Genomic DNA, 121,896 nt, shown 5'->3' with positions numbered 1-121,896 from the left:
ACGGTATAAAGCCTATGAATCATTGCACAATTTGCTTGTTGACACGACAGCGTGGTATACTTTCTATCATCCAATCAAAAAAGCCCTGGCCCATGGACATAGACAGGTACATGCTTTTTCAGACACCTGGCAAGACCCTAGGTGTTCATAACACTGACATCTCTCCTCTCAGGTCCCAATACCCTCCGGTGAGAAATGGCAGGGAAGCAGACTCCAGGTCCCAAGCCTGCTACTGGTAGGAAATAACAACCAGACCGTCCCAAGAGGCCTCATTTTGGAGAACTGGTACCTTCAGAGCTTACTCTTGCCCATGCTGGCACGGAGCATGAGTACGCCCTCTACCGGAGTCCCAGGATTGTCCGTCATCTTCTGCCAGAGGCGTTGCTCTTCCCCCTGAGAGTCCATCCAACCCACGGTCTGCCCATGGCTCACACCTAAAGAAGGGAAAGGGGAGCATTACACTTTACAAATGGAATGTTTTGATCTTCTGGAAGACACCGATCAACCTCTGAGGGGGACCTGCTGACCAGAGAGCCCTTCAGTGGCTTGTTCTCACCGTATCTAGTGAGTGGGGTTAGCATGGACTTCATCCTTTGTAGCCTGCATTCCTCTCCTCTGCCTAGATGATGGGGAACAAATCAGGATGGCCCTAGGGGCTCATTTCTTCCTCACTTTGGTAGTTTAAGTAGAAAGCTGGCTCATCTAGACTGAGTTAACTCAACAGAAGAACAGGCTGAACTGGGAGTTTTTGTTTTACTGGCAGAGATAGTCTTGGCTCTCCCTAATCTATACACGTGCTCTGCTGCTGTAATTCCCCCCACCCCCCAATTCGCCCTGTTACAGTTGTGTCTTGTGGAATCAGTGGTGTGTTTCCATGACCTGTTTGAACAACATGAGACATTATTTTTTTAGGGAAAAAATGGATTTCCTTTCGATTCAAGCAGTGTAATGGCTGCAAGCATGGACAGAACTGAGAAGAGGCTGAAGTCAAGTTGGTCTTGGAAGTCCTTCTCTCCCCGGTCAGAAGCATGTGCTGTCTTGGTGATCCTCTCCCGAGCAAATCCTGAAGTAAGGCCCAAGAAAGTTCCCAGACTAGTTGAAATCCACTTAGACTAAAGTGTAAATGGTATTTTATGAAAGGACTGAATATAAGCATTATATACCCCAAACTTCTAGCTGAAGGATACAAAGTTACATAGTAGTAATTTTAACAATGAACCAATCCTTGGCTAAAGTAATGGAGCATCTGTGGAAATTTCGAGAGTCAGCTAAGAGGAAACTACATATACACTTAGGACACATCAGACCTGCAGGAACCACTCCCCTGCCCCACGCCAAGTCACAGACTATCTCAGGGTTACCAAGTCCCTCACCGCTTCCAGAATTCAAACGAACTCCTCCCAGAAAGATGTTGCTGGAAAAGGCCTCCTTGTCCCAGACGGTAAGTTCTAGGCAAACATTCTTTAAATCTTGGGGATGCAGGCCAGTGAACATGAAGGTATGATTCCACTGAGGGTTAACACTCTTTTTTATTACCAGAGTTTTGTGCTTGGTGGCTTTGCTATCATCAGGGAGCAGGTAGCTGCAGGAGAAAACACAATCAAGCCATCAGTGAGACAGTAAAGCAGAAAAAGGCACCCTTGCGTAGTCATGTCAATTTCCCATAATTCCTCGTGTGTGTGTGTGTGTGTGTGTGTGTGTGTGTGTGTGTGTGTTTATCTGTGTGTGTCTATTTGATTTTCTTTCCCAGCATCATATATGCTTAAATCTGGGTTTATTTAGTGGAATAGTTTATTATTTCTTTTAAGTGGGGCAATAGTAAAATGCCCACACTCTCCTTTCTTTTTTTAAAAATATTTATTTATTTATTTATTTGGTTGCACTGGGTCTTAGTTGTGGCACGTGGGCTCCTTAGTTGCGGCAGGCGGGCTCCTTAGTTGCGGCATGCATGTGGGATCTAGTTCCCTGACCAGGGATGGAACCCGGGACCCCTGCATTGGGAGCACAGTCTTATCCACTGTGCCACCAGGCACAAGTCCCCCGTCCTCTCCTTTCTAATCCTGTATTGGTCCTTCCCTCCTCCTGAAATGAAAATACCTCCTGTGGGAGACACTATGTAATAATGTTCTGCCTCCTATCACCTTTGGCCCACCTCTGAGGTGACATGAAGCCACGATGAGCACTTCCTGGCATGTGGACAGCTTCCTACTTCAAGCGTCTGTGTCTCTTTGCTTCTCCAATTAAGGACTTTGGTGCTCTGTGAGCTGATTCAGCTTCTGTGCAGGAAACCCTGGGATTACTGGGAATTTAATGTCCCCAGGAGCAACCCTCAACCAATGAGTTTTAGAAGTTGGTGGCTGAGTCTCCCAGCTTCCCTGTCCCTTGAAGGGACGATCCTAAGGTACATTCCACAGACTTCCTTGATGCTTCCTTAGTGGAACTGAGCCCAGTTGCTCACAGTGGTAACCTGCCTAGTAACATATTTTTATCAACTTCCCTCCCTTCCCTGTCTCACTTTCTCTACTTTGTTTTTGATCATAGTACCTGATGAGTCAGGGAGCAGACTTTAGGGAAGGAGACTTATGGGTATGAAATTAGTACATCAAACATGAAAAATACCACAAATGACCTTACAATAAAGAAGATATATTATGACACTTGAGATTTCATATCATGTACCAAACAGAGACTGTTTACCTCCCAGTATTCATTCTCTCGCTATTTTTCTCAAAAAAACCCCCCAAAATCCTCATTTTTTTAAAGTTAGGCACAAGATTGTCCAGAATAAAGACTACATTCCCCAGCCTCCCTTGTAACTCATATAGCCATGTGACTAAGTTCTGGCCAATGGGATACCTTACCTTTAGTCTTTGTTTATATACAAGAGAAAAAACTTTTGTCTTGTTTAAGCCACTGTTATGTTGGCTCACGGACAGACCTAATACTTACTGATATATTTTATAATATTAAATTTTACACAAAGGTCTATTCTTGCTCTCTCATGCTCTTTTTCAAAAAATCTGAGGTCCCTTGAAAATCAGCTCAATGTTTAAGTGTAACCAGGGAGAGAATTTACTAGAAAGTTACTGGCCTTTAAAAAGGAAAAAAAAAAAAAAAAAAAAAAAAAATATATATATATATATATATATATATATATATATATATATAAAACAAAGATACTGTCCTTTATTATCTCTGCTTCATAAATGTTCAACATGATAAAGTAAAAACTATTCCAGAAGATGTTAAGTCATCCGTGCAAGGCCACAATGAGTTCATGGGTGAGAAGCCATACCCTTATCCCACCAGTGAGCAGGAAGAGGCCAGAACTAGATGGTAGGGCTGGGGAGGCAAATTTCAACGGCAGGATCCACAGAGAGCATTTCTTCTGTGCTTAAACCTCCTGGGAGAAAGAGTCACGGACAGATGGACCAGGATTCAGGCACACACACTCACCAGTGGGGAAGCCCCAGACATCTGCTTCTCCTTATTATCGCCCTTACCAAAGTTAGACTGTGTGAGCATAAAGGTTTGACTCATTTCCTTGTAGGGAAAATTACACTTTTCCAAGAAGGATTGAGGAGAGGAATGATACTGTCATCTGACTCAAAGAATTAACCTCACGGCTGGCATCACGGGACTTTGTTTTACCTTATGCATTTTGTGGTGCTCTGTGAGACCAGGGACCATGTCTTATTTTTGGAACTGCAGGACTTAGTGCTTGGAACGTGTGCATGTACGTGTTTGTTGCAATGAATGAAAAATATCCCGCTGGTTCTAGTTCTTCTAATTATAGGAGAAAAAAATCTCAAATAGAAATCAGGAGGGATTTGTTGTTTGGGTTGCCTTGAATGGGTAAGAATGTCCATTAAAAGGGCTGCATTCCCTCAAGAAACTCCCCCGGGCTCCACGAAGTGGGCACAAATGCCCAAGAGGCAGTCTTGGAGTTTCCCCAAGGCACTCTCCAGTGGGTATCTCTAGGGACGATGCTCTGACATCTCCACTTTTTACAAGTTCCCCCAAGAGAGCAAAATACCAAGGATCCAATATTTTTGTTGACGTTGCATATAGTCAGTACCAAATGATAACAAAGCACAAGTATATTACATGTAGAAAATCATACTTTCTCCTGCTGTGAGAAATGAATCTCACAGGAAAATTTGCCAGTCTTGAGGGCGAGAGTCACGGGACATCCTGAAATATGCTAGAAGCAGGCTGAGAGCTAGAATAAGCAGATCTCTCTTGCATTGTTTTCAATGTAAGCGCCAGCATTGAAGGGGAGTTCTTCCCTAGCACACATTTAGAATAACAACAACACAGAAGCCTCACAGCCACCACTGTCTCATGGATCACAGACCTTTTCATCTCCCATTAAGTATCATCGAAAATGAGCTCAAACAAAATTACCCCTTCACAAAGCTATCAGAAGTGCCTCCTGATTTCACCGCTGTCAAATTCTTTGCCTCTTTGATGAACACTTCTAGGATTCCTCCAGAGATGACAGGAGAATCCTTCTTCTTTCCTCGTTTAAAGGTCTTCTTTCCTGCATCAGCCATCAGAGAAAAAGAGAGAGAGAGAGCCAGAGAGACAGCCAGAGAGAGAGAGAATGAGGGAAGGAGGGAGGAAGAGAGAGAATGAAAGAGAAAGAGAGAATGAGAATGGGGGGGAGGGGAAGAGAAAGAGAAAAGAAGGGAAGGGAAGAGAGATAGATCATGGGTTCCATTTCAAAATTTACAAATAAAATCCACAAAGATTTATTTCATTTGCAGAGTGAATGAGATCTTTACATTATTGTATACTTTTCCATGTAATCACTTAAATGTTTTTTACCCCACTGCATTCCTTCTGGATATATCTTTCATTTTCGTTGAAAAAAATGAGCAAATAAATTTTAAAAAATTAAATACTCCCCTATAACATATAAAGGGATAAAATAGAAAAGACCCTGAGAGCTGCCTGGGTCACATCCCTGCTCTCTGTGAGGAACAGCTACAATGAAAGCCACACACATGTGCCAAGACCCCCAAAGAGAAAATTCCTAACTCCCGTCTTGGATATTTTAGTCTCGTACATTGTCAACTCCATGCTGGGCCAGCTCTAAAGGCTATAGCTCAGACACAATTACATTTGGGGGTGAGAGGAAACTCTTCCCACATCACATTTTTATTCTGATGACATACGCTCAACATGAGTAACGACCGCCTCCACCACCACCTTTATTTAACACTGTTCTAAGTGCTTTGTATGAATGAACCTATTTAATTCTTGCAATATCCCTAAGAAGTGAGGCAACTGAGGCTGAGAGATAGTCATTTAGTTGCACAGGGTCACAACGACAAGGGTGATAGGAAAAGAAAGATAAAGGAAGCTGCCTGTAGGAGTTGAAGAAAGAAGAAGGGCAAAAGGGATTTAAAAGTTGACTCCATCTGGATTTTTCCTTTGTATTCTGTGTTCCAGGTTAATTTCTTTCTCAAGATGCCCTGAGCAGCTGTGAATGTCATAAATCCAGACAGCAGCTTTCTACACTTCCCCTCTCAGCAGGCCATCCCCCATCTCCCCCTACCCCCCACTCTACCCGGCAGAGGGGGAAGATTCTATATGTCCTGGACCTCCAGGAAACAAATCTCAACATTAAGGTTGGTCTCTAAGTATGAACTCTGTCCTTTCCTTGTAAGAATCTGACATCCTTCCCCATACACAGTATATACTTTTCGACTCTCCTTAAACGACAGTGACACCTAACCCTTTCCATTTCATCTGTGTAATGTAAAAGTAACAGAGCCCACCAACCCCTGATCCCTATTTCCACACTTCTAGAAATGGAATGTCCCCGATCAAAGTCATTGATTTGTTTTCTCTACCTTGAAGCTGTCCTAGTGGAAGTGTCAGGTTCTCCTCCGGGGGTATGTAACGTAAAATGACTGTCAGCTCTCCTTTGTACTGAAGGCCAATATCAGCAGCAAATTCCACCTGGCCAAGAGGAGACAGGTGAAAAGAAAAAGTGAGAATGCTTGGTTTGTAATTTTGTAGCCCATATTTGAATGTACAATATTTACTTGGTAACGTAAATGTGACAATTTATTCCCATTCAACTATGTTGGCACTTATTGGTTCAAGAGATGCCTCAGGCATGAGAAAAGAGAGGCTGGAAAACTCTATGAAGGTATTTGAGTATAACATCTAACGCTAAAGTAAAAGGAATTTGAGAGGAGACATATAACACACATTTGGTAAATCAATGGACACTGAGTGCCTGTGATGCATTGAGAACTGGACCCATCATTGAACATACCCAAATAATTTGGGGTATGAGGCAGGAATAAAGATGTCACTGAACACAGCCCCAGAAGATACTTCTCTCTGTCTGTCCTTGATGTCTCAAGGCCTTCCTAAGTATCCAAGAAGGGGCAAGTAGGCAGTAATGTCTGATTCATATTGGGCTGCCAGCCACCAACTATGAAAAGCTATACTGGTAATTCACATCATTAAAACTCAATGCAGAAAAACTGGTTCACCCCAACATTGCTGGTGGGACTGTAAAATGGTTCAGCCACTCTGGAAATCAGTTTGGCATTTTCTTAAAAGACTAAACATACAACTACCATACACCCTAGCAATTTGCACTCTTGGGCATTTATCCCAGAGAAGTAAAAGACTGTGCACACTGAAAAAAATCTGTACATACGTATTTCTATCATCTTTATTTGTAACAGTACAAAACTGGAAACAACCTAGATGTCCTTCAATAGATAACTGGTTAAATAAACTGTGGTACAGCCATACCACGGAGTACTACTCAGCAAGAAAAAGGAATGGCTATTGATACACACAACAACTTGGGTGAATCTCTAGAGAATCATGCTGAGTGAAAAAAAGTCAGCTTAATAGGATACATACTATACGATTCCATTTACATGACATTCTTGAAATGACAAAATAATAGATATGGAGAACAGAGTCATGGTTGTTAGGGGTTAGGAATGGGGGTGGCAGGGGGGAGGTGGGTGTGGTTATAAAAGAGCAGGAAGGATCCTTGTGGGGATGGACCTATTCTGTATCTTGGCTGTAGTGGTGAATATACAAAGCTACACATGTGACAAAACTGCACAGAAATAAATACACAAACACACAAACGAAAACTCAGGAAATCTGTATAAATGAGTGGATTGTATCAATGTCACCACCTTGGTTGTGGCATTGCACTATAGCTTTGTAAGATGTGACCATTGGGGGAAACTGGGTAAAGGGTATATAGGATCTCTCTGTATTATTTCTTACGATAGCATGGGGATCTACAGTCTTCTCAAAATCAAATTTAAAATTTAAAAATGCAGTGTGAGCACATACCCACAGCCTCTGTTCTATAGGTCTCCTGTTTGCCATTGAGTCAACGGAACTTTGATTTTTCATAAATAGGGTAAGAAAAGTAGTGTACTTTCCTCAGACTTTTCCTGCAGGAACTTGACTGCTGAGCAATGAGTCAAGGGCTGAGAACTGCTCTCTTCTGAGAGAGGGCAGACTGAAAGAATTCAGAAACCCCAAAACCCACAAGAAAGCCCAAGGCTGTTCAAGCCTCAGTGAAAAAGACTGATACCATTACAAAAGGAATCCTTGCTTTACTTTCTTTCCTCTTGGTGGTGGTAAAACTTATTAGTAAAGGTGGGGAAGTCATTTGAAGTATTTTATTCAGCTATCTTGCCAGGGGCACAAATGAGATTAGATGGTTAAAGAGACTATCCATCTAATATTTAATTATTTTAAATTGAGTGCCTTGTAAGAGGACTTTTCTAATTGTTTTGATGGTTTCAGTAAATTTTAGTTTATGTGAAAGTCACAGATGGAAAATTATAATGGATATTATGACAGATAAAAGAGATCAACTGCTTTTTTGGTACTATGGCTAATGAGAGGTGAGGTATTTTTCCTCTCTGGATCTGAGTGGGCTCTGTGATTGCTCTGACTAGTAGAATGTGGCAGAAGTGATCATGTGCCAGTTTCTGGGCCCTGGCCTTAAAAGGAACAGCTTCTACTTCTTCTCTTGGAATGAATATTCTTGGGATTCTCCCTCTGGGAACCCATGACGTGAGGTCCAAGCCACATGGAGAAGCCACACATCGGTGCTCTAGTTGGCAGGCCTAGCTGAGTTCCTACCTAGCTGGCAGCCAACATCAAGTATGAGACAGCCAACTGGAACAACCAGCCCAGTCAAGCCCTCAGATGACTTCAGCCTTAGTCTACCATCTGGCCTCAACCGTATGAGAGACCTTAAATAAGAACCACCTAGCTGAGCCCAGTCACCCCACGGAATCAAGAACAATAATAATAAATTGTTGTTTTAAGCCACTAAGATTTAAGGTAGTTTTCTATACAACAACAGTTAACCAGTGCAAGCTCTGTTTGCTTTCAGCTGAGATCTTTGGGTAGGAAAATATATTGGCAGGAAAAATTATATGTGCAGGTGTCACATACTAATGTGCAGTATATTTGTAGAGATCAAAACATGCATTATTGGGATTTATTAATGTTGCATTACTTTCTAGCTGAAATTCAAATATACCGGTGACTTGGTATAAACACAGTCCTTAAATCTTGTGGGAGTGGAAAATAATAAAGGTCAAGTCTTATAGCATTATAATCACACACAACAGAAATCCAAAGGAGGGAGTCATCTTACAGTCTGCACATAGCTAATATCTTGGGGGTATTTTTGGTACACTTGCAAGGAAATTCCAAGGCAACATCCTGTCCTGGCATTCTACCATTTTACATTATTCAACCAACTCCTACTCAGAAAAAGGTTGCAGAATTCAACTCAATTCAATTTATTCAATTCTACCAACACATATGGAATGGCTTCTTGTAGTAATGATTTTAAGGCATTTTGCTAAGGGCTACGGGGACACGGAGAGAGACCCGGCTTTCAATGAATTTTCATTCTATCCAGGAGATATATATATTCAATAGAAGCTCTATTCATCTGCCCAAATGCTCTCCATTCCCGGTGAAGAACAGGATCCTCTACAAAGACCGTGCGTGCCTGCTCCCATCAGCTGAAGTTCATGCTCATCAAGTCAGCTGCATTAGTCCCCAAAGCTCTTTATGCCAGGCATATTTGTGGCTGTAATTATATAACTGAATGTCACAAATTGAAGAGTCCGAAAAGACAGCTGCTACTAGAAAAATTAGGTTGACCGACTTATCAGAACTAAAGATTTGAAAATAAATTTGCTATTGGATTATATTTGGGCTCCAAGCTGTAAAAGATTAGGAAAAAGATGATGAATATTTAGAAACATTTTGCACTTGGTTGACTTTTGAAAGTACTCTTAAGTTTTTGTTTCCACTTTAGAGAAACTCAAACTAGAAACTGTTGATTAGGATACGTTAGGGTCAGAATTTATGCCAGGAGGATATGACAAAATTTCAATCACTGAAACCATACTCAAACAAAACAAAGTGCCCCTATATTAGAAGACCTGAAAATGAATGCACATGTATTTGTTTTAAGTTAAAATACATGATTAACAAATGCACTGGGGGACTGGGTACGTGTTTGACTTCTGTGACTTAGTCCATGAACTGACCTACTATTATTGGTCCTGGTTGCTGGGAGAAGAGGGCTTCTACCACACAGCAAGCTCAATGGCAGACAAATGATGACAGTTGCTCCCAATACAAGTACAAAGAAACTACTGCGGGAAGAGAGTAATCCAGAATGGGGTGAAGAGGGGGCCCGTGTCTGGTCCTTAAAGGATGGGAGAGATGACGACATATGAAGGGGGGTGGGGGGAGATGATTAGCCTGGCTTAAGAAAGCAGGATGAGCAGAATACAGTGGGGTTTGTGTAGAATGTGTTCTAAGGACGGGTAGGGAGTCAGGTGTGATCAGAGGTGTGTGTGCGGAGAAGCAGCAGCTAGGAAGACGCAAACAAGCCGTCTACTCTGGGGTCCTGAGGAGATCTGAAGACACGAATTCCTGTTATCGTGTTTTATGAGGGTGGGTAGTAGGGTAGTGGGACCACGAAGTGAAGAGAGGTTTCCCAAGGTTGTGATATCAGGCAAAGTTTCATGGAGAGGAACTTTTGCTCAGTCCCACAGGGGAGCTCTGAGGATAAGACAGGTCACACCTCAGAGCTGGCCTCAGAGGCAAGGGAGTGAGAGAGTTTACACTCCTTCACCCCTCAGTTATTGATCCAGGGCTCTGCCCTCAAGCCCCAGAGGCCTTAAATACCTAGGCTATTCTGGCTTTCCATGCCCACATTCCAAGCCCACTCCAGCAGCCTGAGGGCGCCTCTCCTACAAAGATTGGTAGGTGTTGGCTGGCAGGAGGGACAGCCATGGGGAACCACGAATGCATGAAAATGGGGATACAGGTAAACCACTGACACCCCCCTCTGCTCCAGAAGGCTTTTTGAAGAGAGAGAGGTCCACTTTCCACCAGAGTAGGAAGCAGAGTTTCCACTCAGACACTTACAGGTCTAAGGTGGGGTCATATATCATGGACACAAGTCTGCCCAAACTGCCACATAAAGAGAGAGCCCTTTAGCCAGGCAATCATTTCACGGGACCTTATATTACATTGACTCTGCCTGAAGGTGGGATGGCGAAGATTTCCTTGGAAAACCACTTAGGCTTGCTGTTGACTTTCAAAGGTCCTTTTTATAATCGCACCTTCTGGGAACACATGAAAGGCAATTTATACTGACAAACTCTTCTTATCTAACTACCTAACGTGCCTTCCGGTAAGAAAACGAGTTATAGCTAATAAACAGTCCCATGTCATGCAGTAAAATGGGAGTTATACTGTGAAACTACTTTATAGTAAGTACATCTGGCACCTTGAATTCTTTCTCCATCTGCATCGGCCTCCATATGGGTTGTAAGACCTAGCAAAAACAAAGGAAGGTGTCCAGGGACTTTTCACCAACACAGAGTCGATAAGCAATAAGGCACTGTGTCTTTCCAGTCTTCCCACTGCCAAAGGATGTCAGTATTTCTGAATGTTTAAGGACTATTAATTCCGATCCTCTATTGTTAAGGAAATTGGTCCCTGTAGCTCACACTTCAGCTCCTCAGCTGGATAATCTATAAGAAGCATCAAGTCTCCAAGGCTGCTCATGCTATAGCTGCAGCTGATGAAGTGACTACTGCATTGAAATGACTGAGAGGCAGACGGAGAACGAAATGACACTTCTCAGAGTCGGCTGGTAATCAACCACAGGGAGCCCAGCTCAGCCCAAGGATGAGCCACTCACGAAGCAGGAAGCAGGAGGCGGTGTACAGAGCATTTTTTGGTATCCTGCCTCCCTGGTTTTGGAAGGAGCAAGTCTGAATAATCTGCAGCCTTTCCTCTGTATGTGTCAGAGGGAGCTTGGTGGAAAAAGATGACATGGATTAGAGGCACCAATTTAAGTTGCGTTCCCCAGAAGCCGACCCTGAGGTGAGGATTCTTATGCAAGTGACTTATTAAGAAAGTGCTCCCAGGACAGGCCAGTGAAGGGGTTGGGGAAATAGGTTGGGGAAGAGGAGGAAGCCAGGCAAAGGCACAGCCAGATCCAGCAGGAGAGCTCTGGAGTATAAGTAACGCCTCCGAGCTTTTCCCACTCTCAGTAATGGAACTGAGCTTTCAAACTCCCCCATCTATCAGTTATTGGCTAAGGGTTGCCTTGTGGCAGGCGGTACATAAGCTCCCAGGAATTTCTGGCTCTCTGCCTACGTGGGAAAAATTTACAATAGCCTGAGGACAGACTTCTAAAGAGAGCCTCTGGCAGAGGACCAAAGGAGTTCCACTGACATTAAACACCATCAGGATGTTTCCACCTTGAGCAGCCTCAGAGAGATGCTTCTCCCTTATGAGAGAAAGTCAAACCACTCAGTGTCAACGTGAAGGTGATTACCATGGAAAGTTGTTGACCCCTAAGCACAGAGGATGCTTGGGAGAGGCCTGGGAGAGCTCTGATGTCATCTCAGTGCAAATTCTCCAACCATTTCCAAGAAACTGACTGGAAGCCCTCCAAGCTGGTTTCCAAAGAGCCCAGCTCTTTGGAAAGAGCCCAGCCCCCATATAACATGTGCTTTCATGTTATATTTCTGACAGACAAATTAACTTCATGGACTAAGATGCATGTTACTTGTCCTTCATCAGTGTCACGCATCATATGATATGTTGGACATTTTCTATGATTCTTTGATACCCATTACACAAAAGGAAGCACGTGATAGGAGACTGTTAAGTCAGATTAATTGTTACCCTTTATGTTGAGGCTTTTCATTCAATTCCAAGAAACTTAGTACTGTAACGACCAAATATTTCTCATATTTAATGTCTGAGCAACGTTATGCTATCATGGACTTGTTAACACTGTACTTCCTATCTCTACCACATTTATGTTAGTCATGGGAATGAGGTTATTTTCTGTTTGAGGATTTCTATTTCATTGTCCATTTTACCCATAGCCCAATTAAACCTCCTAAAGATTTTCCACGAGTTATTTACACCAAGTTTGAGGTCAACACTTATAAAATCCACTAGAATATTGTATTTAACTTCTGAGTCTCAGTCTCCTTATATAAAATGGGGATAACGACGCTAACCCGACACTGATGGTTGTAACCATGAGATGTGAACGATGCTGTTACTGATGATGGTCAACGTTTGTTTTTTGCTGTCTAGCATCCACTCACCATTTTTTTTTTTTTTTTAGTACTACTGTACCAGGATTTCTTTTGGGGCAATACCACCTTCAAGACCAGAGTTATGTTCTGATTGTCTTAAGCCACTCAATGTATCTCACCTCCCTAGCCAGAATGATTGGCTCAGGATGGGCAAATAATGTAATGAGGATTAGGAACCAGGGCCAGGGCATTGGTTGGGCTATTGGAGGAGGAGGAACTCTCTCCTCTCCTGGACAGTGTGAGGCAAGGATGAGAGGTTTGCAGCTCTTGTGGTGTCCAAGAGAAGGAGACCTGGAGCTAGTGAGGGAGGCCCACACTGCATGAAGTCTGCAAGTGAAGCCAACACAGAGAAGAGAGACCAAGAGACGCCAGGGCCTTGCTAAGATCTGAGTATCTGGATCAAGCCATGCTTGCTAATCACTGGCCCATAATTTCCTTTTATTTTTTTGAGTAGTATGAGCTGGGGTTTCTGTTCATTGCAATATAAGGACTCCAATGTAACATAAATACTACCTAGCATTTAGTGAGACGTTTACAGCGTGCCTGACACAATACTGCAAGCATCACGTAGCAGGCTTCTTCAAGCCTCACTGCATCCCTAAAACTGATGTCCAATTCTTTTATCACCAGTGAGAATACCAAGGCCTGGGAAGTTAAGTAACTTGCCCAAGGTCACACAGAGACGTGAAGCCAGGAATGAACCCAGGAGGTCTGATCTGCATCCACTATCTTTACCATCATGTTCTTTTTGCCCTTCTCTCTATAAAGAACAATCTTTGGTTACGTAAATGTGACCTTTTTTCCACCTCACTTTTGACTTCAAAAATTACTGTAAACGTAGAGATACCAATTGCATAGAGTGAATCTCAGGTACTGTTGGTTTAGTTTAGAACATACTATAGTAGCATTTAATTTCTAGAACCAGCTTTGAGATTTCTTTTTCTGACTATAACTCAAGACCTGGGTTCTGAATCTCAAAAGTAGGAATGTAGGAAACCAGATACTTTAGCTACTGGTCACTTCCTCATGTGAGCTAAGGCCAGAGCACTCCTGCGCATGTCTGAATTGTGGAGAATGAAGAAGAGAGAGAATGTTCTGAGACTGATCGTGCGCTATGGAGCTGTTTTCGTCTATGTGAAAATGAACGCTTTCTCTTTCTAATAGGATCATATAATGTATTCTTTTGTTTATCCATGGCAACCTTCGAATGATGACTACATTCTTAGTAGGTCAAATTAATAAGATATATGATTATGTGGCTTGCATTTTACAGTCTGTATCGAAGAAGAAGGATTTCCAAAAGAATGGATTTACATTTATTATATCATTCCAAAATGAGCTGCACTAACCTTTTCAGATTATCACTTGATAACTGGAAGTCTTCAGATTCTTCAGGCCTGTGACGGCAATTTTGCTCATTACTTGTATAACTGTTTGACTCACATCTGGAAGCATTTCCTACCTTGGGCTGAAGCACAAACCACTCATCACTTGGATTTTCAAAGTTCCATGAGTCAAAAGGAATCTCCACCTCCCCAAGGAAGCTGTTCTGTCCAAATCGATCGTAATGCCAGACTGAGAGCTGCAGAGTTCTCGTTTCCAGCTGGCTGTGGCTGATGGTATACTGCAAGATCAGATTTACAACATCACACTTCATAAGGAGGGCTCTGCCCACTTCTAGGACAGGTTGAAATTTACTACCATCAGCTTTCAGATCAAATACATTAGTAATATGAACAAAACAAACCCAAGAGAAAAAAATCTTCATTTTTCTTCGTTTCTGCTACAACTGAGGTTCTATCCCATAAAGTCATTTTGTGTGAGACTTAGCACTGAACCATATATCAACAGACTATTTGGGGGGGAGGGAGTCGATAAACTTCAGATATTGCGTAAAAAGTGTCAGGTGATGAAGCTTGTCCCCTTTTCAGTTTTACCTGCTTTTCATTTGCCTAATTATTTTGTCAACAACTACTTTGTAAGCACAATGTTTAATATATCAATTCTCTAATTTCTCTGTCTTATTTTATTTATAACAAGAAGCCCCAAATCCAGGATAGTACTGACAGTGAGAAACTTGCAAATGCCAAACTTCATAAAGTTCAGCCTAAGTGCAGAGGTGAATCGATATATACGTAGGTTGAGCAGAAAGGAAATAGTGCTGGCATGGTTTTGCCTTTTCCAGCAGAACATTATCCAGGGCCACAAGCCCATACACCCTCAAAACCTCCTGATTATCTTAAGCAAATGACCACCTGGGACACGCTTCAGACTGACTGACTCCTGATCTTGGATTTGCGTCTACACCCATCCTTGCTGTTCCTGGCATGATTAACCTTGGCTCCCTGCTTCCTGGATCTGCCATGTCACTCTGTTTCTCTCTTCTGCTTGGGCTCATCTTTGCTATCTTGTCACGGCTGCTGGATTCACCCTCTGCCTATATTCATTCATTTTCACTTTGATCTGTTTTGATATTGGTTGCTGCTTTCACATATGACCCCGCTGACACATGCCCCCAACTCACCAACTTCCTCCTATGGTGGATTCTGACTCCATCATTCTGGGCACAAGATCCATAAATTACTCTGCAACTGGCAATAACGTCTACATCCCCATCTCCCTGGATCTTTCTTACCAGGCTAGATTGGTCCAGGGCGAGAGAAGAGGTTACATGGAAGCCTATAGGGAAAAGTAATTTCTCTAGAATTGGGGTCTGGGTTATATCTTATCTAGGCCACTGTCTCTGAGAGTTCTGGAATCCAGCCCTGCATCTCCACTGTTCATTAACCACATGCTTAAATTTAGCCAAATTCCAAAACCCTTACAAGAAACAGCACATCTTCACGCTGTGTTAGCAGAACAATGAGTGGGTACAGACTTGCTAAGTTACTGTCAAAACTGTGACAAACTTCTTTTAGGGGAAACTAGAAAAAACACAGTTTTCCCAAGAGTGAAACATACTTTTTGACAAGATGTATCAGGTCAGATGTAATTTTCCTGGATCGTCTCTACTTAAGGTGCAATTTCAGGACCAACAGAGAAAAACACAGAGTTAAGAGTGGTTTACATTTTTTCTTTTCCAGAAACAGAAAGCCAAGGGTATCACACTAATTGATTCAAATTCTACTTTTCTAAAATACATATAAGCCTTGACATGCAAATCCTCTGTAGTTTCAATGAGGTTGTAAACTGTATCACTAAAGTTACCATGAGAGAATATTTATTTACCTTTAGTGTTTCATTGAATTCTGGATTGGTGCCTGTTCTGATTTTGGTCTTGCGCTTATTATTTCTAGACTTGTCAGGAAGAAGGTATGACTTGACATAACTGTAGATGGTAAAAAAAAAAAAAAAAAAAAAGGAAAATAATTCTTGGGAAACATCTACTTTGCAAGAAATGCTCGGGGACATCAGTGAATAAAAGAGGCAAAGGGAATAGGCTAGTGAGTATAAGAGACAGAACCAAAGGGAATGTTGTCTACATAACAGGGCACCTTGAAATATAACTCTGGACCTTCAATAAGAGAGAAGCAGTCAAGTCTAGTGGTAAAGGGTGTGGGCTCTGGAGTCAAGCCAGCTGAGTTTGAATCACTCCAGGCCTCACTGGTTTTGGTGAACTCAAGAGCTTACTTATGGCATTGTGAAGATAAAATTAGCTGAGACATACAAGAAGCTGACATATTATACTACTCAATAAATGTAATCTATTATTATGATCAATGGTCTCACAAAATATGGGGTTATTTTCCTCTCCACTCAGATGTCAGGACTTCTGATGAGCGGAGTCAATGGCCATGGATGGATGAAGAAAAATGGTGAAAAGAGGAAATGAAAAATAACAACCTGAAATCACAATAGCAATTCTACCCAATACTTTGCCTTGAGCTGTCCCAGGAGCCTCTTGGAGCGAAGCATCATGGCAGACTCAGAAATGTACAAGATTGAAACGTAAAAGATGCTACCAGAGTCCTGAAGCACATCTTTCAGGATGGGCTTTAGATGATCCCTTTCCATGCTAGTCTAAATGATGATATTGGTCCTGAAGCTCTCTGATATTTAGCTGAGGAGGTAAGTGGACCAATCTGTACTCAGAATCCATCTGTTTGTCTAATTTGGAAACAGCTTTGCTGAGTTGTTTACTGAACCTAGGTCATCTTTTAGGTAGAAAAAAGGTAAACAGCAGGTCTGAGACTGCTCTCCTTAGAAATGCCTGCTTATAAGTTCGGCTCTTGGCTGGCATGTGGGAACCTGGATTTCAGGAGGATTCTCATCATTCCCAGAACAGATATAAGTGGCTCACTGTGACTAAATATTTGTGGAAATAATATGGCTTCTGCTGAACCCCTGCTTTCCTTCTGGGAGACTGGGAATTTGTTATACACCCAGTTGAGTCTCTCAATGAGCTGCCCTGGTAGACAGCACTTCACATATGTTGTCACAATTCATTGCTGGAGGACTTAAGCACCTTAAGCGCATCCCATGTGACTCCACTGGGAAAGGATACTTGGAAGCTTAAGCCTGGATTCTTTAGAACTTTGCCACATATGCCTTTTCCCTTTGCTGATTATGACTACGTGTGGAGACCTGTGAGTCCTCCTAGTGAATCATCAAACCTGGCAGTGGTCCTGAGAAGGCATGACATATCTTTGTATCTAACTTCTTTCCAATGTGCTATCGTCACCCCTGCCCTCCCGGGCTCATCCCTGAAATCCTGAGAGCTGCATAATTGCCCTCTCAAGTTGTTCAATGGGGTGAACAGCTTGGTAATTTTCTCTGGAGGGTTTCCCAGAACAAAAATTAACAGGATGCTCTTATACATTCTGGGGTGTGCCAATGTGTTAGCCTTCTATCTCAAAGAGCTGCCTCTGTGTGAACTACAAATCTGTCAGTCCTGAATCACGTTGAGTAATAGCTTTTTAAAAATCTGGGCGTTCCCTGGTAGTCTAGTGGTTAGGACTTGGTGCTTTCACTGCCGTGGCCCGGGTTCAATCCCAGGTCGGGGAACTGAGATCCCACAAGCCGTGCAGTGCAGCCATAAAACAGAATAGAATAGAATAGAATAAAATAAAATAAAATAGAATAAAATAGAACAGAATAGAATAAAATAGAATAGAATAAAATAGAATAGAATAAAATAAAATAAAATAAAATAGAATAGAAATAAAATTAAATTAAATTTTAAAAAGTAAAAATCAGGTAACCACAAACACAACCATTATACATGCACATCAAAGAATATTTAGAAGTTTGGCACAGGAAGAAAGTGACGATCAACCTTCTGAATCTAGAGGAATGCGAAGACGCTTCCGAAAAAGAAACACACATGCTGACAAACACACATACTCACATATGCAGTGACCGAAATAGTCTAAGGAATACGGTATATGCTTACGCATCTGTCCTCTGTTTCTTTTCATCTCCTATGGCCAGATTTCTGCAATTCTTGACAAAAATGTAGAGCCCGCCAGTTTTGTAGCAGTAGCTGATGTGGAGAAGGATTTCCCCACTGACCTTCACGTTGCCATAGTCTCCTGTTTCACTGTAAACACTCAGCATGCTGTTCAGGCTGGTCTGGAATGAACAAGATGAAAAGAGGCATCTAGTGTTATGCTAGTGATCTCTTCACAGAAGTTACCTCCCTTCATTCAATTACAATTCCCATTGTCTATAACGAGCAGGGAAGTTTAGGGTGAAAGGAAGAAAGCAAAAATCGCTTGTTTTTCTGGTATTGTATACAATCAAAGCCTGAGAAAGGACAAGAACTAGGACCATTAGTAAGGAAGTCAGGAAACCTGCTGGCAGGAGAAGCATTGTCTTTTTGGGTTAGTGAATACCCTGTGTTTATTCACTGCTTCTAATGAATACAGGGTCATTGAGGCATTTCCCATCATATCTCTTTTCCTCATCCCTGTAGCATTCTCCTTTTTCACTGGTAGACTCAAGGTCAATCTACTTCAAGGTCTAGAATGCATTGATCAGGACAAAGAAAAACTCATTTCATATTTCTGTGCTAGCATAAGCCACAAGCTCCTCTCTCTGACATCTACCTAGAGTATCCCATCAGTCTCTGGGAAGCCGGAACTCTAACCAAGCAGGACCCTATGGGGCCTTCCCAGGACAGACCCGCCCCCATATCCTCTGCTATAGCTCCCCTCTGAAGCACCCAGATAATAGTATCAGATGCACACTTCCTGAGTTGTTTTACAGATGCTAAAACTCCCACCAAATTGGAAGAAATTAACTACTTGATGACCATGAACACGTAGCCCCCAGACCTTCTGGAGCCTAAAGACTGAACACCATCAACCAGTCAGAAAACTGTGCACAAGCTGATCACATACCCTGCAACCCCCGTCCCTCACCTGGCCTTTAAAAATGCTTTGCTGAAACCCCTTGGGGAGTTCGGGGGTTTATAGAGCACCAACCACCTGTCCCCTCCTTCTATTGGTGCTTTTACAATCTACACTGTACTTTCCTTCACCACAATCTGGTGTCAGTAGATTGCCTTTACTGTGCCCAGGCGAGCAGACCCAAGTTTGGTTCAGTAACAAAACTACATCTTTAACAAGGGCATGCCAGGAGAACGTCATATGCCCATAGCTGTCGGGCTCCCCCTGAGCAGCTGTACAGCCACATGGGTTGTAATAAGACCATGGCTCTGTACACATCTATAAAATAGCAACCCACAAAACAGAACACTAAAGAAGAAAATAACACACCAACCAATAAATAAAATTAAACTGTAAAAAGAAACTCTATCCAAATGTACCAGAATGAATGAAGTTTCTGATGACACACTAATAACAAGAGACATATTTTAAATTAAATGTAACAAAATTATCCTGTAGTACCAGCAGCACAAACTCTGTGTCTTAGCAACACGACTGTCACAAAAGGCCACCTCGAAGGCTTTCAGGAGTGACCCAGGAGTGTCAAAAGCCTGTCTGTGAACCACTGGGAAGGACTATAGTGAGTGCAAAGAGAGGTTAGACTTCCTACTTTTTATACTTTTTTGTTTATACAGAAAACAAAAGTCATTACCTTCCTCCAACTGCTCAGAGTAGAGACTGCTCAAAAAACAGGAAGTGGGTGATGTGGCTAGTATCTATTCCAAGCTTAAGTCAAGGGCAAGAGCAAACCAAGGGTTCCATAATTATGTGGAAATTAAAACTTAAAGAAAGCCAGTGAGTGACCTAATTCATCTTTTTTATTCATAAAACAAAACATCAAAATTTTCATGACAGCAAGTGTCTTTGAGCAGTGCTTTGCAAACTTCAATTGCATATAGGTTGGGACTTCCTTGGTGGTCCAGTGGGTAAGACTCCACGCTCCCAATGCAGGGGGCCCGGGTTCGATCCCTTGTCGGGGAACTAGATCCCGCATGCATGCCGCAACTAAGAGTCCGCATCCTGCAGCTAAAGATCCCACTTGCCGCAACTAAGACCTGGTGCAGCCAAAATGAATAAATATATATATTTTTAATTGCATATAGGTCACCTGGGGATCTCATTAAAATGACGATTCTGATCTATTCAGTCCCAGGGGGGTCTGAGATTCTGCTTTTCTAACATACTCCTAGGTCCACAGTTCCCAAACTGTGTGTCTCGGCATCCCAAAGCGGCAGAGCCAACTCACAGGGGCAAAGCAGGATATTTTAAAATTTCAAGGGAAACACAGCGACAACTACCAGACACCAGGCAAACTACGAACAGTGGTTCACAGTATTAACATTAAATTCCACCTTATTCTTTTCAATGAAGTCCTATCTACGTGAAGCTGAGTTTTGGGCAGTTGCTATGACAAAAAGCAAGTATTGCACAAAAATCAACGGGGAACAGGAAATGAAAATGATGTTGCCCGATCAGATTCCAAGATCTGACAAGTCATGTAGTGCCCATCAGGCACGCACATCCCATCAGGGGCTATTTAAGACTGGAATAAAAATATTATTTTTCTTTCAAGTTACGTATATTATTTTTTCAAATGGCTACTAAGTTGTTAGGATCCCAGTGCTTATTAAATTTGTTTTTCAAGCTAACTACGTAATAAATGGGCTAGTCAGGTATTACTTTTGGCCTAGGAGTGCTATGAAATTATCACTGAGACACTAGGGGCTCTGTGAGCTGACAGCGTTTTCCAGTCTCTCCCAGGTGATGCAACACTGCTGGTCCATGGACCATGCATTGAGTTTCAAGGGCTTCAAGAATAAGCCTCAACCCCCTCATGTTACATATGAGTAAAGTCTGGCTCACAGAAATTGTTGGCAGTGGCCAAGACACTGTGACATAAAATTCATATTTTATGGCAAGACAAGAAAAATTTAAACATAAAAAATCTTCTCTACCCTTTGGCCTCCTCTCTCCCCACACTGTGCATTGTGTATCTGTATCATGCATCGACCAGACCTCCCCCATTGGCAGAAATAACTGCTCAACCATAGAAAGCAACATTCTCCTAGCATCAATAAGAAACTCAGTAAAAGATAACATTCCTTCTTGCTCTTGTAAGGAGACATGATGACACTGAGATCTGAATTGTATAAACTGTCAGTAATACATCATTTAATGTACAGCCCTCTGTCTCAAAAAACTTATATAACTGTGCCTTGAGTTCTAATGGGCGGAACAGTTCTTGGAGCTTCTGGAGATGCTGTTTCTGGGTTATAATCCCCAATTTGGCTCCAGTAAAATTTCCCATTTCTTTCTTAGACCGACTGATTAATTTTTTTGTTGACAACATCAAGCCAAGATTTCCAGATTTTTGGTCTGAGGACCTCCCCACCATACCTCACTGCCTCCTTGTATCACTGACTTGTATCTACACCACATTCCCCTGTAGCCACTTCTTCAAAGAGGGTCTTCTGTAAGCATGAGACCCATATATAGAAAAGACAGTTTAAGAACCCACAAGTGCTGAAGCTTGGGAGAAACTGAAGAAGTTATAGAAATTTTACTACTAACCAAACTTTACGCTCTTAACCAAGCCAATGCTGTGAGTTAAACAGAGATGTTTATTCTAAAGGTGCCTTGTTTGTGGTAAATCATTTTAGACCATGTATCTTTTCACTGCTCCTCAGATTCTAATGTTTATCAAATGTTCTTTCTTTGGAATACCTGGATTCTGATCATGTTATTTGCCTTTTAAAAGAGAACCTCTGGTTAACTGTATACAAGTCAGAAAGAGATAAATGCTGGAAAAATTGCCTACCTAATTAGATTCCCTGTACCATGAATTTTGTGAAGTATGGCTGGAAAAAAGGAAAAGCTTGAACACTCACAGTGTCTGAGTCAGCATCAGGCACACTTAGGTAGGTCCACTTCCTGTCAGAGCCTGCTTGAGAATTCTTTAAGGAAGTCGCCCAAAGGTCAAAAGAAAAAAGGGTATTAGAGCAACAGACAGAAATCAGAGAAGCAAAGACAAGACTTGTAGGCATACAGATGGGTATAAGGACACGGGGGCTCCTAAAGCCCTCTCAAAGAAGGGTTCAAACACCAAAGTAAGAAGGGATTTTATTCCGTAGGCAGTGGGAAGGTATGGACTTGATGTGGGAGTAGGAGAGAAACCTACTTGGGTACATGTTTTAGGAAAGTGACTGGCGGTAGAGTGGAGGATGGCTGGGCACTTGAGAGAATGGTGGCAGGGAAATTTAACAGCTGAGAACTGAGATAATTCATAGGCTTCCGTTGATGAGAGCCTGAACTAGGGAGTGATGAGATTTTAAAACCTGGGTGAGGAGAGGTTTTTAAAGTAGGAGAGGGAAGGAATCAGGAGCCTTAGGAAAAGTCACCACAAAATCCGAGTGAAAACTACTCTGCGGACAAAGGGCAAGCAGGAGACTAAAATGACTTCTAAATCACTATCACGCGCTTCTGAAGAACATTATTCTCTCCTTTGGAAATGCACAGAAAATCAACGGAGGAAAAATCTTCCGGTGCATGCTAGAGAATTGCTTACGGTTGACAGGCCGCTTGCTAGACTGTGGGTGTTGGCAGAAAACCGAGAGGACGCTAAGTCATCAATGCCTTCTTCCGTCTCTTCCAAGTAGTCCTAAGGAAGGATGGGAAAAAAAAAAATCAGTGGTTTGGTTTATTTCTTTCCTAGCAAGTCTTCTCACTTAAAAAACCACTTTCTTAAATACTTGAAAAATCAGATACAAATATCTAGAAATCACCCCATTCCTAGGTTTTTCTCTTTTGCCTTCCATTCTGATGGTACCTGAATTGTACCATCAGAGGATTGGGGTCTCCGTCCTAGTGATGCTTGCTTTATGGAAAGAATACAAAATTTGGAATCACACAGATCTGGGCGTTCAATTGCTACCTCCCTGCTCACTAAAGTGATTCACTTTGAGCAATGTACTTAAAGTTATTTTTTAATTTAAAAAATTGGGGCGCATTTGTGTGTGTGTATATGCTCACACACACCTGTGTGTGTATATATACCGTCAAAATGGGGAAATGTATCTTGAAAATCTCTCCAACAGAATAAACTATTTTAGATGCTAGATTCTTGTCCAAAATCCCAGATTCTACTTTTCTTCCCCCACTGTTTTTTTCCTGGTTATTTAAGTAATACATTTTTATAGAAAAAGTTTAAGCAATGTAGATAAATTTCAAGTACTATAAAAAACTCATATCTCCACTAACATATTAATGATCAAACTTCAAAAATTTTTGATGGTATGAATAGGATACACACACACACACACACACACACACATACACACAAATGGATTGTATCATGCATACTCTTTTTTTTTTTTATCATGGACACCTTTCTTTTTTGCTTCTCCTCTCTTCCCTGGCACTCCTCTCACCCTCACATGTGAAACTAATATTTTGCATCCTGTTGGAATTACATTCTCTTTTTTAAAATAGTTTTCAGTATCTATTGACATAGTTTTTAATTTTCTCCTTCAATATACTGAAATATTAATTATGTAATAGATATTCTTATATATGTTACTTCTTCCATTCATACCTAGAATAAAACTTACTTATCCTTACTGCAATATTTTTGATTCACTGCTAGGTTTTACTTAATATTATATATATATATTCATAAATTATTGTAGTTTTCATTGTTTTAACTATTTTTAAAATCAAGTTTGAGTATTAAGGTTATATATCAATACAATGGCTTCATAATATGAATTTGAAGATTTTCAGAGTTTTCTAAGATCAGTAATAGTTTAATAACATTGGAATTAGCTGTTCCTTAAAAGCTAAATACCAAGTAAGCTTTGAAACCATTTGATCTCATTGCCCACCCCCAACCCTGCCCTTTTGTGGTAGATTTTAAAATACTTTGCAGTTTTTTAATACTATAGTAAATAACACTGAGTTTTAGAACTAAGTTTCCTGGTTTGTGTTGGAAAAATTATATTAATGTCATTTAACATTTGTGTTCTCTCTTTCTTCCAAGGAGTTCAAATTGGATTATAGCTATTATAGAAATTGGAATATCAGAACATTAGAACCTTAACAATAATTTAATTCAACCTTCTCATTTTATAAATGAGTTCACCTTAAACATTAATTTTCACATAAGTTGGTCTCAATGGAGAAGGGGTATGGGGGTAACTGGAGATGTAGAAATGTTCATATAAAATATATAGTCAGATAAGTCTAGTAATATTTGATTTAGGAAATGTTGTGGTTCCTTATTTCTCAGGGTTTAGATTTAGTGATGTGCTTTTAACCAGGAATTGAAATCTCCAACAGGTGTTTTCTTAGAGATAATCTTCACTCATTAACCTGATCACCTGTTACCATTTTTCTTTTCAATGTATTTGAACTAAAAACAAAAAACAAAAACAGGTCACCCCTTTCTCCCGCCCCCCTCCCCCCGCCTCTAGCAATCACCAGTATATTCTCTGTATCTAAGAGCTTGCTTCTTATTTATTTATTTATTTGATGCTCCATATAAGTGAGGTCACATGGTATTCGTCTTTCTGACTTATTTCACTTAGCATAAAGCCCTAGAGGTTCATCCATGTTGTTGCGAATGGCAGGATTTTATTATTTTTTGTGGCTGAATAGTATTCCACTGTATACGTATACCACAACTTCTTTACTCATTCATCTATTTATTGATGGACACTTAGGTTGTTTCCATGTTTTGGCTATCGTAAATAATACTGCAATGAACATGGGGGTGCAGATATCTTTACAAGTTAGTGTTTTCATTTTCTTCAGATAAATATTCAGAGGTAGAATTTCTGGAGCATATGGTAGTTCAAAATTTTTTAAATTTTTTGAGGAACCTCCATACTGATTTCCATAGTGGCTGCACCAATTTACATTCCCATCAACAGTGCACAAGGGTTCCCTTTTCTCCATATCCACACTAACACTTGTTATCGCCAATCTTTTTTTTTTAATTTAATTTTATTTATTTTTTTATACAGCAGGTTAAGAGTTATCTATTTTATACATATTAGTGTATATATGTCAATCCCAATCTCCCAATTCATCCCACCACCACCACCACCACCACCCCCGTTACCTTTTCTAAATCATTCTTTGGTTGTTTTTATGTTAGTTGTGAAGACTAATAGGAAGAAATTATTGTATATCCTCACTTCACTCTCAACTCATCCTCACCTCAAAGTGGACAGGTTTGGAACAAGATTGTGCCCTTTCTTCATGATCATTAGACCCTCTTCCACATCCAACTTACCAAGTCTTTGTCTAAAGCCCCAGGGACAGACTTGCTTCTTATGCTTACAGTATCCTCTAAGTCTTCTGTAAATGACCCACTCAAATCTAACTCAGATCGACTCCGGTCTGGAGGAAGGAAAAGGAAAGATGTGAATCATCTTGTTTTGTTAGAAGGGTTCACTTTTCATCGCAAATGTTTCATCGTTATTCCAATTCTTTCTCGGCATAGGGCATAGATAGTGTCATGAAAGCAACAGCGTCAGTAACTTCATGCTGTTTATGCTAACATACTTCCATTTTTTAACAGTATTTTGAAATTTCCTTGGACTGACTTACCAACACTGATGTGTTCATTTCTCCTTTGAGCATAGGAGGGCAAATGCTCTACTATAAAATACTAACGTTTTAAGCTGTTTAAGGCTTCTGCTTTGCTCAAACACTTTGGAAAACTCTCACAGAATGGGCCCTTAAGCTTAGAAAAAAAATAAAACATTAACCATTCTTTATTTAAATATTTAGAGAATCTACTGTGTTTTCATATTTGACATAAAATGCAATGAAATGATACAGCAAGTTCCTTTCACACAAAAAGGGAGTGGCTGTAGGGAAATTGAGAGGAAGTTCTATTTCTTTAGGCACCAGAACATTCTTTCATGAGCAGAATTTCTTGCTTTTAAAAATATAAAGAACAATGCAAAAGTCAGTAATGCCGTGGATAGCTTACCGAGACACAGTTTATTTCCATAAAACAGTTCTATGTCAAAGCCCTGCTGAGATAGAATAGTGGCTTATAAACGAGAAAGACTGAAGAGAGCAAGAGAGCAATTAAGTTTGAAATGATAAATGACACAGAACTGCTTAGCATAGCACCTGACACAGAGTATGTACTCAAAACACAGGAGCTATTGAGTAGAAGTAGTAGAAATGCACTCTATGAGGTCGGCTTCTAGGCTAGTTTAGAATTTTTCATTTAACGGGTGAACCGATTTTCTAGTCCTGAACAAAATGCAACAATAAACATGCTCATTTAGACAACCCTTCAGAGCTACCTAGCTGGGAGAGGCTCTCCAACTCAGCACAGAGAATCCAGCCTTAGGCTTTAGGCAAATATCATCAAGTAAGTGGCAATTTCTTCCTGTTGAGGATTTTGTCATGATTTCAAATCTACACGAGGGACAGAAACTTCCTAATTATGACATGTTTCTCTAAAGAGTTTCCTTATTCATAGGTAATAAAATCGCAACATAAATAATCTCTGCTTCACAGGGTTGTTGTGATACTGAAGTGAAATGATACTTTTGAAGGTATCATACAAATGAAAAGGGTTATTAATAATCCCTTAACGTTGCTTGCAAAGAACTCTCTATTTAAACCATGGAATAATGATTAATCTGTCAAGATACAGGGCACTTCTGACCACCATATCAATGGAACTACCATTTTCTTGAACTCTGGGCATGTGTCTTTATCTTTTGTATCAAATGAGCCAATTGTATTTCCTGCACTCCTCTACTGACATTTGGTACAGCTCGGAGACTTGGCAGTGATGACTGTATACTGTATACTCTTGCCAAATCCAAGATTCATGGATTTTGCATGGAATGCAAGAGGCTCGAGGCATCACCTGGGTCCACTTTTCAGCAGTTCTTATGGAGTGGGCCTCCCTCCATGGGTCAAAGAATGGATGATTATTTTCTAAGGCATGAAACATCCATTTAATGCCACACAACGGAGTCAGCTCCACCCGATTTAGTCATGTTTACAACAGAGTAGTCATGTGGCAAATACCCACCTGAGGAGAGGGAGGCCCTGGACACTGCTATGGAAGGTGTGCCGGAAGTTCTTCGGTGATGACTCTTTGTGAGACCCTCAGAGGTGCTTTCAATGGCAGCCAAATCCATGGAATTTTCGAAACCGTGTTCCTTCTCACAAAGTAGAAATGAAAAAAAAAAAACCCGTTATATTGACTGTAATTGACTTCCAAATCCTTCCATATAAATATATGCCAGTATAACCACATTTATGTCTATTACTCTTTAGAAGCAGCCAGATGATATCTGGAGTCCATATAACTCTAAAACTTACTATCAATAATTACTCTCTAAAATACATACTAAGAGCTTTGCTAACTAGCACAAAAGGTGTTTGAAATAATTATTCATTCACAAAATTAGTGAGTGGTCTAACATATGGTTAGCAGGAAAGATGGTATTAACACAAGTACCTCCAAACTTAAATGAACTATGTGTAAGAATCTGTCAAGCTTCATACCCTCAGAGTAGTGCTCAGGGTTAGAACTCTGTTTGGTCCCACATTTTCCTCACTGTCAACACGCTCTCTCCTCAACCACCCCTTACTTCCAGCACCCCTCACTTAACAGAAGACCATGCCACCTTTCCCATCTAGTAGGCTGGATGAGCAGAACATGGTTGCTTACGTCATTATTGGAATGAAATTTCATGCAAGGTACTTATTAAAATTCATAAAGGGATAAAGAATGGGGACTTCCCCAGCTTACAGGAATAGGTGATTTATTTATTTTTTTTGGAACCTGCTTGCTAATACACGCTTGCACATGTGACAGAATTCAGACACTTACTTTCATTATAAAGGAAAATTCTGTCACAACTTTGCCTGTACCCATAGGGGCTTGACAACTGCATCATTCCAAATTTGCTTGAGTTTTGAAAAACTAAATTTGGGCTTCTGAGAACTGGGCTGAGGTTAAGTTTCCATGCAAATGACACCACGGTGTGATAATGATCGAACCTAAAAGAGACTCTTTCTTTCCCCCTTCCATAAACAATCAAAAAGTGCCTTCAAAAGTCCTACAGAAAGGCATTCCTTTCTTGTTGCCCTATCTTTACCCCATACCTTAGACACTGAGGAGATGTTAATGAACTCATTCGAGAAAGATGGAACTCTCACTTGCTTAGCATGCAAATCAATGCAGCTTCAATACAGACTGGTTTTGATCTTTGAGTATTCTCCAACACATACTACCTGTAGCAGGAGGAATCTGGCTCCTAACTTTTCTAATTGCTATAGACCACTAAGGTTTATCAAAAGACTGTGATGGAGGTCAAAAGGATAGGTCCGTTTTCAACACCTCTTCAAAAAGTTGGTCACACATGGATTCTTCCAATGAAGCGAGACCAACTTGCAATTACGTTGACATTAAATTTTCAAACTGGCATCCTGGAGTATCATTAATATTGAGCACTAATGGGCCAATTAATATTGTATAGTCATGAACATGTAACACATACCCTGAAGATTCAGGATGTGAAGCCTAAAATTAATAAGTTACATCACAGCAGAGGACAGGTTAGAGACTTTCATGTTCTAAGAGTTTTCCATTTTAAAAACGTACTTCTCACACGCTAAGGCAGACAAGAACACTGAAACAAAGAGATGCTGAGAAATGGGAGAAATTGAGAAGCTGTGACCTTGATCGTCATCTAATTCTGCATAGGTCTTCCCTTCATCATGAAAGAGCAAACCTGTTTCATAAAGTACTGTGCTGTATTAAGTTTATTCAACAGAAAATATTTCTCTTTGTGTCTCTTTTTCTCTTAGAAAAGACTACCTAGATCAGCTAGAATGCAAGAGTGAGATCAATATAGACACTGCCTATATATATGTATGTATACACAGTTGTAGGGAATTTCTGTTAGGGAAATCTAGGTGTTGTTTAATAAAGTATTCATGTATTTGCAGCAACATGGATGCAACTAGAGATTATCATACTAAGTAAAGTAAGTCAGAAAGATAAATACCATATGATATCACTTATATACGGAATCTAAAATATGACACAAATGAACCTACCTATGAAACAGAAACAGACTCACAGACATAGAGAACAGACTTGTAGTTGCCAAGGGGGAGAGGGTTGGGGGAGGGATGGACTAGGAGTTTGGGGTTAGCAGATGTAAGCTCTTACACAGAGAATGGATAAACAACAAGGTCCTACTGTACAGCACAGAGAACTATAGTCAGTATCCTACAACAAAGCATAATGGCTATTCGGGGTCTTTTGTGCTTCCATACAAATTGTGAATTTTTTTGTTCTAGTTCTGTGAAAAATGCCATTGGTAGTTTGATGGGGATTGCACTGAATCTGTAGATTGCTTTGGGTAGTATAGTCATTTTCACAATGTTGAATCTTCCAATCCAAGAACATGGTATATCCGGTTTTCTTTCTCAAGACAGCCAAAGCAACCTTGAGAAAGAAAAACGGAGCTGGAGGAATCAGGCTCCCAGACTTCAGATTATACTACAAAGCTACAGTAATCAAGACAGTATGGTACTGGCACAAAAAGAGAAATATAGATCAATGGAACAGGATAGAAAGCCCAGAGATAAACCCACACACATATGGTCACCTTATTTTTGATAAAGGAGGCAAGAATATACAATGGAGAAAAGACAGCCTCTTCAATAAGTGGTGCTGGGAAAACTGGACAGCTACATGTAAAAGAATGAAATTAGAACACTCCCTAACACCATACACAAAAATAAACTCAAAATGGATTAAAGACCTAAATGTAAGGCCAGACACTCTAAAACTCTTAGAGGAAAACATAGGCAGAACACTCTATGACATACATCACAGCAAGATCCTTTAAGACCCACCTCCTAGAGAAATAGAAATAAAAACAATAATAAACAAATGGGACCTAATGAAACTTCAAAGCTTTTGCACAGCAAAGGAAACCATAAACAAGACCAAAAGACAACCCTCAGAATGGGAGAAAATATTTGCAAACAAAGCAACTGACAAAGGATTAATCCCCAAAATTTACAAGCAGCTCATGCAGCTCAATATCAAAAAAACAAACAACCCAATCCAAAAATGGGCAGAAGACCTAAATAGACATTTCTCCAAAGAAGATATACAGATTGCCAACAAACACATGAAAGGATGCTCAACATCACTAATCATTAGAGAAATGCAAATCAAAACTACAATGAGGTATCACCTCACACCAGTCAGAATGGCCATCATCAAAAAATCTAGAAACAATAAATGCTGGAGAGGGTGTGGAGCAAAGGGAACAGTCTTGCACTGTTGGTGGGAATGTAAATTGATGCAGCCACTATGGAGAACAGTATGGAGGTTCCTTAAAAAACTAAAAATAGAACTACCATATGACCCAGCAATCCCACTACTGGGCATATACCCTGAGAAAACCATAATTCAAAAAGAGTCATGTACCACAATGTTCATTGCAGCTCTATTTACAATAGCCAGGACATGGAAGCAACCTAAGTGTCCATCGACAGATGAATGGGCAAAGAAGATGTGGCACATATATACAATGGAAGATTACTCAGCCATAAAAAGAAACGAAACTGAGTTATTTGTAGTGAGGTGGATGGACCTAGAGTCTGTCATACAGAGTGAAGTAAGTCAGAAAGAGAAAAACAAATATCATATGCTAACACATGTATATGGAATCTAAAAAAAAAATGGTTCTGAAGAACCTAGGGGCAGGACAGGAATAAAGATGCAAGTGTAGAGAATGGACTTGAGGACATGGGGAGGGGGAAGGGTAAGCTGGGATGAAGTGAGAGAGTGGCATGGACATATATACACTACCAAATGTAAAATAGATAGGTAGTGGGAAGCAGCCGCATGGCACAGGGAGATCAGCTCGGTGGTTTGTGACCACCTAGAGGGGTGGGATAGGGAGGATGGGAGGGAGACGCAAGAGGGAGAAGATATGGGGATATATGTATATGTATAGCTGATTCACTTTGTTATACAGCAGAAACTAACACACCATTGTAAAGCAATTATACTCCAATAAAGATGTGGGGAAAAAAACCCTATAATGGGAAAGAATAAAAAAAAAAGAATATATATATATATATATGTGTGTGTGTGTGTGTATGTGTGTGTGTGTGTGTGTATAAATAAATCACTTTGCTGTCCAACAGAAATTAACAGAACATCGTAAGTCAACTATACTTAAATAAAATAAAAAAATAAAGAAATATTCATGTAAAGGCTGTTAGTTTTGAGGCTACTAGCACAGGACAAGGGTGATTCCCTCCCACCCCCACCCCGCCAATGATGGTACTTAGGAAGGTAAGCCTTGTTTTGAGAACAGAGTTGACTAACTTACTAGTTACTGGACTGATAGTCTGCTGCTACCCATTGGTACAGCTGTACCAGCTGTTCAAATTTTTTAAATACTTCTGTATCAGCTACTCCCAGTCCATCTCCCCTTCCCTGTGCTCCCCTCCTCCACAACCCTAGTTCTCCCCACAATCCAGGTTACTGTATGGCATGGATGGGCCCCCAGGATGCTGCCCAACCTTGTGCCAGGGTCTGTTGTGATGGCTCAGTGCCCATGCCATACCAGTTGCTAAATATTTTGAATACCATTCCTTGTTAGGTTGCCAAAGCAGTGAGTGCAATCGTCAACTATGCACTCACTTTTCTGGCTATTGAACAGTACTGCTTGCTGCGCTTAGTATAAATATTGATAAAATTTTAAATATGCCTTTTATCAGCAAATTTAATTTAGACTACAAGTATTTAAATACACTTATTAATTATTATTCAATCTGTCTGAATGCCTTTTGGCTCTTCCTTAAAAATATCTATAGAATCTGGATGCTCACAACCTCCACGTCTATCTCTCTGTTCCAAAGCTCAGTTTCTTGCCTGCAGTAATGCGATGGCCTCCTTCTTAACTGGCCTTCTGGCTTCCACTCTTATTCCCCTACAGCTGCTTCTCAGAAAAGCCCCCAGTTCCTGTATAAACAGAAGCCAGATGATCTCACTAGTCTGCTGAAAACCCTTCAACTGCCCCCGTCTTATCCAGAGTAAATGCCGAAGTGCATACAGTGGTCTACAAGACCCTATCTGGCCCTACTACCCCTTTGAACTCATTTCCTAGTACTTCTCCCTTCGTTCACTCACAACAGCCACGCTGGCCTCCTTGTTCATCCTTGAACACACCAGGTATGCTCTCACCTCAGGATCTTTGCACTGGCTGCTCCTCCAGGGGCATTAAAGATCTTTTAGACACTGGTGAAATAAGGGCACTGACTATGCAAGATGGAGGTCAGCCATAAAGTGACTGGACCAACCTTCCTGTAATGTACTTGCTGAATATCAGTGCTGTCCCACCATGGATGAAAACCTTGCCCCAGACTCCTGCATGGCTAATTCTTCCACTTCCTTCAAGTGTTTGCTTGACCAGGGCTTGGCATATAGTAGGCCCTCATTAAATATTGGCTGAATCGAAGAATTGTAGTTTGTATATAAAGATTTCTTAAATATAGATGTCAGCTATATATATGGAGTTTCCTGCTTAATCAAAAAATGTAGTAGATGTTCATTCATTCAAAGAACAGCTTATACACACACACACACACACACACACGCGCACACACTATGTGATTTAAGTCTCCATTATGTGTTTATTTTAACGCATGTATAGAAAGGAAAATGATAAAAATATTTCAAGGGTCTAGGTTTCCTAATTTAAATTGGTTTGGAAAATTTTTAGAACAGTCAAGATCTTGACAAGCAACATGGAAGATCAAAATCAGAGACTGCTGAACATTATTTAAATTTTATTGAAACCATATAGCCGTTGATACCCCCATCAAACAAATTCCACCTTTGAACCTGCTCTTCCCCTTTCCTTCTCACTTGAGGCCTCCTGCCCGGAGCTAAGGATGCAGGAGGTTCAGTCCTGATAAAGAAGCATCTATGTTAAACAAGATAAACAACATGGTCTCAGGCACAGAGAGCTGAAGCCCAGCCATGCCAGGGTGGTGAGGCTTAGTCCCAGAAGGGGGAGTGTTCCTTCACATCCGTGTACTTACTCGACTGCTGACTGAGGTCACGCTGCGTGTGCTTGGGGCCGGTGACCTCTGAGTGACTGGGGTCACACCATTGCTCTGGATGCTCCTTGGAGTCCCAGGACCAGCTTCCTGCTCGTTGAAATCTGATGAACCAGTGCTTCCCCTAAATGAGAAAGAATATTCTGACTTTAAAATGGAAGCAGAGGGCTTCCCTGGTGGTGCAGTGGTTGAGAGTCCGCCTGCCAATGCAGGGGACACGGGTTCGAGCCCTGGTCCGGGAGGATCCCACATGCCGCGGAGCAACTGGGCCCGGGAGCCACAACTACTGAGCCTGCGCGTCTGGAGCCTGTGCTCCGCAGCAAGAGAGGCCGCGATAGTGAGAGGCCCGCGCACCGCGATGAAGAGTGGCCCCCACTCGCCGCAACTAGAGAAAGCCCTCACACAGAAACGAAGACCCAACGCAGCCAAGAATAAATAAATAAATAAATAAATAAATTTATAAAAAAAATTAAAAAAAGAAAATGGAAGCAGAGCAGCGACGAAAGACACAGTCAGGGAAAAGCTTCCAAGAAAACAATGGCAACACGTGAACCCCATGAGGTACACCTTCAGGGGCTCATGGGGTTCAACGTCATTTGTCTGACTCCAGGGTCTTCGTAATTGAACTTACCTCTCCACCCTTTTTTCTTCCCAATGCTCACCAGCACACTCCCAGCCAGCCCAGGTTCCCTACAATTTTTTCAGCTTACCATGCTCGTGCTCATGCTTCCACTTCTAAGGCACGTTCTCCCCACCTGATACGCCCTATTTCCCATTCTCTGTTTATCCAAATCTTCCCCATCCTTCAAGGGCCAAATGAAGTCCAGCCTCCCCAGTCATGCCTTCCCTGCCTATCACAGGCCTTGTCAACCTCTGCTCTACTCAATTTCTGGCGATTTACAGTCTTTGCCAAACTATGTAGAAGTTGCCTACACAATGTCTTGTTTGGCTCTTTAACAGATACGTGGGCGTTGGTACCTCTTTCAACTGTGAGCTCCTTGGGGACAGAGTTGATGACATATTTACCATGATATCTCTAGCACCTTCACAATATCTTGGTGCAAAGGAAGCACTCAGTACCTATGTAATCTAAGATTGGCAATTATATTTTCTCAGCGTTGTTTTTAGTGACCGACTCATGGCGTACATTTAATGAATGTAGGATAAAAATAATGACATTTTGTAAATGGGTTTGATTCACTTTCATGTTTGCTAAACCTGATTCAATTCCATTCAATAATGATTAATGAAAAAACAGTTCCTGCCTGGAGGTGATCACAATTTTATTAAATGGAGCTTCATAAGTAAATAAGTTTTGACAAATTAGAGTTTAAGAGAAGTGTTTGTTCTTCTTCTATTCTTTGTTCTCAGTGAGTACAAAATATGCTAAATGGGAAAATATAAGCCCTTATGAATTTCACTCTTTCAGTTACTATTTTAATAAGTTATAAGTGCACCTATAATAATAGACATCTTCTTGTTAAAGCACAATAGTGATGGTTAATAGTGATTAGAAAAAAAAAATAGTGATTAGAGCTCACAGTTGAGCCAATAAGAGGAGAGACTTATAGGAATAAAGGAAGGGCAGTTTTTAAAAAGAATGATGGCGCACGGGTCATTACTAGAAGATAAATCTGGCAGAAGAAAGAATCAGCAGTGACCAGTGGAGCTGTCAACCACAGCCTGTAAGTTTTTTCAAGGCTCTGCACCAGAGAAGCCACCAAAACCAAATATGCCCTAATTGATACGAGCAGCTACCAACACCATCGATAATTATGCAAATAGCAGCTGCATTTACTGAGTATTTTCTAGGTGGTTGACACTCTCCATTCCGTAATATACATGTTTAAAAAAAAAAAAGGTATTAACATTCCTATTTTGAAGATAAAGAAACTGAGTCTTGGAGAGGTTAAGCAATTATTCCATACCTGCATGTGTGTGTGTGCGCATACACGACAGAGTTAGTATATGACAAAGTCAGGATAAAAACAGAATTGTCTGCTTATCCAAAGCCTGCACTCATGCTCATGCTAGTTTCTCACATTGAAGATTCATCATTTCACCACGATCAAATTGTCACAGCCAGGCAGGTTCTACATGGATAGAATGTAGAAGAAGAATACTATCAAGAAGAAGATAGTGAAAGGATCAGAGACCTGAGAGTTAGTTTCTCACAATTCGATTAAGAGAGCTAGGAAAATTTTCTGGGTAGTAATCCTTCGATACTACACAGAAACAGACCCTGCTGCTTCCTTCTAGAAGCAGTACTTTGAATAAATTATAGTACTATGGACTCTGCTCAGGAGGGGTCTATGACTGTGTCTTTTGAGTCTAACAACAAGAAAATAAAATTTTGTGATTAAATACATTGATACAATTTGAAATTCTAAGTTCCTTGGTGATTTACCTGAGCCCTCCTATCTCAGGTGCTACAGTTCTACATTTGACAACAGTTAAATATATTCATACCTTTCCCAAGTGATGCTGCTTTATTCTCAGAAGTCCAACTTAGAAGGGTCTTAGAGACCTACCCAGTAATGCTGCCCTGTGTTCACAGGTTCTCTACTCTTATAACAATACGACCACAAAAATCTCTCTCCCTCCTGTTTTCAGTAAAATCTCCTTAAAAAATAAAGGCTAGGACTGAATCTTGCAGAAAGGAGCCCAGATGTGATGATCCAAGGGGATTTATGTGGGTATTTCTGCTTGTGTCTGTGCTGAAGGTCCTCTCAGACCCAGGTGGTTTTGGAAAAGTCCCCGTCATGGATTAGCCTTGCTAGAACCCAAAGTCCTACTTATGTGGAAGCTCTGGCAGAAGCTGATTAATTGTGGTGATGACATTCAAGAGGCTATCCTGTGATCATAAAGCAGCTACTGGAAATTACTGTTGCCAGAAGCATAACCTCAAAAATGGCATATACTTTCACATTTATCCCTGACATTTACTGTGAGCGTCTTAAAAATATTTTCCTCTCAGTTGAATGTTGCAGTTGATTAAACTAGAAAAGACTTAGTCTAATGAGGCGGAATATCATAAATATTTGGGTGCCAACTCTTTTAGACATTATGTAAAATCTGACATAAAATACATGAATCTTCGCCTCTTAAATAGAAAGAGGATAAAAGCTTCCTCAAGCCTAAATTAGAGAAATTTAAAGTTCAATTAAGAAAGAGCTATTTTGGATCCTGGTATCTTGTTATTGATATTTAAATTAGAAGTATTAGAAATCAGTGCTACCAAACCTTGAAGCTGAACTTGGCTTAGGGGGAAACCGACAAGAAAAAGATACACTTATCTCGTTCTAATAGGGCCTGAAGTATGCGGAATATGACACTGTCTGGGGAGCTTGGAAATTCTGAGTTACTTGAAAGACACATTTCCTAGGGTAAGAAAGAGTGTCATTTACTTTAGATTATGAGATGCTTTTTAAAAGCCTTCTGTTGTGTTATCTCTAACTTCATGCTGGCCCAAAACCTTGAAAATGGCTTCCTAGATATATCCATTTCTAGATAAAGAATCCAAGGATAGGGGACAGAGACCCTAATTTAACGAGTTGCCTTTCTGGTTTACACAGCAGTCTCCCAGGAGTTGGAGCCCGGAAGGAATTTCCCAGGATTCAACCTTCCCAGAGCAGGCTGACAAGGTTGAGCCTGTGCCTGCCTGGGTACATGAGATCAGCCAAAGGCAGCATTAACCTGAGAGATACTACACTCACTGGGGCAATGAGGCTAGGGCGTAACATGACACAGAGGCGACATGACATTCATTCTGCAGTTTACGTGCCTTCCTAACTTCTTTTAGTTATTTCAGATCTGAAATAAGTATGGAAGAGACAGGCAAGGGAGGTTGTAGTTAGAAAGTGACGCGAGCCTGTTAAATGGGAAAGAGGTGTTAAAAAGGAGAAACAAAAGGGAAAAAAGCTGTACGTGGCTCAACCTTCCAGTTTTTGGTGATCCCCAAATGCAACGTCTTTGTCAACACCGTCCTATGCGAGCTGGGTGGCCCTCACCCTTGGCTGCACATCAGAAACATCGGGGGAGTTTTTAAACATCCCCATGCCCAGGCCACACCCAAGACTAACCACATCAGAGCCTCTGGGCACGGGATCTAGGCAGCCACGTGTTTTACCACTGCTCCCGCATTCCCTACCACCAGCCAAAGCTGATAAACACTGGCCTAAACTGTGGATGGGTTTAAATTCATTGATCTCAGGCATCTCTCCAACTGCCTTGTCGTTTCCTCTCATAGCACGATTTTCTTTATTCAGCACACGGTGCTCGCATCAAGAGAGCGGAGCTGTCAGTGAGTGAATGTATGGCACCAGGGGTCAGCAAACTATGACCCCTGTATCGAATCGGCCCACCACCTGTTCTTGTATAGCCCATGAGCTAAGAGTGGTTTTACATTTTCAAGTGGTTGGGAAAAAACAAAAACAAAACTCAAAAGAAGAATATTCTGTGATGTGAAAATTATGTGAAACTCACATTTCAGTGCCCATAAATAAAGTTTTATTGTAATGCAGGCATGCACATTCACTTTTTGTTTTGTGTACAGCTGCTTTCATGCGCCTGCCAACTACAAATTGGCACTTGCCATCTGCCTCTACAAGGATGAAGTCACTAACCACTGCAGCCACTGATCTTCAACACCCCCTGAAAGGATTTCAGGGTGGAGATCAGGAATGAGGCCCTCTGTGCTCTGGGAAAAACTGGCAGAACAGGCCTTCAGATAGTTAGATATTTTCAGGAGAAGACTTTATGAGCCCAATTCTCGCATCTCTTTGTATCTAGAAAAGCACTGGAATCATTCATGGTGACGTCTGCTCCTCGTGACTAGCGGCCAGCCTCTGCCAACATGTGTGCTTCACTGCACGTCCCCCTTCACTAAAGTCACATATAACACTGACCTTCCGCCTGCCTCTCTGGAGCAGTTCCTCAGAGCTCTCTGAAATGCCGTCTCCAAGACTATAGCCCTCATTGTGCCCCCAGTAAAACTTAACTCACAACTCTCATGTTGTGCATTTTTTTTCAGTCGACACTACAACAGCACAGTGAGTAGTTGAGACAGATGGCTCACAAAGTCAAAAATATTAACTATCTGTACCTTTACAGAAAAGTTTGTTGGCCCCTGTGTGTGTCTCCATTTAAAAACCAAACTCTTTGGAGAGGTCAACACACCCCAAAGGAATGAATTTCTGGTACTGGGTGTGTGTGTGTGTGTGTGTGTGTGTGTGTTATATTTAGGCACAAATGAACCATCCTAAGAGCTCTTGAACTCTGAATTAGAGAAGCAGGTAAATATGGAAGAAGTGGAAATTCATTAAGCAGTTTCTCTAGCTGCAGTTTCCTCTGAAGCCACTAGCTTTCTGTGGCTGAATTACACATATTTTCCTTCCTTTTCCTTTTTGGAGAAAGGACAAATATAATACAATGTGGTAGGTGCTCAGTGAAATCTTGTTCGATGAATCTTAGTGTTAAGTACATAAAGAGGCTTTATCGTTTGATTTACTAAAACAAAAGCTGATTTGTTTGATGGTTTTTAAATGTTTAGGGTTTCCTCAAAGAATCTGTTTCCTTTGAAAAGACTCTCTAAAATGGAGCAGACAGTCATGATGAGGGAAGGACTCTGGGTATGAGGAAAAAGAAAATTAAGAACAGGTAGAACTCTCCGTCTGATAATATTTTGGTCGTTTACAATCACAACAAAATTCTGTTCCCATGTCTAGTTTCTAAAGAATGGCTGGAAGCCGGTTGGAGGAGAGGCCAGCAGCCATGAAAAACCTTGGGTAGACTAGAAATCAGAGCAAGAAAACCACCTGCCCTCCCCCGCTAGACAGCAAGGAAAGCAAGTGTTTAGCAGAACTTAGCTTTCAGTAACTAAATGGAACAAGCACTTACTCTGTACTTAGTAGTTCAGATTTGCTAAACTCTTGTTCTACCTGTAATGCTATGTTGCTTATAAGAAAAAAGTTACCAAGGAATCCAAAGCCATCCATATCCTGGTCCAATGAAGCTCTCCATCTCATCTCTTGTAAACCACATTTCAATTTTACACTCTAAAAACCCTGAACTGTTTGTTTTCTAGCACATGCAAAATTGCTTTATGCCTCTTTCCCTTTGCACTTTCTAGTTCCTCTATCTAGAATGTTCTTCTTACCTCTCTTCACCTGGCCAAGTCCTTCTCACTCCTTCAAACTGCTTAGGGACCATCTCCAGGAAGCTTGCCTGAATCCTCTGGAAGGTTAAATGCCTATCTCTGGTTTTTCCATAGCACATAGATATCTTTTTAGCATGATACCATATTGTCTTGAAATTATTTGTTTAGTCATCCCAACCTTCCCTGCCAAACTGGAAGTTCACGAACGGGTGGAAAAGTAGCATTAACTAAGATCTTCCACATTTACCACTTGGCATATAGTACTAGGCTAATAATGTTGGCAGAGCTTTGTGTTGAATTCATTTGTATAAATAAAATGCATAGGTGGGAAACAACTGGAGAAATGACAAGATAACAAGGAGGCGGCTTCCGGCTTACAATCATTTGGCCACAGGATGAGCAAGTCAAGAACCCAGTTGTAGGGGCTTCCCTGGTGGCACAGTGGTTGAGAATCTGCCTGCCAATGCAGGGGACACGGGTTCGAGCCCTGGTCTGGGAAGATCCCACATGTCGCGGAGCAGCTGGGCCCGTGAGCCACAACTACTGAGCCTGTGCGTCTGGAGCCTGTGCTCCGCAACAAGAGAGGTCGCGACGGTGAGAGGCCCGCGCACCGCGATGAAGAGTGGCCCCCGCTTGCCGCAACTAGAGAAAGCCCTCGCATAGAAACGAAGACCCAACACAGCCAAAAATAAATAAATAAATAAATAAAATGGAAAAAAAAAAAGAACGCAGTTGTAGTTCAACCTAAGTATAGTGTCAAGGGTCTGGCTGAACTCCTGATCTCCATACTGCCTCACATTATTGACGTTATAATAAGGAACGTCACATGTATATAAAGAAAACATAAATCAGGGGCTGAGCAACTGGTGGTCTGACACTCTGCACCTTTGGAGGAGGTCCGAGAGCAGTTAGGGAGGGATGCTGTAGCAGACATCGGTGCCCCCGCCCCTTTCACCTCAGCACTCACCTCTATCCACAGAACTCACCTCCTCTATCCACAGAATCCTGTTTACTAGGAACACCCACAACTCTACAGCTGAGGACTTTTTTGGATCCCAAGAGCATGGAGCTCCTGTGCACAGAACAGGTCAGAAGTGCCAGAGAGTAAGTGCCCCAGAATTAGCCCTCAACCAACGATGAACAGGGAGCTGGTTGATAACGACCCCAGATTCCTGATCTCCTGACTGGATGACTCTGAGAAGTGTTCTAGCCTGTCTCTTACAGGTGTCCGAGATTGAACGCTAGTTGCCACAGTGGTAACTGGCTTAATGACACACTCCTTTTGGCTCCCCTCCCTTCCCTGGCTCACTACCTCCACTCCCCTATCTGTGTGTTCCAAGACCACATCCTAAGTAAATTACTTGCTTTGGAATCCTTACATCAGGGTTTTCTTCTGGAGGAATTCCAATCAAGATAGGTACGTATGGTGGGCAAAGGATGTGTTGAAAAGTGATGGTCTTGAGTTATAAGTTTCTCGCTGAAGAATTATTTGGCAACTCTAGACCTCACGTAACTCCCACTGATATGGTCACGGTTCAAGTGAACTACAGACTCTCATGATTCCACACTCCCTCACCTCTTCTATCACCTGTCCATCACTTCATGGAAGTATTGATAAGATTCAATACTGCGGGCTGCTGTGAATAGTGTGGTTTCTGCTTTTGGATCAGAGCCAGCCAAAGCAGCTTGTGAAGCTTCACAGAGACTGTGACAGTCAGTCCTGGGCTTCCTAGAGAGCAATTAGGAACAACTGGAGAAAACTGGAATGTGCTTGGGCAGGGGGTCGGCGGGGGGGGGGGGGGGGGGGATATGAGAAACTGGTTGGTTATCAGAAGGTACAGGTTCCCACGGTTAAATGCTTGCCACATCCCCCAATGTCATGATAGAAATGCTGCTGAGAAGCACAGAAGCATCCTTTATCCATTTGTTACTGAACAGAATAAATTTTCAGTTCCAAGTTCCACTTTTCCTTTCTGTCTTTTAGGGGACAGTACTGATGTCCCACCCAGATCCCCTCAGACCCGTTGTACCAGGTTCCGCACATGCATCCCTAGCCTCTGGGTGCTGATGGCTTGCACCTATGACCTTCAGAGATTTGCCTTTACCATTGGAGGCCAAGACATGCCTTGAGGTGTGCCTCCCCTGACCCTCAGTTAAATCTGAATTTCAGATAAACAATCAAGAATTTTTTAGTATAAAAATACACTACTATTTACGTAGTATATGAAAATAAGATTTCATGAAACATGCTTTTTAAAAAGTTCTTTATCTGAAACTAAAATTTACCTGGGCATCCTGTGTCATTATTTGCTCAATATGGAAACCCTAAGGGAACCTAACAGACAATGACTGATTGGGACAGAAGTGCAATGGTCCAGCTGCTCGAAATGGAAAAACCTGGAGACAGCACATTGCTTACCTTCCTCCTTTTCTTTATTCTGTCTTTCTTATTCCCTTACTGGTTCCTCCTGGAATCATTTCAATTAACAAATTCCTCACTTAGGAATCCTTGCCTGAGGGTTCGTTTCTAGGCGAGTATGATTTAAGATAGACATCTCACAAATCACACCATAACGACGAGTCATCACGGCGTGAAAGGAATTAGGAATCACTGCCTTGAAGAGCATTCTGTTTATCAATTATAGTTCACATTTACATTCTTTTTAAAAAATCTCATCTGCCCCATGTGTCAAGTCCCTAGCAACCAGTGAAGAGCCATTTGCCATGTTCCTCTTAGAGGCTGCTGAGGCTTGACTAAGCCATTCACACATTTCCCTGTTTTGAAACTACTGAAAAGAAATAAACTCTAACCAGGCGTCTACTAAAACATCATTTCTACTCTGATATGTTATGAGTTTTAAAAAAGGATGCCCAAGCCCAACTGCTTCAGGAAAAGAGCAACAAACTATGAAGACACAGGCACTGAGGAAGAGAAAGGGGAATTAATTGCTAAGCTAGGTCAGGTAATAGACCAAAGAGACCAGAATCTTGCAATTCTCTTTTGGGGAACTTGCTATTCCATATTAAAAATGATTTACAGGGGAGGCTGCAATTCTGCTTGCAGAACCTAAGGAGAAAAGAGTCTGCCAGTTTTACCACTTGGCTTTGCAGAATTATTGCAGCTCCAAGCAAACAAAAAGGAGTTAACATCTTTACGTGATGGGAGTGAAGAAAAGATGGGCCACCTCCTGCCCCAACTTTTCTAAGGAATAATTTTGGGATAAGGTAATTCATCTTGCTGTGGCAGTCCATTAATGAGCCATCACTGTGATAAATACACGTTCTAGGAAAATGACATGTTGTTCTACTGATTTCCCAAACATCCTGACTCTCTTCCTTCATGTGAAATCATTGTTCTTGGCATGCTTCAGCCAAAGCACCCTGACTGCTATATTCTATCTATAAACCATCTCGGGTATTTACAATTTAAAATATAAAATCTACTTAGGGACGACCTTCCAGTTTACAACAAGAAAACCCCTGGGTCAATACACCAGTCTTTGGTGAAACATGTCCATATGGCTTTATAGCTTTAACTGCATGGGTCCGTTTATACAGGGACTTTTCTCCCACAGTAAATACTATAGTACTACACGATACACAGTTGGGTGAAGCCTTGGATACAGAGGAACCGTGGATAGAGAGGGCTGACTGTCAAGTTATACGCGGATTTTTGACTGGGCAAAGTGCGTGTGTTGGGGGATGGTCGGCGCCCCTAACCCCTGTGTTATTCCAGGGTCAACTGTATTTATACCCAGCAGTAGTTAAGACACAAGGAATAAACCTAGGCAGATAGATTCTGAAAGAACGGCGTAAGCAATGTGATACTGGAGAGCATGCCCCTTCCTGTTGTTGAGTAACTGTAAGACAAATTAATTTAAAATGGAATAATTTAATGTTTGTTGGGCCAGGAGACTTTAAGTGTTTTTAACGGGGGACTCCATCTTTCCTCGTTATATATATATATTTTCCCTTTTAAATGCCAGCCTGAAATATGAGCCAAGAGGGCTCCTCCATTGAGTCCCCACGAGGCTGAACAAAAATAGCAACACTAAGCGAGTTGCTTGTCATCTCTAAATAATCTTGATCGCTGTCTGAGAGTCAGGAATTCAACAATCAAAACCAAAAATGAGCTTTTTTCTTTATATAAAGTTTTTGTGGGACACGACAGGGGGCTACCCCAAGGGAAGTCAAAGGAAATGACTTCGAGGACAAACACAACCAGGGTTTAAAGTATTTTTTTTTATCATAAAGGAAATAAATCTACATTCTTAATAATTTGGAAAAGAGTGAATACAGTGATAATCTTCTGATAGTGGATGAGAAGTGATTTATTTTATGCTTATTTTTTTGGGTGCAGTTTTACATAAAGTGACACTAGTTTGCAGGAATGCTACAGGGCAGGGGTCCGGTAGCGGTCCGCAGCCTGTTAGGAACGGGGCCGCACAGCAGGAGGTGAGCGGCAGGCGAGCGAGCGAAGCTGCATCTGACGCTCCCCATCGCTTGCATTACTGTCGGAACCATCACACCCCCTCCACCCCACCCCGTGGAAAAACTGTCTTCCACAAAACCGGTCCCTGGTGCCAAAAAGGCTGGGGACCGCTGCTATAGGGAAAAAGGCATCGGTAAGAGAGTACCTGTGCTCTTAATGAAACATGAGCGTAGATCTTTTTTCTCATCGTTGCCTTTGATAATACACCGGTCATGAAAATAAGCCTTGACTTATGCCCCAACAGGATAAAGAACATCAAGCCTGATATGAAATGACTACGCTCTTGGTTATCCTTTCTCTCTTTACTTTTCTTGACAAGGTGATAGCTCTATGTATAGGAGATCTGACGAGCTGGCCCACTGACAACAAGTTAGAGGTGGTGGAACTAGAAAGAAGTGGAATTTATGGAAATTCTCTGAGGCGATCCAAATGAAATTATTTTTAATTTTTTAAAATCTGCAGGGGACTTCCCTGGTGGCGCAGTGGTTAAGAATCCACCTGCCAATGCAGAGGACAGGGGTTCGAGCCCTGGTCTGGGAAGATCCCACATGCCGCAGAGCACCTAAGCCCGTGCGCCACAACTACTGAGCCTGCACTCTAGAGCCCGCAAGCCACAACTACTGAGCCCGTGTGCCACAACTACTGAAGCCCACTGCATCTAGAGCCTGTGCTCCGCAACAAGAGAAGCCACTGCACTGAGAAGCCCATGCACCGCAATGAAGAGTAGCCCCTGCTCGCCACAACTAGAGAAAGCCCGCACGCAGCATCAAAGACCCAACACAGCCAAAAATAAATAAATAAATAAATTTATATTTTTTTTAAAAAAAGCTGCAAGGAATGTATATGACACTTAGAGGTTTCTTTTTCAGAAGCTTAAACAGAAAAATATCAAGAAATCAATGAAAATAATTTATTTTCCTGGATCTCTCCATCTGAACTGCAGCCCTGAGTCCCAAAACATCAAGTCTCAGCCGTGCAGGTAACACAGATGATTTCAATAGCTGTAATTCCAGAAGTGTAAGTGCTTTCCATTTCAACTGAAAAATATCCTCCTGGCTTCTCACATTATGTGTTAGATCTCTGAGAGGGAATACTTGACAGGTATGTAGAAGCACTGTTTGGATGGAAATACATCAACCTTATCCTCAGGCTATTCCATTGGCCAATCTGTATGTGTCTTACCTGTCTGAACCAGGGGCTGACTTTAAACTCCGAAAATTTTGGCTGTCTAAGTCCAAGCTGTAGCTCCGCCCACTTTCAGTTTTTGAAGTTACAATTTCTCCTCTGGTTGCTGATCTGAACTTGCTAAGAAGAAATCTGAAATTATACATATATATATTTAAAAGCAAGACAAGAAAGCATTTAAACATATCATTTCAAGAATACCATTTCTTGTACTTTCAACAGTAAATAATTCTTCTTTCAAGCAGACTTGGGGCTGAGAAATTCTGGGGAGTCCCCAGGGCTTCTGCAGTAGAGTGTCAAAGGTTCTGGTAGAGGAGATTAGGACATTCTTCCAAGGCTGTACCAGTTGCTGGTAAGCCAGGCCTCTGTCCCTTCTAAGAAGAAGACCATTGACTTTGGGGACTCGACACTGTCACCTGAGAATGGAGAAGCATCGCCTGGGCAGAGCCTGTTTACAGGATGCTGAGAAAAGGGAGCTTGAACTCACCTTGCTCAGAGAGGAGAGCTAGGATGATCCTCTGAGACCAACTGAGGTAGCAACTTATTAGACTGCAGCTCCCTGAGAGCAGCAACTCTGTTCTTCTTGTTCCCTGCTAGGTCCCCTGAGTTTAGAGAGATGCCTGGTACGTACTAGAACCCAGCCAATTCTTGTGGAATAAGTGACGGCACCCATGGCCCTGGGGTAATAAGTTTGAACAATGGAATGGCTCATACCAGATGAAATTTGATTGCATGCCCATTTCACTAAATTACTAACTTAACTTAAAAAGAGCTTTTCAGAAACCAAGATTCAAGTCAAAATCCAGGCTACCAAAGACCTCAAACATGGATCTTTCCAAATGCACTTGGATTAAAAAACCAAAGTTATATTCTTTTTGTGATGGTATTTGGAGAGACCAGTTCATTTACTTTACAGGCTCCAGTTTTCTCAGGGGGAAAAAGTATTCCAGAGGTACTGGGACAATCTTAATAGAATCTGCCAAGTTGTTTCTGTTTCAAAGACCACTAGAAGAATGTCTTGTCAAAGTGTCAGAAGGTTCAATCTAACTGGAAAACTACATTTTTGGTGAGAATAGCAGTTAATATAATGTCAATTTATGCTGCTCTGAGAACCACCTTGTACATGTCCTTACCTCTGCAGTGCTGCTTATGGTGTCTCCTCCACCTGGAATCACTGTTCGTCCTCTTTTGTTAGCCTGGCCCCATCCATCTTTCAAAATCCTCATCAAGTCCCACTTAGAATTTAATATCTTTCCCGATGTCCCCTGTGCCCTCCCGACATCAATGATCTAAGCAACTTATTTAATATTTAATTATTGGGACTTCCCTGGTGGTCCAGTGGTTAAGAATCTCCCTTCCAATGCAGGGGACGTGGGTTCGATCCCCGGTCAGGGAACTAAGATCCCACATGCTGTGGGGCAACTAAGCCGGCACGCTGCAACTACTGAACACATGAGCCACAACTAGAGAGCCTGTGTGCCGCAACTACAGAGCCAGACCCAATGCAGCCAATAAATAAATAAATAAAAATTTTAAAGAATTTAATTATTTATTTCCATATTCTATCTCCTGTAGTTAACTCCTTGTCTTGTTGTTTTAGAAAGGCTTTCAGGCAGCTGATATTGTCATCTTATGTTTTTCTAAAATCCTTCTGTACAAATTAACTTTTCAGGTGTGGACCTTTGAACCTTTTCTTCCCGACTAGGTGTTATATTCCTTGAAGACAGAAGCATCAGATGCCAGTTTTGAGTTCTAGCAGGGCTCACTGTTGTCTCCTAGCTCCAAGCCCACCATTCTGTAACCCACGCAGTGATGCCTGGCCTGGGGTCTGCGCACTACAGCTCCTAGAATGGGCCAGCACTAAAGGTGCTTACAATTAAACGGGGGTGGTATTCAGCGAGACCAGTTCATTTACTTTACATTCTTGTGTAAGGACGGGCTTGGTGTCAGAGCGCACCAAGTAACGAGTGACGCACGGGCACAAGGCACTGTGGGAGCCCCGAGAAGTGACAAATGGGTTTAACGTGGTAGGAAGACTCAACACATAGGGTGTATGGTCCCTCTAGGCTATCTTTCCCATTCATCTCTGCTAATTAACAAAGACATGGTTAGTCATGAGTCTTTGAGTCAAATGACATTTAGGTTTCCTGCCTACGCACAGTTCAAGATTCTTTAAAAAACAAAACAAAACAGAACAAAATGGACTTTCTGTAGAGACAGATGAAAGCTCAGGCACTGGCAGCCCCTCACATTGGCTTCTGCTGAGAACGAAGCCACACTACCCAGAAAGAACCATAAAGCCACTTGGTGTAGATTAGGATTCTCACTCCCTCGGCCACAAAACTGGCCACCAGTTGCCTGAGAAATGGAGACTGCAACAGGCAGGGCTGTGAGGCAACAGTTTGCCTTCGGGTCCTTATGACCTGCATTTTGGGGGCCACTTGACTCTCCCTGATGGAACCTTCTCACTCCGAGTTTCCCAGCGCCTCCCTGAATCTTGTGTGCCTCCCACTCCTGTTCTCAGCACTTGACACATATTTGCTTTCTGAATGAAGTTAGTGAGGTGGCCAAATGATTTCTTCCTTAAGGAGGCCCGCATTTCAAACAGGGGAGACGATGTTTTAAGCCCTACTAATAAATCTCTGATTTGGCTGCTTCAGTTTGCATCAGCACTCAGGTTGGGTGCGGGGGAGGTGCGTTGACCCTACAACAAAGGCAGTTGTCACCTCCTTACAGACAAGACTGGCCCTAGCATGAAACCTTCTACCCAGAAGTAAAGGACCAGATATGTCAAGTGAAAGAAAAACTCTTACAGGTTCAGGTCAGAAGGGACCTTTATCTAAAACTGAAAGTAATTAAAACTGCATTTCCTGAGGAGAATGATAGGAGAATGTTACCTCGGATGAGTCTCTGACCTTCTCTGGGTCACTTAAGTGACATTAGACTTGAAAAACTAAGGCATCTATTTCACAGGTGACTGGAACAAAGATCAAAGATTCCCTTGAAGAGGCTGGGTCTTACCCCTTTTTCCTGGGCCCTTCGTGGCTGGCCTTCCGCCCAGCAGAAAGCGAAGTGTCTGACTTTTCTGCGTTCTGGTGGGTTTGTTCTTGGCTTTGTATTTCTTCAGCTCCTCATTAAAAACAATCAGAAGACAAATTTACATATGAAATGGTCAGAAATGAGAGCAATTTTCTATTCTTCATTCACTTTCCTACATTAGCACAGGACATAGAAGTCTAAAAAATTGGCAATGATGTTCCCATCCATGCTTCCCGGTCACACACTTATCTCTAATCTGTTGAGTGTTCCGCAGTTAAATGAGGACTAAGATTGGGACTCATCTGTGGGAGTTTTGCTGAGATAAGCCTTCTAGGGATGACTGCAATGGAGGAACTATACATGATCCCTCTGCAAATATTTTTAGGGAAGGAGCCTGGTTCATGAGAACTCCAAATCCCTAGAGACTGAATTCTAGCATGGGATTCTAGAAACGATACCCTGGTTTTTGAGCACATAAGCCAGACTTCCTGGGAGGGCCAACACCTGTGTACACACCTCGTGACTTGAGAGACAGTCTACACTCTGGAAGGTGCTGAGGTTTGAGCGGAGGAAGCAGCCAGAGCTAACTGCTTACTTCTAACTCCACTCTGTCCCTCTGTGGCATCAGACCTGATGTTACCCACCTGGGAAAGCCCTTCCTTGCTACTGTGACACCCAGAAGTGGCACTGGAATCAGGTCCAAGCCTCCCAGCCCTACCCGCCAGACTTAAAAATAAGGGCATTTGTCTCCAGTGTCTGAAAGGGGAGATACCCTAGGAACAGACCAAAAGACACCTGCTCCACCTTTACTACAGCATACCTGAGAAACATGATCCTAAACACAGGTTCGCTCAATATTTAACCAATTAAATTGTAGTCTGAATGCACAGAGTAATGTTCTCAAGGTGGGGTGTTATTTGCATTTGGTGACAGTATAATTCTTCATTGAGTGAAACCGTCTTGTGCAATTTCAGGCCATTTAGCATCTCTAAATGCCATTAATTCCCCCATAGTCACTGGGACAACCAAAAATGCCCCCTTGCATATCTCAACACTCCCCTAGCTTGATGGAGGGGGGCACAGTACAAAATATCAGCCCTTGGTTGAGAATCACTGGATGAGAAAAACATTTAAATGAAATCTGAAATACATCCTGTTGAAACACCAAGGATTGCTTTCACAATGTGAATCATGTAATTCATCTGTTTTATGTTACTTTCTTAAATGTTTAGTAAAATATTGGAAGTGCATTCAGGAAAAGACCCGTCTGTGATGAAGATAAATGCCTCCCCTGAAAATCTCAGTGTGCCACATATATGAAAAATCACTGTGGATTTTATTTTCTACCGACTTCGTCTTCCCTTGTATGAATTGCAGATTTAGATTTCATGCCACTGAGTTTTGAAATGACCCAAGGGATTCAGGAAATTCAACTGTTCTCATTTGCTACATAATATAGGGAAGTTATTTAGCTTGCCAAAATGAAGATTAAAACAGTTTTGCTTTAGTTACCTGGACTTCTTCTTAAGATGGACTGTCGGACAACATCAGTGCCCAGAACACTGACGTGCTTGAAACGCTTTGCCTTTTCTTCAAAAAACCATTCACCAGTTACACTCCTTAGCTGCCTACTCAAAAGAAAAGAGGAGAGCATTGAAATTCAATTCTTTAGCCAAATAAACTCTCAAAAATCCTTAATTAAGTAAAAAATAGCCAGTTATTTATAGAGTCCATCTCAATCTTTGGAGTATTTTATGGTGATTATAATGGCCACTATTAGTTGCATACGTACTATGTACCAGGTACCTGCTAATTGCTCTTCATACTCAATATACTTTTATCCACATAACAACCCTCTGTAAACATTATTATCTCCATTTTATAGATGAGGAAACTGAGACTTAGAGCAATAAAATGATGTGTCTCACACGTAAAGCCAGGATCCCATCCCAAGCAGTCTGGCCTATAACTCAAGTTCTTTTTTGTTTTTTTGTTACATTTATTTTATCCAAGTATAGTTGATTTATAATGTTGTGTTAATTTCTGCTATACAGTAAAGTGATTCAGTTATACATATATATATATACATTCTTTCTCATATTCTTTTCCATTGTGGCTTATCACAGGGTATTGAATATAGTTCCCTGTGCTACACAGTAGGACCTTGTTGTTTATCCATTCTATTTATAACAGTTTGCATCTGCTACTCGCAATCTCCCAACCCATCCCTCCCCCCTCCCTTGGCAACCACAGGTCTGTTCTCTATGTCCGTGAGTCTGTTTCTGTTTTGTAAATAAGTTCATTTGTGTCATATTTTAGATTCCACATATAAGTGATATCATATGATATTTGTCTTTCTCTTTCTGACTTACTTCACTTAGTATAATAATCTCTAGATCCATCCATGTTGCTGCAAATGGCACTATTTCATTCTTTTTATGCTATAGCTCAAATTCTTAACCACTGCATCAGTGGGTAAATAATCTTTAATGACAACAGTGGGCAACAAATGAAGGTTTTGAATTATAAAGGGGCCATGATCAGACTCTGTTTTCTTTCTTTCTTTTTTTTTAAATTTTTTGGCCATGATGCACGGCATGCAGGATCTTAGTTCCCTAACCAGGGATCGAACCTGTGCCCCCTGCAGTGGAAGCACGGAGTCTTAACCACTGGACCACCAAGGATGTCCCAATCAGACTCTGTTTTAGCACGATACCTTGATGTAATATAATGACTGAGCTAGAGTAAAGAGAGAATGGGACAAAGAGACAGGTTGGCCATGGCAACAGTCCAGGAGAGAGATGGCAAAACCCGAGCTAGGGCAATGGCAAGACTAATAGAGAGGAGGAGACAAATTAAAAATGAAGGTGGTAGAAGGACCTGTCTGGGTTTCACAATCAATTGAACGTTGAATGTGGAAAAGAAGGATCTTTGAATAATCACACCCATCTGCAATGGTTACACAAACCCTTTACCCCAGTTACACAGACCTATTTACCATTCTCAGAACATGGCCCATGTTCACTTACTACTTGTCCCAACACCTCTATGGAGGACTGTAATGGAAAATGATGAGGTTGAAAGGTAGGATTGGGTCACATAATGGGAATCTCTGAATGTCAAGCTAAGGAGTTGGAATGCCATTTTGGAGGCACTAGGGAACTCTGGCAGTTTTTCTAAATTTCAGGTTGAATCACAGAATCTCTGGAGCATTGTAAGGGGGAGAAACCACAAGCAGGAAGGCCAATGAAGAAGTTATTGCAAGAGATAGGATAGGAAATGATGAAGATGTGAATCAGGGTATCATGGGGGCAAGAAGTGAAAAGAAAGATAAAGATACTTGGGCCACTATGAAGCAGATAGGTTAGGAGGTCCCTGGAGAAAGAGAACAAGGAATGGCTTTCTTGACATAGAACCCATTTTGGCCTAAGCCATCTTGTGATCTGAGCCTGGCTAAAATACTTGCCCTGGAACAGGTCTCAGTAATTAATGATCTTAAGGGAGGGAATGCAGAAACTAGGGAGGAGCAGTCAAGAAACAATAGTGCAGCCTCGGGGCAGGGTCCTGGTTCCTCAAGGCATATACATAATATCTCAGTTCTGCAGGAACTAAGGCCCCCACCCAGGTGGAGGATGGAATGATAATGTTGACCCTCCTGACTTCAATCAACTGAAGCTTGGACTCTGTCAACTTGCCCCAACTCTATGCTGAAGCCCCCTCATGAATATGCATGTACCCTTAGCTTAAAGTTTCCCCAGTTTTGCTGTTGGGGAGACACTGTTTTGAGAACGATCCCTGGTGTTCTCCTTACTTGCTGCAAGTAATAATGAATACTTCCTTCTTCTCCCGATCTTTGGCTTGGCTGTGTCTATTGGCTCAACACCCACCAAGAGGCAAACCCAGTTTTCAGGTAACAACTGAGGATGAAAATCAGCAAGATCGGTGACAAGTCTGACATGGTAGCTGAAGCAAAGCAGCTAGGAGTCAAATAGAGATTTCTAGCCCTAGAGTATTATATCCATGAGATTCAGTACCTGGTTAGACTTAGAAATTAACAATTGGATCTTAAATATTAAAAAAAAATCACCCCAGAAAAATATGTCAATTTGTTCTCCACAGCAGTTATCCTGAAATACTACTGAATGTAGGAAACAAAGGTAAGTTATCTATGAAACCCAGTTCTACTACTGGGAAAAAAGTGAAAATGTCATCCTTGGAGCAAATTATTCATTGAATGACCATAGCATGTACATCTCAAATTTCCTCTCAAGGGGCCAGATCATCTATTGAGAAGCAAGGATTATTGAATTAGCTCCAAAACTGTATAAAATACACCCAAACTGAATACTTGAATGGGTTAAATTATTTCTGGATACATCTTAAGTGATCTAGACTTATACATCAGTACTTACGTTGGAAATCTATGTGGTAATTGTTCAATTCTAAAGATGTTGCCTCTAGATTCCTGTCCCTTAATTATTCAATCAAATGCTAATCTAGGTACTGCTGTGATTGAACTTTGCAGAGGGAACTGAAGTTACCTATCAGCTGACCTTAAAATAGGGAGCTTGTCCTGGATTATCTGGGTGGGCCCACTGTAATCACTGAGCCCTTAAAAACAGAGGAAGAAGAAGAGGAAGTTGGATACTGAGATGCTGCAGAATGGGAAGTCAGACAGATTCCAAACGTGAGAAGAGGGCTCTGAGATGCAGAGGTCCATATGCAAGGATCAGAGAGAGAGGCCTCTCGGAGCAAAGGCTGGCTCTTAGCTAACAGCCAGTGGGGAAACAGGAGCCTCGTTCCTACAGCCACAAGGAATCAGAATCGGCCCACCAAAATGAGCTTGGAAGTGGAATCTTCCCAGAGCCTCCTGATAGGAGCTCAGCCAGCGGACACCTTGATTTCAGCCTAGTGAACCAAGAATAGAGAAACAAGCCAAGCCAAACTAGACTTCTGATCTACAGAACTGTGAGACTGAAACCGAGCAGGACCCTGTGGGGCTCCTGGGCATGGAAGCCTTTCTGTCGTTTCTTGTTTGTAGGGAACAGACTCCAGCCTCTGTGACCTTCCCTGAGTTCCAAAGGGCAGATTTGAACAGTTGCTAATCAGAGGAGGGAGGGGATGCAGAGCCAAGCAAGGAGCAGCCAAGAAACAACAGTGCAGCCTTGGGGCAGGGTCCTGGTTCTGCCTAAAGGGACACACATAACAGTATCTTTGAGCTCTTTACAGAACTAAAACCCCCAACAAATGGAAGATGTCAGCACTGTTCATTCCAGAGAAGACCACCTGAGGCCAGATTAAAGGAACCAGAGAAGCTCATCAAGAGACTACCTGAGGCCAGATTAAAGGAATGCAGGCCCTGCACACGCCCTAATCTTACCAGGAACCCTGCCCTTGAACCACTGCTATAAAACGCCTCACCAAATCCTCTCAGGTTGGGACAACAGTTCTTCAGGGGCATGAGCCTGCTGTGTCCCCCTTTTCCTGGTAAAGCAATAAAGATATCCTTTTCTACTTCACCCAAAACTCTGTCTCCAAGATTCAATTCGGCACTGGTGCACAGAGGCCGAGTTTTCGGCATCAAGATCATATATTTACATTGTTCTCAGCTGCTAAATTGTGGCAATTTGTGATGGTGGCCACAGAAAACTAATAGAATTATTAAACATAAAAACCCATTTGTTTTAGTATTCAACTCAGGAAATGATTTGTACAGGTTCTGAGAAGATACCTATGAAAAATTCAGAGGAACAATAGGGCAGAGGTAGGCAAACTATGGCTTGTGGGCCAAATTCACTTCACTACCTGTTTTGTACAGCCTACGAGCTAGAGATGGTTTTTACAATTTAAATGGTTGGGGAAAATCAAAAGCAGAATATTTCATGACATGTGAAAATTAATATGAATTATACTCAAAATTCAGTGTCTATTAATAAAGTTTTATTGGAACACAGCCATGCTCATTTGTTTATGTATTGTCTCTGGCTGCTTTTCTGCTACAACTGCAAACTTGAGTAGTTACAGCAGAGACCACAGTGCCCACAAAGTCTAAAATACTTACTGTCTGGCATTTTATTTTTTAAAAAGTTTGCCAACCTCTGCAATAGAACAAAGAATTGACACAAAAAGAAACAAGAGCAAGGGGAATAATACAGATCAGCGATAGAGAACCACCTAAGAGAGGCATGCCAAAGCCTCAGCTCGTATTTTTTGTTTGTTTTAGTTGGTTTTTTTGTCTTTGTTTTTTGGTATGTTCTTGAGATATAGGGTGAGGTCGATGGCACATCGATGGCCGTCTCATGTGTGACAGGGGAAAGTGGGCCACACCAGGTCTACATGCCCCAGGAAATGGGCCTCCATATCATCTTTACCATATATGCCTAGAGCTGCCAACACCTAACACAAATAAGATCTTCCCAGAATTGTTAGTCATTACCTCTTGCTATCCTTATAAGAACAATAACTATAATCCTTATATTTGCTCGACTCAGATATGGACTTGAGTCATTTGTCATTTCAGAACTCTGCAACATCAGAACAATCTCTTGAGATTATGCCTTTGCCACCTTCTCAAGTCCTAGAGGTAGATGGAAGGCTTAGCTGAAGAACAGGGAACTAATACTGAGTCAGTGTGTACCATGCACCAAGTCGTGCGTTAGCCATTTTATACATGACACCTAGAACCCTCACTATAAGCCATAAAGTAGCTATGTTATTCTCAATTTGCAGAGGAGGAAATCAAAGCTCACAGAGGTTAAATAACTTGTCCAAAGTTATACAGTATTATGACAAAAACAGGATTTATACCGAAAGCCCTTTATATTTGGCAAAATTGTCAGTGAAGAACTTGTAGCTGTCAGGTATGACAAGGCTTTGAGTAAGGGTGAAAACGTACAGAAGCCAAGGAATAACATGTAGCATTTCATATGATGGGCTATGATTGTGTGTGTGTGTGTGTGTGCATGTACACGCGCCTGCAAGTGTGTCTCTGTGGTGGGGGCAGAGTGATAGGAATAAAGGAGGGGTAAAAGAGGAAAGAAAATAAACATGACACCCACTATAAAAGTTATATTCTTCTCTGCCACATCAATCTAATATTTCAGAAATACAAGGCTCAGAATAGACGATGTGTTTCCTATAGGCCATACTCTAAAGAATGAGTTTGACTGAAATTGAGTTACACTCATTATTTGTGATTAATGATTACTGAGTATTCAGAATTTGCTAGGCCCTAATTTTAACATTAAACTCTTGGGACTTCAAACTTTCGCTTGGAAGCTTATTTAAATGTAAAGTCAAGTTAAGTTGTCCTTAGATTTACAGGGGAAAAATAGGTAATCTTATCCTAAAAAAGAACAGTGACCAAAAGATTCATTTTCTTCCTTTATCTTCTACTAGTGACCGGAGACATCTGAGATAAGACATGCTTATTAGATATGCTGAAATAAGATGAGTTTCCTTCTTATTATTCATAAGGAAACTAGAATTATTTATAAATTTATGCATTACACATCAAATATTTATTGCATTCCTACATGTGTTAAGCCCTGTGCTAAGGCTAAGAGTACAGATGTGAAAAAGACAAACAAGGACCCTGGCCTTATGCAGATGATGGTATATATTTATTCCTTTCTTCCCTTCCAACAGGAAAAGTAAAAAGAAACCCCTAGGCATATTATGGTGAAACTGTAGAACACTACAGATAAAGAGAACATCTTAAAAGTAGCTAGAGAGGGGGAAAAAACCAGATTACATACAGAAGAATGATGATTAGGATGACAGTTGACTTTCAGTAGAAATAATGAAATCCAGAAGCCAGTGAAATGATATCTAAAAAGTTCTGAGAGAAAATAACTATCAATCTAGAATTGTATATCCAGAGAAAACACTGTTTACAAATAAGAGTAAAACAAAAAAATTTTCAGTAAAATAAAAAGTGAAATAATTTACCATCAATAGAGTTTCACTAAAGGAACTTCTAAAGACTGTACTTCAAGAAGAGTTAAAGTAGATCTGAGATATAAAAAGGAATGGTGAAAAGTGAAATTGGTAAAACACGTGGATAAATCTAAACAAATGTCGATGTAAAACAAAAATGAAAATATCTAAATTGTTGAATTGAAAATAAGGTATGTCTAAAACATAGGACAAAAAGTATATACAAGCCAGGCTGATGATATTTGGAGTTTAAGAATATCAATTTCCTTTTACTGATTAGAAGAAGGCTATAACTAATGATTTATAAAATTAAATATGAATGTTGTGATTTCCAGGGTAACCACTAAAAATAAAAATTCATATAATATCTACACTAGTAGAGAGGATAAAATGGAATGAGAAAAATATAGTACTTCAATCAATCTACAGACAATATAAATAAAAGCAAATATTACAGTAATCGCAATACAAACAAATGCAAATATTGCAGTAACTACAATGAATATAAGTAGACTAAACTCTATAGTTTACGAAAAAATATTGTCAAATTAAACTTTAACAATTATATATCATATGCATAGCATGTATATGTATATATAGCACCTTATATATACAGCATATATGTATAGCAAATATTTAAATACATATAACATATAATTTAAAATAGCAGATATGCTATATAGAGTCTCATCTTAAGCATATGGACACAGAAAGGTTGAAAGTCAAATGGTAAAAAAATATATACCATGCAAATATTAACCAAAAGAAACTTGATATCGTTGTATGAATAGCAGACAAAATAGACCTTAAGGCAAAAGCATTTCTAGAGATGAAGGGGGTCATAAAAAAACACCTTCAAATCAGTAAAGACTAACAGCCTAATAGAAAATTTGGCAATATATAAATAGTCATATCACAGAAGAGGAACCCAAAACAGCCAATAAACCTATGAAAAGATGCTCAACCTCATTAGTAATCAGAAAAATTCAAATTAAAATCATAATAAGATATCCATTTATATCTACCAGTTGGACAACAATTAAAATTTTTCATGATGCCAAGTGTTGGTAAGATTGTAAAGGAAACCTTTATACAATGTTCGTGGCGTTTAAATTGGTACAACGATTATAAAAAACAACTTATCATCTTATAAGGCTGAAAATGCTCATACCATTTGGCCTTCAGTTTCATTCCTAGGTGCACTCCTTACAGGAGTCTTCTCAAACATTTTTGGCAGAGGTCACAGTAAGAAACACAGCTGGTTCCCAGAGGGGAGGGGGGCGAGGGGATGAGTGAAATAGGTGAGGGAGATTTAGAGGGTACAAACTTCCAACTACAAAATAAATGAGTCAAGGGGATGAAATGTACAGCATGGGGAATATAGTCAATAATAATGTAATATCTTCGTATGGTGACAGATGTAAACTAGACTTATGTTGGGCACCAGGAACTAACATAGTGTTGGAGGTCAATTATACTTGAAAAAAAACCCCAAACACATAGGAAAAGAGAACAGATTTGTGGTTATCGGAGGCAGGGGATGGGGGAAGGGGGAAGGGGGAATTGGAAAGAAAAAAGTATGTTTTATACCACAATCCAGAAAATAACTACACATACACACACACACACACACACAGAAGTATATATATACTTACATACATATAATTTTATGTATACTGACATTTTCTATTTCCTTTTTTTCTTAAATGCTGGTCATGACCCACCAATAGGTCATAACTCACAGTTTTAAAAACCTTACCCAAGGAAACTCTTGTGCATGTTTGTTAGGCCATATGTACAAGAATGTCATAGCAGCATTTTTTGGTAACATTATAAACTAAAACAACAAAAAACTCCATCAACAAGCAAACAGATACATTATAGAATGAAACAACAGTGAAGATGAACGGAATGGTATTCACATAAACATGGATAGATTTCACAAAAAAATGTTGAGCTAAAAGAGTCACAAAGAATACACACAGTATGATTTCCATTTCTATAGAATTCAAAAATGAAAAATTAGAAAATATATTACTTAGGGATATATCCAAGTAGACAGTAAAACCATAAAGTAAAGCAAGGGAATAAAAAATGCAAAACAAGAATGCTCTCATTCTTAAACTGGGTGCTGAATACACAGATACTCTTTTTATTATTGTCTAAACAGTACATGTAGAGTGTCTTGATATGTATGACACTTCCATATTAAAAAAAAAATCCCTCTAGTTTATGTAGGTATTAAGATACTAAACCACAGTGAACAGTGCATTCTAAAAAAAGGGGAGGGCTCTTGTATATGATTACTAAGTGACTGAAAATAGCATGTCAAGGCGCTCAAAACAGCTTCTCACCACCCCCAAAATCTGTGGGTCAGTGTGGGATTACTCTGATGTGAATCTTTCCCTTGTAACTAGATTATAGAAATTTGTTAAACTAGGATTGATTTTGAAATGACTATGTGGCAACTGCCAATACCCATGAGACCAAAAGATCGCCAAGAACAAGTTGAACAAGTTGAGATTTTTGTTCATTGCAATGAAGGAAAACACATGCCATGAAGAACCACAGGAAGTCTCAGTAAGAGGGCGTTTGAAAGGACTTAATATAGAATTTTGGGTTATGTTAGGTAATTATGGGGAGAGTTCAAGGCAACAGGCATTTGCTCTAGATTAGGTGATGTCAGGAAGCGGGGACAACGCTGTGATTGGTATCTTAAGTTTTATCAAGAAGATGGGCCAACTAGAAGAAGGCTAAAGCTGTAATTGGTAAAGAGGTAGCAGGAAATTCACATTAGCCAAGAGAGGGGGATGTCTGATACTTTGTGGCTTGACCAGTCACCTTGTTTTGGTCTATGCTTAGACAAGATTATGAAGTATTCTTATTTTCTCTCGCTTCATCCTGGTTGCAGAGTGATCGTGTAGGAGGCTGGTGCTCTGAGGTCGTTTATGTCCACCAGGAGAACACCACAGCCTGCCTGTGAGTGCCAGATCAGCTCCTAACAACATCAAGGCCCACATGTAAATGTCAGATCAGTTTCCAGATGTCAGAAGCTGTATTTCTCTTCCTCATAACAGAGCACTATATATTCCCTCCTGCACTCTCTGTGTGTATGTTCCAACCATTGGTACTATCATCTTTTAAGTTACTGACAGAGACTAATATTTCATCTATTTCAGTTATATTTCATCTATTTGCAGTAATCACTACCAAGTCATCAAAAACACAACCACCAGGTTCCTCCTTTTAAATTACAAAGACTTTCACAAGGACATACAGCAGCATGAAATGTCACCACATGGCATGAATATAAATAAGATCAGCTCATCAACATCATATTAGAACTATTTCATTTTTGGGCTCTCTGTCACATCACTTTTATCTTAGGGGTCTTTCTGAGTTCAACTGAGGTGCTAATTAGGAAAAATGATCATTATGACTGTCTTTGTGTTGCATGGCAACTGCCTCAGCTAACATAATCATGTGGAATTTTGTAGGTCTCATTAAGATAGCAACATGAACTAACTGGCTGTGTCGGGGTCCCTTTCATTCTGTTTCTATAGAGTTACTTCTAAAACTAGACCAACAGCAACCAACTTGTTAAAACCAGAAGGGGCTGGAGAAAATGTCAAGGGTTGCTCAGCCCACTGTAAGACGGAGCCTCCCTCTATCAGCCCTTGCTGTAATCGTTTTCAGTGCTACAGCAATAAAATCTCTTTACTTTTATCCAATCCAAGGTAAATGACAATAAAGGCTGTGTTTCCAACTGATTAGAGAATGAGTCACTTTCTGACTCATTTCATCTCTTAGAGGTCAGGGTGGGAATTTCAATTTTATGGTCTATTGAACATGGAGACAGCCCACTGGCGCTGCAGCATTCTCTCACAACAAATAAAGGAGGTTCACTGCCAATAAAATATCATTCACACTTCCTTTTTGAAAACCACTCCATGAATAGCAAACAAGATACTTCCAACACTGACAGATACTCTCTGAGATCACATAGACTCATAGCTGGAATATTGAAGAAATAATGGTCTCTGTTTTCAGCTTTAAAAATGAGGAGGGATTTTGTTTATATCAAGTTAAACACTCATCATGTAAATGTCCAGCTGTCACAGATGCTACAACTATAAATTGTTGTTGTCAAAGAGGTGTAAGAACCAGACAATGAGAGCTCTGTTTCTTCCTCTACTTTGAGACAATAATGTAATAAACTCATCTTCCTCCTTAGACTATGAAACCACTAAGGGTAGTCCATGTTTTATTCATCTTTGTATGCTTATCCCCTAGTATACCAACAGGTTATCAATAAATGTTGTAGGAAGGATGGAAGGATGGGTCAAAGGATAGATCAATTGGATAAGTGGATAGTTGGGTTTATTAAGTTATTGTTATACCAATAAAAGAAGTACAAGTGATTCAGAAGTTCTGTATTGATGCATTAACATCTCCTAAGGAGGACACAGAACCTTCAATTTGTTATTATTTATTCTTACACCCTTCTGACAACAACTTGTCTTATATCTTTCAGTGACAGCTGGAAATTTACTCTGTTCAGAGGGCAAATGTATTTGGCACGTCTCTCGTGTGTGTGTGTGTGTGTCTGTGTGTGTGTGTCTGTGTGTGTGTGTGTGTGTGTGTATTTTAATTCCATGCTCCTGACAGAAGAAAACCACATTTGCTCCATAACTTGCTTAAGCCTGACATGCTTTAAGTGGGACCCTGTCATTTATTCATTCATTCATTTATCCATTCATTTGCTTATTCATCCATCCATCTAATCATTTAACAAATATTCATTGAGTACTTGCTATAGGGATTCTTTTAGGCACTAGAACTACTTCATTGAACATTATAGATAAAAAACCCTGCCCTCATGGTTATGAAGCTTATATTCTAGTGGAGGAAGAAAAATAATAAACAAGATAAGTAAAGTATACAGCATATAAATATTAAGGGAAAAAAACACAGGAAGGGGTTATGTTAGTTTGGGTAGGCTAACTTCCATAAAGAACAACTTGCAAATTCCACTGACTTAACACATTAAAAGTTTCTCTCTCTATATATAACCTAATGGTGATCTGATGAGATCTAGGGGAAATTTTGTGTGAATTAGACCCGCAGTTACCATCCATACTGACTAGCAGATGAGTTGATGGCAAAACTTTCAATTAGCAATGCATGAATACACAAGCCCCTTGGGTCTTGCATTGAAAAGAATGTTTCAGTAATGACAACTGGCATTTAGAAATTAAAGACAAAATTACTCTCCCCATACGGAAGCTTGAGGCAACTCCTGATTGATTGAAAGGCCCATGAGCCACAGTCCCTAGTTACTGTTGTCTGAGCAAATGAAGGTCCAGGGTGTAGGGAAGAGGTAAACAGTAACGGAATAAAAAATGGAAATGATTAAATACTAGGGATCAAATAAAATGGTACTGTATAAGAAGAAATAGTTATTGAGAAATTCCTTAAGTCCTCAGACCCTGCAATTGGAAGGTCAGTCATTTGTTAAAATCCCACTTCCTTTCTTCACTGCCCTGAAATGGAAAACCTCACCTTGGCAGAGTCTGGTGGGAAAAGAGCTGGGTGGAAAAACAAACAGACAAACTTTGATACTTATCCAATCCGACTCTACTAACACACATGCTAACCTCTTAGTGTTCTTATTTCCACTATTTATAATATATAAAATCAATCGCCTCTCTTATCTAATAGGTATATTTTGAGACCTTGTAGGACTCTTCCCTAGGAATAAATGTGATCCAAAAAGAGATCCGCTCTCTCAGGGACTGAGGCTCCAAGATGGATAAATACAAAGAAAATCACACCTAGGTACGGTATAGTAACTGTTAAAAATCCAGCGGAAAAGGGGAAAATATTAAAAGTAATTGAAAAAAATATCATTACCTTCAAAGGAGCAACAGTATATTGACATCTGATTTTTTAACAGAAACACTGGAAACCAGAAGCCAACGGAATAATATCTTCAAATTACTGAAAGTTAACAACTTTTAACCAAGAATTGAATAAGCTGGCAAAAACATGTTTGGAACTGAGTGAAATAAAGCCACGCTAAGAAAAACAAAACTTGAGAGTATTTATCACTAGGAGAACTTACACTAAAGGAAATGCTAAAGGTTACCCTTTAGGCAGAAGGAAAATTATTCCAGATAGAAACACAGAGATGTAGTAATAAAGAATATAGAGCAACAAGAAGGGAAACTACGTAGTAAATTTAAGTGAATACTGACTACAAAATAATAATATCTTGTGGGATTAAGTATGTTATAGACTGAATGTATCCCCCCCACAATTCATATGTTGAAACATAACTCCCAATGTGATGGTATTTGGAGGTGGAGCCTTTGGGAGGTGATTGCTCCCCTTATAAAAGAGACCCCAGAGAGCTCCCTTGCCCTTTCTGCCATGTGAGGACACAGTGAGACTATAGCTATGAACCAGAAAGCAGACCCTCACCAGACAACAAATCTTCAAGAACCCTGATCTGAGACTTCCCAGTCTCCAGGACTACGAAAAATAAATGGCTGCTGTTTAAAAGCCACCCAGTCTATGGTGTTCTGTTACAGCTGCCTGAATGGACTAGGAAAAGCTATATATATCTATAAGTATAAATACATATGTGTGTATATGTGTGTGCATAGATATAGATAGACACACAGATATTTAAAATATACAATAGCACTAGGAGGGGAGTAAAGGGAATTAAAGAGTCTTAAGGTCCTGGTACTGTCTTGGAAGTACCAAAAGTACTAATTAATATTAGATTTTAACAAGTCAAGAATGTATGTTGTAATCTCTAGAGTAATCTTTAGATGAGTGATAAAAAATGTATCGATATTAGAGGAGATAAATAGAAAAATACTTAGACAACCTAAATGAAGGCAAATAAGTAGAGATAAAAGAACAGAATAGATGGGACAAAGAGAGAATGAGTAAATGGGAGGCAGATTTTAAGTAAAATATGTGAGTTATTTCATTACTACACATGGAACATATATACTAATTAAATGACAACAAATGTCAGACTAGATGTAAAACATGTGCATGCAATTATATGCTGCTTACAAGAGACACACCTTAAACATAAGGAAACAGAGAGGTTGAAAGTAAAGAATAAAGAGGGTTTACCAAACATACACTAACCAGAGATAGCTACTGCAGCCATACTAATTGCAAAGTAAACTTCAAGGAAAAAAATCATAACTAGAGATAAGGAAAGATTTTTCATAATTATAAAGGTTTCTGTACATGTGTAAAATCTCATTATTCTAAATATTTAAGCACTCAAGACTCTAACTTCAACATATATAAAGCAAATATTATCAAACTAAAAGGAAAAATAGAAAATCCACAATCATTATTGAGAGAGGTTAGTATATATTTCTCTCAATATCAGACAGAATATGTAGATGAAAAAATCAGTAGGGATATGGAAAATCTGGACAACACAATTAACAAACATCATTAAAAGACATAATTGGGATACTCAAATCAATCCTGCAGAATTCATTTTCTTTCAAGGAAATAGGAAATATTTAACAAAACTGACCATATTCTGGGCCAAATTTCAAATACTGAAACCACACAGAGTGTGTTCTCTGACCACAGTGGAATTAAGCTAGAATTCAGTATCCAAAAGGGATACAGAAAATCTCTAGGAAATTATAAATTAAGCAAGACAATCATAAATAATTCATAGTTAAAGAAAAAGATGATGATGGAAATTAGCAAATAGAAAGAATGAAATGAATATCATAAAAATAACTGATATATGTGGGATGCAGCTAAAGCAGTGAAAACAGGGAAATTCATATCATTAAATGTACATGCCATAAAAGAACAAAGGCTGGAAAATCAAGTATCTAAATATCTGAATCAAAAAACTGTTAATCAAAAATAAATTAAATGCAAAGAAAGTAAAAGAAAAGAAAGAGCAAGGAAGAAACCAATAAAATTGAAAATATACAATATGGCAAGAAAAAAGATATAAGTATTAGAAAAGATAGTATAATTGTGCAGAAATAAAATCTGAAAGGCACCACAGAAACTGTTATAATTAAGAAGTGAATTTAACAAGATTTCTGGATACAGATTAGACTACCCAAATCAATTTGTATTTCTACATATCAACAACAATTAGAAAATAAAAATTTTAAAAGCATACTATTTACAATAACATAAAAATCAAATACTTGGAATAAATATAATAATGTATAAGACCAGGAAAACTATAAAATATTTTTGAGAGAAATTAAAGGCAAATAAATGAAGGGGCACATAGTGTTTGTTGATTGAGAGACTAAATACGGAAAGATATCAATTCTCTCCAAAAGTATGTACTGATGTAATGCAGTCCCTATAAAAATGCCAGTAGGACTTGTTTTCTGGAAAGCTGATTCTAAAACATATTTGAAAATACCAGAGGCCAATAATACCCAGGACGTTTTGAACAAAAACAAAAAAGTAGGAAGTCTACTGGATATAAAATTTTATTATAAAGCTACAATAATGAAAATAATGTGTCATCGGTACAATGTTAGGCATAATAGAGTGTTCAGAAATGATACTTGATTTGTGAAGGTTAACACTGTAGAGCAGTGAAAAATAATCTTCAGTGAATGGTGCTGGGTCAAGTAGATACCCATATTAAAATATGAAAATGAATCCCTAACTAACAGCATATACAAAAATCAGTTCCAAGTAGATTGTAAGTGTAAAGATAAAAGCTAAAACAATAACAATTACAGAAGATCACATGGGAGAATATTTTCATCATTTGGGAGTTAGAAAAAGTTTGTTTTTTTTTTTTTTAAACAGAACACAGAAAAAAAAATCCCACTAATCTCATATAGGAAAAGATGAACAAATTGAGTTACGAAAGCTTAGAGATTTCTGTTAATCAATGACACCAGTAAAAGAACAAAAAGGCAAATCAGAAGTTGGGAAAAAATATCTCCAACACAAGGAACCAACACTGTTTGTATGCAGGATATATAAAGAACTCCTTCACACTAGTCAATAGAAGACTGACAATCTAATAGAAAAAAAGAGACCTGAACTAGTACTTCACAAAACAGGATGTTCAAATGATCAATAAACATATGAAAATATCTTCATTCTCAGTAGTAATGAAGAAAAATGCAAAGTAATCTACTACACACCCAACAAAATTATGAAAATAGAAAAACAAAAAACAGGGTTGGTAAAAATATAAAGTAATCAACTTCCAGGCACTGCTAGTGAGAGGAAAACCTGGCACAACCTATAAGTTATAAAACAGTGAAAATAAGTAGACAGCTGCCAAATGCAACAAAAATGGATGTCTCACTAACATACTGTTGACCCAAAGTACTTAGAAACAAACAAACACACCCTGTATGAGTCAATGTATATAAAATATAAAAAAGTCAAAGTTAATCTATGGTGTTAGCAGGATAGTATTTATACCTGGGGAATAAGAAGGGACTAGTGATTGGGAGGTGGAAGAAGAAAGGCTTCTGCGGTGTTAGTAATGTTCTATTTCTTCACCTGAATGATAGTTACACAGAAATTGTGATAATTTGCAAAGCTGTACACCACTGCTTCTCAACCCCAAGTGACTTTTGCTCTTCAGGGGACATTTGGCAATGCCTGGAGGAACTTTTCATTGTTACCACTGGAAAAGGGCGGAATGCTACTGGCGTCTAGCGGGTAGAGGCCAGGGAAGCTGCTACACATCTTAGAGTACACAGGACAGCCCCTCCCTCCTCCACAAAGAATCATATTGCCCAAAATATCAGTGATGCTGAAACTGAGAAATCCTGTTGTACACCTGTCCTTTGTGCCCTTTTGTGTAAGCTAACTCTAGTTTTTAAAAAAAGCCATGTGCATGTTTTTTATTCATAAACAGAAAGGATGCTAGCCTCTTTCCAAGTTTTCCTCTTTCTATTCATTTGCTTCTTGTTAATTTGATTTGTTGTCCTCTAGAGGTCGCTAAGGGCGGAGAGGGACAAATGCTCCTGCAAAATTGTATACAAGCAAAACTATAATTGAGGAAATGCTGTCCATTAATTATTTCCTCTATAACTCATTATTTGACTATACTGGAAGAACCTTTATATCCAACTCTGACATGCCAAGTAAAGGGAAGCAGAATTGGAGAAAGCATTATCCCACACAGAAACAAATTTGCTAGGAAGAGTCCAGGGTCTAAAGGAGCAACTTTTGCATTACTTACATGAGTCACAGATGTATCATGTTTCTTTTAAGTAGAAAGCAAAGTGCATTACTGATACTTTTCTGTATATGTATATGGAGAAATATCCAAAGTAAATACTTTGATTTCATGGGAAAAACAGGAAGGTACCCAGGATTATTTTTGCATCTTGATTTGCAGATGACTAAACTCAGTTTAGAAAAAGAATACCAATATCAACAAAAGCTACGTTGCAACACATATGTCAGTGATTCCATCAGTGCTTATTCCCCCAGATCTGGTAAATGATGTTTGCCAATGACTAAGAGGCCAGTATGAAGAGGAATTTATGCGAGACAAAGAACTGAAGATGGTTGCTTAGGTAAATCAAAGTAATGTATCCAAAGAAAGTAATGAGATAACTTAAATGGTTCATTTCTTTAGAGCTGCTTATCTCAATGTAGTGTGGAAACATAGTATGAATTGCTCAATTGATGATCAATTTTATGAAAAAGTACAGGAGAAATAACATTGGTTAAATAATGCAATCGGTGAACACAGGAGACCTCAAAAGAACACAGTCGTCCTCATTCAGAGAAATTGGAAATGAAGGTCACTCACTCTTACTACTAAACTATTCACTTTTCCTCCTAAGATAGCCTCTTAACTCCTATAAGAGAATGAGTGAGGATAGAAGATAAACCAAACTCAACCAAACCAGGTAAACCTGATGTGGTGCCAGCATCCCCGACCTCAACCACAGGAAAGAGAGGTCAACATGGAGTTGCCTTGAGATGAGATTATTAGGTACCATCCAGAGCGGAAGAGATGAAGGGACCTTGGGAGGGAGAAAACATACCAGTTGATCCAGGGTCAGATTTCTTAAAAGGATGGAGTTTGGCATGCCCAAGGAGTAGTAGAGACCTTATCGTGCTTGGACTCCAGTTTAACTGAACTTAGAAAACAATGACTCTTGATTTGCACCCTGGCTGGCAGAGTGAAACCCACAGCCATGACACTCCCGCAGGCTAAACATGGAGGCGAATGATAAAGCTGTCTCCCTTCACCCTTTCTCAAGAACTAGGTTGGGAGGAAATTCAGGGGCTACTTCACCTGATGTGAAGAGCAGGCTGGATATTTCATACTCATCTTGCCAGTCACCCCAAACGTCTAAGAATGTCTCAAGGGCAACTGTCTGTACCTTCTGAGAAGCCATGTGGAGCCAAGTGTGGCTCTAAGAAAGCCAGAGGGTGGTTTTCAGATGCAGCAAGAGACCATGTTCTGTGAGGCTTCCAGTTGTACTGTGTTTTATAGTTTTAAATAATAAACATATTGTTCCGTCTTTGTCTGTTTGTCCCTCTCTCTCTCACACACACCACACCCTGCCAAGGCAGTGCTGAGCCTGTGGCTGGGCTACACTTTAAATTCTACTCTCTATCCCTACCTTTTAAATACTCTTCTTCCTTCTTGCTTTCCCCACTCCAAACCCTTCAGTCATCAAAACTGACTTTCCACACAAAGGCAAGAAACTCACGCGACTTTGGCACAGACGGTGCACCGCCAGCTGCCATCAAGGCCTGAGACCCGGCACTGGCCGCACACCCTGAGTGAGCAGGCCTGGCACGGGTCTCCGCGGTCGAATATCAAGCCCAGGTTTCGCTGACAGTGAGCACAGACCCTGCTGGTCTCTTGCTGAGTCTTCCCACTTCTACGTTTTGCTTCCAAGAGTTCATTTTTCAGCTTCCTGGAAGAAGAGAAAAAAAAATCACTTAAAAAACAAAACCAAAAACAAACCAGAGGAGCAGAGCTATCTTCATTTAAGGGATGTTTTCATTGGGAAGAATATTTGAAAGAATCAAGGAGTTAGAGTCAAATGACTCAAAAAACACAATTTCTCTCTCCAGAATCAATAATCCTTTGATCTCAGTAGTGGAAAAACATAATGTTTCTGTTTTACTTTTGACATCTTCCACTAGCACTACTATTTTGCTATTAGTATTTATTTTCATTCTACTCTATCTTCTCCAGGGTATCCTTGATACCATAACATGGGAACACAACCCCAGTATACAGGCATGTACAATACCATGTTCTCTCCTTGCCTAGATATATTACATGAGTCAAGAGTGTGAAATCAAGCTTGGCAACATGGGTACTTTCCTTAAGTGAGCCAATGAAGAGTTTGCTACAAAGACATTGTCCATCATTTCAGGTCAAAATGCTTCTGCTTAGCATATGAGGGTTTCCAACAATTTCCACTGACCTGGGGGCTCTGCTATCAGATATATCTCTCTTTGAATACAGGTTCCATCAGGAATTAGTTGTTCAACCTTAAACAATGATTTACCCACTCAACTTCAGTCTCTTCAGTTCTAAACTGGGAGTATTAACATTCTACTGGGACTGTTTTTAAGATTAAATGAGAAGATGCTGGACTAGGAGGATGCGGAATTTGCGTCTCTGCACAACTAGGGCACCACGCAGGCACCAGTGGGGGACCACGGACACCTAAGGGGATGGGAGTACAAAAGATCACAAGAGACTACTACAAGCAGCTATATGCCAATAAAATGGACAACCTGGAAGAAATGGACAAATTCTTGGAAAAGTACAACCTTCCAAGATTGAACCAGAAAGAATTAGAAAATATAAACAGACCAACCACAGGTAGTAAAATTGAAACTGTAATTAAAAATCTTCCAACAAACAAAAGTCCAGGACCAGATGGCTTCACAGGCGAATTCTATCAAACATTTAGAGAAAAGGTAACACCTATTCTTCTCAAACTCTTCCAAAAAATTGCAGAGGGAAGAACACTCCCAAACTCATTCTATGAGGCCACCATCACCTGGATACCAAAACCAGACAAAGGTATTACAAAAAAAGAAAATTACAGACCAATATCATTGAAGAACATAAACACAAAAATCCTCAACAAAGTACTAGCAAACAGAATCCAACAACACATTAAAAGGATCATATACCATGATCAAGTGGGATTTATCCCAGGGATGCAAGGATTCTTCATTATACGCAGAACAATCAATGTGATACACCATATTAACAAATTAAAGAATAAAAACCATATGATCATCTCAATAGATCCAGAAAAAGCTTTTGACAAAATTCAACACCCATTTATAATAAAAACTCTCCAGAAAGGAGGTATAGAGGGAACCTACCTCAACATAATAAAAGCCATATATGACAAATCCACAGCAAACATCATTCTCAATGGTAAAAAACTGAAAGCATTTCCTCTAAGATCAGGAACAAGACAAGGATGTCCACTCTCATCAGTATTATTCAACATAGTATTGGAAGTCCTAGCCACAGCAGTCAGAGAAGAAAAAGAAATAAAAGGAAAACAAATTGGAAAAGAAGAAGTAAAACTGTCACTGTTTGCCAATGACATGATACTATACACAGAAAATCCTAAAGATGCCACCAGAAAACTACTAGAACTAATCAATGAATTTGGTAAGGGTGCAGGATACAAAATTAATACACAGAAATCTCTTGCATTCCAATACACTAACAATGAAAGATCAGAATGAGAAATCAAGGAAACAATCCCATTTACCATCACAACAAAAAGATTAAAATACCTAGGAATAAACCTACCTAAGGAGGCAAAAGACCTGTACTCAGAAAACTGTAAAACGCCGATGAAAGAAATCAAAGATAACGTAAAGAGACGGAGAGATATACAGTGCTCCTGGATTACAGAATCAATATTGTGAAAATGACTATACTACCCAAAGCAATCTACAGGTTCAATGCAATCCATATCAAATTACCAATGGCATTTTTCACAGAACAAGAACAAGAAATTTTACGATTTGTATGGAAACACAAAAGACCCTGAATAGCCAAAGCAATCTTGAGAAAGAAAAACGGAGCTGGAGGAATCAGGCTCCATGACCTCAGACTATACCACAAAGCTACAGTAATCAAGACAGTATGGTACTGGAACAAAAACAGAAATATAGATCAATGGAACAGGATAGAAAGCCCAGAGATAAACCCACGCACATATGGTCACCTTATCTTTGATAAAGGAGGCAAGAATATATAATGGAGAAAAGACAGCCTCTTCAGTAAGTGGTGCTGGGTAAAATGGATAGATACATGTAAAAGAATAAAATTAGTATACAGCATAACACCATACACAAAAATAAACTCAAAATGGATTAAAGATCTAAATGTAAGGCCAGACACTATAAAACTCTTAGAGGAAAACATAGGCAGAACACTCTATGACATAAATCACAGCAAGATCCTTTTTGACCCACCTCCTAGAGTAAGGGAAATAAAAAGAAAAATAAACAAATGGGACCTAATGAAAGCTAAAAGCTTTTGCACAGCAAAGGAAACCATAAACAAGATGAAAAGACAACCCTCAGAATGGGAAAAAATATTTGCAAACGAAGCAACTGACAAAGGATTAATCTCCAAAATATACAAGCAGCTCATGAGGCTCAATATCACAAAAACAAACAACCCAATCCAAAAATGGGAAGAAGACCTAAATGGACATTTCTCCAAAGAAGACATACAGATGGCCAACAAATACATGAAAAGATGCTCAACACCACTAATCATTAGAGAAATGCAAATCAAAACTGCAATGAGGTATCACCTCACACCAGTCAGAATGGCCATCACCAAAAAATCTAGAAACAATAAATGCTGGAGAGGGTGTGGAGAAAAGGGAACCCTCTTGCACTGTCGGTGGGAATGTAAATTGATACAGCCACTATGGAGAACAGTATGGAGGTTCTGTAAGAAACTAACAATAGAACTACCATACCATCCAGCAATCCCACTTCTGGGCATAAACCCTGAGAAAACCATAATTCAAAAAGATACATGTACCACAATGTTCATTGCAGCACTATTTACAATAGCCAGAACATGGAAGGAACCTAAATGTCCATCAACAGATGAATGGATAAAGAAGATGTGGCACATATATACAATGGAATATTACTCAGCCATAAAAAGGAACAAAATTGACTTATTTGTAGTGAGGTAAATGGACCTAGAATCTGTCATACAGACCGAAGTAAGTCAGAAGGAGAAAAACAAATACCGTATGCTAAAATGTATAAAAAGCGGTACTGATGAGCCTAGTGGCAGGGCAGGAACAAAGACGCAGACGTAGAGAACGGACTTGAGGGCAAGGGGAAGCTGGGATGAAGTGAGAGAGTAGCACTGGCATATATACACTACCAAATGTGTAATGGATGGCTAGTGGGAAGCAGCTGCATAGCACAGGGAGATCAACTCGATGCTTTGTGACCACCTAGAGGGGTGGGATAGGGAGGGTGGGAGGGAGGTTCAAGAGGGAGAGGATATGGGGATATATGTATACGTATAGCTGATTCACTTTGTTATACAGCAGAAACTAACAGAACATTGTAAAGCAATTATACTCCAATAAAGATGTGGGAAATAAAGATTAAATGAGGTAATACACGTAAAGATACCAGCATGATTCCTGGCACACAGGTACTAAATAAATGCTGCTTCCATGTCCCTTCTTTTGCTACCTGAAGTGTGATCTATTTATATACGCTTTAGCAAATAGCTATTCAATGTGTGGTTCTTGTTTAAGGAGCATCATCTCATCTCAGAGCCTGTTAGGAAGGCAGAAACTCAGGCTCCACCTTGTGCCTACTGGATCAGATTCTGCATTTTCACAAAATCTCCAGGTGATTAGTCTGAGGAGCACAGCTTTGGAACATTTATCCTCAAATTTGACTAAACACTGGAATCACCTGGGAAGATTTTTTTTAAAAATACTGATTCCCGGAATGAAATTGAGTTATCTGTAGCGAGGTAGATGGACCTAGAGTCTGTCATACAGAGTGAAGTAAGTCAGAAAGAGAAAAACAAATATCATATGCTAACGCATATATATGGAATCTAGAAAACTGGTACTGATGAACCTGCTGGCAGGGCAGGAATAAAGACGCAGATGTAGGGAAGAGAACGGACTTGAGGACACAGCAGGGGAAGTGAGGCTGGTACAAAGTGAGAGAGTAGCATGGACATATATACACTACCGAATGTAAAATAGATAGCTAGTGGGAAGCAGCTGTATAGCACAGGGAGATCAGCTCGGTGCTTTGTGACCACCTAGAGGGGTGGGATAGGGAGGGTGGGAGAGAGACGCAAGAGGGAGGGGATATGGAGATATATGTATACATATAGCTGATTCACTTTGTTATACAGCAGAAACTAACACAACAATGTAAAGCAAATATACTCCAATAAAGATGTATTTTTAAAAAAGTACTGATTCCCAACTCTCATCCCCACAGATTCTGATATAATTGGTTTGAGATGTGGCCCATGCAATGATTTTTTTAAAGCTTCCCTATGTATTCTAATATACTGCCAGATTTGGAAAACACTCCTCTAGAAGATAGGTTCACTCCCACTTAAATGCTTCACAGACATGCCATTCCTTTGTCATCCAGATCCATCCCCTCCTTCAATACATTTCCAGAAAAAAACAAAAACAAACAAACAAAAATACCCCCAGACATCCCAGGATCATCGCACACATCTCATACCACCTCCTTCTACACTTGTGGTTCTCTGCTTTGTTATACCCAACTAGATTAGCATCTCCCCAAAGGCAGGAACGATGGCTTTAGTTTCTTATATATACTGCTCAGGACTCAAATCTGTGCTAGATCATAAGATACTTAAATGTTTAAAACTATTACCTCTTTTGGGCTTTCAAAGTAGTTCATGAGATATTATGAGCCTCATGTTAAAGGTAGTAAGCAGTAGAGATAAAATCAGAAACCAAGTCTTTTAATTCCTAGCCTAATGAGAGATTCATAAATGGGGAATTTTAAAAGTGAGGAGTAAGGTTTCCAAAAACCTATGGTTCTCTGTCTCATTCATTCATCCAGTGAGCATTTATTGAGTGCCTATTGTATGCTAGGCATTCTGGACTTCAGATACGAAAATGAGTCAAAACAGGACACCTACTAAGGACTCCCAGTATCCTTGATGTCAGTCAAGAAGAGGACAAATGATGCAAGATGATTCATCCGCTGCAACAGGCAGCCATACAGGGCACTCTTAAGTCCTCACTCTAGGATAAACAACACGGTCCTACTGTATAGCACAGGGAACTATATTCCACATCCTGTGATAAACCATAATGGAAAAGACTATAAAAAGAATATATATATATATATGTATAATCACTTTGCTGTACAGCAGAAACTAACACAACATTGTAAATCAGCTGTACTTCAATTTAAAAAAAAAAACTAAAAATATAGTGGCCATATGATCCAGCATTCCCATTCCTGGGCATATATCTGGAAAAGATGAAAACTCTAATTTGAAAAGACACATGCACCCCAATGTTCATAGCAGCACTATTTACAATAGGGAAGACATGGAAGCAACCTAAATATCCCTTGACAGATTAATGGATAAAGAAGATGTAATACACACACACACACACGCGCGCGCGTGCGCGCGCACACACACACACAATGGAATACTACTCAGCCATAAAAAAGAATAATTCCATTGGCAGCAACATGGATGGACCTAGAGATTATCATACTGAGTGAAGTAAGTCAGAAAGACAAATACCATATGATATCACTTATACATGGAATCTAAAATATGACACAAATGAACTTATTTATGAAACAGAAACAGACTCACAAACATAGAAAACAAACTTATGGTCACCAGAAGGAAAAGAGCATGGGGGAGGGATAAATTAGGAGTTCGATGTTAGCAGATAGAAACTATTGTACTATATATAAAATAGATAAACAATAAGGTCCTACTCTATAGCACAGGGAACTATATTCAATATCCTGTGATAAGCCACAATAGAAAAGAAAAAAAGAGTCCTCACTCTCTTGTCCAACTGAACACAAATGACCAGAACCCACAACACATGCTTTTCTAATCCCTTATTTAGAGCTTACAAAGCATCTTTATGTCCTTTTTTCATGAGCAACTGGCTCCTGAAATTGAGTGTTAAGAAAAGCTCCACACAATTTATTTTTGAAAACCTGTAAAGGCTACAAGTTTTAAAATAACAGGATGAGTTCTCATTTGAAGATTGCAATTGTATTATTTGGAAGAGCATAACAGACCTTTGAACACCTCAGGACACAGGAGAAATAAAACACTGCCTAGTCAAAATCTGTAACAATTCATGCAACAATGATAAAGAAACACCGTGATCAAAATGAGTAAAACAAAGAACAATCCTAGACTGAGTCCTATCCCAGTAGGCTGGTGGGCCAAAGAATAAGAAACTGAGAACAGGGGGTATTGCAGGATACTCCAAGAGACTAATTCTCTTCCGGAAATAAATTCTATGATCAGGTGCCTGAAGTTTAACCACTTAGCAGCTCCTTAACTACAGTGGGCGAGACCACTTGGAGAAATTATGGCCATAAAGTCAAACATTTATATTGCATCTTTCTTTGTGTTCTATTCACAGGACTATTTAGCAATTGGGTTTCACTGAGCTCCCAGTTCTAGAGTCTGAAAAGACTTGGGACTCTGTATAAATCAGGCCACAGGGAAGCAAGAACTTCAAGGTCCAAACACACCAATTGGGAATTCCTAAGGCAACTGGTGTTAATTGTCCCACATATCCTGAGAGCTATCTCTGAGACTATGGAAAAAGCTGGGGAGAATTCCATAGGCCGGCATCAAATATTAAGCACATCGACTGAAGAAAACGCATAACCTAAAAGTTGAGAATTGTTTTATTTGGCAGACTTTCTGAGGATTTAAGCCCAGGAGGCAGCCTCTCAGACAGCTCTGAGGGGCTGCTCAGAAGACGGAAGGGAGGACTCAGGAAATATAGAAGTTTTGCAAAAAAAAAAACAAAAAAACAAACACACAAACAAAAAACAGGTAGTCGGAACATCAAAAGATTACCGTTAAGTAAAGAAAACCAACCAAACATCTCAAGTTAATGAATTTAGCGGTTTTCTATGTATGGGAAGATGCAAGAGTCTGGGCTCGTTGAAATCATTCCTTTGATGTGCACCTTAGCTATCTAGGGCCAGTATCCCGTTCTTTCCCATCCTGAGCCCCCTCAGGGTGCACCACTGGGGTGGCTGTAGTGACTTGATGGCTGCAACACCCTTCGTTTGTTGACATGGCAGGCACAAGTTTTCATTCACAAGCAGATTACTGGTTTTTCAAATCTCTGAGAAACTAACCTAATTCAATCATATCTAGGATAATTTCACCTTAAATGGACACAACGATTTTCAGACGCTCGAGAAGAAGAGAAAGGATAATGGGAGGGTAACTGCAGCCAGGAAAAGAAAGTGTGCAATTGGAGAATAAGTACCAAGGAGAAAGGGAAGTACAGGGAGCTAGGAGAGAGGAACAGGATGGAAGATGTCTCTTTCCTCTGCTTTACTAGCCCCCACTCACAAAGCAAGGTGGACCTCATTCGGTTCCTGCATTGCTGGTCCAGTCTCAGGAAGGTATCTGAGAAAGGTGAGTTTCTGGGCTGTAAGTATTAGGGGAAACACTGACTGAAACTGCCCACCCTGGCCAGGCACCGCAGTAACCATCTGCATGAGTTATTTTACAACAGGAGATCCTGGTAAGGAACACAGAACTAACAAGCCACCACCAACCGGAAGAATTCGGGAAAGGTCAAAAGGAGATGAAAGGAGACGCCAGTCTATATGTCCTACCAACCTCCCAGAATCCTCCTCGCTGGAATTCATCTTGTCTGAGGGATGTGTGCGCCACCGGCAAGGACCCTGAGTCAGCATGATTGGCCAGAGACAACCCGGAAACTAACCCCATCACCGTAAAACCCGAGACTGCGAGCCATATGTCAGAGCAGTTGTCCTGGGTTCCCTTACCCTCCTGCTCTCAGTCAAGGCGCCCCTTCCCAATAAAGTCTCTTGCTTTGTCAGCACGCGTGTCTCCTTGGACAATTCTTTTCCGAGTGTTAGACAAGAGCCCACTCTCGGGCCCTGGAAGGGGTCCCCCTTCCTGCAACATAAGCACAGTATCTGTTCACCTCTCTCATCCACATAAGCTAGAAATGCTTCTGGTTCCAAGTAACAGGCTTAAAAAATTGATTTCATTTCTTCCCCCCACATACAAGAAATCCAGAATTAGGTAGTTGCCTGTATTAGCTCAGCTGCAAAATCAGGTCATTAAGGATTCATTTCATCCTGATGGTCCCCTATCTTCAAGGTATGGCTCATTGTTCTTATGTAAAATGGCCAGGCATCTTCAGCAGAGCATCCAAGTTTAAGGCAGGAAGAATAGGGAGGGGGTGTCAGTTACACCTCTATCCTAACAGAAAAGCAAAAATTGATTTGGAATTCCTTCCATCAAGAAGGACTTCCCTAATGAAGTCCTCCTTAGGTTCCCTCGACCAGACACTGTCACAGCATCACCATTAGCTGCAAGGGAGGCTGGGAAAGTGGAACAACTTGGGACTGCAGATCCCTGCCCTCTTGACATTAGATGTGGTAACATGACTCACACTGGTCCATGAAATGTGATATGTGACTCCAGGTAAAAGCTTTAAGAGCAAGTGCATGGTTTATCACAAACCCTCTTCTTTGCATGAAGAATGGCAATGTCCCAAATAGTGTGTGCCCTGTAAGTTTGAGTCCTGGTCTGAGGATGCCATGAAATAGAGTCCCTAGCCATCTTGTTATGGACATGTAGCATGAGAGACAAATAAAGCTTCATTGTTATAAGGCACTAAGAATTTGGGGTTGTTCTTACAGCATCGCTTAGCGTGCCCTGACTGATAAACGTATAGCCTAGTTCTTCATCTAGCTGGCTTCCATATATTCTTTTATTTCAGCTTTACTGATGTTCCCCCAGAGTGGCTTTCTCTGATTACCAAATCTGCCACAGATTCCCATCCTATTCTCACTCAGAGAACTGTGTTCTTTTTCTTCACAGCACTTACCATAATTTTTAATTGTACATTTATTTGGCTGTTTTTACTGGTTTAATGTCTTGCCAACTCCTCTGTAATCTCCACGAGGGCAAGACTGTATCTGTTTTGTTCAGTTTTGCATTTTATAGCACATAAGCAGTGCTGGGAACATAATAGCTATCATTTAATTGAATGAATAAAAGAGAGCATAAGCAAAAGCTGGTGACTGACAGAGAAGGAGAAAGGAGGAGGGAAGAAGGGAGAAAGAAAGGGAGTGGGTTGGGGGGAGGAAAACTCGGCCATACTAGGTATCACTGGGCATTCCAGTTAATCTCTCTGGATCTCAGTACTTCAACTTCAAAATGAAGATGGTAATTCCTTTCTTATCTTCCTTCGAGGGTGTTTGTGAGAGCCAGAGGCAATTAAGCATGGTAGTGTGCTTCATGGATTATAGAGCCCTTTACAATATGAAGCCATTAGTATTAAAAAAGAGAATAAGAGAAAAATGTACAATGTTAGATCTGCTAAGAAAAAGACAAATTAAAATTGGCTAAAACTGAGATCAAACACACTTCGAAAAAGTAATATGAGCCTGAGAAAACTACAGAATGTTCTTAATTACTTGGTAAGGATTTCCAGAACTTTTCCCATCTTCCTTAATCTCATTCCTACACTTTTGTTGAGAAAGCGAAACTATTTTGATTCTTGAAAACGTTCAAAGTCTAACCATTTCCTCTCTTTGTTCTTACCTGAAAAGAAACAAAGAATACTGGAGATGGATGAAAACGTGTAGTAGAGGTAAATATGGCCCCAAATCAACTGTTAAAAAGTAATGAAGGGGCTTCCCTGGTGGCGCAGTGGTTAAGAATCTGCCTGCCAATGCAGGGGACACGGGTTCGAGCCCTGGTCTGGGAAGATCCCACATGCCGCGGGGCAACTGGGCCCGTGAGCCACAACTACTGAGCCTGCGCGTCTGGAGCCTGTGCTCCGCAACGAGAGGCCGCGATAGTGAGAGGCCTGTGAACCGTGATGAAGGGTGGCCCCCGCTCGCCGCAACTAGAGAAAGCCCTCACACATAAACGAAGACCCAACACAGCCAAAAATAATAAATTAAAAAAAAAAAGTAATGAAGAACACAAAGAGAAAGAATATGAAAAAGATATTACTCAGTCATAAAAAAGAATGAAATAATGCCATTTGCAGCAACATGGATGGACCTAGAGATGATCATACTAAGTGAAGTAAGTCAGACAGAGAAAGACAAATACCATATGATATCACTTATATGTGGAATCTTAAAAAATAATACCAATAAACTTATTTACAAAACAGAAATAAACTGACCGACATAGAAAACAAACTTATGGCTACCAAAGGGGAAAGGGGGGTAGGGATAAATTAGGACTTTGGGATTAACAGATACACACTATTATATATAAAATACACAACAAGGATGTACTGTATAGCACAGGAAACTATATTCATATCTTGTAATAACCTATACTGGAAAAGAATCTGAAAAAGAATAGATACACATATACATGTATAACTGAAGCACTCTGCTGTTAATAAATGGAATATTGCCTGCCGTATCAGTAAACAAAGGATGTCACAGTCATCAGCTATTGCAGCCATCAGCCAACGGTGAGCTGTACACTGTACATCCGAAACTAACACATTATAAATCAACTATACTTCAATTAAAAAAAAGAATACAAAGAAAAAGAAAAAGGAAAAAAGTTGTTGAAGACATTTAATTCCAGCTAACACCAATTCTTTATTTGAGATAAACTCAGGATGCCCTTGTATTTTAAAATATCAGTTTATTCTTTATGTTTCCTTGTTGCTACACAGATACATGTGTATTAACATGCGAACTGATGACCTATATGGAGTTGAAATCCTAAAGACTGAAGAGATGAACAATCTCAACTGTAGTTGAATGATAGAATATTTTCATTTCTATATTCCAGTGATATACTGAGTTCATTTTTTCTCCTATCCCATCATCAAAAATGTTCAATGCATTACAAAGACTGCTTGCTTTATCACTGCACAGACACATTCCTTTCAAATCAGGAATTGCTTTCATTAAAATTCCTGTCACTTGTGTGGGGCGTTATTTTTCTTTTGTTACCCTGTCTAGACCCAATTATCCTGAACACTATTTTGCATCAAATAAGCTAGGAATTTTAGAAGAGAAGTAATTAGCTGCCTGGAAGAGGAAGCCACAGAAGCTTCACAAAGCTTCTTTGATTCCTTGACATCTTTACACAATCCTCAATCTCATCTAGCAGAGCACATCAAGGCTCAAGAGAAATAATGAGCAAGCGAGGACTATACAGTGGTCCAGAGCATCAGGCTCTGAAGTCAGACTCCCTGGGTTCTAATCCTGGCCTTGCCCCTTATTTCCTTGGAGACTTTAAGAAAATTACTTAGCCTCTCTGTCTCAAGACTTAAAGAGACTTAACCTGTCTGTGTCTCGAAATATTCCCTGTGTAAAAAAAAAAAAAAGAATCATAGTAGTTACAACCTCATAGGGTTCTTGGGACCATTAAGTAAGATGATGCTGTCGTGAGCATAAGTAAAGTGTGAAGCACAGCTTGGCACACAGTAGTTGTGGAATAGACCATTCTAGTATGCGTCTCCAAATGTGTGTTCTCCATTTCTCTATTAGTGGAATGTTCAGCTAGGCTCATGGCCACTCAGAGTAAAGACTATATTTCCCAGCATGACCTGCAGTTAGTTTTGCCATGAGACTAAATGTTGGCCAATGTGATGTGATCAGAAACGATACAGGCAACCTCTAGGTCATGCCCCTAATGGAAAAGCGGTATCCCTGTCCCTTGAACCCTTCTTCCTTCCCAGAGGCTGGGATGAGAACATAGGGGTGAGCCATCTTGGATGAAGAGCCAAACTCTCAAGATGGTAGAACTACAAAAGGCAAGGCACCGAGACCCATGCTATAATGGAGCCACCATTGACGACGTCACAAAGCTGCCAAACAACCCAGACTTTTCCATTAGAGAGCAATGTATTATATTTCCATCTCGTTTAAGCCATAATTAAAACGTGTCTCTGTCACCCACAGCCAAACTTATTTCCCAAACAAATACAATAAGAACTGTGTAAATATTAGCTCTTTTTATTATTGTCCACTTGCAGAGATGTTGCTATCAGGTTTTGCTTCAGCCTCTGCTGCAGTGCCTGGCAGCTAAATCCTTGTCTAAAGCTAGAGTTTCATATTCCTTTAAGAGAACAAAACCATGGTGACTAACGAAACATATTGCCCGAACCAGAAACAATGAGACAAAAAGCACTTGAAATAATATATGTGGGCAGAATAATGTCACAGCAGCCTGATGTCAATGGCTGCATGCCTCCTATCACTCCTGTCTTTTGTTCACATCCAGAGGCAATGCCATCAACACTGGGGCTATTTCATATTTGCCTAAGAAAAATCCAGATGTGACCAGACCTCCTTTCTGTACTCTGAATACAAAAATGTGACTTTTTCATTTTGATTGTAGATTCTGTGTGTAGAACCTATTATTAAAAGCTAACCATCATAACACTTAGCCACAATAATGATGGGCACTCTGTTTTAAGTGTCATACTCTTAAACATTGACAGTAACCCATGAGAAAGACATTATGATTCTGATTTTATAGATAAGAAAGTGGAATCTCAGAAAGGAAACTTCACAGGGCTATTAAGTGGTGCAGTCAAGATTCAGATCCAGAGTTTTATTTTCCCAAATCTGTTCTTTTCCCTACACCAGGCTCCCCTCATTGCCTCTCAATGTATTAAAATATTGTTGCTCAGAAAGAACACTGTATTTATATTAAGGACTGCTATTGCTTTCCTAGTTGTGCAAAGCCAGGCTGAACACACTCAAAGTTCAGCCTCAGTAAACATGAAGGGTTTCTTCTGCCTGCCCTGCTTCTCCCACCAAATGGCACCTGCCCAAGTCGCCTCTTATCACAAAGTCTTTCATGACAAATAATCCCCAACAGAACTGTTCCTCAACAAACACCACTATAAACTTTATAAAGCTTTTGATTAGTTTTCAAGTCAAAGGCTATTAAAAACAATCAAGACCATCCAAGAATTGGGGAAAAGTTTCACTCAGATAGAAAGCTACTTCACAGAACGTGAATAAGGAACAGAACTGAAAGAACGCTTGACTACATAAAGAAATCTTCGGACTTCCCTGGTGGTCCAGTGGTAAAGAATCCGCCTTACAATGTAGGGGAGGCAGGTTCGATCCCTGGTTGGGGAACTAAGATCCCACATGCCTCAGGGCAACTAAGCCCGCACGCCACAACTATTAAGCTCGTGTGCCTCAACTAGAGAGACTGCGTGCTGCAAACTACAGAGCCCACACGCCCTGGAGCCGGCGCACCGCAACTAGAGAACAGAAAACCTGCACGCCACAACTAGAGTAGCCTGCGTGCCGCAACAAAGAGCCCGCATGCTGCAACGAAAGATCCCACATGCCTCAATGAAGATCCTGCATGCCACAACTAAGACCCGACACAGCCAAATAATAAAAATTAAATAAATAAATAAATAATAAATAAATCTTTTTAAAAAATAAAGAAAGAAAGAAAACTTGCGATTTGTGTCGATTTAATGTGTTTCGAAATTGTCTCGGAAATTCCCTGGTGGTCCAGTGGTTAGGACTCTGTGCTTTCACTGCCCTGGGCCCGGGTTCAATCCCTGGCCAAGGAACTAAGTTCCCGCAAGCCGCACAGTGTGGCCAAAAAAAGAAAAAAGAAAAGAAATTGTCTCAACGAAAGGGGGCACTGTGAAATATTCATGTCTGCACATGATACCAAGCACTTTCCGGTAGTAAAACACTTGGCTCATAGGAACATACCAGGAGATCTCTCAAAGCCATGTGAACAGACAGGCAACTGTTTATTATCTATAGTCTTAAAATCATAGCAGAAATTGATCTCATATGTAACTATCAAACCAAGTCTTCCACCTGGGAACACCTTGACATAAATATCATCTCTTTCCTGGCCTGACAAGGAACAAGGACGTATTCTACTAGTCTGAAACCCAAAGGATACCTTTCTTGAGTATCAAAAACAGTAGAAAGATGCTCATCATCGCTAATTATTAGAGAAATGCAAATCCAAACTGCAATTAGGTACTAACTCACACCAGTCAGAAGGACCATCATTAAAAAGTCTACAAATAATAAATGCTGGAGAGGGTATGGAGAAAGGGGACCCTCTTACTCTGTTGGTGGGAATGCAAGTTGGTGCAGCCACTATGGAAAACTGTATGGAGGTTCCTCAAGAAACTAAAAATAGAGTTGCCATATGATCGAGCAATCCCACTCCTAGGCATATACTCAGACAAAACTATAATTCAAAAAGATACATGCATTCCAATGTTCATAGCAGCACTATTTACAATAGCCAAGACATGGAAACAACCTAAATGTCCATCGACAGATGAATGGATAAAGAAGATGTGGTACATATATACAATGGAATATTACTCAGCCATTAAAAAGAAAAGAATGCCATTTGCAGCAACATGGATGGACCTAGAGACTATCATACTGAGCAAAGTAAGCCAGAAAGAGAAAGACAAATATCATTCGACATCACTTATGTGTGGAATCTAAAATATGACACAAATGAACATATCTATGAAACAAAAACAGACTCACAAATGTAGAGAGCAGACTTGTGGTTGCCAAGGGGGAGGAGGATGGGAGAGGGAAGGATGGGGAGTTTGGGATTAGCAGATGCAAACTATTATATATAGATGGATAAATAACAAGGTCCTACTGTATAGCATAGCGAACCATATACAATATCCTATGATAAACCATAATGGAAAATATGAAAAAGAATATATATACATGTAGAATTGAGTCACTTTGTTGTACAGTGGAAATTAAACACAACACTGTAAATCAACTATACTCCAATAAAATTTTTTTTAAAACCAGGAGAAAGTCCTTTTATCCACATGGTAAATTACTCAGAGAGAGAGGACGTGGAGATAGAATCAGTACAATAAGAAGTAGGAAACCTGCACTTGTTTTAAAAAACAAAAAAAAAGGATAAAATACTGGGCTTTTAAAGATTATTGCTATGACAATGAAAGGATAGAATTGACTTGATGGGAGGGAATTGGGCATTCATACACAAAAAAGATAATTTAAAGAGAACATGTTGCCCTTGAAAAATTCTTTAAAACTACTTCTGCTGCTGAATACAGGTACATACTAGTTTTAATTTTTATAAAGAGATAGCTGAAGTTTACTTCTAAACTGTCTCTAAATTGAATTTGTGTAAACTAAATAATTTTAAATGCAGCAAAAAAGGAGTTACATGCACAGCAAAGGCAGTTATCAGTACTTAATTTTTCCCATTTACCTCTTTAGGTGCTTATGAGGAATTATATTTCCATAGATAAAGATTATTTCAAAAAACACTTTCAGCAGTTTTCCTAGTTATCAGTATATGGTACAAGAAATGTCAAATCACCATTTCTTTGAAATTCATTGAGGATGAATATAAATGTTGTTTTATGTGCTATGATTTTTTTCTTAAATGCTTCACTGAAAATCACCACTGACATTTAATTGCTTTCAGAGTCCATAAAAAGGCAGATGAGATTTGTGCTGAGGAATAAACGAATCTGATCCATAAGATGCATGATCTTAATTGCTGCACCCATTTTCTCAAATCGCTGGTTGTCTCCCAACATTCCTTTTACCCTTTTAGAGCCATAAAACTTCCAAAAGTGAGTTGTTCACATGGCCACGCAGAGTAAAAACTTCATTTCCCGGTTAAATATGCAAGCTCCCTTGCAGCTAAGTATGGCCATGTGACTACACTCTGGCCAACAGGATGTAAGCAAGGTCATCTGTGAAACTTCTCAGAAATGTCCTTAAGGAAAGGGAAACTGTCTTTTTTTCTGCCCTTGTCCCTTCTCCCTGCTGACTGGAATTAGGGCAGTATGATGGGAGCTGGAGCAGCCATCTTGGACCATGAGGTGTGACTCAGACTGTTCCCTTGACCACACTTTAGACAGGCTCCTCTGAGGTCTCTTTTTGACTAGACCTCGTCCTTGGGCCCTGTCTTCAACCTGCAGAGCCCAGATTCAGTAAGAGTCCTGCTAAATCAGTTTAGCGAGAATCCCATGCCCCCCGCCCCCTTGATATCTGACATCACTCTGGCCTGCCTTCAGCAAGAATTCTGTTAAGTCAATTTAGTAAGAATCCCCTTACCATCAATGTCTCCTCTTAAGTAATTTTCCATTAATTGACCCCCTCACTCTACTTACTGGCTATATGTCCCCAACTGCTTTTGCTCTATTTGGAGTTGAACCTGATCTCCCTCTCCTACTACCATAGTCTTTGTTTTTACTTTTATTTTTTCATGATAGTCTTGAAATCTATGGCAATAGTCCTGAATAGAGTCTTCCTTACCATTTTAAAAAGTGTCAGAATAACTTTTTACTTTAACAGGTGTTAGCCCATGTTGAAGAGGGCAGAACAGCCAATTAGAAGGACCCTGGGCCTCTGATGATCATGAAGCCACCATTACCAGCCCTGGGTTGCTTTCCTCATGACTTCATCAAGGTAAAAAAAGAAAAAAACCTTCTCTCTTACTTAAGCCACTGTTATTTTGATTTTCTGACGCTCAGAGCCAAACTTACCCTAATTTCCATACCAATAAATAGCATGTATGCTGTTACAGAAGTAGAGAAGAATGCAAATCCTGCCTTTAAAATATGAATTGTAGAGAGTCTGGCAAAGATGTAAGTTATTTGTATTTTAAATCAAATTGACATATTCTTTGTGTAAGTTGTGAAAGTGGAGACTTTGCACAATCCAATAAAATATAACTTTGCTTCTGTTAAATTAGAAATTAATTCATCTCCATCTCCTATGCCTTGTACATAATAAGTACTCAATGAATTTTTGCTGAATCTTGGAAATTATTTCCAATATATGACAAAAATAATTCATACAAATAAATGTTAAAACAATACTAACATCCAATAATAATAGACAATGCGAATAAAAAATCCACTTAAGAGGGAATACAAACGGCTAACAATCATGTAAAAACACTAATAATCACACAAATGCAAATTAACATAGGACACTACTTTATCAAATTAGTAAAGATTTATAACAATAATTCTGATGTTGGCAGTGATATAATGTAATAGTCTAGTGAAGAGGAAATGGACACATTTCTGGAAAACAATTTTTCAATTTAAAGGAAATATAAATCAAAATATGAATCATAATATAGTAAAAAATTAAGACAGAAGATTTAAGAATAAGGATGTTCATGGAAATTAGAATAGTTAAAATATTGCACATCCATGTTATGAAATCTTATCCAGCTAATGAAAATGATGCTTCAAAAGAATTTTGAATGACATCAAAAATGTTCATTAAATAACATTAAGCAAAGATAGAGGATACAAAGTTACATATATAATGTGGTTCCAATTATGTGAAAATTACATGTACACAAAGAAAAGCAACAGAAAGCAAATTCAACAAAAGTGGAAAATATCTCTGGTAAGAGGGATCTCATGTGAGTTTATAAAGTTCATACTATATGTATTTTCTAATTTTCTATAATAAACATAACTACTTCCATAATGAAAAATGTATCAGAAGATATTAAATATTTCTTTAATTGTGAATTAAGAATTTATAATACAAAAATATTGTAGATATTGATGCCCTTTATAGATCCTAGTGCATTATTGAATTTAAAAACTTAAAAAATCTCTTGCCGTTAGAAGTTTTATCAATTTTAGATATTTGCATGAAATGTTTACCAGTTATGCTTAATTACTCTGCAATGAAATAATGATTAGAAAAATTATTAAATGCATGTCAGCCTAATCTTATTACACAGTTAAATCAATTAAACCCTAACTCCTATTACTATAGGAACCTTCAGATAAACTGTTGATATAAAATGGTCATATTCCTGAAATCTAAAATGTTAGAGGTAACTATCTATCTATTTATTTATGGCTGTGTTGGGTCTTCGTTGCTGCGCGCGGGCTTTCTCTAGTTGCGGCGAGCGGGGGCTACTCTTTGCTGCTGTGCGTGGGCTTCTCATTGCGGTGGCTTCTCTTGCTGTGGAGCACGGGCTCAAGGCACTCGGGCTTCAGTAGCTGTGGCTCGAAGGCTCTAGAGCGCAGGCTCAGTAGTTGTGGCGCACGGACTTAGTTGCTCCGCGGCCTGTGGGATCTTTCCGGACCAGGGCTCGAACCCGTGTCCCCTGCATTGGCAGGTGGATTCTTAACCACTGCACCACCAGGGAAGCCCGAGGTAACATTTTTGTTAGTGAAGAGTTCACTTATATTTCCTTAGAAATAAAATGCCCATTTCCCCAGGGATACAGTTAGTATTAGCTTAGTTAGATCTTCCCTTATGAACTGACCTAACTTTGGGAGATGAGTCTTCATTCACTCTCTCAGCCCTGACATCCTACCCTACAGACATCCAGCCATGCTGTAGATTACATGGGCTTTATAGTTCTGTGTTTCTTCAATTTACAGTAAAAGGGAATGGTAGTTTCCTGAATGTGAGTGCAAATGAATCCCTGCTGCCTAGGGGTAATGTCCTCTACACCAATTCTGGCTAGAGACAGTACACAAGGAAAGAAAAGGATAGTGAAAGGGGAATTCGGAGAATCAAAGAGATATATACAGCTGACTCTTGAACAACACTGGTTTGAACTGCATGGGGCCACTTATATGTGGATTTTTTTCAATAGTAAATACTACAGTATTACGTGATCTGCAGTTAGTTGAATCCTTGGATACAGAACCATGGATACAGAGGGCCAACTGTAAGTTATACTCTGATTTTTGACTGCACAAACGGTGAGTGCCCCTAACCCGTGCATTGTTCAAGGGTCAACTGTGTGTGTGTATACACACACACACACACACACACACACACACACACACACACACACATTACATATATACACACACATACATATTACATATATACACACACACATACATATTACATATATACACACACACATACATATTACATATATACACACACAAACTCTACATAGGTAACAATTTTGCTCATGACTATGATGACCATATTATTTCAAACAAACAAAAAAAAACAGTCTGGCAAGTATAAGTTTAATTATTTAGACAATCTAGGGTTTAAAATGTTACCAAATACCAGGTATTTGTGACCCTGTGTCTATGATAAGACTTACAATAAGAATTACTTGAAGGAAAATCCTGTAAATCAAATTTTAAGTTAGTTTCCCTATATGTGTATATATATTGAAATTAGTAAGGTCTTTAGTGGGAAAACCCCTAAGGTTTTAAATTTGTTTAAGGCAGAGCCAGATTTTTTTTTTCCAGATCTCTGTGACTCATTAAGAGTTTGGGTTCCATTTGAGAACAACGATGTTCATGCTGGGAGGTTCTGTTAATCCATTAAGAAGCTTTGTGGCAATTCTATTAGGATTAAAACAAGACGTTTACCAAACTAGAAGTCCACTCCAATAGTTCTCCTGGTGTTTTATGGGGACAGTCAGTCTACGCTCTTGAGAAGGTCAAACCAATTCTGTTCTTGGTGGCAGTGATAAGATTTGAAAAAACAGCCCCACAGATCAAACATTTGTAGGGTATTAAGATATAGTTTTTGGCACTTGTTGGTCGCCCTTACTTCCCGGGTGAATGGATAATTCTTGAAATCGCTTCAAATCCATTTGAACCAAATATTTAGCTTATCTGCAGGATTCCAAACAGCCAATTTAAATGCACTTTCCCCTTTTGTTTCTCCCTCCTTCTCTTTCTTCCCCCATCCTGCTGTAAAATGATGGAATCAAATCCAAAGACAAAGCCATAAGGTGGATGGCAGTTCCCAGGCTGATCTCTGTGGTCTCTTGATGATACTAACCTCTGGTTTGCTTGGTGGCCCGTCTCAGCTGGGCTAGCTGTGTGGAACAAATCATTATACGCTTGCACTTTGGTTCTCAGTCAGCATAAAGGGTAGAACAACATAAGGAACTCTTGTCAGTTTTTATTGTGTGAGAGCAACGCTTCAATAAAAGTCATAGTAACTTTGGATAATGTTATACAGCTTATAGGTCAGAGCTTTCAGTAAATACCAGGCTAAAGAAATGTTTTCTGTTTTGTTCCATTTCTCTGACAGCTATTAGTAAAGCTGTGGGCTTTCAACAGGGTCGGAATAGGCGCAATTACCGCATAAGCATCCCAGCACAGAGGAAAAGGAAGCAATATGGAATAAGAGAATCTCGGCTCTGATCTCTATCAGTTGGGCAAATTATTTAATCTAAGGTTCAGTTGCCACAGCTATACTACATTATAATAGTACATACACCTCAGGGATGACATGAGGATTAAATGAGTATCCACTTGTGAATTGAGTAATCCATTCTGCGGAGTGAGGGAGGCACTGGAGAGTTTGACACCTCTTTTACTCTAGCCCCCCTGAGAGGTCAGATATATCACTCAGAAGTTAAAAGTGACCTAAGAGTAGAGCGTGAGCTCTGGGGCCAGACTGTGGGGAGTGCAAATCACAGTTCTGCTACTTACTTACTAGCTGTGCGATCTCGGATGAGTTATTTAACTTTGCACTTCCGTTCCCCCACCTATAAATAGGGAAATTAATACTTCTTACCTCATTGGGGAAATGGAGTTGTAATCTGTCCCTTGCAAGTGTGCAGAACCTCCTGCTATTTCTTGCTATTTTCTATACCTCCAGATTCATTATGTTGTTCTTCTACAGAGGCAATGAAACACATCGAAGCTGTCCAGCACAAGAGCCACTACAAATTGGGTGAGGCATCAAAATCTCCTAGAGATGGAAGGACCCTGTGAAATCATCTAACCTCCCAGACAGAAGCCCATGTTCTACCTCTGATAGCTGACGGCTTCTAGTCAAACTCCATCTTCTCTCTTAGGCTAAAAATGTCCTGCTTCTCCCCAAGATGGCTTATCAAGCTTTCAGGTGTATGCAGCTATTCCCAAGGCTAGAACTTACCAAGGTGCTGTTTTCAACACCAAAGGTCAGCAAACTACAGCCCCTGGGCCAAATCCAGCCCACTGCCTATTTTTATAAATAAAGCTTTATTGGAACACAGCCACATCCATTGGTTTACATATTGTCTATTGCTTCTTTCACCTTGCAATGGCCGAGTGAAATAGTCACAACAGAGAGCATATGCCCTGTAGAGCATGAAACATTCTCTATCTGGCCTTTTACAGAAAGTTTGCTGACCCTTGGTTTAGACCATAGATAAAGCCTGATCCATGACTGCAAACTGTTTTATGTTTATGGACCCAACAAGCATTAAGATTGTGTCTCTGCTCACCTGCATTATTCTAACAATGAATGCAGAGTGCTTGGCTCATAGAACATGCTCAACAAATGTTGATTACTCCTGAGTTCTGGGGATTGTAGGATGCTTTTGGCTGCACGTAACAGAAAATCTGATCCAAACTGCTATAAATAACACTGAAATATATTATATTGCTTAAAGAAAAAGGCCAGAAGTGTGGCAGGTTCTAGTATATCAGGGTGCTGACAACAATTCTCTGCCAATCTTTTGGCTCCGCTTCATCATTGTGCTGGCTTTTATACTCAGCAGCAACCAGGATGACATGGGTCACTGAACCCATCCAGTGAGAAAGAGAACCTTCCATAAATTCAGGCTATATATGTCTGAGTGGGTCATCTTTGGTCTCATGTCCACCACCAGACCAATAATAATTGGCAGAGGAATCCCAGTCAAGGGATGACTGTCCTAAAAAATCCACTGCTGGAGCTAAGCAAAACTGAGTTTTGGGGTAGGGATGAAGAAAAGAGAAATGTACGCAGTAAGACAACCAATAGAGTTCACCACTGAGACAAGTCCAAGAATAGGTGCCAAACAGAACATAAGGCCAGATAATGTTTTCCTGCATTGTGGCTAAATGGAAATGACAGCCTCTAGGTGACAATATAGCCCACAAATGAACTGCTGAAATGAAGTTGTAACAGGGAAGAACAAAATCTGACTCCGTGCTGGATCTGTTTCTTCTACTTTAACCTTTGCTCTCTGTTGCTTTTTGTTACTATAATCACCAAAAGGATGTTGCCTATAGCTATTAGCATACATAATGGCCTCCCTTGGGGAACCCTGCCCCTCTGCCTGAATGTTAAACTAAAGTGCCTTTGTTCAGCTCACAGGGAAACATTCTGACCCTGCTCACCTGTAAGGCTGCAAGAAAGGAGAAATAAACACATCCCCCGGGGGCTTCCCTGGTGGCACAGTGGTTGAGAATCTGCCTGCTAATGCAGGGGACACGGGTTCGAGCCCTGGTCTGGGAAGATCCCACATGCCACGGAGCAAGTAGGCCCGTGAGCCACAACTACTGAGCCTGCACATCTGGAGCCTGTGCTCCGCAACGAGAGGCCGCGATAGTGAGAGGCCTGCGCATCGTGATGAAGAGTGGCCCCCGCTTGCCACAACTAGAGAAAGCCCTCGCACAGAAACGAAGACCCAACAAACACAGCCAAAAATAAATAAATAAATAAATAAATCGAACACACGCAAAAAAAACACATCCCCTCTCTGAGGCTGGCCAAATCAGGAGATGTTTTGTAAGACTGATGGCCTTTTTACATTACTTCCTCACCTCCTCCCCCTCTCTGTTCTATAAAAGAAACTGGCATCCAGACCCCGATAAGATGGTACTCTGGGACATTACTCTGCCATCTTCTCGGATGCCCAGCTTTCCGAATAAAGTCGTCTTCCTTGCCTCAACACCTCGTCTCCCGATTTATTGGCCTGTTGTGCGGCGAGCAGAGTGAGCTTGGACTCGGTAACACAGTCACTTATAAGTTGAAGATTTCCTATATATAGGCCAATACCACAAAGTAGACATTGAACGTATTTGTTTTTAGGTGTGAAAGATCAAGTAGGGTAAGAATTTTTTAATGAGGTTTTTTTGGGAGTAGATACTATGCAGCATGTATTCATATTTGTTAGGCTGAGTTCTTCCAAAGTTAGAAAAACCTAAGGAACAAAATGATCAATAAAGATTTTTATTTCGTGGTTCCAAATGGTCGGTATTTTTTTCCATTTGCAATTACTGTTGATAGCTCAATTTTCTTTGCCTCAGTTCTTCCCTCTTCCTTCATTGCATTAAAGCCATCAATACAGCTAAGTGATTTGTTCTTCACAGAGAATATTTTAAAAACTTACTTTCTAATAGTTGAAACCTGTGTCTAGATATCTCCTACCTCTTCTTCCTTCTTAGTCGGAAGGAGAAGAATAAATATATTTGAGCCTCTTGGATCAACCTAGAATGCTCTGGTAGTTGGCAAATGTCTCTTCCCAGCCTACAATTCATGCCTGGAGGTAATTATCAGACTTTTCATGTGCCTTTGGGTGCAGAGCACCTTTAGAAGGACCTAGAGGTCAGTCCCACTGAAACCGAGCAGGACCCCGTGGGGCTCCTGGGCACGGAAAGCCTTTCAAACAGTTGCTAATCAGGGAAGGGAGGGGGATGCAGAGACAAGGGAGGAGCAGCCAAGAAACAATAGTGCAGCCTTGGGGCAGGGTCCTGGTTCCCCATCAAGGGATACACATAATATCTTTGAGCTCTTCTGCAGAACTAAAAACCCCACCAAATGGAAGATGTTAACTACTTGATGAAGCACTCTTCATTCCAGAGAAGGTCACAGTTCACCCATCATCACCTGACTCCAGATAATCTCTGGATTGAAGGAATGCAGGCCCTGCACGCACCCTGCTCCTTATCAGCAACCCCGCCCCCCTGATTATAAAACTCCTCACAAACCCCCTACCCTCACCCCCTGCACTGGGACACACAGTTTTGAGGGCATTAGCCCATTGTGGCCCCCTTTGCAATAAAGCTATTCTTTTCTACCTCACCCAAAACTCTGTCTCCGCGATTTAATTAGGTGTCGGAGTACAGAGGCCAGATTCGGCTTCACCACCTTATTTAATGCCACACACTTCAGTGGCTATACGGACTGTGGAGCACAGTTGGGCGACAGGCCTAAAATGTTGATTCAATGCCATTTTTACACTCTTTCATTGTTATATTTTTCCTTATCTCTAAGGACAACCTACTCAAGCAAATAAATATAAAAACAAACAAGAAATCCACTGCTTCCCAAACTCCAATGTACTAACTTTCCAGATCAGTTTCTTCTTAGTAATCATCATAATTCTTAAAAATTTTCTTTGGCTTCCACTTCCTTCTGAAACTTACTAGCGGAATCTGAAGGCAAATTTGTGGGTCATGGTAAACAGCTGAAACACAGTTGATCTATACTTGCCAATGTCAAAATCCTTTTCCCACTTCAAGGCTAAGCTCAAATGTTAGCTCTTCTGTGAAACCATTCCTTCAATTCCTATCTTATCCTTAATAACTTACTTATTCCTCCAGACTCCCACAAAATATCAATCTACACCTCTGTAGCATAGTGAAAACAATGGTTGTAATAGCTAGCACGAATGTTTACAGTTGCAGTAAAATCTGCTACACCATAAATTCTTTGTGTTGATGATTTTGGAGGATATCAAGGAAAATGGCCTAAGTTCACTGACTGGTCTGGCAAATCTCCTGGTTGGGCTTTTGAGAAGCTAACTCAGAGATGTAGATACCTGTGCAAGTGATTTATGAAGTGCTCTCAGGAGGAATCTGTAAGGGAGTAGGGGAGGCAGGAAAGGGAAGAGAAGGGGGACTAAGGAAGATTGTGATTTTTACCTGAAGGCCAGTCTCAGCATGATCCCATGGGGAGCTCTGAAGCAGAAGTTGCACTGTCGAGTCTGTCTTGCCTTGAGACAAGGGTTTCTGTACCCATCAGCCACTGGCCCGGGGCGGCCCAGTAGGGACAGAAACTCAAGTTTATCTGGCATTTGTGGCTCTCTACGCCTGTGGGCAACTCCAGCCACCCAAAGGTAGTCCTCTAAAGAAGGTAGTAGGTGCCAGTCTTTAGAAGTAAAGCACGTGGAAACTGGGAGATGAGAGCACAGATCCAACAAAGGGGCTCAAAAGGATCGGAGCGGAGCACTGATGGTATTCACAACAACTCATAAACCAAGGGCAACACAAACCAATGATAAGCCTAATGATGTTAGCCAGCGATTATTAAGTGCTTACTGTAGGCCAGCCTTGTTCTAAGCTCTTGGTAATATTAGCTTATTTAATCCTTACAACAGCCTAATGAGGTAGCTAATGTTATTATTTCTGTTTTGTCAAATGAGGAACGTAGATCTATGGAGGCAACTAGTCTAAAGTGACACAAAGACTTCATGGTGTAACTAAGATTTGAATCAACAAACATAGATGGGTGATTCAACGGCAACGCACTCTAAACCCATGCCACCCACGTTGGCGTGGCTTCTCAGTACAGGAAGCTGTGAAGAGTGGCAGAGCCTTGAGTCATTTGGCCTGGGCTCCTGTCTTGGTAGCTCAGAACAAAACGAGACAACGCATCTAACACAGTTAGTGCAGAAGAAAACTGCACGAGCTAAATATTAGCCAGTGTTGTTATTAAAGAAGGGAACAAGACATTGCCCCTTTCAAAAAAAATCTATTTTCTATAAAAGTATCTCTTCGATCTGTAAAAAGCCTTTCTTCTGCTATCCTCTAAATGTTTAAAGAGCCAGGAAATCAACAGCTTTATTCTTGATAGCTCTGTTGTATATGACACAATTGTTACCGAGAATAAGGAAAGAAGGCAAGGGAAGATAGAGAAAAAGGAAGAAGGAGTGTAACAGATTATTACTAACAGTTATTGAGAATGACAGGAACAAATATTCTGAACAAAGTCCTGTTCATTGTACTTCAGTCTTTCCTGGGATCTGGTTATTAAATTGTTTTTTCCTAAACAGGGTGATTTTGAATTCCCCCCAAGAATGTTATCAATAATTGCTTTGTACCTTGCCCCCCATAAACAATATAACTTTTTGCAGCGCATTAGAAAATTTAGCCACTTTTCATGACTGCACTACCAATGCCAAAAATGTTACTGATTTCTTGAAAATCATTAACTGCATTTCATTGCCACCTGAATGCTAAGCACAGAGAAAGTGCAATAATTTTAATCAAAGCCTTTGTTTAAGATTGGCGGAATACCTTGAAATGATGGAAATAAAAATTCTGAGCTCTTCACTATGAAATAAGAATCAATCAAGAATATTTCAATATCTTTCCAATTCTAAGGCTCCTAGTTCCTTTAGGCACATTGAATATTTTTGCAACATGTGAAGATAATCTTATGATGAGTTTTCTCCTCAAGTAAAATAAACATAAGCTTCTGATTGCAGTTTTGGTAGACACGCGACGTACAAAAGCTACATGTTGCACAGTAGTAGGCAGTGACTGAGGAGGGAACTCTGTTTATCTTTGCTCCTCTACTCAGAGGTGAGACGTAATAACCAAATATATTTAACAAGCAGGACAGGACAGGCAGCAACCAAACAGAATGAATGTGGCAACCAATCAGAATGATGCTCCGATCATTCGGAACAGATGATGTAACCATTCAGAATGGATATTGGCTGAAAGACAGATGAGGTCACACCTGGGGATCCAGTTAAATATTAATCCTGCCTACAACTGATGTGAAACTCAACTCTGCCCACATTAATCAACTTTCCTCACACAGAAACTTATTTCAAGAAATTCAGATGATTTCTGGGATACAATGGGAACTTTTCACTTTCCAGATCCCCTTCCTCTCCCAGCTCTGGTCAAGGCAAATTCCCACTAAGACTGACCTAAGAAAGGCATTATAAATAAATAATAGTTAACATTTATTGTGCACTTAAGTACCAGGCACTACACATTATCTTCCTTAATCTTTGCAAAAACCCTATAAGATGAGTGCTACTATTATCCCTGTTTTATTGATGAGGAAACCAAGGCATGGAGAAGTTGAGTCACTGGTTCAAGGTCACACAACTAGTACATCCCAGAGCTGGTACTCAAACCTGGGCAGTCCTTCCACTTACCTATGAGTTATGATGTCACTGGAAAATTGACATTCTCATCAACATGATATTTACAGCTCAATCCCATCCTTCCTTCTAGATAAACGATAAAGTGCCAAAGACGTTTTCTAATATTTGTGCTACTGCTTGCAATCTATGAAGTCACTGACTAACACTTGTCACCAATGTGGTTGCAGTTGCCCCATTTCTGATCTAAATTGCTTCAAACAAACAGAAAGCAGTCAAGGAAGGCAGACAAGATAAAAGAACATTACCTTATTCTCTTGTCCTCTACTTTTTTCAAATATTCATCTCTCTTTAGGACTCCCAGGATCATCTCCTTCTCATGATCTAATAAAAATGACAGGTTGATGAACTCCGAGTTCTTAGACATGGTATTTCAGCAGTAGCTCTGAGTAGCAGTGGTTGAATCTTCCAGGTGAATTGATATCCACAATTCTTAAGGTCTCGCTGAGCAACCCAGAGTCACTCAGTTGCTTGATGTAGAGAGGCTTTTACAAGGTCTCTGAAGAACTGCTGATGGTAGATAGGGATTCTTCCAGTCAACACAGAAAACAAGCTCCACTGGGATTACATTTCAAGAAAGTCATTATTCTTTTAACTGAAAAGATCTCCAAAGCCTTCGTGGTGGTGTACAGTCCGGTGGCAGCTGAGTTTCCCTAATGATGCTCAACATTAACCCAGAAAGTTACAGAGCAGGAAACAGATCCGCTGGGACAGAATCCAGAAAACACTGCAAAGGTAGAAAAAGCAAAGGAGAGGAAAATTAGGCCATTTTCCTCAGAGCACTTGTAAGAGTGTCTAATTTTTGAAACAGTGATGTACCTAACTCAAAAAACACTTTTTAATCAGTAAACATGCATTTATGAAATACTTATTGTATTTATTACCATCAAAGAGTACTTATATTTAGTTGATTCCAGGTTCTCTATGTCAATTCTGCTTCTTCCATTATAACGAGCTTCCTCTACCAGCCAGATCCCGTTACCACCCTTGATCCATGGGTCACCGCTTTGGGACTCTAAGAGCACAGTCTGGACTGTCCACAACAGGACAGGTCCTTTAAGTGGCTCCATCATGCCCTCCCGCCCTCCCTCCCTCCCCAAAACTAGGACCACCACATACAAAAGCATTGCCGGCAAAACAAATATGAACCAGTGCTGCACATATCAACCTAAACCTCTCTCACAAACATGTTGAATGAAAAAACTTAAGTTGCAGAAGAATTCATGCAGGATAATAGCATATGCATGAAGGAAATAATTTTCAAAGAAATTACATCTAATTTAGGACCACATACATTTGGAGTATAAATATAAGGAAATTCATGGGGAATTCTGAGAGATGCAATCAGAGAGGAGAACACAGGAACTTCAACTACTGGGTGATATTTTATTCTCAATATAGGTTTATCTCTTACTACGTACATGGTTGTTTATGAGTTATTCCAGCTCTGTATTACATACCGCAAAATAGATGTTTTAAAACTATCCCTTTGTCAACATAAGCTCACCAGGCCCTCTCTATCATATTAACTCTTGGGCACATTCTTTCATTGGCTTGTTACCTGGATTCTCTCTGCACATCCCCTTAAGAACGATGGCTCTTAGTGTGACCTACTGGGTTTTGTGATTTGGCATCAACCCACGACACTGTTCCTCAGCTTCCCTTCAGGTCTCTGAACTACAATCCATATGCAGGTTACACTTGGTTTGGTTGGTTCTAGCCAGGTTTCTAAGCGTAACTAGATATTTACTCAAAGGTTGCTTTGGGACCTCCCAGTTACCATAAGGTCAGGTTGACTCAAATTCTCAGATCTGAAAGGATAGGCTCTAGTCCAGGGCCTCTTTAACTTTCCAAAATCCCCATGTGTTTGTTCTCTACATTGTATAACGAAACCAGAACTTTGCTGAAATGACTCAGAACTGAACTGCTTCCTACAGACCAAGAGCTATCCCCCTTGGAGGAAACTGGCTAGGTCTCAGAGAGTGTAGATTCTCTAAATATACTTCAGGCCTTTCCTCCATCTCCAAAGTTCTAGAGGCTACAAGGCCCAGAGGACCTCAAGATTGACATGAAGAGGAAACAACAAGGTTAAGAGTAAAAGGGGCTCTTCAGAAAGGTTTGGGGGTTTTGTTTTGTTTTTCCTTTTTTTTTTTTTAATTGTAGTATAGTTGATTTACAATGTCGTGTTAGGTTCAGGTGTGCAGCACAGTGATGCAGTGTGTGTGTATGTGTGTGTGTGTTTGTATATATATTCTTTTTCAGATTCTTTTCACATATAGGTTATTACAAAATATTGAGTATAGTTCCCTGTGCTACACATTAGGTCCTTGTTGGTTATCTATTTTATATATAGTAGTGTGTATATGTTAATCCTATCCTCCTAATTAATCCCTCCCCCCGACCCTTCCCCTTTGGTAACTGAACTTATTTAACAGAAATAGACCCACAGACATAGAAAGGTTTGGTTTTTACATCACTGTCAATTGTGGTCTCTGTCAGATAAAGAGCACAGCTGCTTTTCTAACCCTTGTGTGTCTCATCTGGTTTCATGAAGAAATAGAAAAAGCACTTGGTAACTCAGTTAATGAATATCTTATCATCACAGCCAGGTTCACTGAAGACATATTTTGTATTTGAAATGTCAGATTTAGAATGTCCTATGTGAATATTCTATAGAATTGTATTTAGAAACTTAAGGGGTTGGGAGCTATAAAAATGCTTGACTTGAAGCTTATGGTTTTCCTCGCCTTGGGCTTAAGTTTATGCAAGTCTGCCCTCTAAAAATGCAAGAGTCTACTCATGAGGAGAATAAACGGAGGGGAGTAGTAACACCATGGGGCCAGCACAGGAAGGTGACAGAGAAGATGGGAAATGAAGCATGGATATAAGAAAAATGAAATTAGTCAGTGAGAGCTTAATTAACAAAATTAGCCCTAAATGGATTTTTACCCATCTATACCTGGATTGCTAGAGGTGATTTATAAATGAGTGACCAAGGAGATCAGAAGTAGCCAACATTTTATCAAGAAAATCAGGATGTTTCCTCCAGAAGCCAGGACCGGACTGTGAGTATAATTTACTAACATGGAATGGAAATGGTGGTCATCCAGCCCTTCTGGAGAAAAACAGGGTGGAGCAGAGGAGACAATACGCTTGGGCAGAGAGAGAGGAGTTCCAAGGAGCTAGACGCTGATGGTGCCCATCCGGACTCTGACCAGAGCAGAGGCATTTGGGCCTCAAGATGAAAATAACCTATTTATTCCTGGTAGTACACGTTCCATGTTGGGTGATGAGGCTTCAGTCTGACAAATTTTCATGTCATGAATCACTCAAAGCAGACAACTGTTCCCTCTTGCTTGACTTTTACTTCCTTCTGGACACTTCCGGTTTAAGTTGGTTTCCCCTAGAGCTCTCCCTTCAGAGACTGGATGCCCTAGTCCTGCCAATGGAACCCTCTGTGTCTGGTTTGAACCCATGTCTGATCCGTTCTCTGGATGCTGACCAAATCACATTTCTGAGCCTTTGGAGGACCAGCATCTGGGTTGTGATAAGTTTACTTAAGTATGCACCTTCCCCCCGCCCCCCGCGGCCGTGCCGCACGGCATGTGGGATCTTAGTTCCCCGACCAGGTATTGAACCCGTGCCCCCTGCATTGGAAGCTTGGAGTCTTAACCACTGGACTGCCAGGGAAGTCCCAGTGTGTACCATTTTTGGGTGCCTGTTTTCAGCTAGTTCATAGCCCCTCCTGTTGAATCCCTTACCCACTATGTACACACTTTAATCAAGTGAAAAAATGAGTAAAAATAATCACGAGTGCATTTTATCTAGAGGTGATTCTCATTCGTTTAGTTAAATGTACCCAACACTAGTCAGGAGAGATGAGTTCATTTTTATTTTATTCTTCAAAACCTTCACTTAAACAGATCGCTCTCCTTTAACGTTTCAGATACAGATTTTTCCCTCTCTGGCCAGTAGCCTTGCCGAACTGAGCTAAAATATTTTAAAAGATGACAAAAAAAAAAAAAAAAAAAGATGACAAGATGGTTTGCATGTCATTCTGCTGCCTTTCAGCATAGATAGCTCAGGACAGGTCATTAAGTCTGCTCGGTGCCACACAAGATGCGATAATCAAAAATTCTCACAGCATCACACAAAGACATAAGTTTCTTAAAAAGCATCTGTTTTCAGTAACACACACCTAAAATTAATAGAGGGCTGGTATTTTAGTCAAAGGAAAGGGTATATCTGAATGTATCTCATTATGGGGTACTTGAAATGCAGTTTTAAAAATAGTAAGTTTTACAAATATAAAATGGGAGTACTTGATATTCTGGATTGGCCAACACATTTCCAAGTCAATGATATAAAAAAAATAAGAAGATGATGGAGGAACTGTTGTAGATTAAGAGACCAAAGAGCCATATAACCAAATAACTAAATACAATACATAAACCTTGATTATTTAGATTAGATCCTTTAGAACAAGAGTTATAAAAAAACATTCTTAGAACAATGAGGAAATTTGAATATGGACCAGATATTAGATATTATGAAATTACTAGCTCTTTTAAGTATGACAATGATATTGTGGTTATTAATAAGAATATTGTTTAAAATGTTTTTACTCTTAGAAGATGCATAATGAAGTATTTAGTTGATAAGTGTGATATTTGTAACTTATTTTCAAATAATTTCAAAAAAGTATTAACTATAGAGATAAAGCAAATATGGCAAAATGTTAGCAACTGCAGAACCCAGTCGGCAAGTCCATGAGTGTTCACTGTACTTCTTCCAATGTTTCTGTATGTATGAACATTTTCATTAAAAAATTGAAAGGAAACACATGGGGAAAGTGATAATGGTAAATGAAAGCCTTCAAAATTATATTTATGATGACAACTACACTGTGTGCTATAGACATTATGTGTCCTCTCAAAATTAATATGTTGAAACCTAATCCCCTATGTGATGGTATTTGGAGGTGGAGCCTTTGGGAGGTGATTAGGTCATGAGAGTGGAGCCCTCATGAATGACAAGAGCTCCCTCCTCCCTTCTGCCCTGTAAGGACACAGGAAGAAGTCAGCATCTAAAAGCCAGGAAGTGGGCCCTCAGAAAACACCAAATATGCCAGCACCTTCATCTTGGACTTCCCAGCCTCCAGAACTGTGAGAAATTAATGTTTGTTGTCTAAGCCACCCATGGTATTTTTGTTGTAGCAGCTCAAACAGACTGAGATACTGTGTATCATTTTCTACAGAAAAATGCATTAGAAATTAGCATATAAAGCAATTATACTCCAATAAAGATATTAAAAAAAGAGAAATTAGAATAACTATAAATTATTTTTTAAATGACTGAATAACATTTCCTAATCTCAGGTGGGTAATTTATATCTCAAGACCTCTAGGAAGGATGACATGTCACAAATGATCCTCTATACATTTTATAGTCTTCACAAAACAACCATAAGATACACAGTGATAACTGCTAAGGAAGCTATAACCCAGTCTTATCCCAAGATTTATCTTTGCGAAGAATGTTTTTAGCTATGCTTCTTCCATCATTTAAGAAGGTTATGAGACAGATAAAAAAATTCATTGCACTGTTACTTAGTTATAAATTCAGCTAGTCACAAAAAAAACCCCACAATAACATGCTCATTTTAAAAAATGTAATGCCAGAGGGACTATAGTAGTTATGAAACAGAGACAATGATAACTTAGCTCTTTTGCAGGCAACTGTTTCTAATGCAATATGAAGGACATTAACTCCAAGACTTTTACCACTGGAGGTGATTTGGCAACATGTATCATGTTTAAAAATGTGCAGGAACTTGACCCACCAATTCCAAGTATAAAATGTACCCTTAGAAACTAGTAAGACACTTGCGAGATTTGCCATAGCACTGCTTGATAGCTGAAAATTGGAAACAATGTCAGATAACAGGAAATGGGCACACCGATATAACTTAATATATTTATTAAGGTGGAAATATGCATACTATGTGTCAAGTTAAAAAAATCAGGTTATTGAACAATGTGTATCATACAATCCTTCTTTAAAAAAAATAAAACATGCTTACATACCAACTGAAAAAAAAATAAAAATAGAATGTTTCTGGAAGTGCTCTTAGGATGAAATTAATACAAATAAAATGAACTTCCTGTTTGCCTGTTACTGTGTGACAACACAACAGTGAGATGGATTTTCAGCACACTTATATGGATGTTTAGGATGCTTAGAAAAAACAGCTAAATAACACATGCAAAATTCACTTGGGAGTGCCTTTCAAATAGATGAGCAGGCAAGACTACACATGACTGTCAAGAGGTGAGGACTGCCAGAGGGATAAAGATGCTGTGAGGAGAGAAATGAATAGTTCCTTTGCTATGAATCCCAAGCTGAAAGACTCAAAGGCAGATGCTACAGAATTGCAGGCATTTCTTTTCTTTTTTTTAATAAATTTATGTATTTTATTTATTCATTTTTGGCTGCATTGGGTCTTCATTGCTGTGTGCGGGCTCTCTCTAGTTGCGGCAAGCGGGGGCTACTCTTCATTGCGGTGCACAGGCTTCTCATTGCGGTGGCTTCTCTTGTTGCGGAGCACGGGCTCTGTAGTTGTTGCTCGCGGGCTCTAGAGCGCAGGCTCAGTAGCTGTGGTGCACGGGCTTAGCTGCTCCACGGCATGTGAGATCTTCCCGGACCAGGGCTCGAACCCGTGTCCCCTGCATTGGCAGGCAGATTCTTTTTTTTTTTTTTAATTTATTTTTTATTTATTTACTTTTGGCTGCCTTGGGTCTTTGTTGCTGCGCATGGGTTTTCTCTAGTTGTGGCGAGCGGGGGCTACTCTTCGTTGCGGTGTGCGGGCTTCTCATTGCGGTGGCTTCTCTTGTTGCAGAGCACGGGCTCTAGGCGTGCGGGCTTCAGTAGTTGTGGCTCACGGGCTCTAGAGCACAGGCTCAGTAGTTGGGGCGCACGGGCTTAGTTGCTCCGCGGCCTGTGGGATCTTCCTGGACCAGGGCTCGAACCCGTGTCCCCTGCATTGGCAGGCAGATTCTTAACCACTGCGCCACGAGGGAAGCCCAGGCATTTATTTTCAATAGAGCAGTTTCTTCTCACGTGGACAAGTCTGTGTGGCACATTCCATGGGAGTGCAGTAGTTGAATTTTTTTTCAAAATCGTATTGATTCTCCAATCAGTAATAGGAAGGTCAACTAACAATACCATCAGCTTTATAGTGATGCTCCAAGAACAGCATCCTCAAAATGTCCCACAACAGCTAATACTGAGATAATTCAACTAATCCTTATGACGCTCTCGCAAAATAAAGTCTAATACCCCCATTTTATAGATGAGAAAACTGAGAGAGAAATTAATTAACATGCCCAAAGTCACACAGTCAGTAAGTAACTCAGAACAGTCTGGTTTCAAGGACCCTGCTTCCAACCATGACAGTGACTGCCTCTCAGGACCTCCATGGAACAACAGAACCCCACAACTTCTCAGAATTTTTAATGCTCTGATGTTCACTGTGAATTTTCACAGAACCCTCAGTCTGGAAAAAGATATTTAACGTTATTGGTTCTTGATCTTGGCATCATGTATTTTGATATTTTTAAAGAGAAGACTGTCTATCTTAAAAAAAAAAACTGTTTAGGAAAAAACCTAAATAAATTCAAGAGAGAAAGATTTGAAAGAAAATTTAGAAGACACACTTAGATCGTTCCCCTGCATGCTTTTTAACTATCAAGACCTATACAATTCTGTATTGCCAAAAAAGTTTCACAGAACAGACCATATATAAATTGTAAATATCTGTACAAAGGAAGCCAGTATAAATAAAGTGAAAAGAAACAAGAGACAAGCTGGGAGAATAAGATTTGTTCCATATAAATCAGAAAAAGGATTAATATCTAGAAAATATAAAGAGCTCCTACAAATTACAAGAAAATAAACCAGTAAAATAAGGGGCAAAAATACAAACATGTAACCCACAGTATTAGCAATTCACAAGCAATTCACATAAACATGAAAAGATGCTTATTTAGCTCACTAGTCATTCAATGCAAATTACAAGGAGAACACTTTTTAGTTTTCCTATTAGATTATGAAAATGTAAAAAACAAAAATCAATTATCATCCAGTGTTTGGTGAGGGTGCGTGGAAATGGGCATACTCATGCCCCATTGGTGGAAGTGGAGATAGGTTCAACCCTTAGCTGAGAGAGAATTCTCCATGGGCTCTTCCATATTTACATGTCTTGTGAGCAGAGGCACTAAATGGTCTTTTGTTCTGGACGATCCTTCCAGAAATGTTTGCAGAGTGACCAGTAAAAGACATAGTATGTCTCTCTCTGGAGCAAAGGGAAGATTTGCTTACAATTTGTTTAGTAAAGCAAAACTCTCCCTCAAGGGCAGACGGCAGATTTGCTTGTGGTCCACTGTAAAAAATTTGGATACATGTTCAGGGTTCCTCAGCTGTTACGCAAATCCACTGCATGCGCAATTTTCACCTGGGTACTTGCGGGCAAGGGGAACCAACACAAACGTGAAGCTCACGAGAGTTGCTGTGAGGAATAAAATACATTGTATATGACCCAGGAATGCGTGTCTTCAATCACCAAACGTAAAACAGTGACAGGCCTACTTCTTAGCTTGAAAGTAGGGTAAAATCTCACAGCCTTTATGGTTCCTGTCAACCTTTTTAGAGGATGAATTGAATTTTTCAAAATTGGTCAAAGGGTACAAGATTTCAGTTATGTTAGATGATCAGCTCCTAGGGATCTACAGGACAGCCCAGTGCCCACAGCTAACAATACTGTGCTGTTTATTTAAAACTTTGCTACGTGTTAGCATGAATACACAATACATACATACATACATAAATTGGATGAGGGAAAACTTTTGGAGGTGATGGATATGTTTACGGCATTGTGGTGATGGTTTCATAGGTGTATACTTACCTCCAAACTCATTAAGTTGTATACATTAAATACGTACAGCTTTTTTACATCAATCGTACCTCAATAAAGTTTTTTAAATTAAGTTTTGAATGTTTTTGACCACTTTTAAGAATCTATCTTACAGAAAAATTAATACCTGTGTGTACATATGAGGATAATGTAGAGATATTCATTACAGCGTAACCATCAAGAGTGAAAATTCTGAAATAGCCTGAAGTTATAGTAATATCATGGTACATACTGAAGTGAGGTATTTAAAAATATATATTGACATGTAAATAACTAAGCTACATTGTTAGTTGAAAACAGAAGGATATTCATGCTTTTAAATGCATACAGATGTAATATAATGCGGTCAGTATACACACATATAATACATGTGAATGTATAGGTAAAGGCACAGGATGATATATACTGATCTGTTAATCATGTTGCCTATAAAGATGGTAGCTGGATTGTCAAGGGTTGGAGAAGAGATGAAAGGGGGTTTATTTACATATTGTTTTTTATTTTATACATGTTCATATAATCATATATTATTTATGTCTTTAAAAATTTTTAAGAAGCGATAAGGTGTGGTTAGAAGCAAAAGAGAGAGAAGCCAAAAATAATGCTTTAAATGTGATCTTAGAAGAATACAGGTGACACTGCCAGCAACAGGGAAGTTGGGGAGATGTGCTGGTTTGGGTGGGTGATAATCGATTTTGGTTTTAGACATGTTGTGAAATAGGTGATACCAACCCTGACTCTTCAGCATCAGTTTCCCGCCTCCATTCTTGCTCTCCTACATCAGATTCTTCCAAAACACAAATGAGACCATTGTCACTCCTATGCTTAAATCCTTCAGTGTCTTTCCTTTGCCCTTAAAAGTTCAAACTTGCTTAATATGGTTTAAAAAAAAAAAACCCTTCAGGATCCAGCTCTTGCCTATCCCTCTCTCTCATATCTATCCTTTAACCACACTCAACACTTCATTCCTCTAAAGAAGCCATGGTCTTCTTCACCTCCAGATCTTCCAATTTGCAAGACTCTCTGCCTGGAACACTTTCTCCCTCCCCTCATCTTCTAACTGCTAAGCATCCACAGGTATCTGCTTAAATGCCTCTTAGTCTAGCTCAGGTATCTGTGAGAGGCTGAATAATGGCCCCCAAGATAATCATGTCCTCATCACTAGAACCTTTGCATATGTGACTAGGTCAAGGATCTTGTGATGGGGAAATTATCTTAGATCATCCAGATGGGCCTAATGTAATCACAAGGGCCCTTACAAGATGGAGGTAGTACAGTTAAAGTTAGAAAAGGAAGTGTGATGAAATAAGCAGAGGTCGGAGTGATGGTCTTCAAAGATGGAGAAAGGGGCCATGAGCCAAGGAATGCAGGCAACTCTAGAAGCTGAAAAAGGCAAGGAAATGGATTCTCCCCTGGAGCCTCCAGAGGAAATACAGTCCTGCCAAGCCCATGATTTTAGCTTCATAAGACTCATTTCAGACTTCTAATGAATGAGATGAAAAAAATCAGACATTTGAGAAGGAACACCTAAAATAAAAATCTCAGCGTGAGGTGATGCTCTATGCCAAAATGGAGTGTAAAAAAGAAACTAAACCCTGGGCAGATGCTTGAGATGAAGAAGTTGGACAATATTCCAGCTCTGTGGCAGCCACTGCACTGCTAGTGGATTTAGAGTGGAATGTACTACTGACATCACTGTACATGACATTATGGTGGCCTCCTTACCATGGATGCCTTCTTGTTAACCTGTGGTAATTTCTCTTTAATCAGACACAGAGTTAACCTTCTTCTAATAATTCTATGTTACAGAATTTCATTAAATATTGCCACCCTTAGAGCAGACGTATGGAAAATAAACAGGAAAAATTCTGTTTCAGTCCATTAAAAAAAAATTACCAGGGAGAATATGAGGACAAGAGAAGGTTCCATCATATGAAATGTAGGAAGAAGACCAATGATCGGCATTTCCTTGGAAACCTTCAATGAAAGTGGAGCTTATTAGCTCCAAATACAACATGTACAATCATTCCTTCATGTCTGCTAGCTGATGCTCAGTAACAAACCACCCCCAAAACTTAGCAGCTTAAAACAAAAACTTATCTTTTTACAGTTTTGTGGATTGACTGGGCTTAACTGGGAAGCACACGTTTGGAATCTCTTACGAGACTGCAGTCAAAGGGCAGGTGGGGCTGAAAGTCACCGGAAGGCCGGACTAGGTGGGATGTTAAGGATGACTTACTCACCTAACTGGCAGTTGATGTCAGCTACTGGCTGGGAGCACAGCTGGGGCAGTGGACCACAACACCTATACGTAGCGTCTCCCTCATGGTGGTCACTGGGTAGTCAAGACTTTGTACATGGCAGCTGTCTTCCCCCAGAGCAAGTGTTCTGCCCAAGCAGAAACCACAAGATATCTTAGGACTTACCGTTACTTCTGCCATGTTTTCTTTGTCAAGTCAATCACAAAAGCCATCTCAGATTGAAGGGGGTGAATCAGATTCCAAAGGAATGGGAGTAGCAAAGAATTTGTGGCCCTTTTAGTTTCCCATGTCTTACTTCCTCATATACAGGATATGGAAGTTTGTGGTTACCAGGAATTTGAAGACCAAGGATCACGCATGCTTCCAGTTCTTGATGGGCATGGAAAAACTGCATGTGTACCATGACTCTCTATTTTTTGTTAATGGCTCAGTACAAGTGTAGGTACTTTTAGCTATACAAAGAGAAGTAAGCAGGGTTTGAAATGCTCAGCTGTTCAGACATAAGAACACAAGAGTCATTATTATTTTACACACACAGATGCATAAATCAGTGAAATGGTAGCACAGTCAGCAGAAGTGTAAATTATTTGAAACTCTTCTATAAACAAACAGTATCAAGGGTACTGGTGGGTATTGGGAGAAAACTGGTTCCAATGGGTTCCAGGGACTCATGAAAGGGTAATAGAACAAGAGAAGAGAATGTTCTCAATGCAGGGCCTGGCGAGTAAAACTAAAGGCTCCTCAAAGTATTTCTGCAAGACCTGTGGATGCCCCATTATTTGCAGTAGAGACTCAAACTTTTTTGAGGGACAGTTGATACCTTAGGCAATCAACAATGACTATAGGAAAAAAATATGTATGTTCCATGTAGAAAAAATACATATATTCTAATGGACAAAGGGGGGGGGGCTAATTTCAGGGATTCATCAACTGTAGTCACCAGAAGATTTTATAGTCCATGGGGTAAGCAATGCTAATACAAAGCCCTCAGAATCAAAGGCTGGCTCTATGCAGCCTCTCAGAGTTGGTGTTGTAGAAAACATGGGGCTTTGGAAACTAATGGGATTCATTTCTACTCGCTGAGAGGATAACATAGACAAGCTACTCTAAGTTTTTGTATCTCGGCTTATTCATCTGTAAAATGGGAATATTAACATGCACTTCCTTGGTTTGTTGTGACTCTTAAAATGAATTAATGTATACAAAGTGCCTAGCACAGTATCTGGCACCTAACAGATGCTCAAAACATTTTAGACCTCTCCATCCTTTCTGCTCTTACACTGAAATTAGCAATGCCATTAAAAAAGATCAGTAAAAACATACCTCCATTCCCTTCAATTCACAAAATACCCAAAGGTCTCTCTCTCTAGCTTCCTAGACTTTCTATTAAGAATTTACAAACTTCTTAGCAATTGCTTAGAAATGCCACAACTTTTATTAAAATAATAAGATTTTTAATAATGCTAGGATTCTTTGACATATGATAACATGCCGGAAGGTTCATAACATGAAGGTAAGTGGAAAAACTCAGGACATAAAGCTACTTATACAGTATGATTCCAAATGTGCTAAAGGAAATACATACACAACTAAATATTACAGAAAATAGAATGAGAGGAAATAAGTCAAAATATTAAGTTTATCTCTGGTTAGTTATATTATAGCTGTATTTTAGTTTCTTCTTTATAATTGTCTTCATTTCCATGTTTCTACAATAAATACATATTACTTATAAAATCAGTTTAAAAAAACAGCAAGTGTCATTGCTGTCAAAACTATATTCTAGCCATATTAGCTCAACTTCATATGCCATGATACACAATGCATATATCCACTGACCATGCTTGACTGCTGAACAGGGAAAAAAATCAGTAGTAGAGTCATCCGGCTTTGTGGTTAATAAATGTATTTTTAAAATAACGTTTAATTCACTAAGGCATTTTCAGTCTGGAAAAAAACAAAACCAAAGAACAGATACAAAGGGTTACAAAGCATAGAAATGTTCGTGCAATAAACTGCTGGAGCTAGGGAATACATAGATGAAGAAAGCATGGGCTCTGTTCCCAAAGAGCTTGTCTATTTTGTAGTGGAGACAGACAAAAACATTAAAAAAAAAAAACAAAAAAACACAGTCATAAATGCCAACTTGGCTTTGAGAACGCAAAAAAAAGGACAATTGGGAAAAGGAAAGTGGTCTTTGTAGAATGTGAAGAGAGTAAATATGAAAAGTCACAAGTACACATGACTAGCCCAGGGAACAGTGAATAATCCCAGGGCTGGGGTCTGAGTTCACGGTGAAGAGGTGAGAGGAAGGAGTGCCAGCCAGGGAGGAATTTGGTGCCCAAATAAAGCACCTGGACTTTATCCAGTGTTTTCCAAACTGTGTCTGTGGGAATGGTTTCTTAGGAAACACAGCAAGCCAAGCCTGTGACGCCGATCCCTGCTTCAAACAGAGCAGCCCTGCTCTTATCTGTTCTGTCAGTTGGATTTCCTGGCAGGATTTTATTTGAAGAAAGACTTCCATGACCTTAAAAAGTCTGAAAACTGCTCGCATGCCATCAAACTGTTGAATGCTTTTAAGCCAAGGAATAGCACAGTCAGATTTCTATTATAGATGTGTGTTTTGAAAGACATCAGTACTGAGTGATTGTCTGAGAGAGTAGAGGTAATGGGCACAGTGAGGAGACTTGGGCAGGAGGGCCAGGGAGAGATTGGGAACTAAAGTTGTGTTAGTGGGAAAGGAAGGAAGGGTCATTTTTCAGATATTTGGGGATGATCTAATAAGGTCCAGTTACCAACTGGATGTGGCTGATGAGGAAGAGGGAAGAGACTGACTCTGAGGTTTCCGGCATGGAGAACTGCAAAGAATCTTACATTTTAGTGTACATAAGAACCACCTATGGTGTTTGTTCAAAAATAGATTCCTGAGTTTCCATCTCCAGAGATCCTGATTCAAGAGGACTGGGGTAAAGCCTAGGAACGTTGATGGTAATACTATTCACAGAGACAGAGGATACAGGATAAAAAAGGTTGAGAGAAAAAAACTTAATTAAAATTTGAAGATGTTGGGGTCCAGGAGCTTAGGAGGCAAATATCAAAACCAAAGACCTGTCCAGAAGGGCATTGGAATATGGAACTAGAGTTTATCAGAGAAGTCTACACTAGAGGGGTTTAACTGAGAATCACTGGTACCTACATTATGGCTGAAATCATGCAAGTGAGAATACACAGGAAGAGAAGAGGGCCAGGGATAAGATCATGAGGAACAATAATTTTTAAAGAAGAGGGAAAGAAACAAATGAGCTGATGAAAGAGACTAGGGGGAGGGGATAATCAACAGAGCGAAAGACGCAGTTGAGTCTAATGAATTGGGAGTCAAGTCTATCACTCAGAGTCAGTGGAGGCCACCGTTATGTTCAGATTTCAATTAACCTCTCAAGTAAACTGTTACACACACCTCCGGCTGCATGACTTCCAGAGTTTCTGGGTACCACACTAAACCCAGAAACTCTGGAAAATGCACCCTATCCATAAATTCAGCCCAATCCAGTGTTATATCACATCTTCCTTGGCCCTCTCTTAGTTTCTAACAATATGAATTAGTAAACCTTGCAATTATTTGGGGGGATAATCTAATTCCTTCAAGGTCATACTTTGTACTTGTCCCCCCCAGAGCATATTAAAATCTGACCACAGTTATGGGCCTTGTGGTAACAAGGATTATTTGCAGTGAGTGTTGATTATTGGACAAGCTCTTGCATCCAAAAAAAGGTAGACAGATAGCCTGAAAATCAGCCATCTGTTAGGAGATCTAAAGTTGTCACTGACCAAGACCAAAGGGAACAGTAGTTCACGATGGACATATGGGAGGAAGCCCTACAATAGGTTATGGTGTAGGAAACCACTTGAAGCCAGGAGAATTTTGAAGTGTCATCTATGTTCTAGTATGAGTGTGGCACAGGTCTTTTTCACGGGAGCCAAAGTGAGCTAGTGTTGGAAAATAAGCAGGAATGTCAGATATACAAAATGCATGGTCCAATAGCTCTTGCAAGTTCAGAGCTCTGAGCAAACCCCTTCGGTGCCAAGCACGTTTAAAGTTGGTGCAAGAAGAAGCAATATTCTACCCATAAGTTCTGCTAACTGTCATCCAAACCCAATTAGCCAAACTCTCTATCTGGATGGCAAATTACTCCTAGGGCATCCTGCTTCTAAAATCTTATTCACATGACCTAGCTGAGAAGACACTAGGTCCTTTGTGGAAACTCACCCATGCTACTCAGGCAAGTAGCTTGCAACCCAGGAAGATCTATTTTTAAACTAAACCCGAAGCTGATTCTCACCGGCCCAGATGGCTCCCCTGGGCGGGGGGAGGTGGGATTATCCATATATACAGCCAGCTTGTTGCCCCTCACTTTTCGGATTCCTATCAGTCTGATTGCCAATGCCTAGTCTGACAAATGCAGCAAGGAACTGTGGAGAGTAAGATGAACAAGATTTATGCACCTCAGATGTGGCCTTACACCATGCTCCACACTAGGGGTTGGGAAACTTTTTCTATTGAGGGCCAGGCAGTAAATATATTAGGCTTTTTGTTACAAGAGGCAAAATCATGACTATATTGCAGTTACTTATATAACAAGAAAGAAAACAAATGTCCACAAATATTTTACTGACAAAATTCAAAATATAATAATAATGACTGAATACAGTTGTTTTGAGGGTTTTTTGATAACGCGTATCTACTATTGAGAAGAATGGGATTTTAGGACAGATAACATTTCACTTAACTGGGATCCAATGTTAGTACTCCTATAACCAAAGTGATAAAAGTAGGCCTGGGGCTTCCCTGGTGGGTCAGTGGTTGAGAGACTGCCTGCCAATGCAGGGGACACGGGTTCGAGCCCTGGTCTGGGAAGATCCCACATGCCGCGGAGCAACTAGGCCCGTGAGCCACAATTACTGAGCCTGCGCTCCGCAACAAGAGAGGCCGCGACAGTGAGAGGCCCGCGCACCGCGATGAAGAGTGGCCCCCGCTTGCCACAACTAGAGAAAGCCCTCGCACAGAAACGAAGACCCAACACAGCCAAAAATAAATAAATATTTAAAAATTAAAAAAAAAAAAAAGTAGGCCTGACCTCACCCCAGACTTACTAAATTTTAATTTTTTTTTTTTTTTTTTTGGCTGCGTCGGGTCTTCGTTGCTGCACGCAGGCTTTCTCTAGTTGCAGTGAGCGGGGGCTACACTTTGTTGCGGTTCCAGGGCTTCTCATTGCGGTGGCTTCTCTTGTTGTGGAGCATGGACTCTAGGCACGCAGGCTTCAGTAGTTGTGGTGCACGGGCTCAGTAGTTGTGGCTCGCGGGCTCTAGAGCGCAGGCCCAGTAGTTGTGGCATACGGGCTTAGTTGCTCCGCGGCATGTGGGATCTTCCCGGACCAGGGCTCGAACCTGTGTCCCCTGCATTGGCAGGCGGATTCTCAACCACTGCACCACCAGGGAAGTCCCTGAACGTGAATTTTAACAAGAGCCCCCAGTGGTTTGTGTGCACCCTAAAGTTTGAGAACACACTGGTCTAGTTTCTTAATACTACCTGAGCTGCATTTCTATCCCTTTAAAGAAGAAAATGAAAGCTGTGGATCCTAGAAAACATTCTCAAACCATCTGAAGTCCATTCAAGAACTCTTACAGGGTCTCTGGCCCTGAAGTGAAGATCCCAGGGACCCTATTGCCAGATCCACCCCAGGATGAAAATGTTCTGCAATTAGATTGTGGTCATGGCATTTAACCTGTGAATATACTATAAAACATTGAATTTTATACTCCAAATGGGTGGATTGTATGGTATGTGAATTATATCTCGATAAGGCTATTTTTTTAAATCAAATTAAAGAATTTTTGGGTTTAGGAGTGAGGCATTGCATTTTTAAAACTTCCCACAGTTTTCCAACAGACACCTCAAGTAGAGAATTGCAAGGACTCCAGGTTTTGGAGTTAGAAAGCTCTGAGTTCAAACACCAGCTTTGCTACTTATTGTGTTACAGAAGCTAAGCTACTTAACCTCTCTGAACCTCAGTTTCTTCTTTTGTAAAGTAGAGATAATAACAATACCCATCTCATGGGGTTTCTGGGGGGATAAAAAGTAACTGCTAATGCAAAATGTCTAGCACAGTCTGTGTCACACACTCTTGTTCCATGTGACATGATGGAATGCCTCAGACATCAAATACAAAGCCAAAAAGAAATCATTACATACTTCACATTATCCAAGTCATAATTAACCATACCTGTCCTATTATCCATGTTGTATTATATTTTATATTGGACTGAATATTTCCTGCTCCATTATTATACTTGCCTTAACTCGTTTTCCTTATGGCTCACGGTAATAATGACTGTAGACACTCACGCAGCACTCATATCCAAGTACCAGGCCCTGTTCTAAGGTTGCTTTATATATATTAACTCATTCAATCCTTACATCAACCCTTTGAGTTAGTTTTACTATTCCCATATTATTACAGATAGAGAAAATAAGGCAGAGGAGATTAAATAACTTGTTCAGTGCCACAAAGCTCAAAAGTGGTGGAGCTAAGATTCAAACTAATGCAGTCTTCCTCTAGTGACCATGTTTGTGATCATCATACTGTACCATAGAATGAAATATATACACTTACACACATACACACATACATATACATATACAACAATATACTATATAACACACAGATTATGTATACACGTATGTTCTTTTTCTTTATATATATATATATATATATATATATATATATATACAAAATTTATATATATATATAAATTTTGTCTTGGTCAACGTTATACCAATGCCCAGCACTCCTGCTTTTGGAGGGTACACATGTGTGCACCAAAGGACCATACAAAGATGGACATACAGGCACACCTGCAGAATGAAAGATGGACTGCAGTAAACACAGATCCTTTTGTTCTTTTTTCCCAAGAAAAGAGGTCTCTATGACAATGCTACTCTAAATGTGGTTCACGGACTGGTGCTGGTCATAAACTGTTAGTCATTGGTCTGCGGCAAGATGTGTGCAAAGTTGAGAGCGTTTAAGAACTTTCATAGGAATTTGACATTGACACGACAAAGGAGTGTGTCATCAGTGGACTCATCTCGCTGTACAGTGAATTTTACAAAAGTATTAGTTTGAGGTGGCTTGGAAAATTAAAAACAAAGAAACTGGTTCTTTAGCACAGATAGTTTAGGAAACAACACTGGGAGGTGACCCGCAATATGTTTTCTTCCTCTTCTGATGTTCCTCAAACTACGTGTTCTCTCTGCCAAGAACAAAGCTTGGAGGCCTGAACGTTGAGTTTTAATATAGGAGTGTAGAGAGGAATATAAGAGATGACACTGGGGCAGCTTCTCCTGGCTAAGAAAGGACATGAAAGCTCCAGCAATGGTCAAGGTGTGCAGAGAGCAGAGGAAAATGAGGTGAGGAAGGGCCTGATGCTACTTGGGCTCCTGCAAGGATGGTCTGAGCAGCTCAGCTGGGAGAGGGGAGTTAGCAATGGCTGAGGGAACCGGAAGTGCTGAGGGGCCAGCAGACCTAAGAGCCTTGAGTAATGATGAACGCAGCCTCCCCCCGTCCCCACCTTGACAGAAGGTCACAGAGGTGATGACAACTCCTGAGACACTAGCGCACAGGGCCAGATCAGTGACAGTTTTATAGATACCAGCACAGATTGTGTGAGCCTGTGAACCGGGGAGAAAGGTAAAAATTGGGGCAGCAGGAAAAAAATATCCCAGGGAAATGCCTTTAGAAGTTACTTGACTCGACCAAGGTAACTCTGGCACAGAATAGGGACTCTGGTTCAAATCCAGGCTCTGAAATTTGTTAGACAGCGGATCTTGGAGACATGATTGAACCAAGACATGATCTTGGTTACATGGAAAGCGTCTGAATAGTCCTGAGGTCATAGGAAATCCTCAGGAAGGATGAAGAGTTACTATTATTATCGGTGGCAGTACTGGAGACACATTTTATGTTTGCTGACCCAGGTTCAATAGTTTTCACACTATAATCAATCACATACTACCACTGGATTTTATCTTCATTGTTCAGGAACCTATTCTGTAGATCTGAGTGGTGCTAATATTTAGTTATATCCTACTGTGCTTAAGTATAAAGCCAAACATATAACTATTACTCATAAGAACAATGAGACAAACAGGAATTCACTTGAAAGAAAATCAATAGCTGTTTCATTTGTTGTGTATAACCGATTTAGAAATAACCTTCCTGTGTTTAGAGCTCAAACTCAGTAATAGCCAACCAAATTAGATGACAGCTGTGAATGGTTTGAACTAGGTTAAATTCTTCTTTCTGGAACATGGCTACTACAAAGAGAACATCCCGGTCTTTTTTTTTTCCATATTACTGACAACTTCCTTGTAATTAAGTTACTTTTCCTGAGCTGGTCTCTCAATTAGAGGACAGTGATTCTTCGTCACAAAATATGTTTTAATACATTTCTAGTTCCAGCCAAAATTTATAACTTAAAAATTATACATTTATTTATAGGCACAGACATCTTTGAATACACCATTATTTGTTGAAAGTTGGGGGAAAATGCCTATTTTGTATCAGGCCCTTGCTACTACTTTGAATATTCATCCTTGATATCGTATCACTTGATTTATTTTTTATTAATTAATTAATTTTTTATTGAGGTATAGTTGATTTACAATGCTGTGTTAGTTTCAGGTATACAACAAAGTGATTCCATTATACATATATATTCCTTTTCAGATTCTTTTCCCATATAGGTTATTACAAAATATTGAATATAGCTCCCTGTGCTGTACAGTAGGTCCTTGTTGTTTATCTATTTTATATATAGTAGTGTGTATCTGTGACTCCCAAATTCCTAATTTATCTCTCCCCACCTCGCAATCCTTCCCCTTTGGTAACCATAAGCTTGTTTTCTATGTCTGTGAGTCTGTTTCTGATTTGTAAATAAGTTCATTTGAATACATCCTTGAATATACCATTATTTGTTGAAAGTTGGGGAAAAAATGCCTATTTTGTATTAGGCCCTTACTGCTTAGAAAATTCATCTTTGATATCATATCACTTGATTTAAATGAAATTAACTTCAGATTTTTAAATCATATGCTAATGTTAATATAATTTCACACCAGGAGACTAAAATCTATTGCTCTCTATACACAGAGCTTGGGAGGATATATCAATGGATTTGTCTATATTCTGACACTTGAATTAAATAAATATATTTCATATGATCTCTCTTGGTCTGTGTTTACCAAGCGGGCTGTTGCTGAACTTTGGCTTTTATAATCCAGATAAAAGTATGTTTAGATTTAAAGTCTATTTTTGAACCCTGGAACATCATTATTTGATGGCTAGATTCCAAATATGATTTCTCTACCCATACACACCCCTCCTCCCACCCCATCTCAACTATATTTTCTGGTAAAATCTACCACTTCCATTCTTAGAATACACTGTCAATGTTAAATAATTTTTTACATTGTTTGGTTTTAAGGATTTTGCTTCCTTTAAAATGAAATATATCTTCAAGTTGTTTTTTTTAATCATTATCTTAATTCCCCTCCAAGTCCTGATTCTTGGAAATATTTTCCGACTGCACAACACCAAAAACAAAAATGCCACCAAAGTCTATTTACATGAACCAGAAATCCTTAAATGAATTGGACGTGTTCATAATGTAGGAACAGAGTGTTTCCTGGCATTCGGTTAGAAAGATTAGATCAAATTAGCCTGGATAAGTCCGCTGTTACAAGGACTGGAAATTGCTAAATTAAACTTTAACAAGAGTTACAAATGGTACTGTGCCTACTTGGAAATGAATAAGGTTATTAAGGCGTTCAGGGAAGGTAAGTCGGATTTTAATATTTGTATTCAGTGAAGAAGAAAATGAAGTAAAAGCCTATTAAATTATTTTTGTAGCTGATAATGCTTAGAGAAGATTTTTTTTTAAAAAAAACTAAGGTGAGAGAACATTTAAATGAACAAGAAGTAGTTGAAAAAGGAAACAGTGGCAACTCTAAAAATTGAGCCTAAACTTTTGTTAGCAAAAACAAAGATGGGAGCTAACATGCAAGAGAGCATCCCCATGGCAGAAACAACAATGAAGCACAGTGCAAAGTAGCTGCCAACTTACAATTATTTGACAACCGTGACGCTCACGTACAGAATCATGGGTGAGAAAAATCAGACTCTTCTTGAACAGATAAGGGAATACCTAGTATAAATATTATTTTTATGTATTATGAAAAACTATCAACCATTTAATACCAATTGTCAAGGAAAATTGGAACTGCAACATTTAACATCTGCCCGGGACACCACAGCCTGCCCTCTTGAGCCAGACACTAGAGCACAGAGGTGCTGAGATGATAGGGCACAATGGCTGAGAATATGGGCTCTGATTCTGGGCTGCCTGGGTCTGAAGCTGGGCTCAATTACTCATTAATTATGCATAACCTCTATGATCCTCAGTTTCTTCTTCTGTAAATGGGGTGAGGATGATGATATCTATCCCATGGGGTTCTTGTGAAGATTAAATGAGTTAAACAATCTAAAGCACTTAGAACCACCCCTGGAATATTCTAAGTATTATTTGTCCTTTCTGAACATGAAAAAAAAATCCTCATTCAAAGTGAATACCGTGTGTTAGTGAAAATACATACTCTGGCCAATGATCCTATAAATTGAGAGGAACAGAATTTCTAAGGTCCCTTGCACTCTGAAATGCTATAAGCCTATGCTTGTTAAAGAAAGAGATTTCTAGGGACTTCCCTGGCGGCCCAGTGGTTGCGACTCTGAGCTTCCACTGCAGCGGGCGCGGGTTCAATCCTTGGTCAGGGAACTAAGATCCCGCATGCCATGTGGTGTGGCAAAAAAAAAAAAAAAAAGAGAGAGAGAGAGATTTCTAGAATACAGAGGATAAGTCTGCTTTCTTAACATTTGGATACTGATATTTTTGATTCCATGACATATCAACATATTTCACGACTCTATAAGGGCAAACTACTTAGCATTCTTTTCTCTTTAACAAGAACAACAAAAATGTGACTGAAACACCATTATCCCCATCCTTGAGCCCCAAATGGTTGCTCAGAATGTTCATATCTCCTTATGTGCATCTGCTCAGTTCTGCCTCAGATGGCAGGGCCATTTGTGATGTGAATCATGAGGGATTTGGCCAGGTATAGGTGTCCGCTCCACGGCTCTGCGTTCCCATCCTTGATACACCTGATCCTCACCTGGTGACTCAGTTCTAATAACTCGCTCCCACCTTCTATCCACATGCTGCCCCACTGGCCGCCAGTGCCACCTCCCACACTTATAGAACAATTACTACAGGCCAGGCACTGTTTTTTTAAGTATTTTACATCTATTAACCCTTTTAATCCTACAACACCCCTATGAGTACAAACTATTATTACTCCCGTTTTACAGATGAAGAAACTCAGGAAAAGATAAGCTAGATTTTCTCAATTTCACACAGCTGGTCAGTAGCAGAGCTGGGATTCAAATTTAACCCTACACTATACTGCCTCGGTAGTTAAGACCCAGGACCTTGGTCCCTGCTCCTGAGTTATTCTTTTTAATGTATTTTTGGCTGTGTTGGGTCTTTGTCGCTGCGCATGGGCTTTCTCTCTAGATGCAGCGAGCGGGGGCTACTCTTCATTGCGGTGCGCGGGCTTCTCATTGCGGTGGCTTCTCTTGTTGCAGAGCACGGGCTCTAGGTGCGCGGGCTTCAGTAGTTGTGGCACACGGGTTCAGTAGTTGTGGCTTGTGGGCTCTAGAGCGCAGGCTCAGTAGTTGGGGTGCACGAGCTTAGTTGCTCTGAGGCATGTGGGATCTTCCCGGACCAGGGCTCGAACCTGTGTCCCCTGCATTGGCAGGTGGATTCTTAACCACTGCGCCACCAGGGAAGTCCCCCTGAGTTATTCTTATATTAACAAATCTTACTTTAATATTTATATAATGCTTCATAGTTTTAAATGACTTCACCTCCATGAACTTATCTGTTCATGTGACCACTATGTGAGATAGGATAAGTATGAGGAAACAAAGGCTCACAGAGAGATACAGTGTAAAGGAGGTAGTGGCTGGTAGAATCAGAATTTAAACCTGGGTCTTTGGCTACCAAAGCCTGTGTTCTTCCCATCACTCCCATGATTTTGTTCTGAAGGTTTAGAAAAAGAAGATACCCATAAGATAGGGACTTTCTGGGTATGGATTTTCTGATGGAGCTGGGGTCTAACCAAGACCTTGAATTCTAGATAACTCTCAGGGAGGAGAGGATGAGAAAATACAGAATAAAAGAAAAAAATAACAGAAAAGGGAGATGAGAAAGGATAGATGCTAGATAGATTATCATGAAAGAAATGAAAGGCCTTGGTAATGGCTTAGGTATTGAGAGCAAATGAAAAGTTAGACACAAAACTGATTCCTAGGTTTCAAATGTGAGAAACCAGGAGATCATCAATGCCATTAGCAGAAACATGGATGAAAGAGGAAGTGGTTTCACATAAAAGACAGTGAGTTTGGCTACAACCATGAAGAACATTGGGTGACAGTTGGACTTGGAAGTACAAGTGGGAAAATATACAGCAGATAGAAAAACCTAGAAATGGGTATCTTGGAGGCATCCACTGGGAAGTGATATTTAAAACTATGAGTCAATGAGAAGTCACAGGCAAAGGAAAGAAGTAATACATTATGGTGCAAACGCTAAACTTTGGGGGAAACCATCACTTAGGGAAGAGAAGAGGAAGTAAGACAAAAGAGAAAGTGGTAGAAAAGTAGCTGGATAGATTGTATAGAGTCACAGATAACAAGGATGGAGAACATTCAAGAAGTAGGAAGTGATCATGAATGTCACATAAAGCAAAGGAGTCAAACAGAACGAGGATTTGAATAAGTATACTTCACAGCACTTATCACAATTGTAATAAATTATTTGGGTAAATTGACATCTTTCCTAACTAGACTGGAGGTACTTAAAGGCAGACCTAAGTGTTTCCTACTGTAACTTCAGTGCCTAGCAGTGCCCATGCACAGTTGTCACTAAATAAACAGTTACTGAATGGGTGAATCAATAGATGAATGAATGAATGCAACTAGATTTCCTAAAAGCACCACAAATGACCCTTGGAAGTACAGTATCAATAAAGCGATGGAGGTAGATGTCATGTCATAGGGCAATTTAAAGAAAGTGTGATTTTAAAACAGAGAAAGTAGGTAGTAAAACAGTAGGGGCAGATTTTAGTAACCATTTCTTAGAGATGTGTTTTTGCTGAAAAGAGAGACAAACCAGATCACGTGGATTTCCTATCCTGGTACACTATATATTTACCAGATTTTGTACCTCTAAAAGCTCTGCCTGACTTCCAGATGATCTTCAAGAACTTACGGCAGCCACTACAGTTGCCAACTCTACAAGTGATGAAAGCAAGGGGACCTACCTGCTTTACTAGCACTATCGTGAGTAGAATCAGATGTCCATGGGTTAGGCATGATGGAAGATGGGAGAAAGCAGGGTAAAGAAACAGAGGTCAAAGGAAGTGATGGTGCTATCCACAGAAAGATGTCGCCAGGAATGGACCCAGGTTCAAGAGAAGTTAAAGTCCTGTGAATGTGTGTGTGGGTAAATGTGTGAGAGTGAGAGCATACACAAGCAACAGATGGGATGTACAAAAACGTTGCTACAAGTAAATTCTAAATAGAAAGGATTAAAGCTAAGTGTTTACATATGCTGGCAAGATAGTCATAACATATGCCATTGTATAATAAAGCTTAGGTAAAACAAACTGTTCATTTCATAAATTAAAGCTGCATTTCCTTTTCCTTTTCTTAACATACTAAATGATTATAAGAAAATCATTTCAACAAAAATACTAGATGTGCCTCCAGGACACAAAGAAGTAGAACTATTTTATTAATATTATTTTATTCCCTAAACCTATTTTTTTTTCCTAAACCTATTAGAAGACTTTATCAAACCTGAATAAGTTGAATGACAACACAGCTAATTCCCAAAGGCTGGCACAGCATTTCAGAAATCCTAAGTACATAGAATAAATATGATTTGACAACAAAAAGACATCTTCTCACCTTTTCCCTTATCTGTTTCCCTGATATAAGTTGTCCATATGTAAATACATATATATATGTGTGCACGTGTATTTATATACTCAGGGATGTAGGGATCTATTTAAGAATTTCACTAGTGTCCAATTGAATGTCTTCATGCACTTAAGCCATGGGGTTTAAATTATAACAGTCTTGTGTTTAAGCTGTTGTCTAAACAACATATAAACAGTTTATTATAAAGTGAAAAAATTAAACACTCAATTCCTATGCTTAAAAGATATTTTAAGGAGGCCAAGATTTAAGCAGTATTTTAAATATATTATCATATATAAGTAATATTTTCTACTCATGACTTTGAATGCTTTAAATAGATACCTCCTTTGTTCTCCAAATGGTATGATATGCAAAATGTATTTTTCACTTAAATGAGGAAGACAGCATTGCTAATTAAAACAATCTATATTAAAGAGAAATCTTTTAAAACCTGACTCATCTCTCCAGTGTACTATATTCATATTCACAGTCAGTATCTCATCTTCCTGTTGTGTTAAAAACATCATATTCATGTTGAAATTATTCCAGGACTTTCCAACTTTAGCAATCCTTCTACTAAAATATATATCCATACTAGATATTTAACCATATCAAGAATAGGACTGAGTGCAAAAAACAATTCAACAGTGCTAAATAAAACCTGACTTTTCTAACAAATGAAAGAAATTCAGAGCAAAATAACTGCTATTTTACACATAGAGGTGTGACAGGTTTTTGGCAAAGGGACACAGTACTTCTGCTATGAACTTGATTTCTTTATGTCATTAGGATACATAATTGCTCCTATGTTCAGTGGGATCTAGTGCCATATTTCAATTTGCAGATTAAATTAAGTGCTAATAAAAAGAAGATACCTATATTTCCCTCCTCAATCCATCAAACTTATATAGCAGCCCAATGGCCAAAACGTTCCTTCTGTATATATTCCTTTCTTTCTCCTTTTAATCAAATGGTGAAAGGAGTCTTTCATTTCCTGACAAGCAAACCCCACCCCACAAACACACAAAAATTCAAAAAAGCAGATGTCACACTGAAGACCCCTAGACACATTATTCTTACCTCAATCTGATGGCTAGAACATTTCTGTAGGCTCACTTTTCTTTCAGACACACAAACTGTAGAATGCTGGACTACTTGATGCTCCTGGAGTGCTAGGAGCAGAAACTTGAAAAACCAGCCTCTTGTGTTCCCACAAACTATTTACACAGTGAACACACCCAGTAGCACACAGTAATGTTTACTTGTGCTGGATAGCTATTCCGAAGAAGC

The 121,896-nt window shown here is 40.0% G+C and overlaps 1 protein-coding gene across 1 annotated transcript; it reads right to left on the bottom strand.

The window, feature by feature from the left end:
• Positions 1-291: 291 nt before the first annotated feature.
• On the bottom strand, positions 292-95,728 carry SYTL5 (synaptotagmin like 5). The gene is made up of 16 exons (XM_059910915.1): positions 95,467-95,728; positions 67,752-67,961; positions 49,591-49,706; positions 48,061-48,166; positions 45,037-45,171; positions 33,188-33,329; positions 27,129-27,258; positions 25,356-25,462; positions 22,629-22,721; positions 18,067-18,245; positions 15,903-16,002; positions 14,137-14,298; positions 5,862-5,970; positions 4,408-4,543; positions 1,374-1,582; positions 292-434 (listed from the first exon to the last, which is right to left on the bottom strand). Exons 1-16 carry the CDS (start codon positions 95,583-95,585, stop codon positions 292-294), a joined length of 2,196 nt encoding a protein of 731 aa, XP_059766898.1. The 5' UTR covers positions 95,586-95,728.
• Positions 95,729-121,896: the final 26,168 nt, after the last annotated feature.

The sequence above is a fragment of the Balaenoptera ricei genome, chromosome X (assembly GCF_028023285.1).
Source record: "Balaenoptera ricei isolate mBalRic1 chromosome X, mBalRic1.hap2, whole genome shotgun sequence".
In the NCBI taxonomy this organism is placed as follows: Eukaryota; Metazoa; Chordata; class Mammalia; order Artiodactyla; family Balaenopteridae; genus Balaenoptera; species Balaenoptera ricei.
Note: the sequence above shows the minus strand (reverse complement) of the source record. Positions and strands in the feature narration are given on the sequence as shown.

Bases quoted from the DNA above. Each gene is read 5' to 3' on its own strand.
- SYTL5 (XM_059910915.1), bottom strand. From the start codon at position 95,585: ATGTCTAAGAACTCGGAGTTCATCAACCTGTCATTTTTATTAGATCAT. The intron at 25,463-27,128 runs GTGGGTATTTGC...TCCTTCCTCCAG, and splicing joins CAGGGCCTCCCTCTCCTCAG to ACCGGAGTCGATCTGAGTTA. The intron at 435-1,373 runs GTGAGGGACTTG...TCCCTTCTTTAG, and splicing joins TCGTTTGAATTCTGGAAGCG to GTGTGAGCCATGGGCAGACC.